We start from the raw sequence: 143,352 nt of genomic DNA, 5'->3' as shown, positions 1-143,352 counted from the left end.
TCTTGTTCAGACAGGGGCAGATACTGACCAGCAATCAGGAATGTAAGTGACAGGTGACATTACAGACGTCTAAAGAGGTCAAGGAATAAAAGGGTTGTCTATTTACTTAAACGTTACTTGTCAAAAGTGTTAAGAACTTAATAACAGAAATGACATGCTTCAGTCAGTGACAGATCAGTGTTGTAATCGCCATGATTGAACTAGTGCCACACATTTATTTAACACATGCAACTGTCCAATGACCTTTTCTTCTATCATAATTGATACACATTTAGATTTAGAACACTGGTCATTACTAGGTTAACGGCCAGGTCAGGTGAAATTAGCAAGCCTGAGAATATGAGGGTGGTTGATTGTTAACACATCAATGTTTTAAATTTGCGCTTTGTCTGTTAGAGTGAATAACACGGCCCTCCACGAGGCGGCTTCACTTGGAAACCAAGGATTGCAGTGTGCTGAAACATTACTGGGGTAAGGTCTTTACAGCCGCCAACTGAGACATAAAGTGTAAACTTGTCTGTGCCCTAGAATGATTCAGACATCTTAAAAAAGACATAAACATGAGTTACCAATAAGAAATCGTAAACTCTTTCAGCTGGAAAGATCACGTATGTAAAATGGGTTAAATATGAACATGGTTTTTAATAGAATCAGCTCAAATATCTTTAAAAAATACATTCTCTAGCTTTTGAGACTACAGCAGTAGAAACTGAGGCCAAGCATCTGATAGAGTGTATACTGTGCGTAAGATAATTCTCAATTTCAATGTTGTGTACTGTCTGTTAATGCTGTATATTTTAATGTCTGTTGTTTTTTTTTTTTTTTTTAGCTGTAATGCAAGTATTAAGAAAAAGAACGACAAAGGATTTACTGCTTACGATCTGGCTGTGAAGACTGGCTATGAACCTCTCATTTCCCTGTTTGCTGCAAAAATGGGCCAGGGGATGCTGGACAAACTTTCCAAGCCCCGGAATGTTAATTCAGATGGATTTTAGCTGTCCTGGACTAATGCAGTAATACTAAAAGAGCTAAACTCCTTCTTAATGTGTGAAGATTTGTTTTCGTATTACTTCATGTCCCGAGGTAATACAGCCGCCTTTTTTATTTGTTTTGTTCTTTGTAACATTGATTGGTGACTCAGCAGGTCAGCAGCTCTGTTGGTTGTTTGCTTATGATTGTGGTTAAGTGGTTGAAACAGAGGGGTGGAGGATGTTAAGGGGAAAAATAAATCAGTCTTTGTCTGATGGCAGATTCTGAAAATGTCAATTAGGTGAATATTGTTATTCCAGTCTGCAGAATGCATTACCTTTTTGCCAAACACACCCACATCATACATCATTAGAAGTGACAATAAAACAAAAAAGATTATTGATGTATTTATTACTGAAGTGAGATACACAACAATTAGTCAGAATAAAAATGTGTTTTTTTTAGTTTTCTTTTCATTTTGTACCAAATTTCAATTGCTGTGCCTATGCTGAAATATATTAAATCCTAAAGCAATACATAAATTGGATTACAGGTTGATCAAATAAGCAATGTAGACCTTTGCTAAACATCTCTTAAAAAGCAGGTGAAATAAATGCATTAAATTTGGGTTTATTGTATTTCTGTGTGTGTTCTGTGCCATGCTTTTTTTTCTAATACAGCCATTTTACAATACAGGTTTTATTTTCAGTGCTATATAACGAAGTGGGAATTCTGTGTGTTTAGTTTTTTATTAGCATGCACAAGTAGCTGCAGTTCATTAATTCATTAATTCATTGCATTTCGTGGTGCCGTTGTGACAGCATGTTGCACACATGGTCTGTCTGTATACATATAAGTTTTATCTGCTGTCCAAACAACTATCTTAAGTGGTAACGGCCATATGTGATTATTTTCTTTGCCTGTCTTCATTCTCACCCCAAAACTTAACACAACATAGAAAACAAAAAATGTTTTAATAGCAAATTCATCACACCCCAATAGAACAGTTGCTGGTGTTTACATGAAAGTAAAGCATGAATGAATGTATGAAAACTTTACAGAACAAAGACCTCTACACACCGGAGTGAACGTGTCGTACGACACCATAACCAAAAAAATAAAACAGGTATTTTTGATACAAGCCGTTTATACTGAAGCAATGCAAAAAAAATAGTATTGGTGTCTATTTTAGCGATTTTGTCGCGCGGCAGCTAGGGAACTGACCAATGAGGAACAGCTTCCCTTGCGTGCCTTTGGTAAACAACGGTGGAAGAAAAGATCATTCTTGCAGATCAAAATACCCGGAGCTGTACAATAAAGGACACAAAAATTATAACGACACGGCAATGAGGAAGAACATCTGGCAGTCCATTTCCAGGGAACTGTATAGAGCTGGTGTGTATGATTCATTTACCTTTACTGAAATAAGTATTCTGAAAAGCTATTACGTATTCTACATTTTTATTAGCTGTATAACGCGTGCGCCTGTCGCCACTGGTGTGAAAGGTAGTGTCGCAGCGAAAGTAATATCTTATCGCAGGACAAATTGTATCGTGTCCGGTGTGTGCAGTCCTTAAGTCCCGAGAAATCCAAAATATTTTCGATCTTGGACCCCACATCCATTGTGGACTGACAATTCCCCCTGCATTTGACTTCACTCTCAGTTAAAAGGACACGGTCGGGTTTGCAGTGCCAATACTGACAATCTGCAGATGGCCACTTAACCCTCAGTGATATAATGAATGTTTAAACAAGAACACTTCAAACCATCTTTGAAACATGGTTACCTTTTCAGATAAACAAACTATAAAACACTGCTCAAGAATGCAATATTTCCACTAGAGACTAACCTAACAAACTGCTAACAAGGGGTTGGGGTGCCTGCTCTTGGTGTTACTGGCTCCAGTTACACTCTACATCTAGGGCTGGGCAATTCCAGCTTGTTTCAATTAAACAACTTAGAAAACATTTAAACCTAGCCTGGAAGGACCAACTTCACCCAGTCCTGGTTAACATGGCTACAGTAATTTCCCCACGAGGTAATGGTATTGTATTTGTTCAGACAATGAACAACATTATCGACGCAACCTGAGAAAGAATGCATGCCTGCACTCCTTGCTGTCGACCGGATAGTATTTATCATAGAAGTCCAAAATGTATTCTTCAGCCTTAAATCCAAATTTCTGGTATAACAGCATGGCAGGATTGCTGGCAGAAACATGCAGGGTAACATCCTTCCCCATACACGTCTGTGTGAAGAAAAAGAATAAGGTTAATAGTAGAATGTCAAACACTAGATGCTGTGTAAAGTGTCAACACTGATGTCAGGCACAGGGACATCTGCAATGAAGAGGATGTGGAAGCTGCTGTAGGAAACTGTCAACGTATAGCTACTTATGGAGCAACATACAGCTATGGCTAAAGGTTTTGCCTCACCCTATAGAATTCATACATTTTGCTTCATAAAGGTTGAACCTGCTGAATAATGTTACGTTAACATATTGAATTACATACTGCTTTGTAGTTTTCCACATAATGAAAAACTGAACAGAACTGAAAAAATGAGACATTTCAAAATCTAAATTTGTAGTTTATTTGATTACAATAAAAGATCTAAATTTTGTTCATATATTTGTTTTATTATATCTCAATCTTAAAATTCTAAGTGATGCAAAACCTTTGGCAATAGCTGTATATTTCTCTCTGAAATAAACTTTACTGTAATCTACTGCTGATAATGCAGGTCTTGCTGCACAGTGTCATTATACAGGAATAAAATAATGTTTAATCATTAAGGATCTTGTGTCACTATTTGTTAACCAACCTAAATTGATCAAATTCCAATTGCAGATCGGCAAATTTGTATTACTTATTTAACTGTAAGACTTGCGCCTTTCTGATGCAGAGTTGCCTCCGTGTCTGTCTTTTTTAAATACCTGTATAAGATGATAAATCATGAAGGTTGCAATCCCAGCTCTCCTCCACTCCGGATGGACCAGCAGGAATGAAATGTAAGCCTCGTTGTACTTCACATCTGGAACCATGAATCCAAAGGCGATAATAACCTTTTTATAGAGCACCACGACGCTGAAGTCAGGATACTGCAAGCACTCTGACAGGTCAACCCCTAAGCAATGGAAGAGACAAGAGAAAAAAAAAAAAAATAGGTAGTGTGATTCTTTTCTAAGTGTTGATTTAAAAAACCCTGACCCCACAAAACATGGAAATCTTTATCACTGTGGCACTGCTGCTAGAAAAAAGGGTCAAAGAGACACATGAGAATGCCGTTATGCTAATGATCATACTTTTATTGGAATTGAATTACTTACCTGGATTAGCACTAGTCTTGAACTACCTTAGGTAATGTAGTTCAAGATTAGTGTTAATCAGGTTCTGTGAAACCTGCACCAACTTCAACAGCAGTTTACTATCCACAATGTTTTTTCTTTCCCTACCTGGCCAGAAGATTTCGTGGCACATTGAGTTTATGGAGGGGATGTGGTTGGGCCGGACATAGCAGTAATCAATGGGCGCCTCTGGCTCTGGCTTCCACTCCGGATCATTCCTGTGGGGGTATGCCCGGATTTCAGCCAGCAGGTGGAGTTTAGGAGGCTTGTTCTCAAAGTCACGTCTGCGTCACAGATAGAAAAAAGATTTTAAAAAACACCTGTGTCACTCAAAGCAACACTGCTTGAGAACCGCTTGGACTGTACCTTATGAATGGCTTCAGAGTGCGTGATGTGTACGGACTGCTGATGCAGAGGTCTACAGCTGTATCTGACCCCATCAAGCGATGCCAGAACGTGCCCACGGCCTGATGAAATCCTTTTCTATTGGACAACGTAGTCTGGAGTGGGGGGGGGGGGGGGGGGGGGGGGGGGACACAGAAATTGTTAAATCCCTTTTTTAAAGAGATTTGTTTAGATTGTTTTCTACTTATTTGGTTTACTGTGGAAAACTAACAAAGGTGGAAAACAACTAGCCACTGAACCATTTCTACTAACCACTGAACTATTTCTTTGACATTCTAAGCCACACTTCAACCTACTATACTCCTTAACGGTGCCAGAATTGTACATTCTTAAGAAAACAAGGTGGGTAAAATCTTATATTCTGTGATTACGATACACAATTTTGAAAGATTGTAAAACAGTTTCCATGAACGGTTTGTATAGGTGGGGGGTATTAAATAGTATTAAATAGTATAAATATATTACTATTTGTGGTGGGGTTGGGAACTCTTTGAAAAGGATATTTAATTATAAATGGATTTATCGTGGTGAGAATTTTTTTATGTTTTTAGATTTAATTATTGGATAGACAAATATCCCTCCAACTGTCTAATCAATAATGAATGCAGTTATTAGACGGACAGACAGAGAGATACCTGGAAGCGGTCAAGGATTCGGAGGTCCTGGCTGGTGGTGCGGTACGTTGCCATGCCCGACGTCCCCCTGCGGCAGGCCCCTGCCTCCTTGGCTCCGTACAGCCCCCCGACGAGGGTGAGCGCGCCGCTTACAGCCTGGTCCAGGTCCAGCAGGGGCAGCCCCCTCTCCCGCTTTGCCTGCCGCACCAGCAGCTTCCTGTGCAGCCGCTTGGCCTCTGGGGTGACGGCCACGGCGTTGAGGCAGGACTCCAGCTTCTTCAGCAGCAGCTTCTCCTCGTACAGGCTGAGAGGGGCGTAGCGGGGGGCGGCTGGCCCCTCGTCCTTCTCCAGCTGTGGTTTCTTTTTCTCCCCCCGCGCTTTGATGTGCAGGGTCTCTTCGCCCTCGTCCTGCTCCCCCTTGTCGTTCCTCTCCTCCTCGCTGTCTGCCTCCTGCTTGATGTGCTCCGCCGTGCGCATTTTCTTCCTGATCAGGACGCTGCCGGGGGCCGGCGGCATGCTGACGGGGGGGATGTACTCTATTCCAGGGTCGATGACGCCTTCCCCTTCCAGCTCTTCATCATCTGGAACAGGAAGACGAGGGACATTATATGCTTTTTGGTTTGGGGGTTTTTCTATATGTTTTTTTCTTTTATTTTAAATCAGTGTAGCACTTCCAGATTAGAGACGAGTGGGGTTTAAGATGTGTGTATGCAATTCAGATATGACCTTTCCTTTTGAAATGCTTTTCCTAATTGCAAAATTAATTTGCACATTATAATAAATTACACACAAGTATGCTACAGTATTAGTTTCTCCAGACTGTGGTGTGAAATGTGTGTCACTGCTATAACTTAACAAGGACTACGCTGCCACTATAATTTTGATTTGGTCCAAGCCAGTACGTCATGCATCAAGTACTAATTTTCACAGGTCCTGAAAAGCTACCAAATGAGTTACAATGAATAACAAACTGAAACAAAATCTTACAACCTAGAATAAAACATAATTACTACTGTAAAAACTAAATCCTGGGTATGCTGCTGAAAAGTATACAGGTAGTTCAAAAAAAGTAAACAGCCATTTGCACAAAAGGTTGAAACATTTAGGGTCATATTTTCAAAGCGCTTTTGAAAGGAGAAAAAAAAAATCATGTTAACGTTACAAAATGAGAAGCAAACACTTTGTGAGTGCCGAAAAGAACTTGTATTATATTGTTTAGTTATTTGGTTCTAGTTTTATAAAATGAACAGGCGTTTTGTCCTCTTTCAAAAAAATGGAGTTATTTAAAGACTGGAGTAAATGCTTTGAAACTAGGGCCGTTAATCTTAAGGGATCATTTAAAAGTTTTCAGCCGCTGGTTCCTTACCATGAAAAAGCGCCATGGGTGGCATGACATCTGGAATGAGGTCTGCCTCGGACAGCAGGCTGGGGGTGGCCGAGTGGGAGGCAGGAGTACCGGGGGCGGAGAAGTCCAGCGAGGGGGACGGGGAGGGGCTGGTCAGGGGGGTGCGGTCAGAGGAGCTGAGGGAAGAGAAGTCGATCACCTCCCCCTTCTCCAGGACCAGGTCGGGCCGGCGCCCCCGGCTGCTGAACTTCACAGGGGTGGAGGAGGTGCTGCGGTCCAGGAAGCCTGCCGCCTCCTTCTGGGCTCTGCGGATATCCTTGGCCTCCTGCGTCCGCGAGCGTTTCTCCTTCAGCTGCATGGCGCTCTCGACTGGGTTGCGGCTGGCACGCTTTCTCAGCCCCTCCACCGTAATGATGGGGTCCAGGGGGGGCTTGGAAGAGGCTGTGAGGCGACCACACAGAATTCGGGATTAGATTGTGCTTCCTCTACTTAATCCTGGACCCCACATCCATTGTGAACTGGGAATTTCCTCTGTACTTGACTAGTTCTCAGTGAAATGGACACGGTTGATTTTGCACTACCAACACTAACAATTTGCAGATGGCCACTTAACCCTCAACGGTATACTCAATGTTTAAACAAGAACATTTCAAACAGTTACCTTTTCAGATAAACAAATTATAATCTCTGCTCAACAATCAAAGAAATCAAGTAGAACAACTCTTAAAGCACGCACACAAATCTGCCTTGGCTACCGACATAGCAACGAATGTCCACCAAATATAGTTTATTTTAAAATTAAAGACCACACAGACCCCCAGTCCCAGATAGCACGTTCCACGGAAACCGACCTCCGGTCTGTAACTGACTCTCTCCTCTCTGACCTCTCCTCTGTCTATGACACTGCCTCTCTCTCTGACCTGGGGAACTCAAGCACTGCTGTTGCCTGGTTTTTCTCCTCTTTCTAACCGTTCTTGTCATGGCTCTCTCGCTTTTCCTCACCCCCCTCTCTACAGGTGTACCTCAAGGATCTGTCCTGGGACACTTCCTCTTCTCACTCTACACCTGCTCGCTAGGCACTCATCTCCTCTTTTGGCTTCTACCACTTATGTTGCTGATGACCAGATATTTTTCTCCTTTCCCTCCCATCCGTCTCTCACTGCCTTCTGCAGCCTCCTCAAGACTCAGCTGTTTAGACTACACTTAGATCTCTTTCTTCACCCCTCCTACTATGCACAGGACTTGCCTGACCTCAGCACCATGTTACTGGATCCTCAGCTGATCCACTATCCTTACACTATTGCACTACTAATATCTCATTGTAGATATAACTTATTGTACTCCTAACTTGTATTTCATGTTGTATTTTAAGAGTATAATTTGCACTTTCTGTAAACTATACTGTATTTAAATATTAATCTTGCATTGTAACCCTGTACTGGCCTGTAACTCCTATAAGCTGCCCTGGATAAAGGTGTATGCCAAATAAATAAATAATAATAAAAATATAGTTTATTTTAAAACTAAAGACCACGCAAACACCAGTCCCTGTTAGTAAAATAAAAGACATTGTTTTGTACAGCTTTAACTGTAACAAACACTTGTAGAAAGAACGTTTTCTTTTCACCTTTTGCCTTCAGTGAGGACAAGGCTGTTTTCTCTCCCTCGGGCTTCAGGGTGGGAGGTTTGTTGAGGACCAGCTTCCACCAGCCGGGCTCTCCGAACTCCTGAGCTCCAGACCGGAAGAACAAAGGGCTTCCCACGGACAGGCACCCAGCCACAGTGCTCCACCACGTCGTGGTCTTCTTCCTGCACCACGAGGAAGTTAGGAATATAAAACAACACAACTGTTGCAACATCCCTATAAAATAAAGCTAATGAGTACTAATACTTCAAAGTGAGACAGCTACCCACTGGCTAAGAGGGGGTTCCTGGTAATACTTATCACACGGCGCTCACTGTTAACCAACACAGCGTTCAGTGTCCTGTGTCAGCTGCAGCTCACAATCTGACTTTCCTGACCTTGCCAGACACTCATTTCCTCCGCACTGAGTTCTATTGCTTAATTGTATTACAAGTCGGGGGACCTAGTACCTGTTTGCTAGCAAGAAGGACCAGTGTCTCCCGATAAATGCGCAGATATCCTCCTTCCACCTGAAGTAACCCTGACGACCTGTTCCTTCAAGTGAGAGGTTGTACATAGCCAGCATAACCACCTGCAAACAGTCATGTGTTCAGTCCTAGTACTGAGAACAAGGCAGGGTCTTCTGTTATTAAAACCTTTATTTACACATTTTAGTTATCTAATAGCACTTGTGCAAACCAACACATGATATACTGCAATGATAGATTATTGTTCAACGTGGCTGCCTTTATAGAATGCTTAGTATTCTTACGGCAATCAATTAAAACAAATAGCCTATTAGCTTAATGGCATTCACTCCTGTGTGTGCTGGATAATACACTGTTAGTCAATAGCTGTAGAACTCAAACTGGTAACTTACACAGTGCAAGTCATTCTTGAGCTTTTTAATTTGTATTTTATTTTTTGGTATTAGTTCAACACACAAATAGATCTTATATCCCAGAATTGTATTGTTTAATACTAATTTAAAAAGGCAGGAAAAGGTCATTTATATTGTTTATTCCCCCCAAACTTTAGAGCTTAGACTCATACCTGTTGCCAGGTGAGCCTCATTCTTTCAAACTGTTCTTTGCCGTCTTCTGCACAGTCAGCACAGGTAAACTTGAAGAAGTTGTCGCCTTTTAGGTAACTGGGCTGTTCTCCCCTTAGCTGGCCTGTGAACAGATATCAACCACCATTATACAGTACTAAAGCAGGAATCGCAAACGCCAATGTCCGAGTGCTGAAACAAGTCTAGCTTTTTGAGTCGTGGGGGAAAAAAATCCCCCTAGCTGGCAGTGCTATATTTTTTTTTATCCCTGTTCCAGAAAGCAATGCATACTTAAAAATGTACATTTGCAAGACCTGGTTGGCACAAAAAAATGGCCTGTTTGCAGCACTGGGTACATATTTAGATGTTTTAAACATATACAGAAATAAGTACTGCACTGCAGTTAAAGCCATTCCAGTTTTTAGCTGCACCAGAGATTTTCATCTGTAGTTACAATTAAGCTCAGTGACTAATTAATCAGGAAAGAAAAAACTACAATGGCTCAAACTGTTTTTTTTCCATACCTTCTGAAAGTTGATGAAACTCTGCTTACCGGCAGGTATCCATTTATGACACTTGTCACAGTAGAAGGACATCTCCTCAGTCCAGCTGGTATCTCCTTCATCCCCAATGTCGCTGTTGAGGGAGTCTCCACTCTGGTCATGGGAGAGGTCCACCGAGGCCTGGTCCTCTGACTCCACAATGAGGAGAGTCTCCCCCTCCACCTCCCCTTCCTCCAGGCCCTCGGAGGCGGAGGTCCGTGTTGCGTCATCGTCCACCCGCTGGCTTCTCAGTCCTCTCAAGTCTCCACTGTCATCCATCACTTCAAAACTTTAGGAAAACTAAACTACAAGTACAAGCAATCTCTACCTCAGTGTCCACACCGTGAAATAAAAAAAAAACAAACAATGCTAGCAAGCACGCTTCATGAACTCACACACAGCTGCATTTCACCAATTTGTTTTTCTGTCCCCACCCCCCCCCCACCCCCCAATTTATAAACTAAAAAATATATCTATATATTTGGCAAAATGCAGTAAAGTCCCTTTACAAGCTTGCGGAACAGCAACAAACTCTGGTCCAGTGCTGCTTGCTAGAGGCACTTTTGCTGCATGAATGGAGATGTGTTTCCAGCACGGTAATAGCAAGTGTGTAGTATATCTAGCTCAGTCTAGCCGGTCTGTGCGCCCGCTGCATTCTTCTCCCGTTCTGTTTCAAGCTCTCTGGTTAGAGTGATTTGTTCTTCCAGCTGTCGCAGATTTTCCCTTTTACGAGCCTGTCTCTCAAGATCCCTGATGACACTTTCATGCAGTCTCTGTGAAGAAAGTCCATACTCATGAAGTCTGATTAACATCTACAGAGGAGCACAGGCAGGGATTTCTCTGCTTTGTTATGATAAATAATTCAATACTGGTAAATACCAATGTCCTAGTGTCTTGGTGCACAGTACATTATTACCCATGCAATACAGGCACAAGGCAGAAAGTTTTGCACAACATAAATATTACATGATAATAATGGATCACTTTATTGTTAATACTGTTCGTGAGTTTCTATAAGGGAGGCGTATTTTGTTACTACCCTGTCATCCCAAAGACCTTCACTAGACATATAGTGGATCTTTACTACGTGTAAACGGGAACCAGTTGGCCAGCTTACATTTGGATCGTGAAAAGTCAGTCTCTACATTTTTATACATTTTAATATATAACTATTTTATACTGAAATGTATCATTAAAAATAAAAAAAATATATAGTATTTCCGTAATATAATATGCGACCTAACACAAAGGCATGATTATATCGTTCCCGTGTTTCCTACCCGGACATCAATAAAAGATACCACAAAGGCAGTGCACATTCGCAACCACTTTGTCCATTTATTTGCCAGATCTGTTTAGAAGTTTTATTACGAAGCAATAACCAGTACTATTAACACAGTGCCATTCTTAACATTAGGAAGCCTTTGTGTCCAGTCCAGGTTTATATATATATATATATATATATATATTATATTTATATATATATATATATATATATATATATAATTATACTTGGAACCTTGAGCAGATTTAAGTGTCACAGGAGAGACAGGCTAAGACAAAACTATACAGTTCTGAGAGTAAGAGACAGGGAAAGCAGTCACCAGTAATTAGCTCACTCGTTCTACTTTGGAGGTTGTAGACATAACTACAACATTAACAGCGTTTACAACGCAAACGCGCTAAAACGAGGCACTGCAACGATGCACGGCTAGCAGACCAGGCAATGTGTGTTTACAGACCGAGCTAATCGATCTGTCCCACGCAGTCTGCATCAATCGAGTGGAGTAGTCGAGAAAGGGGCTTGGCAAGATTGCATTCGTTAACGCTTGGGATATTTGAAGTGTTATAGAGCTTGTCCAACATCCTGAGATATATTTAATTGTAATCAATAAAGCATGTTCCAATTAGTTATATCGGTTATTACACAATATAAGTTATATTTCTCCGAGACACATGAATAATACAGAACTAATGGGGCGGGACTAGGGTGTTTTTTTTTGTTTGTTTGTTTGTTTTTCCAGTTTACACCATAGCTCGTGCCATAATCAAGGTACCATGTTACCATTCATAGACATTTCTCCAAGTTCATTCATTGGTACTACCAAAATGTTACCCCTGATCTTTCTTAACAGCTATTCATCCCATATAAATTAATACTATTTGTATGTGGGATACTCTTGGCTTACTAAATATATCGGTATCCACGATACAGCAGAGTTTACAATCTAGCTTCTGGTCAACCAAACGCGAAAACAGGAAACAGAATATGAGAGGTTGACGACTGCAAGTAATGAAGTTCAGACGCTCTGGAAATGTACTAGTTTTATAAACACAGCTCTCCTGCATGGTATTGTTAATATTTTTGTTTAAGTTAAAGATGTGTATATGTTATTAACACATTATAAGCATACCATAAACCATTGATGTTTAAAGTTGAAGACGTTTCAGTCTTAAAAACATCACCCATTTTCCCAAAGTGTTAGTCAAGGGATTTTAATGTGCGATTCCCGCAAGCGTAGTATCTCCAAAATGGTATCCATTTACTACCAATGCAGAATGACACATTCATTTAAAACTGACAGATTACAAGTATTACATTATTCGTGTTTTTAGTTCCAGGAATTACACATTTAACACCTACAATAAGAAAATAATTTCGTGCTATAATTACATTTTATTTATGGTGTTAATTATTTACTTGTAATTCTAAAGTGATCACGCCCTGAAGAAGTTTCGGCTCCAACTAAAGTCAAAACACTGTATGCTTTTTCAGCACCCCTTGTTCACTGAACTATCCCTACTACAGTTAACACCTATGCTCTTTACAATCGGGCCTCAAGGATGGGTTGGGGCGTAATGTGCTTCAACCGGTAGAACAGGTAAGTTTGTTGACACCGTTATTTTTCACATACGCATGCTCACTTCCAAATTTCCTGGTCGTTTTCATCGTCGGTTTCAGTTTAGGGAACGTCATTTCACCTGAAAACCTAAGTTTAGCTGCAATGAAAGCAGGAGGCAACGTTATTTAACACGCGTTGTTTTAGAAGCGAAACGTTGCCGAACGGAGAAGGTAAAACATATGCAAAGGTGAGAGCAAATCCGCTTCATCATGCCCCGTGCGTTCCTTGTAAAGCGAAATAATTCCTTCCCTACCCTAAAGAATTGGGATGACCTGCGAGTGGAGGAACGAGCAGATACCTGTATTCCAGGTAAGTCCGCGGCTGTTAGAAGATTTGTTTGTGTGGGTGTCACATTTTTTTATTTTTTATTTTTTTTAAACTTTGTTTAGGATGTTTATTTTCACAATGTGTGTAAAGCAGATTCACAACCTTCTCTAAAGCTCTTTGGATTATCATTTGCATCGTTATCGTTGCATACTTTTTAAATTCCAGCTGTTTGATTTGTAAACATAACGGGTTTTCCCATTTTTCCACATACTTATTTAGGGTTAACATCTTAAAGAATACTGTTGGTATTTCCTTGGTTAATATTTAAACATTGCACTTAGACAGCATTGTCAGGCCTTCTGTGGAAACCCAATAGAAATATGTTGCATATGTAAAAACAAACGCAAAAAACCCCCCAAACAAACAAAAAAAAACTTATATGAGGCACAGCGTAAAAGTATTGTGTTTTTGTTTTACGGATGATTATGTACATTTGGCAGTTTAAAATATTTCATTTAATTTTTTCATCCATCCATATAAAACTATCAATAGTACTGAATTTAGACACAAAAATAAACTCGATGGTAAACGTTTAGGCAGTTTTTTTTTCAGTGTTGAAAATTATATCTGTTATTTCTATACGTTTTACGTGTTAATTTAATAGTTAACATTGCAATATGCAACATACAATAAATGACTAAAATATGATACACAAATGAAGCATGCCCCAGATTGCCCGGTCTATTGAAGGTCATATCATGCAAACTCATGTCCGAATTTGATGAGCTGTTGTTTTATACTTGCCTCGTTTTTTTATGTTTGTAACATGGTTGGCTGTATCTGGGGGTGCACATGCCAAAATTTGATTTGCATGAGAATTTATGAAAAGTTATTTTAGATATAACTCTGTAGTTAATATTTGACATGTGGTGAGGATAATGTACTGTAGTATGAGACACTTACAGCCTTTCCATATGTATTGTCTAGGCATGGAGTTGCTGATTGGTAAATTCAAGTACAAGACTGTTTACCTTCTATACGCCTGTCTATATTGTGTATTTTTTTTTTATTCCAGTGACTGATTGTTTAGTACAGTGCTTCACAGAGGAAGACAACAAGTCAGTGCTTGAAATAACTGCTGTCGAGACCACAGCAAACCAAGACAACCCTGTCCCCTGTCACACAGAAACAGTGCTGAAGAACACTGATGAACCTCTTCTGGGATATGAAATAAAACAAGCCACTACCAGGACTAAAGTCAAGGTAATAACACGATTCTTCATCTTCTTTCTCTTTACCTTCACCTACAGCAATTAATGCAACGACTACTAGTACATTCAAATGTGTACCTAAGCTAAGCACTCTTGTCTTTTTTAGTATTCTTAAACCACTGGGTTTGGTGTTAATCCCATCCTCAGAGGATAATGTGCAAACCATTCTAACAGAAGATTTCACAATCCGGATTAGCACATATCTGGTAATACCTTTAGGTGAGGTAGTCCAGCACTAGTATTAAAGAGACTAGTGTTAAAGCAGTGAAACCAGTCGTCAGCGGTCCCATGAAGAGAAACTGATTGTGTAATGCTGATGTGTGTGCAGCAACCATTGACCCACATTGTTAAGGGCCCTCCAGATATGTAGGCAGAGAGATGAAAATGGAACTTGTTTTAAATTATAATCTGACCCAAACAGTGCTCAACCCCCCTATGACACAAAGTCAATCACACTGACTGCTTCCTTCGGCATGAGCATGGTCAGTTGAGTTTGCCGCCCTGTATGTAGGTGTCTTGTTTCTGTGCATCTATTGTAGTTCACAACAGGATTCTGCAGGGATGAAGAGCAGTTCACATGCACTGTGTGCTGTAAAGCGTTCCGCAGCCAACGCATCCTCAACCGGCACCACAAGTGCCACCGCATGGTGAAGAGCCACCTGTGCAGCTTCTGTGGGAAAGGATTCAACGACACCTTCGATCTCAAGAGGCACATCAGAATCCACACAGGTCATCAACTCTCATTTAACTACAGTATCCCCAGGCTTTACTGCAGTATACTATTGTAAAACCAGTAGCAAGATGTAGGAAACAGTGACAACTTTAGCAAATGTCAGGGTGATAAGGCATGGTTCAAACTCATTGTTAAAGATTAGCAAAATGGGGCTCCCAAGTGGCTCATCCAGTAAAGGCACTCCGCGTGGAGTGCAGGATGCGCCCTATAGCCTGGGGGTCGTCGGCTCGAGTCCAGGCTATTCCACTGCCCACCGTGGACGGGAGTTCCCAGGGAGCGGTGCACAATTGGCAGAGCACCACCCGGGTGGGGAGGGCTAGGTCGGCCAGAGTGTCCTCGGGTCACCGTGCATCAGTTACCCCTGTTGTCTGGCCGGGCACCTGTGGGCTTGCCTGTAAACTGCCCAGAGCTGCATTGTCCTCCTGTAGCTCTGGGTGGCTGCATGGTGAGTCTGCAGTGTGTAAAGATGCGGGCGGCTGACGGCACGCACTTCGGAAGACAGCATGTGTTCATCTTCGCCCCTCCCAAGTCAGCGCAGGGTTGGTAGCGGTGAGCTGAGCCTAAAAATAATTGGACACGACTAAATTGGGGAGAAAATAATAATGAATAGGGATTTTATAAGTAAAATATGTCATAAACATTTTTCAGGCATCCGTCCTTATAAGTGTGAGATCTGCAGTAAGGCTTTCACACAGCGCTGCTCATTAGAGTCGCATCTCCGAAAGATCCATGGAATGGAGCAGAGCTTCACCCACAAGCAGCGGCGAGACAAGCTGTATGTCTGCGAGGACTGTGGGTACACAGGCAAGAGTCACGAGGCCCTCTACCTGCACCTGAAGGACAAGCATCCCGCCAACGCTGTGCTGCAGAAGACTTCTAAAAAACTGTCTGTCGCTCTGAAGAGCAAGCTGAAAAAAGTGCTCCAGAGCAACTCCGAAATCAGCAACAATGAGAACTGATAAAGGATGCCATTCGATATGACGTCTGTAATAAATTGAATGGGGTTTTTTTTTTCTATAAGTGTAGAAGGTTGCAGTACATACATTTAACCCCTTAAGGTACACAAGGAATTGAGCAGCTGTTCAAATGGTTTCTTCTTAAAATACATTTCAGAGTGACTCATGTATCACAAGGAAACTGACAATTTGGATGACCAGATTTTAAACCCTGTTTCATGCACCTCATTGCAAAAATAAAAAAGTTGGCGTCATTTTATTTGTGGGACACATATGTCCCTTGTACCTTAAAGGGTTAACCAGGTTATTCACTGTATGATTACCTTTTTATTAGTAGATTTTAAATAGGACGCTATTAAGAATAATCCCGCTATTTAACAATTACTGGATCCAGCAGCTAAAAAGTCTGTATTTTATATATTTTGAGTACATATTAACTGAGCTTCCCATTTTGTGGGGATACGAAGTGGCTTGGGTGTAGGTGTATGTTACGTTATCGCAGGGTGGAGCAACAATTATGAATTTAAGAATGGTTGGGAATGAAACACGCTTATACAGAATCCGTAAATGTATTAAATAAAGACTATTTTGATAATGAAAATGACTGGTATTTGTAATGTCTGCACATATCTTGGGACAGTAGTAGGTGTGGTCTTCTGCTGCCTTAGGAACACCTCCATTCTGAGGATGTTTCTCTTATACTATCAAATACAGGCATGTTTTAATACCAGGAATTTAATAACGTGTGGACAAAAATTTAACCTTTAATGTATGACTCCTACTACAAAAATAAATAAATAAAATACAAGCTAGAAACACCTGTTATGAGAGCTGCACAAGATCCTTCTCATCAAAAAAAACATGATGTTGGGGGTTGGAGGTTGGGGGGGCGGACGGACGGACTTGCCTTCTCAAACTAAACCGGGTGATTAACATTAATACTCATACTTGCGAACTAATCACGTCATAAAGATTAAGTAATGTTAGGTCTTGTAATGTTTCTATCAATTGTGCATTTGACAGCTGCACAAACGTAAAAACAATACAAACGACGTTACAACAGAAACAAGCTGTGTAGCAAATAAACAACGTGCTATTGTTTTAATGTCAGTTTTATGTGTGTGTGTGTGTGTGTGTGTGTGTGTGTGTGTATATATATATATATATATATATATATATATATATATATATATATATATATATATATATATATATATTAGACTGCGCGTCGCAACCGAGTTGCGACTGAGTTGGCTGAGAGTGCTCGACCACTCGACGAGTTGTCGCTCTACCGCTGTGGGTGTTAAGCTGCTAATATAACGATATATTTCTGGGATTTAACCCTAAATTTACATCTATGGCTATGGCAACGGCTAAAGTTTTGCATATATATATATATATATATTATATTATATTATATATTAAAGGGCCCCGTCGACGTGAGAAACTGAGCGATTATAGTAGCAGCCACTCATTTTAAATTTTAAACGCAACGAAGCGTTCCTAAATACCCGGAAGTGTTGTTACAATAGTGACGTTTTTTTAAGAACATAAGAACATAAGAAAGTTTACAAACGAGAGGAGGCCATTCGGCCCATCTTGCTCGTTTGGTTGTTAGTAGCTTATTGATCCCAAAACCTCATCAAGCAGCTTCTGGAAGGATCCCAGGGTGTCAGCTTCAACAACATTACTGGGGAGTTGATTCCAGACCCTCACAATTTAGGTACGCACACATTCTTACCCGGTTTACACCAGGGCTTACTGCACTCAGACTCACCGAGTGCAAATGGTGTGGCGGCTATATGTAATTTAAAAGAGGAGTAGCCAGAATATTGTAAACAACGGATCCCAGAATTCAATGCGCTGTTTCTAGTGCTGCCTTTAATGCCATATGTGTTGCTTCCAAGAGAGTTTTTTTTTTTTCTTTCTTTGAATTATTTATTTTTTATCAATGCAGAAATTACAGTGCAAATTGGGGACATAGTGGGAAGGAACATGACAACAAAGAACAAGATATACAAAAGGCATTACCAGAGGCTGATACATTACATTCAGAATGCATTAATAATGAATGTTAGGGAGATAAATAAGAAATACATTGTAAACTCTTTACCAATCATGAGAGTTGCATGCTAGTTTTTTTTTAGACATGTTTCATAAAGGCCTCAAGATTTACAATTAATAAAAAGTCACTATTACAGGTTGCATTAAAATACCATACCATCTCATCTCATCAAATCAGATAGTTCTGAAATTGTTAGAGACAACCAAGTATGAATTAAATTCCAGAACTGTTCAGTAAGAGGGCAGGACTGCAGTAAGTGTTCTAAAGAGACAATATTTGACAAAATGCACAAGAGTTATTGTCAAAACTCAGTCTTTTCTGGAGAAATTTACTGGATTGATATATAGAACTAATGATTTTAAAGTGGAGTTTCTTTAGCTTTTGTTGGAATTGGGCAGGTTGAATGAATAGAAGGGTCTTGATTTTTTAAGCCATAACTGATCCATACTATTTTGATTTGAAATCACTGAACATGGCCATATTTAGAGCATCGCAAATCCATTTACTACATTTATTATTTTGAATTTGTAAACCATTAATCAATAAGGTTGGGTAAGTAGCACTAATACACTCGGGAGCAGTACTAAAGCACTGGGTATGGCTTTTGTCATTGTATTAAATGGTTTGTTAGTAATTAAGAGGTTGAATTTGTGTAGAAAATCATTATAAGATATTAAACCCTGAGCCTTCAGTAAATCTGATATTCCATAACCTTGAGTTGTGAGGTGTGAAACTGTGAGAAAGACCAGTTTTCCAGTTTATAATAGTCTGATCATTTTATAGGAAGTCTTGAAACATCACAGTCACATTTAAGCAAGAATCAGTGTATATACAGGCTCCAGTTTAGCTTCACGGTCCTGAGCAATGATTCAAAGTCAATGGCTCTGAAGCCACCATCCGAATAACTTCCTAGAGTTTGGCTTTAACAAACTGGGAACTCGTGATAGCCGCTGATCTCCAAAGCGTATTCTTTACTACAGTTACAGTTTGAATGACCAAAAAATTTGCCAATAGAAAAATTGACAAACCCAGAGTCTGGCCAATCGTGAGGGCTTGTAGTCGGGTTTTAAAGTTAGTGGAAGTGGCAGGGTGATTGACAGGCACGGTTAAAAGTGCTGTGGATTATCTGCAAATTAAAATTAACATTCATTTAATGACATTGCCGCGAACAGCTGTGCAAAGGAACAGTGTCGTCCATTGTCGCTTTATAGGTTGAAAATGGCATCGACTCCCGAGGAGACCGATAACAACAGCAAGGTAAACAAGAAAAAAAACAAAAACAAAACTGAGGTGTACAGAATGTGTTTTTTCTTCTTCAGTAAAATAGATTTGCATTTCCTGTTTGGAATTTATGTAACCTTGTCATGAATGTCGACTTGAACAAATAAATTTAAACGAATTTCTACTCTACAGTGCATTTTAGAGAGAGAGAGAGAGAGAGAGAGAGAGAGAGAGAGAGAGAGAGAGAGAGAGAGAGAGAGAGAATGAAAGAGAATATAGGGTATATTTTGAAAAAAAAAAACACATATGTTATGTGTCTTAAAGACATTTTTGTAAACGTGTTAACATTCATTTGAACGGTTCGTATTTTTAAAGCGTCTGTGGCGCTTGTGTTCATTCGTTTTGAAAGCTGCCCCGCACACAATATTTTTCTACAGTTTTTGTAACTTTCGTGTTCCATTTTCAAGTTCTAAGTGCTAATATTGCTATCTTGGGCGTACTGTCAATAATTTACTTGGCGATAAACTCATGTATTTATTCCTGGGCTCGAGTTAACACAGTAAGCAAAATAGCCCGTGTCAGACACTGCCATTCGGTAATCTAAATATGAGACGAAATATGTTTGTCTTACTTTTATACTGCATAGTAGGAAGTAATATAAGTATCACATTTGTAAAACTGCCCCTTTTTTATATTGTAAAACAGTTGTACGCTATGGTATTGCAAAATGAATTCACAGAACACAACCCAGAGAATGTTTTTTTATTTTTATGGAAGTACAGTAGTTTCATGCTGCCTATAGTTTAAATGAACATTTAATTCAAATGTTAAGCGTTACCAGTGTTTAATCTGGGCCTTGTAAAAGTTTACTGCAGTATGCCACTGTAAAGGCATAACATGTTTATAATAGGGTAGAAAACAAGTCAGGAAGGTAAAACAAAACGTACTTGCATTTCTCTCTTTCTGTGGGATAACACACGAATGCTAAGGTCAGATATAGGCTACTGTTGCTCTAAATCTGTTTCTTTCTGAGACAGTCCTTAATAATGTGCACACAATCTTGTGGTTCAGAACAGTTTGTTTAAAATTTCCTGAAACGCATGCCAAAGAAACTGGTCCCTTGTCTCTTCTCCGTTTTATTTTCTACATACTGGACAGTTTGGTTTGTTTCAACCTCTACCTTGGCTCAGACAGCAGAGGCTATTCTGAAAGAAACTGTTCAAAGTCAAAGTACATCACCAAGAAATACTGACTTCTTGTATGATTGTCATTGTGGGAAACTGAATACATTGCTGTGTAAGTTTTGCTGAAAAGTTATTTTGCCATATGTGTTATAAGAATTAGAAATACACACATCTGGAGTGCTGGGAGAAAATCCACAGACCCAGATGTGTGAGGTACTCCAGCAGACCCAGACATGCTGGCTGCTGGGTCTTATTTATTAAGTTGGGTTGATGTTCTTTTGGCAGGATACTTTTTTTTTTTTTTTATGGATAGGAATCTAATGTCAAAAACTAATGTCATTACAGAATTCTAGCATACAGCCATGGCCAGTTAATTGCATGTTGTAGGGCTTGGCTGTTTTCTAGGCATGCAGCAAGGGTACATTTTAACATGTAGAGACAATGCAGAAAAGCATTGCCAAGAAGATTTGAGGAGTACAAATCAGGAGGAGATTTGCACTTGGGCAGGTGGAGCAGAATTTTTATCTTCATACACAAACTTGAGCAGGAGGGCAAATTGATTTTAAACAAGTGGAAAGCTCTTTATTTTAAATAGACAAGTTGGCCATTTAGTCCCTCAGCCACTTTTGTCCTGAGGCTGTGAAAAAAAAACATTCCTATGTGAAATATGCCGTCTGTGAAGAGGTGTGCTGTGTGTGTGTCTGGGAAATTGTTTTAAAAACAGTACAATGGAACAATGTAATAAGCCAATTGAAACAGAATACAGCAGCCTTTATGACCTTTGGTAGTATCAGCAGCCTTTATGATCTTCAGTAGTATAAGTGACTCAGTGATTTGTAATCAGATTATTTAATTTCTGCACTTGTGTTTATTTAAACCCTTTTTTACACCAGAATAGACCCTTGAAATGAAATATCTCAAGCATGACTTGTGTAGACAAGCCAGGATGTTACAAACACTCATACACTAGAGGCAATACCATACAAGCAAGAGAACCTCAACAAAAAATTGACTTCAAAATGTAATCGACATTTCAGTTTCTTTGAAAGGCTGTGGAAGTTGCTGTGTTGTTTACAATAGTTGGCAATTCAACAAGAACTGCAAACAAAACGCCATCTAACCAGTGAGTTTTTCTTTTTGCTTTCAATTATTTAGCATAAATTGAAATTCTGATTTGCCCTTTAAGAATATTTCCAGTTAAAACTTGATGGGTCAGACTGTCCCACGGTGTTTTGGGTAGACATAAACCAATGAAAAACTAGTGAGCCAGTGGAGGAAAATGACTCCCAAGCCTTGTGGTAGGAACCAGGAACCTCCCCATTTATTATAGAATTTGCATTTCTCATCAGTTTGTCAAGTCTTCTTTCTAATTTTTTTTTCTTTTTTAACTTTCATTTGGATAGTTATTGAAGCTCAATGCCTTTCTGTCCATGTGATAAGGGATGCCTTCATCTCAGTAAATGGTTCATGTTTCTGGATCTTTTTGGGGGGTCCTGAGGGCCATGGAGCAAGTGGGAAATTTGGTTTGCTTGTATTCAGTTTTGGTGTAATAAAAACAAATTGTATTAATATTTTTTCCAGCTCAGATCGGTTTCTGTGGACCTAAACAACGACACCTCTTTCATGATCGACATTCCTGACGCCCTTTGTGAAAGAGATAAAGTCAAGTTTACAGTGCACACCAAGGTGAGAACATTTAAAACCTCATAACCAACCACGCACTCTGTCCACACTTTCTACAAGTTTGTTAATGGCCTCTTCAGATTGTAATGCACTTATTGAAAATTGTGATGCTTAATGTTCTGAATCTGCTCATTTTATTTAATCTCTCTCCATTTGTAGATCCAGAATGTGTGTGCGTGTGCGTTATTTTTTAGGAACCATATCATGAGGTGGTCTTGTACTTGACAATGTCTCTAATAGCTAGGAATTGTTAGAATCCTCAAATTCTTAAATCAGTAACACCACCTAAATAAGCAGGTTTACAGCAAGTGGTGAAGTACTCTGCATTAAATTGAGTGGTGATAATTTAAATATGTTTTCATTACAATTAAAAAAAACAAAAAAAAAAACAGAACATTTTCTGTAAGCGTACAGTACAGTACAGTATGTAAACAGTGAATGTACCCTTGATATAAGAGCAGGTAGTGAAACTGTTATGGATCTGCTAGAGTAATCTTTACTAATAGTGTGTACCGCAAAGAGGTTTCTTCAGTATCTACTTGTTGCATATTGCTTTGGAAAACTTTCTCAGACTTGGTTGATTTCAGAAGTATGCATGCATGAAATAATAGATTGTGCTGTAAAATAAAAACCATGCTGTATAAACATCAAGTGACTGCAAGTTCGTACACTGTGGGCTAGATTCTCAAAACTTTTAAATTTGAAATCACTACTATATGAAAACTAATAATTAAACATTTTATATATTCTATAACTAATAAAAACATAGATTAATTGTCTTGAGTTGCTTTATTGGTGGTTTGGTGTCTTGTTTTTGTGCTAATTTGGAGTAAAAAGCTTTGAGAATCCGTAGCCCCGCATTTCAATAGAGCATTTGGAAATTGTGTGCCATTAACTCTATTTGGAAACGCTTGGCAATAGAAACAGTTTCACCTGCTTATTTAAATTTATTGCAGACTAGACTAGGCACCTTCCAGAAACCAGAATTTTCAGTGCTCAGACAACATGAAGACTTCATCTGGTTACATGACACGCTTGTTGAGACTGAAGAGTATGCAGGACATATTGTAAGTGTTTGTGATAAAAGGGTGTGTCTGACTGTTAGCAGTATGCACATGTTAACATCAGAAGGTATAGAATGAATGTCACAGTTGGACCATAGTGTGAAAGGGAAGGCAAATTTTCAAGCTGTTTATCAGCATGTGAGACATGAGTTGCACAACTCTTCTGCATGCACACACCACCTACCCTGGAGTCCTTGTGTCCCCTGCCTGGAATTTGGCTGACGATGGTCAGAATAGATCCTTATACGCACAGTAACAACATTGCAGAATAAATATATAGCGTTACTTAAGCACTCCAGCGAGTGTCTGTATTCAGAACTGAACCTGTAACGAGTACAGTACAAACTAGAGCACAAAATAACACCCCAAACAAATTTATACACATTCTGGTTATACAGATTCTGGTTCAATAAATAATGCATGAAATAAACTTTGGTAGTTAGTGTAAGTAGGTATTCATTTTTATGTCAATTTAGTATAACTGTACCATTTCTGAAATCACTAACTCAGATTTTAAAAGCTATTACCTCTCACCTGGTTAATTAACATTATAAGGGGTACCCCTTTTTTTTTATTACTTTGTTTTTACATTGATTAAAAAATATGCAAATATTTCAACTACAGCACTATGTTTGCTGTAGGTCACATGGTCTGATTGCAGCTCTACTGTCCGCATCATTTGGTACTAGGTGTTGCAGCAACTTTTCATCTGTGCAAACAGAGCCAAGAGATCTTCAACAGATGGAAAGGGGCGCCAGTAATTATCTTCCCAGTGCTTACAGGATTACCACTCCCTTTAAACTACGTCTTTAGTTTTGTACAAAATTTGTGTTTGTTAGGCGGAAAGTGGACTTCAGTGGAAATGCAATTTAAAGACGATGTTCTGTAACTTGGGAAAGAGGCAGGCAAAGATGCCTTTCTAGTTCAAACATGTTTCTCTGTCATGACTAATAATTACTGGCATACATTTGATGCAGGCAGCAATATCTGCTCTATGTTATTGCCTGTGCATGTTCTAAACAGTTTTCAATGTCTTTACCACAGGGAACTTGGACGTCCTATTTGTGCAATTCCCGCAATTTGTGTTTTGATCTTCTTGCCTCCTTTCAGATTCCTCCATCCCCTCCGAAGCCTGACTTTGAAAGTCCGAGGGAAAAGATGCACAAGCTGGGAGAAGGGGAAGCCACCATGACGAAAGAGGAGTATACCAAAATGAAACAAGAGCTTGAAGCGTGAGAATCAGTTTTGATGAATACCATGAAAATGTATCCCTTTTGTAGATAAGAACATTGGTTGTTTACATAGCTACGTAGTTGGCTCCCTTCTTGTACTTCTGAATCTAGCAGAACTGAAGAGGCACTGAAGAGATTACATCGTTCTGAATCTTGTAGAGCTACCCGAGAATACTGGGTCTATTGACAAGTGGTTGCTTAACATGCTGTTGTAGTCAGAAATCAGAGAACATAATTCAGCATAATTATCTCTATTTCAAGAATTGGAGCCTCCATTTTTTCTAAAAGTTCTTGAAAATTGATTTGTAACCAAGTCGACTAGAATGACTTTTTTTTTTTTTAAAAAGCAATTTGTAATATTACTTCTCCTTAACGGTCTCTATAATGATTGGACAACTGTAAAACCAGGGCAGATTTTTGACTTTCCCATTGGTTAAACTCCCAATTATGTCCCGCCTGTGCTCACTCATGATTGGACACCTATATAACAAGGGGCAGATCTTTGACCCCCATTGGTTAAACCTACTGAAGACCTTCAACTATTTATGTCCCACCTCCACTCACTTATGAATGGACTGCTGTGGAGAAAATGCATATCTTCTATTGGTTAATTTTATTTTATATACAAAATTAGAATTGCACAATTAAATTTAAAAATGTTGCCTTGTGTGTTCGTTTTCTAAATGTCTGTGTGTTTCTCTTACAGCGAGTACCTAGCAGTATTTAAAAAGACAGTGCAAGCCCATGAAGTTTTCCTGCAGAGGCTTTCTTCACACCCAGTCCTCAGTAAAGATCGCAACTTCCACATTTTCTTGGAGTATGACCAGGATGTAAGCCACTTTCTACATTTCCTTTAGAGTGCTAGGGCAGGAAGCACAGAAGGATGCACTTTTCCTGACCTTTATCCTGCAAAAAGCCCTTGTTCGGCAGTTTCAGTGTGCGATAAAGAGTAATAGAATAGAACCGAGCGCATCATTGATCGCATTTTATTCCAGTATTTTTTTTTACTTCGGATATTCTTGTTTCTGGGTAAGACGCAGTGGATTGCATTTTACAGTAAAAGATCAGTGTTGTATTTGGTGTTTGTGCTTCTGTACTGCAACTCTGCAACTCATGCCTCTTTTCCACTGTGCAACCGAGCCCTCACGAAGCAGTTAGGAGGAGCCTGGGCTGATTTTTAAACAAAAACACAAAGCAAAAGGGCATGTTGGCCAAACAGCCAGACAACAAACAACAGCAAGTATTGTGCTGGTTTAATAACCAGCACGCTTAGCAATTGTTATTTTCTTCTAAATGATCTTTTACCTCCTGTCTTAACTCTCATTCTGCACTTACGAATACTCTCCCTGTGCAGCCAAACAGCAGGCCATAGTCTGCACGGGTTTGCTGAGTCTGCGTGACTGCCAGCCAGATAAACAGTCACTAGCTAACAGTCACGCATTCTCACAGGTAATTAAAAAAAAAAAAAAAAAAAAAATATATATATATATATATATATATATATATATATATATATATATATATATATATATATATATATATATATATACACACACACATTAGTTATTACAGCATTACTCGTGTGATTATACATGCATCTCCGTAGAGGTGGGGCTCCCAGTCATATGGATTTAAATTTCTTATAATCCACAAATTTAGGAATTTATCGATGACTAAAATATAGCAAAGTTCAATTAGTTATGTTGAAGGGGTTAAAAAAGGTTTGCCAAAGATATCCTGTTTGAGGATAGCTGTTGTTTTTTCTAGTTGTTTTTTGTTTGGGTGCTTAATAAAAATTAAAAAAAAGAAGCCGTGCAAGCTCAGCGAGAGCCGCAGTTGTAAGCCTGGTACGGCTGTGCAGTATTTTGTTTGACTATTTTTGTAAATAAGTTTAGAATTGTTTTATTCAGCATTTTGTTCTTTATATTAATATAATAAAGGTCAAGGATGAGAACTTTGGTAGAATTTTGTGTTTGAGTGTGTGAGTTAAGTGTACCATACCTGTGGTTTATGTCCATTTGCTTCAGATCGTCAGAAATTCGGGCATAGACTTTTTCATTTCTGACGCACGACTACAGATCTTTCTGAACACTCCTATCTGCCCAGAGAGAAACTAGAGCCTGCACTTCTTCAGTGTCCCAAGGTTGTACTTTTCTCTCATCACACTCGCTGCCTGCCAAGTTTGATGTGTTTTTTTCTGGAGTGTACTGACTGATGCAACATAATGAAGAAAATCCTTAACCCCGCTCCTGGCTCGGCTCGCAGCCGGATTCAGATGTCTTGTGAGGCTGGAATTTCTCGGTTTGGTTCTTGCTCTGCTCGACAAATAGCCAGTGGAGAACCACCTGTACCTGTACCGTACCGAGCCTTCTTGGGTCGGATGTGCCAGTGGAGCAGGGCTATTTCTAGTTCACGTGACAAGATAGCACACTAATAACTTGTATAAGAAAAACTTCCACTTTTTGTTACCGCTTTTGAAATTTAGTATGAGCAAATTCTTTTTAAATCATTGTAAAATGTGATGTATGTAAACAGACAGATAGAAACTAACAGCAGTCATCAAAATAGCCTTATTTTAAGCTTTGTGAATAGAAGCCTGAATTTTATAAAAGCAAAGCAGCAGAGATAGTTCGATGCAATCGCTTCCACTTGTTAGATGCAGATGTTTATGTCTGTCTTTTTATACATTTTTACAGATGTCTGTAGGGTGCATGCAGCAGATGCACTTTTGCAGAGTAACTATCTGTGCTCTTACCATGCTAGTGTGTTTTTAACTCTCTTCCAGCTGAGTGTGAGGAGGAAAAATACCAAGGAAATGTTCGGCGGTTTCTTTAGAAACATGGTGAAGACTGCAGATGAAGTGATCATTTCTGGAATAAAGGTAATGCTGTTTCAATAATAAAAAAAAAAAAAATCATATTTGGGTCAACTTTTGTTAACCAAAAAATAAATTGTAGTTCAGAGAATCAGCATTTTGAAACTTGAGGAAAGCTGACATTCTTATCCCCGTTGGGACATTAAAGTAATAGACAAAGAGAAGGAGAGGTGGCACCTTTTATTGGACTAACAAAACAATTATTGAAGAACAATCTTTTAAGGCCTCAGAGGTCTCGTCGTCTTCAGGTGAAAGTAGAAAAGTAACAAACCAATTTGATAGGCCACCTTTTCCTCTCTTTCCTTCCTCCTGTTACTTTTTGTCTCTCTTCACTTGTTTTACTTGTGTTTGCATTTCCCGTAGCCTCTTATTTTAAATTTGCTTGCTATGTTTTGTGATTGTGACTTGGGGCACATCTTGGAGGGTAGTATATATTCATGTCCTTTTTTAAAACTGTTTTGGTGAAAGTACTTAAACTGGCAGATCTATGGAAATGTGTCCTGAATCTGTTTAAATGTGCTCTTTACACAGTTTCTGTTTGATTCTGCTGTCACTCATACTTTGTATAACTATAAATTGGAGAGAAAAATGGTGTTTTGGAGCTACTGTACTCTCAACTGAGGGTAGTGGCTAACAATAGAACTGAGGAAAATAAACTAAAAAATAAACTGGAAAGCATTAAAGGAGCATGAGTATGAATCTGTCACAAGGCAGAACAAAAAATCAGAAAACTTTATTTTGGTGTTTTTAAAAAAAAAAAAAAAAAAAAAAAAAAGCTTCAGCATTTGTGACCAAGAATCCCATTTTTTTGTAAGAACTGTTATCTTCAATTTATTATTATTATTTTTTTTGTTGTAGGAAGTGGATGATTTTTTCGATCAAGAGAAGATATTCCTCCTTGATTATTACAACAAAATCCGAGATGCAACTACGAAAGCTGAAAAAATGACAACAGCGCACAAAAGTAATTGCCAGTGTTCTTCTTGTTTTTTTGCTCATGTCTTCACAGGTTGTGTCATTGTTACTTTTCTGTCCTCAGATGTTGCGGATGACTACATTCACTTTTCAGCCACCTTGGACAGCCTTTCTGCAGACGAATCCACTGCACTTAAAATGTAAGAAATCATCTTGTTACTGTGAACCAAGTTTTTCAAAACTTTACCTGAAGTGGATCGGTTTGAGATGCTGTGATAGGGGCATCACTGTTACCTGGGTCTTCTTGACCTCATGCTTATGGCCATGTGATGCGATTGGCTAACATGATTTATTTTATAGCTGCAAAAAAAGCTGATAGGACAGTGTGTGCTTTCTGTTTTAGGTACCTGCTGAAGCTTGCAGAGCTATTTGAAAAACTCAGGGTAAGATCATCAATCATGAGTAACATGCATGAACATAGGAAAATGAATAGCATATAACAAAGTCCTGTCCAGTTGACAGATGGCTTCTTTGGTTTATTTGGTATATTTTCTCATTGAGTGTCCTTACAACACGTTCATGATTTCATTTGGTTTTGTTGTTACTCAGAAAGTGGAAGGGAGAGTGGCTTCCGATGAAGATTTGAAGTTGACCGAGTTGTTGAGATACTACATGAGAGACATTCAAGCAGCTAAGGTAATGATTGATCTTCCTGCGGTAAATTACCAGAGTGGTTTCCACGGTGAAAGGGAAGCAGTATTTGTATCTTTCTACTTTGCAGGTTATTGGAAAGACTCTTTGGGTCAATATTCTAGTAATTGTAATAAGAACTACTCTGAATGATCACCAAAAGAAAGTTAATGTAATTTGAAGCTACTAGCTTTTTTTTTCCTTCCTTTTATTTAAATTCCCTATAATGTTTTGTATTGAAGGGTAGATGGCAATATTTCACCATTAATCCTTAGATGGAACTGCTGTAACTTCCTTTTGTTGCTGCCCTGTACTATATGTGTGTTGCATTTTTAGAAAATGGATCACACTGGAATATTGTGTAATAAATTGTTGGTTCTTTTTGTTTCATAATTCTAAACTGTGCAGGACACCCGTCTTAATCAAATACATAAATAAGAAAAAATACAAGTTAAGAAACTGCAATGTGCATCTAAATCAAGAATGGGGGAAGGTAAACGGAGCACTCTAGGTGCGCATCTTTACATTACTGTGCCTTGCTTGCATTACCATTTGCATAGATGATGATGATGGTGGTGATGATGATTATTAATAGATTAAAAGCCACGCTCTGTCTCTACAGGACCTGTTGTATCGGCGAGCGAGAGCCCTTGCAGACTATGAGAGCTCCAATAAGGCCCTGGAGAAGGCACAGCTGAAGAGCAAAGAGGTGCAGCAAGCAGAAGAGCACCAGCAGCTCTGCTGTCAGAAATTTGAGAAGCTGTCCGAGTCTGGAAAGAGAGGTAGGTACGTGGTACACTAAGGTCAGTAGAAGGGTCACAGTGCTACAGGCTAATGCCTATCATGGCCCTTTTGCACTGCCCATTAAGAAGCTGGAATTCCCCAGCTGGAAAAGATTGACTTTATCTGCTGTAGATACCAAACCTGTCATATATAAATTGTGGTAACGTTTAAAAGCAGTTGGATGAGAGTCACCTAAAGATAAACGGCCAATGATGTGATTGAGGAATAATGGCATTGCTGTGGTGTGTTACCTGGTAATAATAAAACTCCTGTGTCAATTAATTATTTGAATATTACAGAGGAACACTCCACACCAATGCCATTATCACTGTTATACTACAAATTTGTAAAGTTATTTATGAATTTACCTTTGTTTGTTTGAAATGATCATTGTAGTCCACTTAAAGAGTTAACTTTGAGAGCCCCCCTGAGAAGCGTTTCATCTGTAGCGTTTCATTTAATTAGTGTCATCTCTCTAATATCAGTAACTAAGACCAACAGGTTTTTTTCACAACAATATACAAAAAAAGAGATGGAAAAGAACAGTCTGCTATTGCCCAACAGCTTCCATCCTGAACCAAAAAGCCAATTTCTTCAGTTTAGGCGAATTTGTTCCTTGGAAAGTGAGCTTCTATCTCAAGGTAAAAATGTGATGCAAAGATTTCTTGAAAGGGATTATCCACGGAATTGGTGGAAAGAGGCACATGATGGAGCTTTGAAGACTGACAGACGAATGTTACTAAAAACGAAATCTAAGGATGTAACTGAACAGTCTAGGATTGCATGTGCTACTATGTGTAGTCCTGCATATAAGACAATTAAGGATGTAACTTTTATTTTTATTTTATTTTGTCCATGTGGACTTGCATATGTAGGAAAAACTAGCAGAACTTTAAAAACACAAACATCGGAGCATAAGAGTGCTGTTAGACAGATAGGCATGACCTCGAAGTTGCTAAACATTTTCATGAGTATAAGCACAGTGCTGCGGATAGAAAGAATTAATAGACCTAGGAGGGGAGAATGTAGATAGGCTATTATTACAAAGAGAGTGCTTCTGGTTACATTATTTGGAGAATGAAAATCCTAAGGGACTAAATGAACATAGACAGAGTTGTCTTCATTTTTAAGAATTGAATGAAAAATTTGCAGGTACTCGAATCCACAGTTTATTGGGATGATTATTATCGTCCCGTCAGCCTGGGCCCCACCAAAAACTAAAGAGTTCTTAAAAACCTATAAATATCCCAGTGTTTTGAGAAAGATATATATATATATATATATATATATATATATATATATATATATATATATATATATATATATATATATATATATAATTACAATATACAATTTTTATTTTACAGAACTGACAAGCTTTAAAGGGAGGAGAGTGGTGGCTTTTCGCAAGAATCTTATTGAAATGGCTGAACTAGAAATAAAGCATGCAAAAGTAAGTATTCAACATGGTAAAGAACACTGACCCTACAGCCATCCATGCTCCAAGCCCAAGATGCTTTTCCAACGCTGTCGAGGAACAATATACATTCAGTTTTTATCAGAATTCACATTTCTTCTATTTACACAATGGGAATGGTACTACAATAGAATGTAGAACATGGAATACTAGAAAAGAATGTTGAATTGTGCTCTACCCATAATCATACAAATACAACTGCGAAGCTAAATGTACTTTTTTCTTTTGTTTTTTTCCAGAGCAGCGTGTCTCTCCTGCAGAGCTGTATTGACATGCTAAAGACCAATTAACCGTTCATTGACATGTCTTCTGACGCAGTGAGGAGGGAATATTAAGCCAGCTGTGATTTGCACTTCAGTTGACATTTAGCTGAATCCCAGCTGATCCCAGGTTTACATTGATTTGTATGCCTCCATATATAGTAAACCATTTGAGGTCATCCTTGTATTTGTTATAGTCAGTTACTCTTATGTTAATTGGACATTTAAGCTTTGTACTTACTGAGGTCTTGCTGCTAAAATGTGGCATGCCTCAAGTCAGGGAATATATATATGTTTGTATTGGTTTAGTACGGTACCTTTTCATAGTTCAGTCATGTAAAACTTAACAAAATAATGTGTTATATATGTATAAATATTATTATATTGATTTTCTTTATTCAACTGATATGAGGAAGTAAGACTTTTATTATGGGGAATATTCCCCATATAATGAATGACTTGATTTATCCAATTAGGAAGAAAGTCATTTTAACTTGAACAACACTGGTCTCGAGTCCTGCAGGTGGCTTTCAATTCTAGTCTTGAGGGTACAGAAATTGACCGCTTTCTTTCTGTAACCACATAATATATAGGTTATAAAGTCGGCTGTCTAAAATGCATTTCTTGTGTAGTGAGGTGGGTACATTACTCTATGGCACTTCATGACCAGCGCAACTTTATTGTGTGGGCCCAGCCTATGTCTGCCTGAGTTCAGTGCTTTTCACTTTTAAATTCTTCCAGCTAGGGGTGCACCGATAAAACACTATCCGCAGCTTGTGTTATTTTAGCAGATAATGTACACCGATATTCATGCTTGAATTTCTTCCAGCACAGAACTGAATGTTGGGTCAAGAGCTCTTATTACTATTGACGCAAAAACACTGAAGCAGTCATTTCCCTTGCAGTGCTGTTTAAGATGCGATCAACTTGCAGTAAATCTGTCTCAAAAGAGCGGTGTTTGGATTTTGTTTTAAATATCTGAAGACAGCAATAGGATTGCGAGTTGTGTGCAGCACAACAGCTTTGGTGCTACTGTAAAGTTGTACTTGTGTTGATTCAGGGCGATGCAAGCCTTCCAGTAAAGTTTTATTTGTTTTCTCCATCGGAACACAGAGTAGTCGGCACGAAACAAAAGTATAGACAAGGAATATGTCTTATATATATGCTTCTCTAGCTCTTGTTTAACCCTTTTTGTCATATCTGGTTTGTTTTAACTTTATTGTTCACCGGGCTCTCTTTGGCAAACACAGCAGTCCAAAACAAAACTTAAAGGTGCAGTCCTCCAAGTCCGAACTGATTATTATTATTATTATTATTATTATTATTACACAATGTACTTCAAAATTCCCTTTTGTAATTTGTTTATCTTGTTTAATCTGCATTGGTTACGGTTGTGTTCACCGGCATTTTGAAGCAGTAATTGAATACTGAGCAGTCTTGTTAAGTAACAAATTCAAGTTTGACTGAATTTTGTAACCGGAAATGTCATATTTTTATGACATTTTAAAATATATGTATTTCTGACAGTTAAACGCTTGTGGCGCTTATCAGATTATTTCATTTTGGCAATTGCCAAAAGAGATGGCATGTGGATTGTAATACAGTACATACTTTTAAATCTAATACGTATTGTAGCAGTATGTAAACATTTCCAGTTAATGACCCAACAGCAAAATGAAATCAAAATGTTCCCCATGCACAGAACTGCGTGTAACGTAAAATGTAATGCAAAAAACAAAAAAAAAGTTTCCAGAATTAAAACTAATGTTACAGTTCATTTGCGAATGAAAATACACATAAACAACTAACGATCACAGATTAAAAAAACAAAACATCACAGTATCTAAAACGGTTTAATGCTTAACTGTTACATTACCCTAGAGCTTGTCTCATTGACTTTGTTTTGGCTGCATTTTTGTCGGGTAAAACTGGAGGAAGCGCTGTGTAACTGCAGACTGGTTTGGCAGGAGAACGGGGGGAAAAAGAAACGAGCTGCGAGCGATATTCAAATAAATTGTAACTGATTTACAATCTGTTTAACAGATGTCTGAGTGCTAACTGTAGTGCAAATTTTTGTGTGACTATGTTGTAAAACATGTATAAATTGCTGTCAAGAACACAATTCTGTTATTATTATTGTATTATTTTCTGAAGTAAATACAACAAGTAAAAGATATGTTCATTTTTTAACATTTTTAATTTATTATCGGTAACTAACGATATTGGCCGATAGTGGTAGATAACCCTCGGCTATCAGTATCGGCCAAGAAAATCTTTGTCGGTGCACCACTACTTCCAACAGGTTGTTTTAAAAACATATTAAATTTAGCATTACATTTATTATCAGCATTAATATTTGTTAGTTCTGTTATGCTTGTATTTCAGATAGCTGTGCATCTGTTGTAAATGGAGACCAAACTATTACATATTGTAATACATGTACAAAATGCCTGTTCTAGTGACTTTTGTTTATGACAAACTTAAGCAGATAGCCTAAGAAAGTAATTGTATAAATATTTTTACAATGTGATAAGTAGACCTTTAGCAATCCTATTGTGATCCTGAATGTCTATTTCTACAGGATACAAGATCCTCATGTACTCTTCTTGTCTGAAGAATAACTTTCAAATGCATTTCCTCCGCAGTATGTCTGATGTTTAAGGTTGAAATGCCAATAAGAGTGCACTTTTCCCAATGCTTGCTTTTAATGTGTTTATTTGTTGTTTTTTTTTTTTTTAAGGGGTGTGTTTTAGCAGGTATTGGGCTACATGTGTATATTCCCAGGTTGGGTGGGTAGTTTTTGGTTTAAAAAGTATGTTTTTTCCAGAGGCTTGGAAAGACCCCACAGTAAATCAGGCTGAGAAGTGATTGTGATCCTTTTAATTAAGAGTGCTGCAATCTGCTGCTTGGGTGTTTTGAGACGACTGCTAAGAATTAAAATTAGGAGTTTTAAACTTTATGATTTCTTTTAACACATTCTGCTACGGAAATATAGTGTCACTCCCCAAAACTCTCAGTAAAGTTTAAAACCTTCACAATCAAATGAAGCTCTAAAATACCAGGGCACAGACAGAGGTTTCAGTAAATACATTTGTTTTAATCTTTGTGTTTGTATGAATGTTTTGTTGTTTAAATCAACCTGATTGTATTAATCAACATGGATTGCAGTTGATTTTAAAGCCAACGTGTGATTTTTATCATAACAAAAAAATAAAAACATGAATCTGTTTTGAAACCCTAAATTGCCTAATTAAAACTACTTTTAAAAAGACTTTCAACAAATTGTGATTGTGTGTCTTCTGACTGAGCCTCATATAACCTGTGTTCTCTGTTATCTTATTATAGGGTTAAAACTGAAAGGTGAATCTTCGTTTATAGGGAACAATATCAAGTGATTTCAAATGGTTCCTCTAATAGCTCACTAATGCATTGTCTTTACTCTGGGAGTCAATGCTTCTATTGACAACAACTTGACCTTTTTTTCAAATTGAAGGCTGGAAGCACTTTTAGAGTTACAATGGAGGAACTATGAATGTGAATCTCAACAAGTGACTCATCTGTTCTTTGATTTGCAGCCCTTAAGGATCTACAATTGTGATCAGACGCTGAAGCTTGAGTTGGCCTTATAGCGCAATGTGGTGTGGGAATGAGTTATCTGAAATTCTATTCATCTTGTTGTTTAGATCTGCAGAAAGCACCCCACTGCCTCAATACTGCTCTCAGAAAAATGTCCACCCTCTAATTACATGCTTTTCATATTAACCTCTTCCCCTACAACACTCTTCCCCCAGTTGCTGTAAAAATGGCACATTTTTGGTTCTTTGTAGTGTTTTGTTCATGGTTTCAGTCGGGCGTACCAGATGTACTTGAGTGAAACAGAAAATGCAACAGCGTGAATCAAAGCCAGAAGAGTCACGGAGTTAAAATAATTCTATTTTACACCCATAACAAGTTGCTCTTTTAATGCAGCATGTCGTAAAAAAGCTACACTGTCTGCAGTATTTATATCCCCAGCAGAGGGCAGCAGAGGAATTCATTCCTCAACAAAGGAATGTTGTCCTAAAACAAGATCCTACACATGCCAAATATTTTTTGTGCCTATTTACACAATTGTGTATTTATTATTATTATTATTATTATTATTATTATTATTATTATTATTATTGCTATTGTTGTTGTAATGTTATAAAGGCAGCACAGTTGGTACACAAAGGTGTTAAATGTGCCTCCAACTGTTCTCACTGTAGACTCCCTCTTAAGGTTTGGTCAAAGATGAGTTTGCCAGAGAATGTATGAGGTTCTGGTTCTTATTACCTGTTAAACAAGTGAAGGATTGTTTTCCCTGTCAGAAACAATCAAACTGTATTCAAGTTACAGTAAAAACAAACCTACAATTAGCCCAGTTTAAGAAAGATATGTACAACATATCGAAACGTTGGGCAGCTGCTGGCTCTTTGAGCTATATATATATATATATATATATATATATATTTTGATATATATTGCATTTCAAGTTTTGTTTGTCAGTGATAAAAGGTGAGAACCCGAAAGGGCTTTAACGGGTTGAATGGCGATTTGCTCAGTTGTGCATCTGTGCAGAAGGTCCTGGTTCAGTAGGATATGTAGGACTTCCAGCTGTTTAATCACCTGTGACCATTGCCTTTCTTTGTTTCCTGTCTCCTTTTTTACAGTAAGCACCTTTCCTTTAATTAATCTTGCATGTTTAGAGTTTGCAGTACAGTATTCTGCTTAAGAAGGCTGCTGCAAATTTTCCAAGCAGAAAAGTGTGAAAATGAGGCATGCAAGCCTGAGGTTTATTGTATTTCCATGTTTACAATGAAGCAGTGCTGCATGGTATGTATATATATATATATATATATATATATATATATATATATATATAAATCTATTTGTGGTTCTTGTTTTTTTTTTTTTTTTTTTTTTTAATTATCTGTTATAATTTGCCACATTGTTCAGGATGGCTCAAAGTAACATTTACAGAAATATGTGTGTCTAATTGTTCTGAGACTGCCAGTCTGTTGCTATGGATTATAGGAAATGCTTGTCTTGATTTAAGACTTGGAAAACCTTAGCAACTGTCTGACCTCAAAAGGCACTAGTTTACCTAAAAAAAAAAAAACTTGTCTCTCAAAATCAGGCTGTAACTTTTTTTTTTTTTTTATATTGTTTTCCATATTAGTTTACATAGCCATGTGGCAAACAGTTTTGTGGTCTGACGAAACAAAAATGGAACTTTTTGGCCTAAATGCAGAGCGTTATATTTGGCGCAAACCCAAGACAGCGCATCACCCAAAGAACACCATCCCTACTGTGAAGCATGGTGGTGGCAGCATCATGTTATGAGGATGTTTCTCATCGGCAGGGACTGGGGCACTTGTCAGGATAGAAGGAAAAATGAATGGCGCAAAGTACAGTTGGTAGAGACCTGTCCCAACAGACTCACAGCTGTAATTGCTGCCAAAGGTCCTTCCACCAAGTATTAACTCAGGGGGGTGGAGACTTATCCAATTATTATCTTTCAGTTTTGTATTTTTAATATATAATTTTTTTTCTCAAAAACTTTTTTCCCCTCAACAATGTGGGGTATGTTGTGTAGACAAGTGGGGAAAAAAATCCTTATTAAAATGCATGAATCTCTGAGGCACTGACACAAAAAAATGTGAAAAAAGTTCAAGGGGGTGTAGACTTTCTATAGGCACTGTGTGTGTGTGTATATATATATATATATATATATATATATATATATATATATATATATATATATGTATGTATGTATGTATGTATGTATATATGTATATGTACATACATATATACATAGCCAGCTGCCCAAGTCTCGGTCGACGATATGTAAAGCTATACAACATCTTTATAGAAAGAGTTCACTGATATATATATATTATATATATATAGAGAGAGAGGAGCGCAGAGAGAGAGAGAGAGAGAGAGAGAGAGAGAGAGAGAGCGAGAGAGAGAGAGATAGTCACTTGAGAAAGATATGTACAACATATCGAAATGAACAGTAAAACAGTCATGTTTTTAATTTAATGCACAGTTAAAAAAGGCGAATGCCTTTCATGGTTCACTTCAAACAGCTTCTGAAGTGATTTTCCATAGGAGGGCACACTGTAAATGAACTGCTGTCTTTCATCTGTCATACCTGCAGACAGGCTAAAAGAATTGAATCTGTTCAGTCTTGAACAAAGAAGACTACGTGGCGACCTACTTCAAGCATTCAAAATTCTAAAAGGTATTGACAGTGTTGACCCAAGGGACTTTTTCAGCCTGAAAAAAGAAACAAGGACCAGGGGTCACAAATGGAGATTAGACAAAGGGGCATTCAGAACAGAAAATAGGAGGCACTTTTTTACACAGAGAATTGTAAGGGTCTGGAATCAATTCCCCAGTAATGTTGTTGAAGCTGACACCCTGGGATCCTTCAAGAAGCTGCTTGATGAGATTTTGGGATCAATAAGCTACTAACAACCAAACGAGCAAGATGGGCCGAATGGCCTCCTCTCGTTTGTAAACTTTCTTATGTTCTTATATACCTGGGCTCTTTTGGTCACTGGGTCTGGGTTATGCTGAAATGTTCTTATCAGAAGAGGACCTTCACAAAGTGCAAGAGGGTACGAAGTTCAGCAAACAAAGACATGACTCTTTGGCCTCCAACTCTAAAATGTCCGACACATACTGTATGTAAAGCTATGTCTTTAACTATGTTAGCACAAACCAACTTTACCAAAACACTACCTTAGAACAACAAACTCAAAACATACCGGTATATATGCACAACAGTAGTTTGCTGTGTTGTTTGGAGTTATCTGTACAGTACTACTGGAGTGATCTGCATTTTTTTTGTAGACCTCAGTAAAGGTCTGCTGTTTTGAAATAGTTAATTGTGATTGTGTTAAAGGAATTTGAAACTACACAGGAAGCTGCAGCATTAAGTAGTATGGATAGTCTACAAATCATGGAATGTTTGCTGTGAGCCTTGTTTAAAATGCCAGGGTCTAGCAACTTGTGTTTATTAAACCACTCACAGGAACAAGGCAGTCTGAAGTGGATTTTGTAAGGGACCACTTCCATTACAGTGCTTTTGTTATTATCTTTTTTTTTTAAAGCTAATTTCTTTGACAGGCAGATATTTGAGGCATGCCTACTTGTCAAGCCAATGTGCTTAGAGAATCAAGTATTGGAAGAGCAGTTCAGTGGCATATGGTCTAGTGGTTAGAACAATAGGCTAAGCCAGAGTTTTTGTTTGAAAAACCAGCTCAGCCTTTTAGTCACAGAGTAAACTTTATAAATTCTTTATAAACTGTCAACCATAATGCTCAAAATGCAAATACAATGTGGCTTCAGGGAATTCATACAATGTCCAGTGATGATCTATTGCACATTGGCTGAGGCACGGTTAGTTATTGGAAGCTCCCGAGTGACCTATTGGACAAAAAAAAAAGGCTGTATTAGAAAGCTGGTTTAAAAGCCCTTTCTTCTAGTTTAAATCAACAGCCTTAAAGAATGCTTATGTAAGGAATCATATTCATTCAAAGCGATCTGTCAGAACTGCGAAGTTGGTCTTTTGTTGTGCAGAGTATTAGACCTTTTGGCTTTGTTCTTGCTTCATACACCACACTAGTATTAAAAGCACTGTTTAAACATACCCACTTTCTCTATGTTTAAACTGAAGAAGCTGCCAGTAGATCAAACAGATGGACTTTCAGGATATAATTTAAAGTAAATAGTTTGTTCCTTAATGATTAATGCTTGTGTAAACTAAACATTTGCTTCATTACAGTCAGCACTTAGATATAAGACACTCAGATACACATCAGTTGTGTTTTACTGTCCTTGTGTAAAGAATAAAATCAATATGTAATATATATACATGTAATAAATTGATGCACTTACCCGCCACACCAATTTCCAACTCAACAGTTTTCGGATACAAAGCTCATCTCTTCAATGTAATGATTTATTTGATTATCGGTCACAGCCCGTTGTTCTCTGTAATGCACATATAGTGAAGCAAAAATGTAACTTTCCATGAATTAACCATGCATAATCAGTATGTAATCAAAAAAAAGAAAAAAAGGCGACATTCCCAATCGTGGATCATTTTAATTAGCAGTTTTTAAACTATAAACAGCTTGGCTAAAAGGTATTCGGTTCAAAGCACAGACAAGCAAACCAAGTGCGAGAAGGAGAGTGGGTCGGGAGAGGGGTAGAGGGAATGGGCTCTTAAATGTAATATCTTGAAAAAAAAACAGTTACTGTATGAATAAACTACAGTATATGTATTTAAGGTACGTTCAATCTCTAAGCTTTGCCGCACTTTCACTGAGCTTAACTGCACTTTGTGTTACCAGTTTTACATGTCTTTGCAATACTATATTATGAAGACCCTCTGTATGTGCATGCACTGGTTCCTACTTCTGTAATATGTTGTGAATGTAAGTTTGCAAAATCTACCGTGTTTTTGTGTGCGGCTATGTATCTCAGCTTGGTGTAGTGCTGGAAATGGTCATTAGGTCGGCTGGAGCAGACACTGCATATGTTTGCAATGTTAATAAAATAACTGTTCCTTAAAAAAAAAAAAAAAAAAAAAACCTCCTGGCATTGTCAACTTCCAAAGAAACCATTCTTTTTTCCTACCTAACAAGTATAGCACAGTCAATTGAACTGCGGATAAAAGCACACAAGAGGTTTATGTAACAACACATGAAAATTGAAGCCCTAGTAACTTGCCAGGTAGGTACATAATCAGAAGAACACTGAAATGTCATTCTGAGCCCTTTTCTCGTTTGACTGAATTAATGACTGGGAGAATGGAAGACTCCAGTATCTGATCTAAAAAGGTCGACTTTTTTTTTTTTTCCAAAGTTGCTGTGGACTTGTCTGAACACATGTTGGAAACCAATGCACGTCATATAGATGCTATAGGATTTAATCAGTGAAAGTATTAAGAAGACAGAGGGAAGGATGAACTTCTGCGCACAGTGCCGAGGGTATGGAATGGGTTACCTAATCATGCTGTTGATGCTGAATCACTTGGACGCTAGACAAAGTTTTGAGATCTATCAGCTACTAGGAACCGGGTGAGCATAGATGAGCCGAATGGACACCTCGCCTATGTTCTTATAATACAAACCAATACAAAAGTGGAACACTTTTAATCATGTGGTTTAACATATACTCACATATATTTAGTGTACTATTTCATGTATTATGCTACTATCATGTATTATGTACTTTCCACTGTATATAATGTATTATGCTTTTTTTCTATGCATTTCTCTATTTTAAGTATTCTGGATTTTCTTGTATTTACTGCATCTTGTAAAGCGCTTTGTGATGGTGTTCCACTATTAAAGACGCTATATAAAATAAAGATTGATTGAGTGATTTGTATACAGTACAAATAGAAAGCTACATATGTTATTTCACTAATTGGAAATGTCTGGAAATAACAATAGTAGTTTAACAATATGCCTAAGCATTTCGAAAAATATCTTTACAAACATCATCTAATAAATGTATAATATTACTGTTTACCTATTCCGCACACTGTAAGGCATACCAATCCACTTACAGCTGTATCACTAATCTTGCACTATGTTAGCTAAGGTTTTGCAGTCCATGGCGAGTGCTGGTCTGGGGCTGTGAACCAGCCCTTGGAAACGTTGTGTTGGTCGGAGGCCCCTTTCAGAGTTGCAAGCAGGTGAGTTCATTTTCAGGCCACAGGACCTCAGGAAATACCAGAGAACTCTTGGGAATAACAACAACCAAAACAGCTGTTCCTGTTCCTGGTGTGCGTTGTCAAGGCAACTGAATGAACACAAATCACTTTATGTTAGTGACTTAGCAGCCAACAGTTTACAAGTTCCTGGGGAAGATAATGCCTTACCGAGCAGCAGTCAATCAGTTAAGCACAAGTTAAACACTGTTAGACACTGCTTTAACAAGTACAGGACAGTATTAAGAAAGTCAAGAGAAATGATATTGCTGCATAGATAAATGAAGCTTTCAGAAACCTTGCTTTGTGAAAGGCAATGCAGATGCAGATCTGGGAGATGCTGTTGAATACAACTTGAGAGAATAAAGGTGATGCCAGTTGATCTACTGTGACAAACAGAGTAAAATGAAAACTGACAGCAAAGTTGTAAAAAAAAAAGAAACACTTAATAAAGCTTGCTTTATTAAAATAATAAATAATACAAATATTAAAATAATATCACAGCTCCCAAACTGGAGCTTATATATTCATTCTACGCCAGCTGCCGCTGGTGCTGATGGATGTTTATTTTAGGGACCTGTTTAATGCATAAGGAAAAATGTGGAGGTAAAATAAAGGTAATCATATAAATATTTCATTAATGCTGTGGAAAGCATAATATCTGTGAACAAAAAGCAAAGTGCTACAAGGTTAGGAACATATACTATTTACTGCAGCTTTAATCCGCTCACACATTTAATAAAAGAGTTTCTTTTTCAGATCCTTTTTTTTTTTTTAAATGTTGATATTTGAAAATAAAGTGGGAGGTAAAACTATAATCAATAGAGGGGCCTAATATTTTTTTCAAGTATTGGAAGTGATGAATAAATCTAGAACCACTTGCTCTTCAAAAAAGGGGTCCAAGTGTAGCGGTGCTCCCAGTCCTATCAAAGCTTAATGAAGGGCGATCATTTATTTTTGTGATGTAAACCGGAGGAAAAACCTTATTTAACTTGGCCCTTTACTTTGCTTTTGTAATGTTTAAACCCAGCATTGGAACCCTGAACATAGAGAGTTCAAACAAGGCTGTGAATTTCTGTTGTGTTTTCTCAGACACCTCCATCCAGTGACTGGCTTCAGGCTCCATTTCCTGCACACAGCTGATCAGCGTGTTCACAGTCAACAGTGACAGATCATTGCAACGTGTAGCTATGCGACTCTCCCCTCTTAGGTTTCTTTTTCTCAACAAACAGAAACTTCTCCTGTAGGCTGCTCTTCTACAGGGCCAGTGGTGTTGAATTTACTTGGCCCTCTGAGCAAATATTAGCTTCTGCAGAACAGAGCACATAGTCTGGTGTTTTTTCAAGGGCTGGGGGCGGGCGGTCGTGGTGGGAGCTGACAAACACTGATCAATCAATCAATCTCTGACTGTACTAGTTTTGTAGACAAGTTCTCTGTATTCTGAGATAATTTTACATTATAACATCTTTTCAAAAGGAACTCACAATGCACCACAATATTGTAATCCAAAAAAGAAAAGCCCTTGATATCTGGGTCATTCTTTACAGCTTTGTAAGCAGCCTGGTCTCTGGTTTCAGTGTAAAATTATTTTCTTCACAAATAAATAAGCCCAAGCCTTCTCCAGACACTCAACAAGGGTGATTGAATATGTTGCATGACATCATCACACAGGAGGTCTCTTTAAGAGGTCCTCAGACGAGCCCTCATTTTGTAGGAAAATCATACAAGCTCTATCCCAGGAGCACAAAGGACTGTCTGTATAGACTGCACCAGGCACCAGACACACACAGGCTGAGCTCACGCTGACTCCACACTGAGGACAGGGAGGATCTAGGCCTCCCCCATAGCATTCCAGTTGCTTATATATATATATATATATATATATATATATATATATATATATATATATATATATATATATATATATATATATATCAAGAGAGATATATAAATATTTAGGGTTGTCCCAACTATCCGCGAACAATATAGATATGCCACTGATCGAAAAACAGCAACAGATGTCGATGCCACCAATGAGATCATTTCTTCAGCAGGGTTATAAAAATCTAACAGTGAGTGTCTTTGGTACATTTCTTTTTGAAAAGAAAATGTAAAACGCCTTGGAAGATCCTGTATAGTGGTGCTATTTAGGTTCCGCCCATTCTAGTCTTTCTTTTAGTTTTACTGTAATGAGATTTTTATGAAGGAGAGTTCCTTTTATTTTTAAGCATCTGTACCTGATCGACAAATATTTAAATATTAGAGATTTAAAAAACAACCAAACAAAACAGTTATTGCCTTCTTTAACAGCAGTTCTGAATGTTTCATGCATATTTATTACGTATTTTCATATATGGTTCACTGCACCAGGGACCATTCTCGAATATGCACATAATTGAAACATTCTGTATTAAATGCAATGGTTTTGCATATCCTATATAAACAGTAATTAACCGCAAGGGAAAGAGGTTATATTTAAAGCCATTGATAAATACTCCATTGAAGGACTGCTTATGGCATATACTGTATACGCAATACAACTGTTTTACTGTTTGTTCTTGAAAATCGTCAAAAAAACAACCAAAAAAATATAACTGTACATTCAAAGGATCGTACGAGCTCTTTCAAACTGAAAAATGTACAATGCAAATGTACTGTATCATATAATGTTTTAATTCTGCCATAGTTTTTTTTTTTTTTTTATTGCACTGAACAATCTTACAACAGACTGCGACACAGGAAGTGACATCTAGCACCAGACAGGCCGGAGGGCAAACAGAGCTAGGACTGGAAGTTTACTAAGGAGTTCTGGGAACAGAAAGCCTACAAGCAAAGCATTAAGTTCAAATACCAGGGAATGAATTCCAGCTTCAGAAAGTAGCTCTGTAACAGGACATTTGTTTATAACAACAATCCAAAAATTAAATGAAAACATTTTATCATCTTGTGTAGTCTAAGCTTACTGCTACAGTATATTGCATTTTTTTAAATTTCGTACATCAAAGATAAGCAATCCAATGCTTTTATCTGTTGCCAGACAATCTTTAAAGATTTCAATTCATCCCACAAGTGCAGAACCTGTGGTACCCAAAATATAATTTACTGTCAATGCCAAAGACTGTGGGAATGGAACCTTTATTCTTCCATGTAACACCAAAAATGGGTTTGTACAATGAGTGCTGCCAAGAAAGGTATTGATAGTCGTTCTCAGCTCCTCAGGCGCCAGTTCTGATTGCAGTACTGTATTTGTAATGTCCACGCGTCAGAACATGGGACATTGGAGGATCAAAAAAAAAAAAGGTATTTGGTATTACAGCATCCACACTTCTGAGTAACTGCACTACCTAATTCTAGTAAATTATTGAACACACACTACGTAGAGTTGTGTCAAAGATGGAAACATTTCTAATGAAGATCAATCTATCCAGTGCAAGAAAGGGATGTTTCGCATGTTTTCTTCTGCTTTATACATATTATGTTTAATTGTGAAATAACTTAGAATATCTAAATCCCGTGAAATAAGCCATTGTCTACAGTGAAGCAAATACACCTTAGTTATAGCCTGTAAAGAAATTACATATAAAGTACATTGTAACTATACATAATAAAAGAACATTGTAATTGTGTGTAAATACAGTAATTAGTGACAAAATGCAAGGTGTTACTCTTTATTTTTACAGAAACAATATGGAAAAGAAAGCAAAATCATTTTAAAATCCATCTCAATATAATACAGATTTAAAACACATACTACATTACAATATGTGTAAATATAGCCTATGAGTAAATTACTCATGCTAAAGTGGGAGATTTTACAGTGTAATATTCATTTATCCGTTTCTTGGTTAACTGCAGCTGTTAAAATATGAAAGCTTTACTTTCAAGTGATGATTAAACGCTAAAAACAGACTATGGGGGTTCCCCTCTGGACTTGGAAACTCAAGTGCAGCTGTACAATAGAACACACATTTATAAGAGGTCCTAAGAGTCTGACGAAGTACCAAGAGAAAACCAGAGACCTTGGGATGAATTTTGTATTGTCACAAATAAGTAGCCCCATGACTGACAATGACTTCAAGAAAAGGACCCCGTTGTCTCAGCAGCAACAACATGGCTTTGAGCCTCTAGGATAAATTAATTGTACATTTCCAGCATTACTTTACATCCCTGAACTCTGTCTATCCACTCTGCACTGATTAGTCTTCCAGTATCTCACCCCAGTCTTTGTTTTGCAAGCTCGGTCTCATTTGCATTGTGGCTCACTGAATGAACTTGAGATATTTATCTTGTAACACATTTCTACTTCTCTATTTTTCCCCTGTCCTGCTTGAGCTCCTGTACATTCCTTTCCAGTTGACTTCAAATCTGATTTCTACCTTTTCCACTCTGTACTAAAATAGCTTTGCATGCCGTCCTGAGTGCGTGTGTGTGTATGTGTGTTTGTGTGTGTGTGTGTGTGTGTGTGTGTGTGTGTGTGTGTGTGTGTGTGTGTGTGTGTGTGTGTGCGCGTCTATGTCTGTGTACCTGTCTGTGTGTGTCTGTGTGTGTATATGTGTCTCTGTGTGTGTATGTGTGTATGTGTCTCTTAATTCCCTGCAGCAAACACTGCTTTCTAGAAAAGTACCAACACAAAAGACAATTATGTGGCAGTGTCTAGTACAGTTTTTTTGGAAACTGTTTAGAGTGAATGCCAAGTTGCCACTAGCACTATGAAACCAGTCTATGAAACTCAAGCTCATCTTGTTCCAATATCAACCTGGCACTGCTGACTGGTTCCATTTATGGATAATTGCTCTTTTAAAATCCCTACACCTCCCATCAATACTCCCCTGATAGTACCATTTATTCACTACCTACTGCTTTGCCTGTAGGTTTTTTTTTTTAAATTATTTTGTTTATGTTTTTGGCAGTTTAAAACCCACCTCTAAAAGTCTTTGCATACAATTTTTTTCTGGTAGAAGAAGAGACATCTTCAGTGATATCTCTGTGGACTCTTCAGTGGATATCTCCGTGGATTCAATAATATCTCTGTGAACTCTTCAATGTATCTCTAAATGAACAGTGAGTCATTTTGGTGTTATACACATATAAACTGAATTGGAGTTGTAGGACAGCTATTTTAGTTATTTGCTTGTTTATTTAAAAAACAGGATCTTTTTTATACTATAAAAGAAAACAGCACAATTGCTTCCCGGGTACATAAAATGGTAATGTAGTCTCATTGCAGTTAGACCAAGGTTGTGTAACTGACTTTCAGCACACGACCACAAAGCATCATTGACTAATACAATGCAAAATAAACAAAATATTTTCTACACAAAACATTGAGTGATATTGTTGCTTGCTAGTTCTAATAAGATCCTCTAATAAGAAGTAAGGATATTTTCCATAGCATAAGCATAGCGAAGTGTAATAAAGCATAGTGAAAGCATGGTAAAGCATAAGTTAGCATTGTAAAGAATATTAATTAACATGAAAAACCATGGTAAACTATGGTAATTGGATAGTACAAGCACGGTAAAACTGCAAATACACAGTGCAAAGATACACTGGTAAATTTCCCCCTGACCTGTGAGGGCACTGTGTAAAGGGAACAGAGAACCTTGGACTAGTTGGCCTGACAATTCATTCCCAGGGTTTGGAGGAAATCGGCCATCTAAAAAGGGGCGGAGCTACAGTACACTAAACGATTGACCCGGAAGGATGATGGTGTGGTGGCCGCGGACTGGAGGAATGGATGCACTCGTTAACCATGGGGTCATGGTTGACAGTATATAAAGGGGATGTAGTGAGGTGATCTGTTCCTTATTTATGGTTATGCTGAAACTGGAAGGACCTGTGTATTGTTATAGAGAACCGTGAGTGTTTTGTTTGTTTTGTCTGTCTGTCTAAAACTTGGTTATTGTTCATTGTTCCCTAGACTAGATGACTAACACAATCCAGAGCTGTCGCACACAGCCAGTACTAAACCCGGACAACACTGCACTACTTGTTCACGATTGTTGCACGTAATAAATTGTACTTCACCACAAGCACTACGGCACTCACTTTGGACTGGTGACCGTGTTTGTGTCTAATTGTGTTTGGTGCTGTGTATTACAAGCTCTTTATTATTTACTGATCAGTTGTCAGACCGTTGGATTATAAATAAATAAACCATTTCATCTGTACTTTGTTGTCTGTTTGTTTCATTGGATTACTGCACCTGCACTGCACCTGCTCTACTGATTACCACTTTGCCACAGGGATATTGCTAACAAATATGAACAATTCATTTTTTGTTAACAATGAATTATCACAGTATATTGAAACCTATTTATCAACTAATTTTAAAAAGTCAGCTGTTAACAAGAAATGAGCAATATTTCAATAGCAACCATTAAAACAAAACAAATGTTAGTAAGCTAGTTGCTAACCGTTAATAAACTAAAGTGTCCCTTAAAATAAAAGCATCACTGGACTGCTGATCAAATAAAAATGGTCTTCATATTATTTAGTCAGGCTTTGACTGAATTCAGTTAACAGCATGCAACAAATATTAAAGTACTAACAATAATGGGTACACACTGGCGTTTGCAAAGGTTATATATCATAATACAACTGTATTTATAGCTTAGAGACACGTTATCAAATGCACTACAGAATTGTATTGTATTGTATTGTGCTGTTTTGTAAAAGCTCAGGATAAAAGGTCAAATTCCACCTGAAGGACAGCTCATACACATTAACACATTGCTATTTACGCATCTTAAGTCTTAAATCTTTTGTACTTTACGGGCAGGGTTTGGTATTAAATTAAGTCAAATGTGTAAATCAGATCTAGAAAGCAGAGCTTGTAAGGGTTTGGGAAAGGAAACACCTTAGGCTGGACTGCCTATTTTAAGACTTTCTTTTGTTCCAGCAAACTGTAGTCTAGGTGTATTAGAGGATTGCCATCTGACTTGACAGGTTCTGAAAAAAGGCCTGACATTTTTACTTCTATAAGAGATATAACTATTTACTTCAAGGCTTGCTTTAGTTTATTAAAAAGCAACATGCATAAGATTACATTTCCATTTTTCCATTTTTTTACATTTCCATTTGAGGGCTTCTCATTACTCAGATACGATGCTTTCTTATTTGATAAGCCTGGGAAGGTGCTGCGGCCTGAATCAAGTGAAAAGATAGCTCTGGCACCAACTTCTGTAATGGCTTTGTTTGATCTAGCCTTGGTTATATACATATATGGCAGGCAGTTATAATTTGTCAGTTTACAGCACTTTTACTGCTGTATGGAAGCCGTAAACTGATTTATAGCCTCGCTTCCAATTGTCTTTTAAAACACAGAGGAACTTAACTGCCATTAGTGAATTGATTTATTTAATACCTGCCAATAAATACTTATTAAAGGCAATTATCAGTATGAGTACTCATAATTGCCTTTAAGATTAAAATTAAAAAGCAATTGAAACTAATTTCACTGCTATGAAATATTTCTGATATACATTTTAAAATGAACTAGCCAAAACATCCAGAATAAATTTCAATGGAATAAAACTGTGACTGTACTGAGAGTATCACACAATAACATTATTAATAACAATGATGCACACATGACTGACTGCCTGTGGGCTGTTAATCAGTCAATGGGTTCCAAAGACATGGCACAAATGACCAGTATCCTCATCCTGAGATGGATTTACAGCCCATCTAGCAATAGTGTCTCAAAGAACTAAAACCACTTCAATTGTAGCAATAAACAACTTATCCTGGGATTCAAACTGATTTATGGTGGCGCTATACTTAAGCTGAGGGATCATGAAGCCATTCTGTAGCTTGGAACTTGGTTGCAGTAAACTAGGTTTCAGGTCACTGCACGGCACACCTGGGGAAACTTGGGGTTTGATATAGCAAAACTGCCTCAAACTAAATATCCCGGTTTCCTGGAACCAGGTTTCAAGCCACTGTTCCTGAAAAAGTGGCTTTGTGTTGCCTTAGCTTTATAGACTATCAAATTACAAGAACTATACTGACTGTGTGCGATTATTTAATGCCAACACAGATTTGTGTGGTTTTATTTTTACTTAATTCATGGAAATGAATTCCAAATGCTTTGGTCACTTCATTATATATTGTATATCAGAAATCACTTTTAATTTTCTGACACATTTTATTATGATGTTTGCAATATTATCTGCAGACTGGCCTTTAGACAATATTTGCATTCCCACATTAAAAATACATTAGTGAGAAGCACGGAGAATTATGTTCACATACCATTTTCTTACGTGTGAGAGGAGGCTAAGGTTGTAGTTAAACACTCCTTGTGTCTTATTTTGTTAAACACCCTTGCCTTCAGCTAAGGAAGCTTAAACTAAGTTTTAAAATTCGTTGTCATACTCTAAATAACTATAGTTCCCTTTTCACTGCATCCCCCATTACTGCTTAGCCCCAGTCTTAATTCTTAAACAGGGGTGTAAATCGTTTAGAAAATTGGTGCTAAACTGTTGCATAAACTATAATGTCATGGTTTTCAATGTAGTTATAACACCAATGAGTTGATATTTGGTTCAATCAAAAGCAACTTGTAACGGGGTGTGCTGTTACTGTGTGGGTATCCGGTTCACTCTGCTTGGCTATCCACCCTGGCATGAGTCTTCACACTGGTACAGAAACTAACAAAATCAAAACAAAAGTCTGGCTTTCCAGCCCCTTTTGAAATGCAGGATACCTTTTGTTGTTGCTGTTTCAGTGAAGATGCCTAAAACACATCTAATTAGCACCATGATCAGAATCTGATTGTCTGGTGTGATATATGGTGTTTATAATTTATATGTGAATAACGAATACTTTAGGATGAGCAAAGTAAAACAAACTGTAAAGTGTTTACTCTCTAGTTTTTAATGAACTCCTATTTTGTTTTTTAAAGATGACAATTCAACAGTAACGTACAAATCGGAGAAACAAACAATGTGAGAGTGTTAAGAGGCTTTCAGTTACATGACTTTTATGTTTGATACTAGTTTTGTAAAGTCAATAGGTGTTTTTCTCCTTTCGACAAATAGGAGTTAATAAAAGATTGGAGTAAATGCTTTGAAAACGTGGCCCTTATAGCATAAATGCACTGCTCATTATTCCTGAAGCACTCTTCTTAGGAAGCATGTCAGGCTACATCGGAGGTAGGCAGCCCCTTGCCCTCAGGGTGACAGCCACACTGTTCAGTCACAACAGTGGAGCAGATGTGCATTTCTGAGGGGGAGGGGAATATATTTCAGAGTACTGCTTCTGTCCACTGTTTGAATTCATACCTTGTTATTCTTTACAATACTTACCTATACTTTATCACGCTTTCACTGTGCTTTATTAAACTTTGCTTTGCCTTTATAGTAATCAACTTTTGTAAGAGATTATTCTTGTAAAAAGCAAATCGGTACGGGTGACAGTGAGTATCTTATGCTGCCAAGAAATTACAAAAAAATGCTATAGAATACTATAGTACTTCATATAATACTATAGTACTTCATATAATACTATAGCAGTTTTATAGCAGGGTAACTGATGCATAAGTTTAGATTCAGTTTGCATGGCTTTCTGTTTCTGTCATCACATCAGTGTCTTTTTCAAGTCCAGATGTTTAATGCACCCTGCTGTAGTTTGTTCATTAACTCAAGGCAGGGGGGCAGGGTAATGGTTACAGTCCTGTGTACCAGATGTATTTACAAGTTACACATGATTCTGATAACATGCTGGGACCACAGGGCTACTTTTAACCCTTTCAAAATGACATTTTGGACACATACTAAATATATATATATATATATATATATATATATATATATATATATATATATATATATATATATATATATATATATATATATATTGCAATTTTTTTTTTTTACAAGGGTAAATGAGGAAAAATACTCATTTTGTACTGTAGAAGTCATCAGTAGTTGGTAAACCAGGAAGGTATACAGGGGTATATTTCTGAACTTCTTGTGGTTAAGGAAAATCCTTGAAAATTTAAATTTCATTGTTTTTAATTTTTTTAAAGCTGAAATAGAGGGTTACATTTCACTGCATTCAAATATATTATATACACCTATTCTTAGATTCCCTTTCTTATATCTTCCATAAGGGAGCCCCCAAACAAGATGCAGCTACTGCAGTATCTCAGCATCTGTGAGTGCAGGTGAGGATTGTCTGAGCTCTCGCTCTGTGAGTGCAGGTGAGGATTGTCTGAGCTCTCGCTCTGTGAGTGCAGGTGAGGATTGTCTGAGCTCTCGCTCTGTGAGTGCAGGTGAGGATTGTCTGAGCTCTCGCTCTGTGAGTGCAGGTGAGGATTGTCTGAGCTCTCGCTCTGTGAGTGCAGGTGAGGATTGTCTGAGCTCTCTCTCTGTGAGTGCAGGTGAGGATTGTCTGAGCTCTCGCTCTGTGAGTGCAGGTGAGGATTGTCTGAGCTCTCGCTCTGTGAGTGCAGGTGAGGATTGTGTGAGCTCTCGCTCTGTGAGTGCAGGTGAGGATTTTCTCCACAAGCAAAGCAACACATCTTAACTAATCCTCAATGACAAGACATATAAACAGCTGCACATACCTGTACCTAAGTGTTAGTGACATGACAAATCATGTAAATCATATCCACACAGAACACATGTACAAGCATGTTCACACAGGATGGGAACTAAAGGCTTGCTGGTAGGAATAGCGACAACCCCTCAATCAAAGTGAATATAAAGTTTGGAAAACAAAACAATTAACAATAAGAAACTTGTGCCCCAGTTACGGATACTGGCCCCTGTTGGTGAGATGAAATAAGGTTAAAAGCTCTAAAACCACAAATGCAGATGAGCCCAGCTCTGCTCTGTTTCACCAGCATGCTGTTATGCTTATGATTTTTTTCTATTTTTTTTAAATCACTGGTTATTAATCCTTTACCCACCGTAGACCGACTAGTACACAGTGTGAGGGCTGTGTCTACCGCCCCAGCTTTAGTGATATTGCACAGGGCAGCTCAGAAAAGCAGATGCGCTAGTTGAGCAACTGAAACCACATTGCTGTTCTAGTGTTAACTCAAGTGGTTCCAGTTCTTGACCATACAGTAATTAGGCTTCCAGGTTCTACATTATCACTTTCTCTAGTTCCTTGCTTTTGGCCTGATACCTCGGTCAGCATGTTTACTAATGCTTGAACATTTTAAATTTGGAGACAATTTCTTCTAAAATTACTCAATTTATATGGCCCTTCTGTGTTGTTGCTGTGTTTATATGCAGTTTGTTATCCATTCATATATATGATCCCATTTACTTTAATTATATTGAAGCAGCGCAGACATATATGTTAAAGCATTGTTAAACCCAAGGTTGCTAAACCATAGTTATTGGGCTGAAAAAGCATGGCAAATTGCAAAATGACCATGCAATTGTATTCAGCTTTATATGGGAATCCTCTTAAATCAAACTATATTTACATTTCCCCATAAGATAACTTAATAAATAGTTTCACTGTCTCCAAAAAAACTTTATAAACATTATATAAGTGAAATAGTATTTCTAACTGACTTTGTTTTACCATGGTACTTAGAATTCATGATTGAGTGTTTAAAAGTTGCAGAGGAATGTTAAATTGGGTGCGCGCTTAGTTGCTTCAGTATTACACGAAGAAGCAATAAATATGACTAGGCCTACATTTAATTTGTTGCCTCGTAACAGTCTGCTTTTAAAGTACACGTATTACTCTTTCCAAAGCGGCAACCCCCATTCAAATACAATTTAAATCCCACTCATTCAGTTCTGAGTTTTCATTTCTGGGGAACATGGTCGTTGTAGTTTTATTATCAGGCTATTCTGTTGAAATCATACGGAGTCCATGCACTAGAAAAACAACGAATCCCTACATGCATTTCTGTGCTATAATTCAACTCCCCTTTTTGATTACATACCCCGTCTGCCCCCTACTGATAAACTCCATTCAATCGCTTTTTGATTGGTTAAGGTTTTGCTAAACTCATATATAGACCTCCAATAAAAGAAAGATACGAGTAAATAGAGGGCGGGAAGTATGTGGTCCCGGACCGGCTTTTTGCCAGCTCAGAAAAAGTGCCACGACTCCACAGACAGCAGAGAGACTGAGGGACAGGCGTAGGGATACCGGGGAAGGGTAGCTTGGAAAAACGAAGAAGAAAGTTATACAATAAACAGCGTAAAGTTGTAAATCACGGAAGTCGTGCGTAACTCTCACAAACCAAGTGATCAGGTAAGCTAAGGTTGGATTAGACCTCTGTGTGTTGAAGTTAAATTAAATGTCGATCCATATTTGCTATTGACAAGATATGTCATGTGTCTGAATTTGAATTCAGAGTATTGATATGGGTTGCATGGTTAGGGTTTTTGTTTTAATAACTAGCTGACCTTAATTCGTTATCTCTATGTTATGGGCATGTCTGGGATAGGTATGTGACAAATGCACTTAAATGTATACTGTCGGAAGGGAAAGCTAGGAGACAATGTATGTAGCGTTTTTCTTTTTCTTTACATTTTTTAATCGATATATTCTTTTAAAAAATAAATAAAAGCAGTCTTGACTCTACAATGTTTAGCCTATCTTACTTTTGTGCTTACAATGAAATTACGTCGAAACTTTATTGTTTTGACCACCAAGAAGTGTCTAGAATGTGAACCGGCATTATCAAATAAGTTAGTGTGGTGCAATTTTTGTTTTTTTTAATGTATTCTTCCAACGTGACTTAGGTAGCCTACTATAGTTATTGCTAATGTGATTGTAAAGAAATAAATGCAGACTTAAACGAGTTACAAATCGATGCGTAGATGACACCGTGCTTGAATGAATGCTACGTGTTAACAAATGCTTCGGAGATCAGTGGGGGCCAAGGTAAAACAAGGATAAGTTATAGATCTATGGTATGCAGTACTGAATTGGCAGACCTGTACACAGGGGGAGCAACTTGTCTGTAGTTCTTTATAAATACATATTTCATATTTTAAAAAAAAAGTTGACAAAATCCAGTTGCTGCAAATTCTTCCTTGATCTCGCTGCTGTACTGCTGCCTGTCGGTAGAATCTGTTCTGTCTTGTGTTGCAAAGACATTCCAGAAAAGTTTTTTTTTTTTTTTTTAATAATGTGTCTGTGTGTATATAACTTCCCAACGCTCAACGTTTAACGGAAAGTGTGTTTGAAAACAAACATTGGCCGTATTTATAGGTTTTTGATGCCATGGTAATAATAATAATAAATTAAAGCAATTTTTAAACGGTCTGTCTGCATTTCCCATGACGCCCCTCAGTGCGTCTGAACTTAATGTGTACGCTAATTAAAACTTTGCCTGCCATTTTAAAGAACGCTTTGTAACTGTGCTTTTGTAGGCACTTTATAAATTACAATTAAAGTCCTCCATTTCGGAAAGCCGAGGTTCACAAGCACTATTTCAAAATGACCTTTCCTAACGGTATGAGTAAAAACCATCGTTTAGCGGTTTCGAGCTTTTCCTGGAAGTTCAGCTGTGGGAATGCAGTGGAGGGATCGGATAACCCTCAGTGGGATTTTCTGGGTCCTAATGTTCGCGGTTTCCTTTCTTTAGGTAAGGAGTAACAAACTAGCAATGCAAAGCTTCACTTTTGCGTGTTCCTGGTTGCGCTTTCTCATTCTGAGCTGCTGTAATGATACGGCGTGTCATGTACACATTGTGAACGATCCCCAAATAGGATTTCAAATGTAAATATTTCTGTATCATTCCTACTGATTCACATTTCTTAATTGTAATTATAAAGTTTTAATTCTTTTTTTTTTTTTTAGTAGCCGATGCTGTGTTTTTGAAGTAGAATATTTAACGTTCTAGTTGTACCTTTTTTGAGGGGAAATGGATCATAGCACAAAACTACTTTTTATTTTATATTCTTGAAATTTAAGTGCAGAACTGGTGTCCCGTGCCAGACGTGTGGTTCCAGACTGATGTATATAGGGAAAGGGTTGACGTGTCATACATTGTGACGTTGCTTTTACACGTCGTGCATTGGTCTTTCCTGGTTCCTGCTGTTGGAGATTGTAATTAAGATTGTAGATAATAGTCTGTCCTGGTCCACTGCTAGGAACGAAGAAACTGTCCCTCCCCCTAGGATTCCCTTTGGTATGGGAAAGGAAGAGGCATCTGAGTCTTAACACATGGGCAGCTTTTTGGTGCATGATTGTAATCTTATCAAGAACAAATTGCAATTGTAAAAAACAAGCAAACAGAGGAATCATTTTAAGTTCATGCTAGGGTCGAGTTTAGTTGGAATGGACTATGAATTCAGTAATCTATGCAGCGCATTTTCTGTGGATAACCTGCAGTCAAGGGCTCTGGAACTAGGTTGTGCTGGGGGTGTTCCATCATGTATAGTAGTTACAGTTTTGTTCAATGGCTTTCAGCACCCCCAGTTTAAAAATTGTTCCAGTGCCACTGCTTGCAGTGCTAAACTACAGTGCTGGCCAAAAGTTTTGCATAGCCTAGAATTTTAGGATTGAGGCATTCATTTTAAAATTATATGTATTTACTCTAAACACTGAAGCCATGAATATCTGAGCCTTTTCATTGTTTTTTTTTGCATATGAGAATTATTTTTAATTTTTTGCACGAATATCAAATTCTAGTAATAATACATATTTTGTATATTGCAACAGGTTGAGTTAAATATCAGATTTCTTATATATACATTTAAGAAAAATAAACCGTTCTTACTAACCTTTTATCATTTTTTTTTTTAAGGTTCAATTCGATTGGTAATAACAAGCAAAGATGGATATTTACGACCCCCAAACTCTGGGCTTCATGGTCTTTGGTGGCTTCATGGTCATCTCTGCCATCGGGATTGTCTTAGTCTCCACGTTTTCCATGAAGGAAACCTCCTACGAAGAAGCTCTAGCCAAGCAACGGAAGGAACAGGAGAAGCATCGACCCAAATCGGAGAAGAAGGAGAAGAAGAAGCTGGCTGACAAGGGAAGAGCTAAGAAGAAGAAAGAGGACAAGCCCAACGGAAACATCCCGGAGTCCGAACCCTCTCAGGAGACCGTCGGCGAATCTGAACCGGAGGTCATCGCCGTCATCCCCGAGCCCGCTGTCCTGGAGACCCCAGTCGATACCCCCCGCCAGGTCCTTCAGGAGCAGCCTGCCCCCTCCCCCAAGGACAGGAAGAAGAAGGAGAAGAAAGTAGCCAAAGTAGAGCCGGCGCCCAGCCCCGCCATCCCATCACACCAGGCCCCGGTTTCCAAACCCACCCCTGTGCTGGAGGCAGTCACCAAGGAGGTGCCCGTCATGGCTGTGCCGCCAGTCGGAGCTCTGCAGAGTGCCCCTGTTGCCCCCACCAAGAAGCCTGAGGTGGTCGCCAGCCACGACTATACTAAGCAAGAGGGGTCTTCGAAAAAGAAGTCTGTCTCCAGGAAGAAGGCTGAGCCAAGTAAGTTCCTTTTTTAGTCATTTTGCTCAGCAGTGGATAGTGGCATTGAGTGTTCCCAAAGGAGTAACTCTCCTAAAAGCAATTTCAGGAATTGGGCACCAAGGTACTGGTTTGCCTATCATTATGTCCAGTTCACGCACTCATTTTTACACATGTCCAGAGAACTATTTCTCCAATGTGGTTAGTGCATTGTTTCATTTAGAGCATGTTGAGAGTCACAACCTGGGGAGATAATGTCTGCCTATCCATCCCATCACAAATCTGCTTGTTTAGATCTTGATTTTTATAGTAAATTATTACAAATCCCATAAGATTTCAGTTTAAGGCTAGTTAATCCCATTTTGGGCTTTTTAATAAAAAACAAACATGCAGTTATGAGGTTAATAAGGGTCGGTGTTAGATGTCTCGCTGTGCATCTTTGCCTTTTTTTAAAAATAAACTTCATTCATCTTCCGTCTTCAGCCGTTGATGTTTTCAGCAGCCTCATTAAAGGAAATTTTCTTTTTTCTTTTTTTTTATAAATTTGGAATCGCCAGTTGTTTTATTGGGATTATTTCTCCCCAATTTGAGCACAGTTATTGTTTATTTCAACCTGGCTCACCGCTGCCACCCCTGCGCTCACTCGGGAGAGATGAAGACACACATGTCCTCTGAAACGTGTGCTGTCGGCTGCCTGTTTCTTTTCACTCTGCGAGCCCACCATGCAGCCACCTCAGAGCTACAGCATCAGAGAACCACGCAGCTCTGGGCAACTTGCAGGCAGGCCCGCAGACGCCTGACCAGCCTACAGTGGTCACTGGTGCGCGGTGAGCCAAGGAGACCCTGGCCGACCTAAGCCCTCCCTCCCCGGGTGGCGCTTCGCCAATTGTGCACCGCTTCCTGGGAACTCCTGTCCACTATCGGCAGTGGAATAGCCTGAACTCTCCTGGAATAGTGGATGTGCCACTCAGGAGCCCCAGGAAATTGCTTTTAATGTGGGTGTTGATTAGGCAGTCACTGAGAATAAATGCAGTCATCAACAACCATTGTCCATATGAAAGAATCAAAAGCTGTATGAACCATATCAGTAAATAGAGCGAGATTGTGTGTGTTTTTTTTTTTTTGTTTTTGTTCTCTTCCTCACAGAGGAAGAAATTAATTTAAATAAGTTGGTCTTTTCGGTGAGACTTTCAGGCCTATAGTGTACACTTACTCAGAACATGTAGTTGCATGTTGCCATGAAAACGGAAACCTACACTGATTTTTTTTTTTTTTTTTTTGCATTCTTTAAGAGCACATGGGTAGAATACATGCTTTTGAGCCTGTGATTCACTCTTGGACGTGGCACTCATGCATCATCTCTAGACCTATGTTATTGTGTGCTAATTTACTGACACATTGGTCTATTTTTATTCTATAGAAGCTACTTTCACGTGACAGAGTCATCTTTTAAAGATTGAGTTACTGCAGCTCAATCCCTTCCAGTTTATGTCTCTGTCTACCCAGGAATCTTGTTATGGTTCTTAAAGAAGCTGCCTTAATGTGCTGTAATATACAGTAATACTCAATTAGCTTTTACCAGACCATGATCTTAGACCTAAGGTATCCTTAAGACTGCAAGCAGTAATATAAAGAAATACAAAAAACTTTTTGTAAGTGGTTAACAAATAAAGCAAAGTCAGAAGTAATCTACTGTTCGCAGATTAGAATCTGGTCACCTAGTGATAATGGTCTGCCTGTTTGCCAGATGTTGGAAATTCTGTGCTTGAATGCATAACCAAAGACAGGTTTTGGATATCAGGGTGCAGTAAAACCCTTAACCTGCCCTAGATTCACATCTGCCTTTCACTGGAGCTCAAACCAAATGGAAAGGAGTTACTGCACAAGTGGAACAGTTATTTGTGCCGCTCATTCCAGTACACTTGTCAGTATAATTCAGTCAGAAGACCTTGGTTTAAATGAAGCTGCCTGCTTCTTTTTTGCTGCTTTTACTCTTTTAAATAAATAATGCAGAGCATAGGTTTTCTAGGGTAAAAAGGTCTTGCTAGTCTTCCGTGATGGATCGCAAGACATCAGTGGCGAAATGATTCTCCGTGCAGTACTGGCACGTAAATTCGTGATGTTACAAAGTATTTAGCTGTAGAAAGTCATTTCAATCAGAGTGCTGCTTTTTACTTTAGTACTAATAGAACTTTCACCTTCATTTACAAAATCATTATCTGGGATGTGGTGCACTGCAATGAAAATGGGATCAATGGGAATGTAGCTGTAAGACTCAAGTTTTATTCCTGCAATACAGTAGAACGAGAAGTGGGGAGCTGCAAGAGGTAATAGTGGTCTTTAAATGCTGAAGATGTCTGGCCATCTGAAGACTTTTCTATATATTCTGCAAAGACTAGAATTCTTGTTTTGTGTAGTCCTCTTTTATTCCTGTTCTTTGTTGAAACTGATCGCCCTGCTGCAGTTGGCGTGTGTGATAATTAAGAATTGGAATACCAGCCTGGTGCTGCGCAGCCTTTAAGTGAAATCTTTTCAAAAAGGGAACTCGACAAGGCGCTTCATTGTGAGAGGATACTTCGGAGACACTCCGACAGTGACCGTGCTGTGTTCGTCGTGTCAGGCCACACAAAATACTTTAAATAACCAACTTTTTTACTTCAAGTACAGAAACTTTAATCACTTACTGTCTGTCCAGCACAGCAGGGAATTCTCCTAGTTCAGGTACAGGGTACTGTACTTTCGATCTTATCAGACTCCTTCTTTTCTGGGATATTGTAGCTTGAATGATCAGTGTTTCATCAGATGACGGATACAAATAGAAGCCTTACCAGCAAGTGTAAAGAATGTGCTTGTTTAATCTTAGATCCGTATCTCTTTTTTTTCTTCTGGACTTGCATGTGATGTTCTGCACACTAGGTGTTAATCACTGTCCATACTGTAACTCTACAGGAAGGCTGTCATCACTCTTTGCATTAATGGATAAACTGGTAAAGGTGACCCCTTTTTCAGTAAAGCCTTTTATTAGACTATAATGCATTAAATAAATAAATATATTGGCCAACATAGTCTGTCCGTTTCTCCCCCCCGTTACAGAGGACATTAAACATAAAACCAATGTTGCATTCCTGGTGACTGGAATCATTGAAGCATGATAATGTGGGTTATGGTTGACTATTGAGTTTCAGCAAACTCCTGAATTGGTTATTAGGAATCGCAACAGTGGAACTCACAACCGCCAGTTAGTGTCAATTTAGAGCTTGGAAACAGGCACTGATTTCTGCAATCCGTTAATACAGGCTAGTACAATAAATGGACTTGTATCATGTTCTGTTCTTATGTCCTTTGATGGGTGAGTTGAAGGAACTTGTAAAGAGGATTATGAATTTATAATGTAGAGGTACTCTGTCCACTGTGAGGCTTTTAAAATATAACAAATTATAGCGTGACCAGACGTCCCCAGTTTGCACGGGACAGTCCCCTTTTCCCCATAAACTGTCCCAGTGTCCCTGAACTTTTTAATATGGTTAAACTTGGCCACAAATTGGAAAGAGAAGGTGCAGCGATTGTCTCTGGGACCTCTCACTTCAGAACAATTGGTGTACAAATGATTTACCTTTCACCTCTTCTTTTTACAGTACTCCCCCCGCCCCGCCTAACCTGGCTGCTTTGAGATGCTTATAACCCTTATGAGTGCCATTGGTGTCTAGATTAAGGACATGCGAAGCCCTTCAATCTATGTAAATGTTCTAAATGGAAAATCTACATATTTATACTGTAGCTCCAGTGACAAGGCGTCATGTTTTTTGGCATTGTTCTCGCACAGCTGAAGAAATACTTTTGGAGCAGACTGATGTGGCACAGGCTGATTTGAGACCTGTTGGGATGGGAGACTGGCAGGTCGGGAGTAGTCCTTAACACACACACACACGCACACACACACAAAGTGAACTGGCTCCAAATAAATCCATGTTCACATTAACCGTTCCAATGTCTAACTGCTTAGTAGCTGTTAAAATAAATAATGTCCTAGTTCAGTCTGTATTTTCTTTGTTTTTTTTATTAGTGACCTGATAAGCTGAAAGCATTTTAAAACTCAAACTAAAAGAGCACAGCTCAAAGCAGGCTTTCAAAGGAAGGTTGTGCTTCGTTGGGGTCTGAAACGTCTGCCCGGTGTGTACTTTGGCATCTCGTACTCATCCTGATTCGGGCACACATCTTTGAACAGGAAGGTTGAGGCCAGTTAGTGTACTGTTTGTCATGGAACCGTGTGCTGTGTTTCCACTGGGGACTAATAGTTATGGGTGGCCTGATGATCTGTTGTTTTGCCTCTTTTTGGTGAATGCAGCTGTGATCTTTCACCATTTGGACAACTTTTCACATGTTCATGTATCTGATTCCAGCTTAAAGCACCTTGACATGGCTTCCACACATGGTTAGAGAAGCGTTTGCATTGTTTCACAGCTGCAGTTTATCAAATAGAACCATGTTTTCTTTTTTTTTCTTTTTTGTTCTCTTTTCCTATTGGTGCAAACTGGAAACTATTATGTTTATTTCTCTATTTGGGGCCTATTTACAATCCTTTTGGATTGAATTAAGGAAAGCTTAGTTAGACTTTTGGAAATCTCCATTATATTTATGCAGCTTGCAGCGGTTTGTTTGGGCTGTTAGTGGGCTGACAATCGGAGTGCTTGTGTACACACTGTGCTGTCTCTGGCTGGTTCAGCCTGGCACTGGATCTGGCACTGATGCCCAGAAGACTGCAGCAGGTTAATCCTCTACTGTTCTGGGGTGAGAGAGAGCAAGACAGAGCAGATCCTGCTACAAACACTGCACATGTTGGTCTGTTTAACTGGATTGTTCATGTTATGTCTACTGGGAGCTTTAGAAGCAATGAATTGATGAAATAAACCAAAAAATAAAAGCAAAACCATGCAGTGCAGTCTGTGTGAAGCATTGAAATGTAATTCTGCACCAACTGCTATTTTGTCCTGTTGGGCTTAATACGAAGTCTACCTCTTGACGCATTCTCTACTCCTACCTAATGTCACAATTCTGTTCCGTGGTTGGTGTCTTTCTTGCTCTCTCTGCCATCTTTGTGTTTGTAACACTTCTATTTCCAAATGTCAAATAACTATTCTGTAAAACTATCATGATCATATTTGACATTTCTCCTGTAGTTATCCTGTTCTTATCTACTGTATTTTCCAGAGCCTCTTTACATGCTTCTAAAGTGTCATGCCTGGGAACACCAGGATACAGGGATTTTACATCCATGCAAAATAAAATGGTATCCTCTGGAAGTTTAACCATTTTATAATATTAATCCTCAACACAAAATGTGTTGAATCTTTAACATAGCTAGGTAACTTTCAGTGTGTGGCTGCAGCTGCCTTTCAGCTATTTCCACAATAACATGTTGGGTTATCGGTTATGCTAACAATCATTCGCATTGGGTGTTTTTCTTTGTGCATTTTTGGGTTACCTCTACCCAAACCTGTTCTTTGATTTTGTGGAAGCATGTCATTTTATTATTTCACTACAAACCCATTTTTCTATAATCTGTCTGCCAAAATTCACTACTTTTATTATGCCGTTATTAGTTTTTACTACTAAATTCTCTTAAACTGGACTTTTGACTTTTTTTTTTTTTTTATACAGACACACCAAACTAACACTTATCTTTTTCATTTCCTCAAAGGTTATATTTAAAGGCAGTACCCATATATCTATTTAAAAAAGGCAGTTCCCAGTTTATCACTGGGTTTAATGATTACCAGCGTTCTTCCGACCCTCCAAATTGTTGTACCTGTATTAAACTTGTTTTCATTATGTATTTCTGTTCATGTCACTTGGATTGTGTTCAACATCATTTCAGTCTTTCAGAAAGCGATGTGGTTTGCTTGACAGCTCACCCAATTTACAGCCTTTCTGCCAACAACACGCCAAATGTCACTGGATGCAAAGTTTATGGAGTACTTCATGCTAAATGCAATATTTATTAATTTTAAACCATTTATGATTAATGTTTACAGTCTAATGTGCGATTTTTAAAAGTAAACAAAAAAAAAATCAGAATAATTAAGGTTTGGGGTTTGAAAAACTAGTGTCTGCACAGTGCCATCGACCAGGGCTGGACTGCACTGTCAAGTTCAGTGCAAGTACAAGACTTCCTGTGCTGTTGAAATGCAGTCAACCCTGCCGGTTTAATGTCTGTGGTCTGGGCAGATTCTGTGACCAGATGGCCTGGTCTGTTGGGTTGTGTGTTTTTTTTTTTTTTTTTTTTTTTAAATCCTGAAGCCAGAGTTGCAATGGCTACTTAATTTAAAAATCCTGTTTTTTATGTGGCAGGCCCTCCTTTAGTATGATGGTGTAACGTTGAAGGCATACAGTAGTTTGGGCACCTCTGTACTGTAGGTCCTGCCTATCCTTTGTTATAGCGAGTGGCTCTTGTGTTTTACACAGGACCTCATATACTTGAACTTTCCTTTCTGCTCATGCAACAATCAATCCTCTTTGTTTTTAAACTCTCCTGAAAGCTGTGAGCACACAATGTAGTGTATATTGCTTGGTGACACTACACGACTGCAACACCACTTTACAGGATTGAGTGCTGTATACTGTATGGCTTATCCTGTAGACAATAGTCTATCATCACCCCCCCGCCCAAAGCAGGATTAGGTCTACTTACTGTAGCAGACTGTAAAGCTACAGCAGCAACCCTATGGAAATACAACAGCAACAGTTTCTTCCACAGATAATAATGAAGTAGAAGACCCCTGCAAGTCTAATGGCTTCAAGGAGGCACTGAAGTAAGACTTATCCTGGTGTGACAGCCAGTTTTACTAGCTACTTTAGCTGGTTATGTTGTGCTGTCCTAAATTCAGTGTTATTCCTGGGCTTGCTAATTAGTTTGCTTTGATAAACTTCAGCCTACAGCTTATGTGAGTCTTAATACTGTAATCCTCCTTTCTGGTCTGTGTGCTGTAGTAATATTGAGCAGACACTCTAATACAGTGGGGCTGGGTTTGATGCCGGGAGTGGGATTTAGTGATGGCTTTTGATGAGACGATGCGGCACTGTTGGGATTTGGTGACTATTCAAGGAAACTCAAGGCTGCCGTTTAATTGTGAGATTTAAAAGATTCATGGGAAATGTTCTGCTAAGCTTTTCCTTTTAAAAAGAATGAATTGCAGGATAGAGTAACTGTCGAGAAAGCTTACCAAGTTCTGTCCTTGCATACTCGGACACCTTTATTTTATTTTAGCAGAACACACGCTTGCTCTGTGCAGAAACAATCTGAGGTGCATTTTATTTAAAAGATTTCTCTACTGTAATCGGTGCTGCTGATGAATACAAGAATATCTGCCTATTCTGTGCTAAAATATCTACAAAACAAAGTACACGTTTGTATTGATATTCTGTCCCGTTGACAAATCCTACATCACCATTACCAGTTGTGCTGGAATTCAGTTGGCACTAGGGCAGAATCCTCTTAAGATGGAGTCATTGCAAGCATTGTCTTTAATAAACCACAAAGAGCTTCATGAACACACCTGTTAGGACTTTTGTCTAACTTTCTATTACTGTTACTCAAGGTCATTCAAGATAGTGAAGACTTTACTTTCAATAGAAGGGGGATTTTAAGCTATGGAAGTGGGCTTGGCTCGCTCATCGACTTGTAATACATGTTTTTAGTAGAAGTAATGTAGTTTCGGAGATCCAGTCAATTTTCTTTTTTTTTTTTTTTCACCCCCATAGTTCCCTCAAACTCCCATGATGGTCCCCTGTACCTACCCTACAAGACTCTGGTTTCCACAGTAAGCGGTATGGCTTTCAATGAGGGAGAAGCCCAGCGCCTCATTGAAATTCTGACAGACAAGACAGGCATTGTTCAGGACACCTGGCACACGGTAAGGCCCCCCACTTCAGCAGGGCAATTCGCCTCCATATTAGATGAATTAATTTGCCTCAGTTCTGCTAATATTTGTATTTGGAACAATAAACACAGCTCTACATTCTGTGCTGCACACTTTATATCCAAATTCTTAGGTAATAAATCAGTGCTGTGGTAGAAGAGGTCACTCTATGTGACATCACAATAATGTTACTGAAAGTCATCCACGTTTGGGATGTGCTCTGTAAAGATACAGAACATAGCAATGCTGGTAGTGAGGCGAGCTCAGAGGAGCAGACAGTCCAAAGATGAATGTAATATAAATTTATCATACCAATCGCAGTGAATGAGTGAAAACAGATACTCTCGGGAGATCTTGCAGAACCTAGCTACTACTTTTCACTCGCTAGAATGTCAATGCAGTACTAACGTTAAACGAATGAACTTGCTAAACAAACTAAGATAAATGTATACCTTTTATGCATGGCTTGTTAAACAATTGTTTCGCAATACAGTATTTGGTGTCTCATAATGGAATAATAAGGAACTGGTTAATAATGTTGGCGACGTGTATCTGTAAAGATGGCCAAGTAGCACCATCTGACTTCCTGGATGAGGTTTTTCGCAATTATGTTACTGGAAACTGAATGATTTCAATGCAATTTCTTTTTCCCTCTTGTCCAGGCCACTCAGAAGGGAGACCCCGTCACAGCCTTGAAAAAGCAGCTGGAGGAGAAGGAGAAACAGCTCTCTGCGGAGCAAGAGGATGCCACTGCTGCCAAGAATAAATTACGAGAGCTCACAAAGGTGAGGAGACTGTCGTGCTGCTTGCAGTTATTTACTGCTACTTTTTGTTCTCCCTCCCTTCTCTGAAGTAACGTTAGCGCTCCACACTTGGCCCGTGGTAGTGCTGTGAGTGAGATTTGTACTCTAGCTGTTTCTCAAGAGCTTAACCCCTGTGCCAAAGCACTCTAGGATTTTTCATTAACAAGGGCTTGCTGTGCTCATTTGGCTAATGAAGCTAATCCAATTGTTGCTTTAGTCTGACTCAGCAGAATGGTCTGCCATAACATGGAAGTGAGCCTTGCAAGATCATTAGCTAATAACCTATATAAAGACTACATCTGTGTTTTTATTATAAGTTTTGGGGATTTACTTGCATGTTTTATTCCATTTGCAGAAAAAGAAACCTTTTTTATTTTTTTTTAAATGTAATCCGAATAAATCCATCTTTTTTTTCACTCCTTCATTGATGTGTTAAATACTTGTTTATTTCCCTTCCCTGATGTTAAAGGCATGCACTGTGTTCCATTTTAGGAACAGGCTGCTGAAAGAACCAGGGTAGCCTCTGTGGAATGTAAACTCAAGGAGCAGCTCTGCTCTCGAGAGCAGGAGGTCGCTGCTATGCAGGCTCGCATGCAGGCCAGCTACCAGGACCATGTGACCGAGATGCAGCAACTGCAAACCAAGGTGACGAAACACAGTGTGGTGTACTCGCCTGCAAGGGAATGTACAAAACTGGAAATGGGGAAACAAACTGTCAGCCCAGTCAATGTTTCACTCCTTTTAACAAACATTTGTTGTGTGCATTGTAGTGTCTTTTTTTGCTGTAAGAGGACAATGCTATTTTCATTGACAAGCGAATACGAGAACCCATGATGCTCGTTCTGAACAATGTATTCAGTACATCACAATGCTAGTAACGATGTGCACACAACATAGTTATGTTTGCAAAGTAGAATAGCAGGGGTTAAATGATTCTTTGTGAAACTGAAGACTGCAGTTGCGGACAAAGTTATCAAACATCTCATGCAAGGATATCCTGGATTGTGTTTGTTGTACTTTAGCCAAAACAAATGCACTCCTTGGTAACTTCACTACATATTGGCTACACTTGTGTGCTCGGTACAGCACAAGATTTGGTTTTTACCTGTAGAGCAGAGGAAGTCATAGTCCTTTCTCTCCTGTTTTGAACGCTTGCATGCAGTGTTAGCTGTTTACATTTTCATAAGTTTTGCACACATTATCTAACCAACCTTTTTTTATTATGTGTTAACACACCGCTATCTGTTTGCTGACCTTGTCCAGGCTTCACCTCTAAATCAAAAGTGCAGTGTCATAGAGGTCATGGAGCCAGGTATTTGACAGCTCTGACGTAACCAGTGCTGCCGATTAGACGACCACCCACCCACCCCACCCCGTGGCTTGTTTGTGTGGAAGAGCCCTGATCAAAGCTTTGCATTGCAGGTCCGGACCCTCCAGGAGCAGCTAGAGAATGGCCCCAGTGCCCAGCTGGCTCGCCTGCAGCAGGAGAACTCCATTCTGAGGGACGCCCTGAACCAAGCCACCAGCCAGACCGAGAGCAAGTAAGGAGCACTCATTAAAATAGGCATCAGCAGACCAAGCACAGCCATGCTGTCTTAACCCCAATCCTAACTTCCTTAGCAAGTGTATGTGTGCCAGCAATTTATCATTTTGTCCCTGTTGATTGCAGCATTAAAGTAATTCAATCTGATTTCACCTAATAGTTTTTGGTTGCTGTTAATGTGTTTTTAATGTGCACTATTTCTGGTACAAAAAAAATAAAATTAAATGCTTTAGACACCTGAGAGGTAGGAATGTACTGTCAGTAAAACTTTGGTTCTCGTTGACTTTAATAGTTAGTTTTGTTTCAGCAAATTCTCAAATTGTTTGTCTTGCCAACATGTCTGATTTTGCATCTTTTAAAAATGAGCATTCAAAGGAGTTGGAGGTTTTTATTTTCAGTTCTTTTTTAAAATCAATTCAAGAGCCTCGGAGACCGTCATAACCCTTTCACACAGCCAAAGGGGTAATTTGAGTAAAATTTTTCAAACCTTGTCAGTTAGACGGTTTTCATGGCAACGATTGTATCCACACTCGCGCACCTTGTCAGCGATTTCACCCATAGATTACAGCATCACTCACCGTCCCTTCTGTTTGTGAATTCACCTCCTCGTCGGCCTGTAAAGTTAACAATTCCTTAACTTCTGGACTTCAGTTACTACTTCGTTCTTGATCAGCCATTGTATTTGAAAAAAATGAAATCGCCTAACACCAGCGACAAAAATACGCAACACGTCCGGTGTGCAGTCACGTGGGATGTTGACTTACTCCACGCCCACTGTAGCGCTTCAGTACTGGTATAGCGATAGTGGAGACGCTTCAGTGCCATGTCTGAACCATGAAATATGGCAGCTTTGTGACGGTATAGGCAATTCACACAGAACAAAATTCCGGTTCTGAGTCGTCATAACTTGCCTGGTGTGAAAGGAATATATGCTTTTTCTATACTGTGTGTGTGTGTTAACCAGTGTGGATAGAAATGCCACATTACTGGCGATCTAAAAGTCTAATCCAGTGTTACAAGACCTGACTAAATGTATCTATTTCAGGCAAAATGCGGAACTGGCCAAGCTTCGCCAGGAGTGCGCCAAGCTGACCAAAGACCTGAGTGATCAATCGGAGACCCTGCAGCAGGATGAGCGGCAGAGGAAGACCCTGGAGGCCAAGGTGGCTGCCTTTGAGAAACAGATCAGTGAACTTCAGGTAATCCTTGATTTGTACTGCTTCACACATGCAAAAATGATACCTAGTCCCTGCTTGGTCCATATTAAACTGAATTTGCTTACTTCTAGCTTACTGCTGTGCAGACTGCCTATGTATTTGTTCTCAGCTGTCAAGGGGAAAAGAAAACAGCTAATGTATGGCTGCAGAAGAGAATTTCTTTTGCACTAGCGTCACACAGATGCAGTAGACACAATAAGAAATTGTCTCATCTCTAGGGATCTGTTTTGTTCAATGAAAACTAATCAGAAGGAGACTTCAAAATAGAGACGCTTATCGCATTGTTGAAATGCTTTGGGCTCAGGTTATGGCATATGGTTCATATGGTAGTTCATACGAGGATAATCATTTGCCCCTTTATTGGAAATGCATGGATAAAAGCACCGTCACCATATTAAAATAAATATATACCATAGCTTCCTATAGTATTTGTATTTGCTAAAGTACTTCTTGTACTATTCTATAGGAATTAATCATTATTTTGTTGATGCTACAGTAGTATTAATTTATTTTGTACATATACAATACATTTGTATAACTCCCTGTATTTGTAATGACTGCCTTTTGCTTTTTGAGCGTGAACATTGTAGTCATGTGTTCAATGTGTATGTAGTCCACACAGCAGGACAATGAGAGCACTCTGCAGAAGAGGCTGGATGAAGTGAGTGAAGAACTCCGGAAAACTCGGAGCAGCAACACTAACCTGCTGTCTGACCTGGAGAACGCCAAGAGCGAGCTCAAAAACCTCCCAGGTCTGTTTCTTCATCGTTCTGCTGAAAGGAAATCCAGTTCTGTCAACGATTTGAGTAGTTGGTGTCCATCTGCCATCGGGTTATTAAGTATTAATGAAACAACGAATAGCCTGTGTCACAATCCTTTTGCATTTGCAAGTGAACTTCTATTTGATATGATAAAAAGCCTTATCGAGTTTTAAAAAGGACACCTATTATCTAGGTGGAGTGTTTTAGATTATTCATGATTGACAGCTCTATTCATTAGCTCATGGTGCAGGAATGTTGACTGCTCATTGACCTAATTTTGCTGAAGTTTAATTTAACACCAGATGTTCAGCATGCTGTAGAATGTTTTTCACTCTACGGACACCTAATTGGCTCACCTAATCTTGGGAACGGCTCACCGGAATTAGATAACAAACCCACAATGACACACAGGGATGGAAATAAGACTCCCATTGCATAGGAGTTTCACCCATTCCAAGTTTTGCTACAAGCTTGATTAGCCACAGTGTATAAGTAACAGGCTCAGGTGTGTCCTGATTTTAAGTTCCTAGTAAAACCAGGAATGGATGAAATTCCAATGCAACACGAGTTGTCTTTCCATCCCTGAAACATGCTTATACACGTTGGGAGCAGAGGGTGTTAAAACACGGGGAGGCTTTCTTTTTACATGAAGCTTGTTTCATTGAATTGTTGTGCAGACCTCCAGTCGAAAGTGTCTTCTGGAGAGGCAGAGTTGAAAAGCAAAAGGGAGGAGGTGGAGAGTCTGAAGACCCAGCTCTCTGAGGCCAGTGCAGAGAAAGTGCAGCTGGAAGAGAGGATCAGATCCATAGAGACCCTGCTCGAGGCAGGCCAGAGCAAAGAGTCCGAGAAGGATCTAGAACTGCAGGTAAAACTGCACCAAATAAGCTGCATTCTATAAAATAAACCCAGATTTATAGAACACACATTTAAAACTTCAATGATTCTTTGTAACGCTTGCTTTGGTGCTGCTGCACCCTCCCTATGTAATTAGTAAATATGAGGTCTGTTTTAAAATCCTGAAATGTGTTTGTGAAAACTGTTGTATATGTAGGATTTAGCAAACACGGAAAGTTAAATAAGCCAATTGTGCCATTTTTTGGTTTTTGATAATTCACTAAAACCTGTGTTCTTTTGTAATGCAGCACATGATATGGTCACCCCAGCCACTGACCCTTTTTGTTTATAAACGTAATTCCAGCTGTAAAACAGAGAACAAGTCCGTAGGTGGTGGTTAATCTGAGAGCTGCAGAAATTTACCTTTTTGTTTTGCTGTGTTTTCACAGCGTGCCAGAACAGCAGAGACTGAGCAGCTTCAGAACAGGTATATATATTTCAGAAGATATTTTTGCAAAATGAACAGTACTAGTTGCTGTTTTAGTTGCTTTTTATTTAATTGGTGTTGTGCTAACGGTCTTCGGTTTCTTTTTAGTTTAAAGGAGAAAGACGCCCAGGTGTCATTACTCGAGAAAGAAATTCTACAACTGAAAGAAACATTTGAACAGCAAGCAAACATAAATAATGTAAGTTTTTTTTTGTTTTACTAAATTTATGTTCAGTCAAACATTTCAATAATGTGTTCAATAAAGGTACAAAATACATTTTGTGTTTATGGTAAAACTGCACAAATACTATGAACCTTTTTAGAAGGGTCTAATGAGCAGTAATATGGGTTGCATATCTAGGAGTGGCTAGAGATTACAAAAGCAGCATCAGCAAATACCATTGTGTCCTTGATGACTCCTTGTTTCTGTCTGGTTCTGCAGTGTAGTCAGCACTGAGGTAAATGCTTTATGAATACAGCCCTGGGTATTGAGCTTTTGAATGGACTGGTGCCAGATGGTTGCTATTTAGCAACTGGTGTATATCCAACTGGTTTGTCATCACCTTGTTCCGGTAGGACCCAATAAAACTGGACAGCTTTGAAAGTGTTCAGCTCGGCTAAGAAATTGGGTGGCTACTAAGACAGCCAAAGTTAGAAGTCTGTAGCAAACTGTTTCAGAACGTTGTGTTTTTATATTAAATACAAAATCACGGTTGAATCTGGTTGGTGATTAATGACCTGTAAAAGCAGCCATGGTTCTTGTCTTCCTCCTAGAAAGTTGTAGAATTTTGGATGGTATTGCAGAATTGGTAACTGTTACTGGAAGTCATACAATTTGACAACTTCAGCCTGCTTATATTTCTGGCCTAAAAGATTGCTTTCAGAATGCATGATCTCAGTTTTATTATCTCATACAGCATGTTGGTCAGTGATTTTAAAGAAGCTTAGAGAACGGTGTGTGTTTTTTTACAGGAGAATGCAGAGCAGCAGCTCAGTGCTTTGCAGAAGGAGATGAGAGAGACCTTGCACACTCTCTTTCCACAGGTCTCTGTAGCCACAGACCAGGTACCAAGCCTATTGTCTGTTTACCTTAAACGCATTAGACGTGTATATACAGGGTAACATCTGTATTTGTTAATATTGTACTAAAAATATATATTTAATTTCAATGCTGAATTTTTTGTTAAACTTTTTTTTTTTTTTTTTTGGAGTGTATATGTAAACAGGACTATTTTTGTTACATGTATTTATACATGACCTCAGAGCGGGACCTAGGCGTTCCGAGAGGATCCAGCGTGATTTCTGATTGCATGTGTTAACATACGCTGTTAAGATAAGCGGGACCTTGATGGTGGGCAGGATATTGGGAATAAAGCTACAAAGAAACCCTGTACCTAGTACTGGGAGGTTACCTGTTCATATTGGCAAATCAAACTGGCCTAATGAGTACTGAAAATATTGAATTGCTTTTCAGACTAACTGGTTAGAAGAATTTAAACAGAAGGCCCAGGAGGATCTGAACCAACAAACGGCAACAACCACAGAATCTTCAGTGAGTATAATCTTCATGCCCCTTGGAAATAACCTGGGATATTTTGCATGTTTTGAGATCTTTGGTCGATTTTTATCAATCTGTACCTTGTTTTCCATTTTAGAAGCTAGCACTTCAGCTAAAAGAAGCTGAAGAATCTCAGAGCACTTTACAGGCTGAATGTGATCAGTACAGGAGCGTCCTCGCTGAAACCGTGAGTGTGCCTTTCAAATAAGGGACTCGAATAGTCTAGGAATGATTTCAGTATTTGGGGCTTCTGTTCTTATGTGTGTGTATTCTTTCACAGGAAGGCATGTTGAAAGACCTGCAGAAGAGTGTGGAGGAGGAAGAGCTGGTGTGGAGGGCAAAACTGGCAGAGTCCGAGGAGGAACTTAAGAAGGTAATTGTCGTGTTTCGAGTTCCCATAAGTTAGGCTGTCGGACACGTAGAATAATAGACGGCAGAGTGCGTTATAACACTGTTATTCCATTAAGGAGATCTGAGATTTAAAAACAGTGTTTAACACTTCCTGTTTATAATGCGGATCGTTTACCTTATTTATATTCTGCGTTTCCAAAAAACAGTAGATGGAAATAGTGGACAAAAAAGTGGAAACACCAATGTAACGTCACTTAATAGGACGTTGGGCCACCACGTGCGGCCAGTACGGCCTGTATGCGCCGTGGCATAGAGTCTACCAGCCTCTGGAATTCTGCAGGAGGGATGCGGCACTATTCTTTCACGAAAGTCCATCAACTCACGCCTGGTTGATGTAGGTGGAAAACGCTGTCTCAGGGGTCCTTCCAGAATATCCCATAAATGCTCGATTGGGTTCAGATCTGGTGACTGAGAAGCCCATGACATATGGATAACATCAGTGTCATGCTCATCAAACCATTGGGCTATCACATGTGCTCTGTGGATGGGGGCATTGTCATTCTCAGACACCTCTCCCGGCAGGAAAAATGCTGCAACATGGGATGAAGAAACCAAACCCTGCCAGGAAAATGCGTTATGGAACCACCAGAACCCTTCACTGTTGGAACCAAGCACTCAGGACTGTAGAGTTCTTTTAGGTTGCAGTCACACTTGCAGTCGTCCATTTATCAAGAACATGGTGAAGGATGAGTCATCTGACCATATCGCATTTCTCCATTGCTCTGTAGTCCATTGCCTGTGCTCATTGCACCACTGGACCCGCAAACGTACATTGCCAGGTGTGATGAGCGGTTTGTGCACTGCTACCAGACTGTGGTATCCCACTCTGTGGAGTTCTCGGTGGACCGTTTTTTATAAGTGGCTGCTTGCGCCCCAGGTTGAAATTTTGCAGTCACTTCATCTGCAGTTGCTCACCTGTTGTGCCTTGCACTTCGAATTAATGCATCCTGGAGTATGCGCTGCCGCCCACTGTTGCCCTTTGCTGATGATGCCTTTCCCTCGGAGTTCCTACCGACATCATTTTAGACACAGTTGCTCGTGAAACATTAGCAAGTTGAGCTGTCTTGGTCACTGAAACTCCTGCCAACAGTCACCCCTCTTTAAGTCACTGAGGTCTCCTCTTGCAGCCATGCTAGCCATAATTATAGGCAACCAGGCCTGTCCAGCATTTTTATACATGACCCTTAGCAGACTGGAATGTTATTTTGCTTAACGCCTGAGCCACACCTGCATGGAAGCCCTTGCTTTCAATATACTTGGTGTCCCTTCTTTACCCAGGTGTCCAGTATGTATGTACGTACGTGTGTACGTACATACAAAAAAAATGATTTCTTAATGTTTGTAAGTTTTTCAGGATATATTACAAAAAAAATTGGTGGTTTTTTTTTTTTTTTTTTTTTTTTTTTTTTTTTTTTTTTTTGTATATTGTATGAATGAAACTATGAACTATCTAGATGTACACCCTGTCTTAAGACAGAGACTGTCTCTGAATGATTTTCCGAACGAAGAAACATCTCTGTGCCCACGCCCACGTGCCAGACCTCCTCGGAGGAGGCCATGGAGAAGCTCCAGCTGGAATGCCAAAGCACAGAACAGGTATGCAGCTGTATAGAGGCACTCATACTGCAGCTCTCAACAGCACTGAGTTAGCAGATAAATGCAGTCTGGTCCTTCTGCTCACTGAGTCTGTCACCTGTGTTTGTTTAGTTAAAGGAGCAGGTGGCTCTCTTGGAAGCCCAGTTGGAAGACCAGCTGGAATCTGCACACTCGGAATGTCAGAATTACTCTGAAGAGGTGTCTCTGGTAAGTCCTTAAATATTTACAAATAATAAGCAGTAGTTACTATGTATCAAGCATAACATTTACACGCATGTTTTAAAGAAACTGTTAGTCATATGATGTTCTGCAGTGCTGGCGTCTGTAATGTGTTTGTGTGGTTGGGAGTATTTCTTTTACTGAAGTCCCCCCCCCCCCCCCCCCCCCCACTCTAGTTAAGGGACTTGTTATCGGAAGCTCAGAGCCAGCTGGAAATAGCCACATCAGATGTGCAGAAACAAAGTGAAGAGCTTGCCTTGGTAAGAGCCCTTTCCATTTGTAGGAATGTCTCAGAGTACGTTTTTATAAAGGCTGTATTTGAAAACTGTACAAATTGAGATTGCTACAGGTTTGCCAAATCATGCATCGAAACATTTTCTCCCTGGTGGATACCGATGTTTCTAACCCGCCTTTAATGCAAACATCCTGTACAATCATCTACAATACATTGGGCCAAACAATTCTGTTTTCAGGCATACATTGAACTGTGAGACTGGGCTGGCATCGCAAGTCTCCTTGGAAATTCCACAATCTAGGTGCATAGAAAATAAAAGCCCTTTACCCAGTCAGCGTAACAGCAGACACAGAAAGATGACATTGTGTATACTACGTTCTATTGCTCATGCATTCAATATAAATGTATAACAGAAAGATGTATACTGTGCTATTTACTTGGCTTACACTTTGTTTTAAAGGACAGTTTTTATAAAATGTGGTATTTTTTGTTGTATTTTAAACCAATACTCTGAAGTGTCGAGTGGTTCTGTGTGTTTTTAACAAGAGCTTCCTGACCCTTCGTTCCAGGTGAGGCAGCACCTGGGTGAAATGAAGAACCATGTACAGGACAGTGAAGCAGTTGGGTCACAGACTGACCAAGCTGAGCAGGAACCCAATGAGGTTAGGGTGAGACAGTGGTGACCCGAGGGTATCGCCCAGCAGAGCCTTTTCAATGACTATTTAGCATCAAACCATTACATCATGCACCTGTACATATACTGAGTGCAGTGCTGCTGGACAAATACTATATCTAAGAGTTTATCCTTACACAAGTCTACCATAGTAAAAGCAAAGTGTATTGTAAATAGTTTATTAATTTTTGGTTTAAAACCAGTAAGGTCTTATTTTAATTTTTTATAATACAAACCAATTTGTGTTTACCAGTTGTGTACAATTCTGTCAGTCAGGGTTGAGTCTCCATTTGAGGCTACTTCTACAGGAAGTAGCCTCAGTTTACCTTGTTCAAAGTTCTGTTCATCTGATTTTACAGGGATAGAAATACGGCTCCCATTGCATAGCAGTTTGATCCAGTCTTTGGTTTTCCTATGAGTTTAATAAGATGCACCTGAGCTTGTTACCTATGGCTAATCAAGCTTCTAATACAACCTAGAATGGGTGAAACCGCTGTGCAATGAGTCCCATTTCCATCTGTGTTTTAACTGAGTTGAAAAACTATTCCACATTTCTAGTTGCCTGCCATAGAAATGTAGCATAGCCTGGAGAAGCCAAGTCTCTTTTTATATTTGTAAGAGCTAGCTATGTTTAGTGCACAGAGCAGCTCCTGAATTCAGAATCATAACACAGACCCTAAATGAAAAATCAATACTTCATTAATTGCAGTAAAACCCAACGAGGGATTGAAACATCCTAAAGGTCGTGGGACAGACGGGGAATTCAAAGCTACATCCTCTTTTAAGGCTGAGAAGGACATGAAATTGAAGTTTTAGTTTGTAAAACAGTTGAACTCCCAGATGCCTTTTTGAAGCAATACTAATAATTTCTTAGAATTTCTAACTTGTTAGCGTTTTGTTTTGTCTAACTGGATAGTTGTTGGGGGGGGGGGGGGGGGGGGGGTATTCTGATTTCTTATTATTGAATGAATGCATGCTAATTGTGTGTTTTTTCTTTAGTTGAAATCTCAGCTGGAGCAAACTGTAGAAAAACTAGACCACAAACAAACACTAAGGCAGAAACTGTCTGACGAGCTTGATGAGGTTAGTGTGTGTTTTTTTTTTTTTTTACACTGCTGTCTCTTACTCATTGCTGTAAGGGGTTCTCATTTTGGCAGGTCTACAGCTCTAAGTATGTAAGAGTTTGTGCTTGAGTAGACAAGTCTGGCCGATTTGCAAAACTACTCTGCATGTCATGGAGGGTTTAATCATTCAGGATTGTATGATTTAGTTGGGCAGTTTGAGCAAAGGCTTAAGGGTTTATCTGAAAAGTATCTGGCCAAGACAGGCCACAGCCAGATCTTCTTTTTAAAGACCATTTTACACCCCTCTGGATTGTATCGAGTGCTTTTTTTTTTTTTTTTATGGGTCCTGGTAATCCTGGGTGGTTTTTAGTAACATCTGTGGATTTACTCTGGTAAACTTTATACACAAATATGGAAACAAATACACTTTATCCAGAAGAGAAGGTGCTGTACACATACTGTTAGATAAACTGAAACAAGGACAGCAGAGGGGAATTCAGGGAAAGATTAACTTGGCTGTTGGTCCAGTGTGTGCAGTTCCTGGGTTTAGTAAGCAGAAAGAGAATGTTGTAAGATCACTATTTAACCAAGTCTTTTAACAATGGCTTGTCAAGCATCTAGTGGGCATGATCCTTGTTTCCCATAGTGAGTGTACAGCGTTGTGCTCATTTACTCTGTTGCACTTAGCACTGCAGGTGGGGTGCTGTGCAGGAAATGGGTCTATAATGTTGTGACTGGATAGAGATGCTCTAACCTGCTTATCTCTGATCAGGCTCTGTCAGCGTCAGATCTGCAGACTGAACTTGATTTACTGGGAGCTCCTGGGGATTCTGTGACCGCTGACCCTGAATATGTTGCTCAGATAAAGGTAATGTGCAACTGGAAAGGTCAGCAATGCCTTCAGTAATATCAAGATGTGGTTACACTAGTCCAAAACAAGATTTTGTTTTAAAAACATGGAAGTGTTCCTTAGATGAAAATACCTACTTCCAGAACATGATGGACATATATTTTAGTTTTAAAGCAATTTATGGGATAAAACTTCTAAATGAGAGGAATATATTGTCCTTTTTTTATTCTTTTTTTATCCAGCATATGAAGTGGTGTAGCTTTTTTCAGTTTTGTTTAAAGCATAGTCTAAAATTCAAATGAACTAACATTTCCCGCTTTCTTGCAGGATCAGGATGGAGAGTCAAAGGAAGGAACATCTGTTTAAGATGGCTAGAAACTGAAAACACTAGACAATTTGCCAAAATGCCTTACACTTTTTTTATTAGTTTTTTAGTGCATTCCTGAACTATATGCTCTCTCTTGTGCTGTAGTTAAAGATTAAAAAAGAGAACCAAATGTTTCTTTTGAGGGAGAAAGCTACAGCTACATCTTGTTTGTTTTTGTTGAAATGACATTCCATCGGTATCGCTCTGACTGTCAGATATCTGTATACCCATTCTATCGTCTGTTACCAGAGCCCCTGAATGCTCATCGTTCTGTGAAAAGGGAAACTGAATGTACATTAGCTGTACATCAAAAGTACGATCACGTTAGTGCAAAATTGTTTTTCCTCCGGGAACGTTGATGTAAGCAGTTGCATACATCAAGTAATGTGCCTCGCTGCCTTCTGTAGACGGTTGTGTTTACAACACTTGGACTTCTGGGGGAGGGGGGAGGGGGGGGGGGGGGGGGGGTGTAATAAAAATAAAACCATGAAAAAATATACTACAATGTAGCTGTCTTTTTTTGTACTTTTTATTTCTTTTTAGAAACTCTATTGCAGTATATGGTGAATGACAGTATTCTTTCATTTTTAATTTGACATTGTGGACAATGGAAACTTTCCAGTAGATCAGCAAATCAAAGCAGACGGAGGATCAAAATCAACACATCCCTGGGCTCGTAATGGCATCTCAGATTGAATGGAATGCATAGTACAGTACAAAGTCAATTATCCAAACTAACTGGGACTGACACTAGTTCACAATCAATTTTGTATGGAAAACAGGTATCAATAACAATTACTGTACCTTTTAATGTATAGAATAAAGTTAACATACACAAGTACGTACTGATGATATATAGCTGGTAACTTATTCTATCACAGTAAGCATACAAAATTACAAAGCTTTACAAATCATTAAATTAATGCAATTCAGTAAAACTTAACACCTACAGTTAAATCAAATATTATAATTAAGTATAGGTAGTGTTTTTTTTATCTTTAGAAACATTTTCTGGGGATATTTTACATATATTCAAATAGGGATATAATCGGTAAATTATTTTTAATTGATACATGGGTAAACACACTTTACATGTGGAATATGATGCATAGCAGTTCTGGTTTCTGATTAAGTTTAATGTCCCTGGCATGTCTGATGAAGCAGAATCTGCAAGTCGAAGCCACATTTTCCCAAGTTAGCTGGTACTTTGCCACTGTTTGGGCAATTGCTGTGCTGGTGGAAACAGCATCTAGTATAAAGGTATGAACATGACATCAACACAAAACAAGCCAGGTTTATTCACCTTCAAATCATAAAAATAAAATGAAATTGACAGAACTGGACCAAGTCATCAGGAGACACGCCAAGAATCACACTGGACATTCCTATCAGTGTATTGTTCCATGTACGTTTACCAGTGAAAGCATCACCATGTTCTATCAAATAGTTACGATTAAGATTGTCAGTGTTAGGCAGTGTTTTAGCTGATGGACAGATGGTACTGTTGCACAAAGTCACCGATATATACCTCTGTCCAGCAAAGCACAGCACTCTGATAAACTCATTAACAGCCTTTCTGTGCTCTATTTTTATTAAAGCTTGTGTAAAAGCTGCATAAATGGCTTGCTTGTCTCTCTTCACTTTTTTGTTTTAGTTTAATGTGTTGCTTGTTTTTCACTGTGCTATTTTATTGTCAGTGTGAACATGTACCTTGGTGCAGCAGTATTTGCAGCGCTATGCATCCTCTGTCTCATCTTGCCCACTTTTGCTGTTTGTATACTTCAAAATATTAATTATTTTGAATATTCATAAACTGATTTACATTTTCTCCCCATTCTTCACCCACTAAAAATATATTTTTATGTGAGTATTTCAATTCAGTTTTTGATCAAGCTATTACTACTCCCAGCAATTGCCACAACAATCAGACTTTGATTGGCCAACATAATCAAGTGATAGTGTGTTTGTGAAGTGACAGAGAACCACATTTGAACATTATTTAATCCTTTGACATCTGCTGTATCCTAGGATCCAGTGTAGGGCTGCTTATTACAATGTCAGTGTAAAAATAAAAACACAATTTGATTAAAATGTGGATTTCCTAGAAAATAGTACAGGGAAAATATTGAATAAGACAAAAAAGGGTATAAATCAGTTAAAAAAAAAAAAATCCTGTAGTTTTTCAGTAAAATTTACGGTAAAACCGGAAACACAGAACACTAAACATAACATGTCAAATTTTTGAAAATCATCAAATAATACAATTCAGTACAACTTTTGACACATTACAGAACATTGGAATCATTACATTTAAAAAAAAAAAACTGAAAATGCCGAGTACAATTGTATTCAAGGGCCATTGAATCCACATACTCCTTCCAATTGTCCTTAACATTGCGAGTCAAAGTGGCCAGCATGTTAATCAATGTGCAGTTAAAATGCTTCATTGTCCCAGACCCTTGCGGGCGGTATGGCGTTGTGTGGGATTTTGCAATGCCTGTTAACTTGCATTGTTCTTTAATTGGTGTGCTTTTTGAAATTTCATCCCTGATCCGCATGGATTCTGCTGAAGAATCCGAACCTGCAGAATTTTTTTTTCCCATAGTATCTTAGCCATTGTGCTTGCCTTCTGGCCGTGAGTTGGGCTTGAGAAGCGGTCGGTCACGACCAGCACATTCTCAAACCCCTCCCCTCAATTGTTCCAGCAATAGGAAATCAACGCAAATGAGTTCCAATGGTAAACTGGTATGATCACTGACTAGCAGTGTTTTATATTTTGCTTGCTGAGATATGGGTGTTTGTGCCAGAATGCGTCTGCGATCGTGGTCACTTGTGATCCTAAATTTATCAGAGCTCTACACATGGTTCCATTCACCTTCACTACTGGGCCTATCAGAGGTGTTTCTCTTGTGCTCTGTACATAATTTTTTTTATCTGTCTAGGAACTTACTTGTCCATGGCTACCCATCACTGCCCCTCTGGTCTCAGGCATTAATAGTTTTTTGGTAGCTCTTGTGGCTTCCCTTCTGCCCCACTTGCCTCCTGGTCCCATTGGAGAATGGTCTTGTTGGCCCTATCGGTAGCAGATGACTCCTATGTGGCTTTAGCTTGTTAGCTTGTTAGCCTTTTGCACTGGGATACACAGCTGTTGCATTCTGCTTAGGGACAACAGGTAAGGTAGTTACTCTAGCTTCCAGCTGTGAAAGCTTGCTAACTACTTTACCTATTCCATCAATTCAGTCAGTTCAGGCATTTGCTTGGGAGAAGCGTCGGGATTGTGTTTGCCGGCACTTTGCATCTCATTGAAAGCCTTCTCCACGTGACTCTGGCTTTGGCTCTTTCTTGGCTTAGTGTTCAGCGCAAACTTCTTAGCCTCATGTGCTAAATGCCTGAGCGCTCTCTGCAACTCTCAAAAACGCATAGATGAAGGTTTCATAGGGACAAGCCTCAAATACACCTCTTCACTGTATAATTCTCTCATAAGTTTGGAGTCACGATCTGGGTGTGGACGGTCTACATTTCGTTTCTTTTCATTGGATGGCAAAATCACTTCTAAAGCATCGGCATCTGTGCTGTGCAACTCTTGTGCCAGTGCTCAGTATGTATTTATTAATTCTGCAACTTTATTATATGTTTGATGAACTATAATGTTATGGCTTTCAAACCACTGTATCGGGGGAGTTGAGATGTTGCTGCATGCAATTTCTCAAAGAAATGCTTTTTGATTTTGATGTTGCTTCTATTTTTTCTAAAACATCAAATCTTGAGGTAAGCTGTTATTTTAAACGCATCAATTTCTAAAATGGCCACAATTGTCCCTCGTAATTAGGGGGCATTTTCTAATTATCCAGAATGTAATGTGTTGATTCCTTAATTATTCTTTAGAGCAGTTTAGTTGGAGTGGCTACACGGACATCTGGAGCTTTAAGACTGAATTGCAGGTTAGTCCTGTCATTTTAATTCTCCCGTGAATTTCTCACAGCCCTATTGTATCCTGGAGGTAATATGTACAATAAGATGTATTATAAGTGCATTACATGAGAACAGTAGTAGAGAAACAGGTCCTTTCCACCAAAGTTCACATTGCAACATGGGAAAATTGAATTTCCCTTTCTGACATTTCCCTCCAATATTTGACAGATGAAAATAGGTACACTAAAGTAGTGATATTATTATTATTATTATTATTATTATTATTATTATTATTATTATTATTATTATTATTATAATAATAAGTTTAAAGCAAATTTAAGGTAGTTGTTTTGGCTTTTAAATGATAAACTACATGTTAGAAAAATCTGGCTCCAGGCAGGAATGCAGTATTATATTTTTCAGAATTGATCCATTTATTTTGCAGAGGGGGTTTAGTGTATTGAGGTAATAGCAGTATTTACCTTGTTTGTGATTTAATAGGTTTTTTTTTTTTTTTTTTTTTTTTTTACCAGCAGTACTACATATATAACATTCTACTGACATTTATAGAAGATGAAGTTTGTTTTTGACGGGTTATAACATAACGAAGCTAATAGTTACTGTCAACCTCCTCAGGACAGTGAATTTCAAAATTCAGTCCACACTTTCAAGTTGTGAGGATCTGGTACCAAAGTAAGACCCCCCTCAATGACTGCTGCCTCTTTCAGGGAAGTTGGGGTTTGGAATCTGCAGCAACAGGGAGATGCAGCTTCTATCTATTACATAATACTTTTCAGGGCTTCATCTGCATAACAGATGAGCCTGTTATGTGAGTGACAGTCCATATTTAAACTGAAACGTGTGCTTCATATCGCTAGTGTTTCTGTGGTTTTGTCATCCCAGGAATGGAAATAAGACTCCTATTGCATAAGTTTTTACCCATTCTATGTTTATTACAAGCTTGATTTGCCACAGATTATAGGTAACATGCTCAGCTAATTAAACTCCTAGTAAAACGAGGAATGGATCAATCTACTATGGATGGAATTGGAGTCTAATTTTCAGCCCTGCATCCAACTCAAGTATTTAAGAACAAACATCAAAAGTTGACAAAAAATATTTAACACTTTGTTAGATATGCTGTTGATCAAGGAGACGGGTTGCAAACCTCTCAATGTAATCATATTTGAATATATCTTATAAAGTGATTGATTGGTTCAACAGCCAAGGGAATGCAATCTGTGATTACAGCATGTTACCTTCTATTAACCATTGATTCTATGAAGCAGGTTTCAATGTCAAGGTTGTCTTCACCCATAAATTCAAAACATAAATTCTGGGACAAAACTTCAACAAACAAGTATCAAACAAACGTGTTTGCTGACGTGCATCAGCACATCTCTTCAGCAGAAACTCCATCAACTGCCTGCGCCCCCCCCCCCCCCCCCCCCCCCCCCCCCCCCCCCCAAACAGAACAAATTCAGTTTATTTATTTATTTATTTTTAGGAGAGCCAACCCTATGATTGCTCCTGAACTCTGTGGATTATATAGGTTTTTATTTTATTTTTTATGATTATGGTCATTTTAGGTTAAAATATTCTGTGCAATTTATCTCCCATATACAAATACTGTATATTACTAATCAGAAACACAACGGTTCCATATAATAATATGTAGTGCTGCCAGAACCGTATGCAATGTAAACATTATTGTGTTGTTTATTAATATTTCGTTTGTACGCTAGAACATGATTGTCTTAATAAAATTCCTCCAATGAGAGCTCTTCTTGCCGTCATATGAAACTTGTTAGCTTTTACCTCTGACCTCGTGAAGCAAAAATCGTGTGCCGTAGACAAAGATGGCTGCGTTCTGCGGACTTTCCAAAAGCTCGAATTTATTGTTCAATAATGCGAGCGCGTTTAGGGGTATCCGAACTTTTCACTCGGTACCCGGGTACACCGAATTTTCTTCAAAGAAGGTTCGGAATGTCTTTACAGATTTTTTCAAAGAGAAGTACGGGCATCGGCTTGTCCCGTCATCTCCAGTAAAACCAAGGGGCGACCCCAGCCTGCTTTTCGTGAATGCAGGCATGAACCAGGTAACGCATATACTAGTGAATTGAAGTTGCCAGCACTGTCAACATTATCTAAATTGCATGTCAAATCGTTTAGGGAAAACGGCAGACGTTTAAACTGAAAATGTATGTCAAAGCTACCCTATAGCCACAAATCGACAGTAGATTCCCCCATAGTGATTCCCTGATTCTCAGGCCCCGTGTACATTTATTTATTTATTTATTCATTCATTCTAGAGGGAGTGCGACTGTATAACATACACGGGTGCATACGTTGTTCAAAAAAGCCCATCAGTAATCCACCCCAAATAAGAAATGCTGTCGTGCCGCCCCAAACCACAGCGGTTTCCCTCAGATTAAAGCAGAATACTATAGACACTGCACTTTGTTTTATTACTATCATTTTTAAGCACCACTTAAGGGTATTGCTTGTGCTTTATGGGTATATTTGGTACACAGCTGTACTCTTTGTTTGTTTTTTTATTTCCTGTAACAATAAACCTTTTGATCTTATTATAATTGTGAAACCTTCAGTATGAGTGGCTGTTTAATTTTCACAGTCGCTCGAGGTCAGGGTCCCGTGATTCAAAAATTGAAGGGTGCCAAGCAGGAATGGAATTAAGACTCCCATTACATCCGTTCCTCGTCTTACAAGGAGTTTAAAAAGACACACCTGATCATGTTACCGATACACTGTGGCTAATCAGGCTCCTGTTAAATACAACGATGGGTGAAACTGCTATGCAATAGGAGTCTTATTTCCACCCCTGGCGTCAAGATGGATTCCTGCAGTAAGGGAAGAGATTTAAAAAAAAAGTTTTTTCAGTAACCAGTACAATCCACAGTATAACACTGTGGCATCATATTCTCACTCAAGTCTTTAATTGATTCCTGTTTTGTGAAAGGTAAAACACCTGTTAATTAAATAATACAATCCAGGTTCTCTTAAACAGCAAGTAGCAGGGTTTTGGATAGTGTTACACGTCCCCACGCGTTGCTACAACTGTTTAAATAGCGTACCTGTAATGTTTGTTTTCATTGTTAACATCCTGACAACTTGTTTACACTTTATTAGTCTGTTTCAAAGCTTGTTTTAAAATGACCTCTCTTTATATTTGTGAATTGTTACTTGTTTTGTCAGTTCAAGCCTATCTTCCTGGGCACAGCGGACCCTCGCAGCGAGATGGCTCAGTTCAGGCGGGTGGTGAACAGTCAGAAATGTGTCCGTGCTGGTGGGAAGCACAACGACCTGGAAGATGTGGGGAGAGATGTCTACCACCACACTTTCTTTGAGATGTTAGGAAACTGGTCCTTTGGGGACTATTTCAAGGTGAGACACACAGAGCTTCCCCTCCCTTCTCTCAAAGATACAAGTCACAGAAATAGAAGCTCATATTCAGAAGAGACACTTGAGTGTTCACTTATAGTTAGTTTTATTGAGAACACATACTTTAGTGAGCACCAACACAAGGGCTGTTTTTTTCTCTGTGTTACCAGTACATTGCATTTGTTTCTGCTCTTGTTAAAGCTCGTAACATTTCCAGTTTGTTTTCTGGAATGTCAGACTGTTCTACTTTGTTGTCGTGTTACTTTTTGATTCCATTAAATGATTGAGTGTACAATGTGTTATAGTGCAAATGTAAGATCTGCATATCTTGCTGTAAAACATTATCAGAAACTCCACGAGGAGAATAAAAAAAGATGATCGTTTTAATTCTGTTCTGCTTCTGCCTTTGCCAGAGCTTGTTGAAGCCTCACTCCACATGTATCAGCACAGTAATGTCTGGCAGACTCCGTGATGCAGTGCCTAACAGGTTTCATATGGGAGCCAACTAAAACTGCCCTGGGGAAATGCAAACAAGCAGGGCAGCAAATAAAGTCTGCTGCAATCAGGGTTGAGGTCAATTTCCAATTCGCTTTTAATCAATTCCAGGACGTCATTGATCAACATTGCAAACTGGCAGTATTCTGTTCAAATGGGCTTCTCTCGGTGGCAATACTTTACTTAAATTGAAGTCACTGTTAGCCAGTTAAATTGGCTTCAAGTGAAAGCAGTTGAACAATCACAACAATTGTTATATCTCTAAAATATGAATTCCATTTCCTTCGAAGGTCTGTATGTCTGTGAAAGAATGTTGGAAGCAGTGACTAAGAAACATTTTTGATTTCGCAAACATGCAGGAGGAGGCATGCCTGATGGCTTGGGAGCTCCTGACCCAGGCCTATGGAATCCCACAGGACCGGCTCTATGTGACATACTTTGGAGGAGACTCTGCCCTGGGGTTGAGTTCTGATGAAGAAAGCAGGGAGATCTGGTTGAGTATGGGGTAGGTGTGTACAAGCAAGTTCATTTTATTTAGTTATTTATTTATGTTATAAATTGCATTTATTTTTAGTAAAATACAAAATCACAAATTATTAAAAATGGCATGACAATATAACTATAGAAACAAAACAGCTAAACTACAAAATAAATAAGGAAAGTGAAATACAAAATATAATATATAATATCCGTATATACAGTGGCTTGCAAAAGTATGCAGACCCCTGACCACTTCTCTCATATTACCGAATTACAAATGGTACATTGAAATTTCGTTATGTTCGATATTTAATTTTAAAACACTGAAACTCAAAATCAATTATTGTAAGGTGGCATTGGTTTTATGTTGGGAAATATTTTTAAGAAAAATAAAAAACTGAAGTATCTTGCTTGCATAAGTATTCAACCCCTGTGGAACTCTATCCCCAGTAACATCAAAGACTACTGATGTTATTGGGGATATATTCCAAGGGCACACTTGCAGGAAACGTTGGTCTCTTCCATTACACAAACCAGAGATAAGAGGATCCTAAAATGTCAGTGTTATCAAATGTCAATGTTATCAGCCAGCTGACATGGATTTGCATCAACCAAATCAGCTAAAGATATGGGGAGTGTAATCTGGTTACACAACCATGACAAACCTGCTGCTTAGACATTCAGACTTTATTCGTTTAACAACTTGCCTAACTTTGTTTAGCATACCCTTAAACACGCAATCATAAAGTGCGATTCAGGAAGAAGAAATGAAAGCTAGTAGACAGATGTTTCATTGTATGTTTTGCCGCAAAGAATGAGAATGTCGCTGGCATTCATCTCTGCCATGCATACCTACAGACAGCTGAACAAATGCCTTCATATACAGTACTCCCAGATTCTGAAACTCTTAGTAGCTTGTGTTGAAGTATCTCCAGACCAAGTTTCATCATTAGGGCTTCTGTGGATACAGTAGGTGTTTCTATGTTTTAGATTAATTAAGGGGTTCATTTGTCTGCATGTGTCCATCATTTCACATGTTCATGCACAGTTGGTGCTCAGCTGATCTACTGGTCCCTTTACCTTTAATGTGCAGTTTTTATTTTTCCTAATGATCCTGTACGTGTCTGGCGCAGGATTGAGTCGGACCACGTCCTCCCGTTCGGACTGAAGGATAATTTTTGGGAGATGGGGGAGACGGGCCCCTGCGGCCCGTGTACTGAGATCCACTACGATCACGTGGGGGGGAGGAATGCAGCAGCGCTGGTGAACAGAGACAGCCCAGAGGTGGTAGAGATATGGAACCTCGTCTTCATGCAATACAACAGGTATGGGGCTGATAATAACAAGCATTATACAGATCACGAGACAACGGTTTAAAAGAACGTTTCTGTAAAATCGTGAGCTACAGTATACGTTGTCCTGTAAGCTCACACCGATCACACAGCTTGCCTTGGATTGGTGTCAGTGGGATAGAGGATTCATGACGGCTCGGGTAACTCAAAATTAGTCTATCCGTGAGTGCGTGATGTCCTTCAAACCTGTCATTTAATGCCTCTTCGGTTATAACTGGCGGTTTGTATTATCACGGGAAAGGAAGACACAAATGACGTTTGTGCCACTCAAGTTTCTGTCCTGGTTCTGTTTCCTGGTTCTCTGCAGGGAGGCTGATGGGAGATTGCGCACACTGCCCCAGCACAATGTGGACACAGGAATGGGTTTGGAGCGTCTTGTGACCGTTCTACAGGGCAAGCGGTCTAATTATGACACCGACCTCTTCACCCCTATTCTCGGAGCTATTCAAAAGGTGAACTGAAAGCATCCAATTTATATCAAGTTTTATTCACATGTTTGTCAAGTGTGGAGATTGACATGACCTGTCACTGAAGTTAATGTCCCACTCTAGTCCTCTAAAGGGCCGGTGTACAGGGGGCTGGTTGGAGAGGCCGATGTGGGGAACATCGACATGGCGTACCGAGTCGTGGCAGACCACATCCGCACTCTGTCTGTCTGCATTGCTGATGGAGTCTATCCAGGAATGTCTGGGGCTGCGTGAGTTACACATGGTTTACTTCTCCACCTAACCCTAACCCTAATCCTACACTTTACTTATTTCCGGAAAACAACTGGTTTCAACATTACAGATCATGCATTAGCTGAACTTGAAAGATAATTACTTCTGACCAGCTCTAGCCAATCAACCTACAGTTAGGACATTTTGGTTTACTAAACAAAAAGCTTCCTGTAGCAGGGTGTAATAAAGCCTGGTGAAAGCATAGGAAAGCATTGTAAAGAATAGCAAATTATGAAAAAACATGGCAAACCAGGGTGAGCTATGGTAAAAGCATAGTGTAATCAAGGGAAAAAGCATGGGACAACTGCTAAAATACCATGGTAAGCTTTTGTATGAGACAGGCGATACAGTAGATACTTTAGAAATGTCCCTGTGTTTTGGAACTCGTTTTTCTTTCAATTCCTAAACATTCCTGCTATTTTGGCCAAATTCTTAACTGTTTAGTTTTGTCTCTTGCTGCAGTTCTCTATAGTCTATAAGCATACAGGGGTTGGACAAAAAAAAAAGTGAATTCCTGTGATTTTTGTGTAAATGCCATGGTTTTTCTGCAATAAGTAAAAACGCTGTCTCTGTCAAAATAGGCAAGACAGTACAGTATATGTGAAAAATGTGCATGTGAAACAGACACGACTCGGTCCTTCCCCTGGTTTTGCTGAGATCTGTTTCTGACGGTTGTGTTCCTGCTAGGCTGGTGCTGCGGCGGATCCTTCGCAGAGCGGTGCGCTTCTCCCTCGAGGTTCTCCAGACCCCCCCGGGATTCCTGGCTGGACTCGTCCCCACTGTGGCACACATCCTGGTGAGAGCGGGGGCAGAGGAAGCGTGAACCGTGACTTTTTATCACAAATGTGTCACACATAAAAAATTGTTCACAAAAAAAAAGTGTTGCATGCAGCCTGGAATACACAGGGCTTCCACCTGAAATCGCCAAAAAGCCAGTGTTCAGGATTTGACATTTGGCAGTCTGCTGACTAGTCAGTTGACTACCAGTTTAAATTAAAGAGGGCTGTTTTCTTTTTCCCCAGACAAAACAGTATCTCAGCCAGTAGTAGATGAGGCAAATAAACAGCATGATTTCCCTTGAAATGGGTCTGTGTCACTTTGTGTTGTGCTGGCTGCTGTTTTTAGTCAAATCCTCAAGGTGGCACTATAATACAGTAAATGCCCTGTGGCTGTGTTCTATGGATTGTGTCATGCATTGCATCCCGTTTGTTGAGTAGTGTTAAATGTAACATTTCAGTGTGTGGTGTTTCCCTTTTCAGCAATAAAATAGATTTTTTTTTCAACAGGGTGATGCCTACCCAGAGCTGAATAGGGAAACCAACAGGGTAAGCTGGTTACTAATTAGAAATGACAACATATTTACCTACAGTGTTTTGTTTTAAAGTGCCCTCTTATTTCACAGTTAATCTTTTTGCCTGTGTCCACAGCTTTATTTTTGTGTATTGTAAAATGCTCCTTATTACATTTTGGAAATTCTCCCCTTCTCTGATTCATATGCATCTTAATCTTTCCAATAGAGATGTATGCCCTGCAATGCATTGTGTACACAATGCATTCCATAGCCAGCTGTGGTCTGTAGATGATGTAGGCTGAGGAATGAATGGATGTTGGAATAGATAATGTACTTCACCAGGCTGCTTTGTTTATATCTCTAATGGACTGTCTTTACATGTGATTGCAGCTCTTCTCTCTCTTGATTTTGCAGATCATGGATATCATTACCGACAATGAAGTTGCCTTTTTATCCTCCCTGAAGCAAGGGCGGCGTGTTATTGACCGAACGCTACAGAAGATGGAAAACTCCAGAGTATTCCCAGGTACAGCTACTGTTGAATGTTTGAGAGACAGACACTGCCATTAATAAGTAAAATATTACAGTTAGTCTAATCCAGGATATTGTTCTAACCAGGCCATTCATTGCTTAATTTCACACTCCTGCTTAGAATGAGTTAAACAAATAGACCTGGAGGGAACAAGACCTTGGACGGCTTAGTTCAACAAGGGTGTGGTTGAAACGATATCCTGGACTAGATTAATCTGCAGTAAGCCACTTTTTTTTTTCAGATTTATGTGAACACACATTCAACATGAATTAAATGAAAAAATGATTTGCCCAGACTCAGGCCAAATGGACCAATGCTTGAAAAAACTGGCTGGTCTGGTTTTGTCAAATGTAATTAAAATATGTCTCTTGTTGACAGTGGGTGTGGCCTGGTCGTTGCACAGGAACTTGGGATTTCCTCTTGACCTGCTTGGTTTAATGTTGGAAGAGAGGGGCGTTGCTATGGATACAGAAGGCTTGGATAAACTGGCGATGAAAAATGCAAGGGTACTGTATGAACTTGTTTTATTTATTATCCCCGTCAATGGTGATATCGAGGTGACTGACGTATTGGCGTATGCCACACTTTAAAGCAGAGGTTTGTTTCTTGAGATCTGGCACCCGTCTGGTCTTTTGTTCCACCTGTAGCCTTGGTTACCAAACTGAACCAATTTAACCTCATTCCAAGTGGAGGACGAATCTGGATCTTTGCTCCCCTACTTAGAGGTTTTTAAACTTTCTTTTACCTTGTCTTCAATTGTGATTAACCTTGACATTATTTAGTACGTCACTGAAGTATCAGAATCTGAAGAAGATTGTGCCATACAATACTGCTGAATTCAGTATGAAAGACAGAGGGGGCCATCTCTTAAATGTGCATTCAATGCTCCACAGCACAAGGCTCAGACCCAGCAGTCTGAGTTGGGAAGCTGTGTTGAGCTGGATGTGCACACTGTCGCTGAGCTCCAGAGGAGAGGAGTGCCGGCCACCGAGGATTCCCCCAAATACACATACAGGCTTGGAGAAGGCGGAAAATACAGTAAGTATCATTTTATTAGGTGTTTGACAATTTCTGTAAAGGGTTTAAGCGATCACTTTCCATTGTCCATTCAATTCTTCCCTGAAGCCTGCTAACTGTTTCTCATTGGAACGTAAACCTTTGAGTCAACCACTGGAGATGCATTTGAAATAGATATGCAGGAGCCACAGAGATCCAGGTGCATTAGATGTGTTTCCCATCATTCTGAATTCTGTTGCGCCTGCAGAGTCCTAGTTGGCAGCTTTTTTTTGACGACGTGCTGATTTCTAAAGAAATCATATGAAATCTCACTTTACTGGCCCCACCTGCTTCATAAAGACAAGGTGAGACCAGATTTGAAAGTTCATAGGACATGGTCTGTTCCAGTTTAAAGACATATTACTATCACACTTTCATATTATTTGTTTTGACAGAATCAAATTGAAACAGCCTGAGCGTTGTGCTTTCATTGCAGTGTTCAGCCCTTGCCAGTCCACTGTGCTGGCTCTGTACTGTGACCGCTCACTGGTGACGGAGGTGGAAGAGGGGCGGAGGTGTGCCGTGATCCTGAACCAGACCTGCTTCTACGCAGAGCAGGGGGGGCAGGCACACGACCAGGGGTACTTCATTCGGGAGGGACAGCAGGTACACGCAGTCTGCAGCTCTGAAATATAGCCTGTCTCTGCACGGATTCTGGGTTGCAAGATTGTGTCACAATAATTTCAAAAACTAAACGGACATAACACACATTTCTTAAGTTTATTTAAAAAAAAAAAAAAAAAAAAAAAAAAAGCCTTTTTCAAATGTTTTATTCTGTTCACCAAAACCACATGTTTCCAGCTGTTTGGAAATGCTTTCCTTGCTAATGTTCGTTCTTCTGATACTGAAAAGCCTCATTTAAAGAGATCATGTTGATCTTTTTAGTTTTTTAATTAAAGCAATTCTAAAATATATTTCAAACAAAAAGGTAATAAAACAGTACATGTTCCTGGTCAGTCAGACATGGCAGTGGAAGAGGCTTTGTGTGATAGCCTGCTCCTCCTGTTGGTATTTGCAGGACGTGCTTTTTCCTGTAGAGAACGTCCAGACCGCTGGAGGGTACGTACTTCATGAGGTGACCGTTGCAGAGACACTGCGGCTGGGGGACCAGGTCCAGCTATTTGTGGATGAGGTAAGAGAGGGTCTCGTCAAATACAAGTACAGTGAATTTACCAAACTCTGCTCTCCACTGCAGCACAGTTCACTTACTGACGCAAATAGATTCTTATCTGCCTCCCAAAAGAAAACATAGCTGAATTAAAAATGGCCAAAAAACACCATTAAAATAGAGCTTGGACAGCTGCCTTCAAATTCTGTAGATCCCTTTACTGTATTGGGTTGCCATTACCCTGTACAGAACCCTTAGAGGCCCAGGTAATTTACTTCTGTTTATGTATGTGTGTTGTTAGGTAATTGTCATGCAACATGGTTTTAGTCTGTCTTGGTATCTTCTGTCAGTGCTGGGCATCCCAATACAGGCCATATCGTTTCTGGTTCTCAGGCACAGCGCCTGGCCTGCATGGTGAAGCACACGGCAACCCACATTCTGAACTTCGCCCTGCGTCGGGTCCTGGGAGACAGCGTGGAGCAGAGGGGGTCCCACGTTGCAGCTAACCGACTGCGCTTTGATTTCAGCTTCAAGGTCTTCCTCCTCTACTTCTCACATCTGGGGTTTATTTATTTTTTTTAACATTTTTATATTTATCACAAGTACTTTACGTGTATTGTAAAGATAGCAGTTTCACCGTAAGCCTTTTGATTATGAATTTGTATTTACTAAACATCTGGTTCAGTATTTTCTTTCTAGAGGCACATTTTAGTTTTAAAATCTAGAACTTTTTTTTTTTTTAATTAATTTCACCTTTTCAGGGGACATTGACCGTTAAGCAGCTCCAGGAGATAGAGCAAACCATAAAGGATATAATTCAGAGGAACGAAAATGTTTACACAGAAGAAGTGCCCTTGAAATTGGCTAAAAGAATACAAGGATTAAGAACGATGGATGAGGTAAAGCTTTGGAAAGACAATAAAACATTTATCTGTTTTAATGGTCAAAACCAGGGATGGTCAACTCTGGCCCTTCTAGACCAGGGCCTGGATTCAGTTTAAGTTAGCACTGTGCCATAAACATTCATTTGCTGCAGAGATGAAACTTTTCTTGAATTCAGGCCCAGGCCTTTGTTCCAGCCATGTTCTTATTTATTAAATTAAACCTCCATGCAGGGCCTAAAGCAGTTCAATATTTCATTTTAAGTTTGCAAAGCTAGTGTGGAATTGTCCTCCAGAACTGGATTTGCCCATCCATGATCTGATCCACGGAGGATCTAAGTATAGGTTGTTACACATGACCCACACTTGAAGGTGCAGTACGTTGAGTTAGGGGTGTCTCCATTTCAAAACAGTGAGAGGGGGTGCACCATCATTTATAAGGCAAAGATTAACCTGTGCCGAATGATGTGTGTGTGTGTGTGTGTGTATATATAATATATGTAATATATATATAAAGGGTTTTTGCAGGTCTATCCCGATCCTGTGAGAGTGGTGTCTGTCGGTGTGCCTGTCGACTGCTTGGTGAACTCACAGACTGATCAGCAAACATCTATAGAGCTGTGCTGCGGAACGTAAGATTGCTTTTTGTTTTCTTATTATCTGCAGTGGTTTTTTTATATGGAGTAATAACACAGTATCGCGTAGGGAAGGTAAATAAGAGATTCTCTTAAGAAAGCAATTTGACCCGTGTCAGTAATGACACACAAACGATTGTAATAGTCCTATTTTGTCATCAGCTGCTTTCATGCAGTTCTTGCTCTTCTCGACAGGCACTTGCTTCGGACGGGAGAGGTAAAGGATTTTGTGATTGTGTCGGAGAGGCAGCTTGTTAAGGGCATCAGTCGGATAATTGCTGTCACCGAGGAGCAGGCAAAAGAGGTGAGAACTAAGGGTTAGACTTTGTAATTTGTAACTGCTGCTGATGAAAGAATTGCTAGACTAGTAACACATAGAGGAACCACAACTGGCATTCATTATGTATATTGAACCAGGTGGCTAAACGACACATTTTTGTAGATTTGTAAGCAGGATAATAATAGCAAACCGAGAAGGTCACATGCATTGAACTAATTTGAAATAGCTGTATATTTGGAAATAGTCTAGAATGTAGCGGGTCCTTACTTTAGGATCAGGGTTACTTTTTTATTCCATGCAAATCAAATCTATAACATGTAATTGGTGTAAGGTCACTGATCATACCTTACATGAATTAACCATTAACCTGTCCGTGTGCAACACCCCGAAACATCCCTCCAGTGGGTAGAAGAACTGGTCACAGTTAAGCAATGTGGTATTTCTTCCATCCTCTAGGAAGAGTGTTCATTACATGTTAGTGGTTACCCCTGGGGGGTGCCTGATGTCCTTTGAGTTGACATTATTCAGAGAGCTCTGGTGATGTCACATGAGTGCACCAGGGTGTGAAGGCTGAAACAGAAAGTGATATAAAGAAAATCAAAACAAGACTAGATCAGTTAAGATCAGTCTGATACACCCGGTGTCAGTCTCCTGGCTGCTTCCGCTCTGTAAGGTAGTGATGAACCTCTGATACACACGGTGTCAGTCTCCTGGCTGCTTCCGCTCTGTAAGGTAGTGATGAACCTCTGATACACCCGGTGTCAGTCTCCTGGCTGCTTCCGCTCTGTAAGGTAGTGATGAACCTCTGATACACCCGGTGTCAGTCTCCTGGCTGCTCCCGCTCTGTAAGGTAGTGCTGTGATGAACCGTGTTCCTCACTCCAGGCTCGTGAGGCCGGCCACACACTGGCCCAGGAGGTGGACTCTCTGACCATGAGGCTGGAATCTGGAATTCCCACGCTTTCCGATGCACAGAGACTATCCAAGGAAGTGGGGCAACTCACTGATGTAAGTACCATTGTCATTGTCTCCTGAACCATGCAGACACCTTTTATGCAAAACACTGAAAATCTTTTAGAAAAGCCCTATTAATATTGATAGAAATGGTTTGTACTGAATGTATTTTAATCAGTGACAGTTCAGTCACATATGTAAGTGCATTTACTCTTTTTATTTTTTATTGGGGAGTAAAATGTCACAAGGTGGTACTATAAAAAATGGGAAAGGGAGCAGTTTAAAGATAAAAAAAACAAAGGATCTAGTAAATCGTCTTGCATCCTTTTCATTTCTAAACCTTGTTTGTAACAATGAAAATGCTGCATGCATAGACAATATAGAAGTTGAAATAAATAGGAAGAACGTTTTGTGGTTGCGTGAAATGAATGGGTTTGGAAAGACCCTCTTCAGCTGGCTTTTGTATAGTGTTGTTTTACATGTCCCATTGTCTGTGTTGGTTGCTAGGCAGTGGAGAGCACTGCAGTGCCACAGTGGCAGCGCCGGGAGCTGCAGACCACACTGAAAACTCTGCAGAGAACAGCAAATACAGCCATCAGGAAACAAGAGGCAAAAGAGGTGGGGGCCAGATTACAGTAGCTACTCCAGCTAGTATTCATTGACTGTTGGTTTAGTTAATTAGTTATATTAATTTAATATAAGACACTTCCATCGATGCAATACAGGTGTGCAATTTCTTTGCATCAGGTGGAAATTATTAAAACTAGCTATACTGTTTTAATTATTATTTTAAGATACAAGCTGCTTTTCACACACTCAGGGACAAATAAACAAAACACTGGAACAAAGTAAACAGTTTAAACAAAATAGGCTGTTGAGGCTGGGCAAACCGCCTTTACTGAACCATCTTCTCTCTCACGCAAACATTTCCTTTGTTCTTGTGTAGGGTGTGGCCAGGGGTAATTGACTCCATTCCCTCCTGGCCACATTCCACACTTTTCTACTAAACAGTTAAGCAATCAATCAGTGACACATTTTACTTGGCATGTGGCTGTCCCAGGCTGTTCCTCTGCACTAGAGCAAAGATGGGTGTCCACCACAAAATACACCCTCCTCGGTGCTCTCCTGTGCAGAGCCTGTGCTGCATCACAGCCCCCTGTAGGATGTTCTATGTGTAACTGTGACAGGATAGCATTTCCAGCAGGCATTAAAGACGCGGAGACAGAAGCTGCAGTGAAGCGCTGTTCTGCGCATTTAATTAACAAAAATAACACAAAAACAGGAAAACAAACAGGCACAAGAGCCAGATTAAAAGGTTAAACAAAACAACAGTCAGTGCCTGTAGCTTGGGCATTCACCTTCAGACTACAAAAACACAGAAGCTGGAGATGCACCGTACTGTTTGTCTGTCTGTACATCTGTCTGTCACACTTCTGTTGTGCATATATTGTGCATCTGGACAATTTCTTATCGTCAGCTTTTTCATCTGGCAGCTCTGATTTTGAATTTACCTCTGGGGATGTGCAACTGATATACTTGTTCTTGATTTATCTGATTTACCTGCTGTTTGACTTCAGAGATTCATGTACTTTGAGAACCACAGCAAATTCCATGGTTAGGCAAACATTTGTTATATATATATATAATAATTTATTATTTTTTTATATTACATTTTTTATCTGTAGGCTGCAAAAAAGGTGCAAACACTACTAACAGAACATGGCGACAAAACACTAGTTGTGGATACTGTTGATGCTGATTCCATCTCGGTATGTATATATTTATTTGAATCCCTTACTGGTAGTGTGTCTTTAGTTTTATATACAGTTAAGGCATGTAAATAAGTTGGATGGTTTTGTACATATTTATAAAAGTCACTTGGCTACCTGTTGGGTTTCATTCATAATAACATTATAACTGCAAGCCTGCCTATGCCTTTTACTGTCAGTATGTCAAAATGCCCTAAGCACAAGGCTATGCATGTTCTAACCTGTATCCTTCTCTCAATAGGTTTTAATGAAGGTTGCAAACCAGTTTTGTGACAAGTCACCAGGGGTGTTTACGATGCTTCTGAGCCAGCAGCATTCTGGGAAGGTTCTGTGTGCCTGTCAGGTGCCAAAGGTAGATTATCTCCAGAAAACTTTGGTTAATGATGTGGTTGATCACAGTTGAATTTATGTATTTTATTCATGGTAATTATGGGTGTGTCATTTTTATTGTCTGTAATTATATTCTTTCAGTATTACATGCTTGTTGTGGCAGATTCCCCAACAACTCCCAGTTTCCATAGCTTTCAGTATTGACAAGGTCTTCTTTGTCATGTGAGTTTGTTGCTAATCTGTCTCATGCCAAGTTGCCGTTGTTGGCTGGGGAGCTACAGAGGGCTGCTTTGGCCTCAGGCTTAGGTCTTAGGGGTTAGTTGAGGGTTAGGGTCAGCTCTGGATAGTTCATTTCATCATTCATCAGCAACCCCAACTGATAAAGCTCTTGATGAATCCAGACATGTCTTCCCAGACTGGATAGGTTGAAAGATACTATAAACTTGGGAAACGGAGGTCTCCTGTTGACCTAGTCGGTAAGTGGGTTGCAGCAGTGACTAGACATTTAAATTTGGCATTTCAAATTGTATTAAAATAAATGTATGTAAATCACCAATTAAGTGTGATTTTTATTTATTTTCTAAGTTGAGGATTATCCTCCTCCTGTACAAAAGTTATATTATAACTGAGTTGGCAGCCTAATTTATTTGATGTCACTTCCTCCTTTTCAGAGCTCTGTCGGTATCCTGTCTGCCGTAGACTGGGCGGTCGCTGTCTGCAACCACATGAGCGGAAACGCAGGGGGCTCCGTCATCGTCGCCAAGGGAACAGGAAGCACTTCAGATTTGGAAGGGGTTCTGAAATGGGCACAAGAGTTTGCAAAAAGCAAAACACAAAAGTGACTCAACCCGATATTTACTGCACAACACTGAAGAACTTCTGTACAATATTGTATTTATAACTGGCAGGGTCCAGGTTTTCCAGAAATGTAAAAAACAAAACAAACCTTTGTTAAATAAAGACATCTAAATTTTATGTTTTTATTTATTTATATATATAAATTTTAGTGGTCGCCAATTATTTTTATTGTTTTCTCCCCAGTTAAGTAATGTCCAATTAATTTTTTTTTAGGCTCAGCCCACCACTGCGCTGACTCGGGAGAGGCAAAAACAAACACACTTTGTACTCTGAAGCGTGTACCGTCAGCCACCCGCTTCTTTACATGCTGCGGATTCACCATGCAGCCACCCAGAGCTACAGCGTCGGAGGACAACACAGCCCAGGGCAGCTTACAGGCAAGCCCGCTGGCGCCCGGCCAGACTACAGGGGTTGCTGGTGTGTGGTGAGCCGAGGACACCCTGGCCGACCTAGCCCTCCCTCCTACCGTGCACCACCCCCTGGGAGCTCCTATGCTCGGTCGGCAAAGGAATAGCCTGGACTTGAACTGGTGATGTCCAGACTGTAGAGCGCATCCTGCACTCCACACGAGTGCTTTTACTGGATGCGCCACTCAGGAGCCCATTTTTTTTTTTTTTAGAAAAGATTACGATGTTGTAGGGCTAGAAGGATGTGCAAACTGCCAGGTACAGTAGTTGGTTAAGAGATCATTTTTGAATCCTGACAGTCCCTAAAATTTGTTTGAACTTTGTCAGAGCCAGGGCATTTAGTTATAATGCCCCTCGTCTTTGGAACTCGCTCCCGATTCATATCAGGAATGCTAGCACAATTGAATATTTTGTTTGAAAACGGATTTCTTTGGGTGTGTCTATTTGTAGCTGGATTATATATTAGACACAGGCTTGTAAAGCTTGCTGAAATGCTTGCGCTATATCAGTGGAATTTGTATTGTCATTGTGTTGTTATCATTGTAGTATTATCATCCAAAAAACAACCCAGCATAAAGCAACCCGCTGTTTTATTTCTGGATTCATATTGTTGCCCCTTCTTTATAACTTTTTATTTATTTACGCAGAATTATGCAGAAAAACTCCAGCATTTGCTGTTAAATTGTTTGAACAAACTGCTAAATCACAACGGAGTCAGTTTATTACTCACCTTAATGCATTTCAAATTATACTGATTTTTTTTTTTAATGCTTTTTCCTTTTACTGATGTTGCTTAAAATCATTTAAAATTCTAAACCTGCATTAGAAGCCTTTACACAATGCATCAAAGTAAACGAGAAATGACACAAAACAAAGGTAAACATTTTGTTATACTTCCACACTGATCAACACTCCCTTTAAGTACCCATGCACCAGAAACCACAAAAGTGAAAACATGTGGCAATATAGTAGTTTGATGAACACTTTACATAAAGCTTTAGGGTTAGGATCTTTATTCAATAAAATATAACCCATTATGTACTGATAGTGTCAGTCTTGAATTATCTTCTCTAAAGTAGTATTTTTGTTACTGCTACCACAACCCTTATTACAGTTTCCCATAGTAAAAGCATGCTTTTTGTTTTATAATAAAAGGCATTTTCTGCAAAAAAGTCTGCCCATACACCTTAGTCAGTTAATTGCAGCATACAATATATTTATTTCAATACGTCCAAGTAAATTAGTTTATGGTACTAGTGAGGTAGCCCTTCTCGAATGTTAGCCACCATTGACAGGTACCAAACAAAAATGCAACAAAATATAATTTAAAACAACAGAACTGCAAAGTCCTTCATTTCTAAATATCAATTGAGAAATCGTATATCAGAGCAGTATAAAAGCAAATCCATTTGACAGTCTCCCTGTCTCGTACGGCACAGCTTGAATGAGCTGCAGTAGCCTTGCCACAGCTTTTCTGTGTTTCAGGCAGCAAATCCTTGAGACAGTTCATGCTGGGACTGACTGCTGGAGCTCTCAGCTGCCTTAAATCATTGTGAAATTCAGCCACTGTGGAGCAAATCAGAAACAAACAGAAAGCAAGTTACACAAATTTTAACAAGAAGCATGGCTTTACAGCTACAGTAACTAACAAGTAATTTACACTGGAGTCCAAAGTTAAGGCAATAACTCCCAGTGTCCTTTCAACTTGTCTTACGATCTTTTGTTTCAGGACTCGAATTTTGCAGTTTGTTTTCACCCAAAGCTTAATTGATATATTTTATGATTCAAATATTGATTCATGTAGATGGACAGAATGTTTGGACAGTTTGACTCGGGATCACACCCACTGGAGTACCTGATCTTTAAAAAATGTGGGCTTGGTCTTTACAACATTGGTTAGCCAGTAGAAGAGGGCTGAGATTCAACCCTAAAATAATAATAAATATCTTTTTACAACTTACTGCCAATAGTGTAAACTCCACAGATCCACTTTTCTCTGTGTCAATGGCTTTAAACAGTTCTGTAGAGAAACAGAAAGAGGGAATGTTGATCAGGATTTGACTGTACAAAATAAAAAGGTATTTTGAATATCTATGACTATTTAATAACTTTTTTTTAAAGTATGTTTTTGATACATTCAGAAATTGGTGGTTTTAAAGACTTACTAAACATGGTTTCCAAACGAACCAGACACCCAACGAAGTTGTCGAAGTCAACCGTGAGGTCGGCCTCGGAGTAACGCGCAACCACAGTCTGGAGCAACATGTTGTTTAAAGTGAAACCTAAAAAATAAAACATATTTGCTGTTAGTGCACTTTGACACTGATTTTACAAATGGTCCTGGAGGGACACAGACCCATTCCTCAATGATAACAGTCATATTGGATTTGAATGAATGCAGGAAAAAAAAACCCATATGATATCCAGTAAAAAATAAATAAAAATAATTCCCTCTAGTGTTTATTACAAAAAAGTGAGTCAACACCAATACTGTTTGATTAGCCTGGCTCCTTAACTTTAAAAGATTTACAACCTTTTCAGTGTCACTGGTTCTGTTGAACCCCCTCATTAGAAGTTAAAGTACACTTCAAATAGACCCCTGTCAAAGTTTCCCACAGTAATAATATAGCTCAGCAAATGCACGGTAAAGCATAGGCAAGCATTGTAAAGAACAGAGAAACATTGTAAAGCATATTAATAAACACGACAAACCAGGGTAAAATTGGTAAATGCATATGTATATTGCATATAATTCCCATGCTTTTCCCATGTATAGCCATGGGAAAAACATGGTAAAACCAAAAACATACCATGCAAAAATACTGTGGTAAACTTTGGCAAGGGAACACACACATACAAACCCTACCTAAAGTGCCATGCAGATGGTCTGCACCCTTTGCCTGAGAGCTATACAATCCAGTCCCACACTGTACAGTACCTGCTTCTTGGATGGCCACACGCATCTCATGTGAGCTCATAGTACCAGAGCGATCAACGTCTCTACTCCGGTAGATATTCTGTAAAGAAAGAAATGTTTCTTAGGAATGACAGACATGCCAGTTGGCATTATGATATGTTGTTTGAAGTGAGTGATAAGAAGCAAAGACTTAGCAGTAGAGTCACACATACCAGATAGCCCTCAATTTTGGTCCACAGTATCTTGAACTCCACCAAACCCAACTTCCCAGTTCCATCTTTCTAAGAAGAAAGTTAAGGCAATATCGAATACAGAGAACCCAATAGCTTGTCAAAAGGCAGAAGGCCTTATGCTAAAATGTACAACTTTTTAAAGCAGTTTTGTTGGTGAAATTGCAAAAACACTTGTCCAGTGGATGTGTGCCTATTGTAGATGAGGCTCTTGAGCCAACAACTGCATTTGGGTTAGAAAGGCAGGCATGTAAACACTTTCCTATGTTGCTTGCAAACTGGCACCATGAGGATGAAGGCTGTATGCACTGTTAGTTTCTTATTGTTGGAATTGTAGGGATACATGATCATTCCAATCCCTCGACATGTGTATATGTGTAAATGAAATTTTAAATGCAGGGATACATCCAAAAGGTTGACCATGGTCCGACAGGTTTCCAGGCTGAATCCGTCTGTCTTAATGTCAGAACCTAAAAGAGAAATTTAAAAAATGTACCAGTCAGAACAACAGTAGATATTCAGGATGAATATCAAGTGATAGCTTTATTATTGCATTGTTTAAAATAATGAGTACTTTTTTTTTTTTTTTTTTTTTTTTTTTACAGTTAAAATATTTTAAATATTATAGCCTTATACAGCAAGTACCACACCAACATTTTTAGGGTTTAGGAGACTGATATCCACTCCAAAACTCAGTGTGACATACATTTGTACATCCGTTAATAAGTAACGACATTACCAGCGTACATTCTCCATCTTAAAAAGTAATAACCCTAGAATGAAACTTACGCTTTGATACTACTTTGTTAAGTATGTTACGCAGTTCAAACACTGAAATTTCACTGTCCTGCAATATATAAACACAAAGAGGTAAGAGGTTTTTTGATTTCATAAAATAACAGGATCTAACACAATCATGCAGTTTAACTCCTCTTGCATGAATTTCTCTCACACACAAACTAAGTGTAATGCATTTCTTGTGCAAGGTGCAGGACTGACAGCTGTGAGACAAGAGTATTCCCTTTCAATCAATATCTTTACATGGCACATACAATCCTGATTAAATTGGATTCTGAAAGCAATGGAAACTGAGCAATGGGACTTGGGAATCATATTGAGTCGAGTTATCTGATTTCTTGTAATCTGATCTGGGGACATGGGTAACTCGTTTCCAGTCGTATTTATGATTCATGTACACACACAAACAGCACAATTCCCCCCCCACCCCTCAAACCTCCTGCAATGGGATTTATGGAAAGAACTTCAGAGGCATTTGATGTGGATGGGTTAAACCAATAGGAAACCAGCAAAGGGGACCAGTTGCCTTGCCCCTAATATCTTTAGGTGATAAACTGCCCTTACTCACCTGTCCTGCTAGATTGGAGAACAGTTTCCTGAACTTGTCATCAACGTCACCTTCAGTAATTTCAACCTGGAAACACAAACAAAAAAAGAGTTTAACAGAAAATATTTGTATTAAAACGACTCAAAGCATTTTACATTTGTGTATTTAACACTCTTTATACAACATGTACATTTTATTAATATCAGGTGCTTTTACCTCGTCCAGTTTTGCTTGAACCTCGTTATCCAGCTCCCTGAAAGAAACAAATACTAAAATCAACTTTAAAATGATATGAATCAACTCTCAGAAGTCAAGTTCATAATACTGGTCTTCTATAATGTGGAACGGGTTAAGGAACTATATAGGGGGAGAACTGTATCTCTTCAGTGATTTGAAAATAAACATACTAATGGATGACAGATGGGTTTTGACAAGGTGTCCCCACTGTCATTACATCAGATTTAAAATCAGATATAAACAAGGATACCATGTCTTTCAGCAGCACATTCTATTGTTCTGGAATTTCCCAAATAGCTGGTTAAGCGGCAACAGGTTACAGGACCCAGGCTCTCTCAAACTGTGCCTGCGCTACGTTTCCCAGGACCGCGGTACTCACTGCGTCTCGGCCTGTTTCTCTGCGAAGACACGCAGACAGAAGTCCCCATTTTTGTGCGGCTCGAAGGTGGAGGGGACCACGAGGTACTCTCCGGGCGGCAGCTTGAAGCGGCTGCACACCTCCCGCAGGTTGACAAAGGTCTCGGAGCGCGCCTTGGACTGATTCCTCAAGAAGAAGTTTTTGCTCAGGTGCACATTCCTTTTCCCGGCATACTAAATAGTGCATAACATATAACAACAACTATAAGAGACAAAAGGGGCTGATTTTCAAAGCCTTTTAATCCTTTAAAAAAAGAGAAAAAGTTACAAAGCTAAAAATAAAACACAGCGGGTATGTCACGTTAGGTAAGTTTGTTTATTTCTCATTCTTGTTTTGTCTTTTGAAAAATGAAGTAAAAATAGAAGACACATTTTTGGGTTTTGAGCATCCCCTAATGCAGTCCCCTACAATAGCTTACAGAAACGAGAAGATTGCTGTAAAATGCTACATACTGCTAGAGCTGGAATTACCAATGAAGTATTGTGCCACCCAACTGCTATGTCAAGTGTCATGGTAATTTCAGGGATATTTCTCTTTGTGCTGTGGCCCCCCCTGAAAGCATCTTGTTTGAAACCACCTTGCCCGTGTTTGTTTAAATAGCTCAAATCAGATTTAAGCAGGCTTGTATAATATATGTATAAAAACTGCTTGCTTCTACCAGTTGAACTCTGTTACACCAACGTTCCAACGTTTGGAGCGCGAACATGGATTAGGATGGTGTGCAAAGTATTTGAAAATCATCCTTATACAAATCAAACCAAAACGATACTGACACTTTGATTTTCTTATTGGTCTTACATACCTCCTCCGGAACCTGAAAAAACAAGAGAAAGAACATTTATTGGGCGGCATTTACGAAGTTGAGCAATAAGATTTAAGTAACATAAATATCACAGCATTGAAGGTGATTCTTTTTTAGGGTGCAACTGGCCCTATTTCCCACTATGCTGTAATGAGATGGCAAGACTTATTTAACTTAGGAAGGTAAAAAAAGAAACTATGTTATAATTACACTTGATTACTATTTTCCTTTAACTGTAAACTACTGTATACTTTTGTCTATTACATGTCTCTAAGACTGGAATGTTTAATAAAAGGAGCATTTTCAAGACCTCTTAATAATGGAAAAACAAGGCATATACACCTACACAAACTGAAGCTGACCTGCCCACATGTGACTCATGTAACAGACAAGCTGCCTTTGAAAACCTTGCCTTTCAGCTCACTACACTGATCCGGAAAAACAGGCTTCACAAGAGGATTCTCATAACACTGAATCTATTCTGTTACAGACTTACGCCATATATAGACAATCCTCTGCGTGGGTGTGTTAGTGTGTAAGTGTTTGTACTTGTGTGTATGTCAGTGACTGTGTGAGTTTGTGTGTTTGAGTGTGTGTGTGTTCGTTTGTGTGTGCATGTGGTTGTGTGTGTGTCAGTGAATGTGTACATGGTTGTGTGTGTGTGTGTGAGAGAGTATCTATCTGGTTGTGTGTTTGTGAGTGTATGGGTGTCAGTGTGCGTACCTCGTAGATGGCGAAGCCGATGGTGTGCATGTCCTCTCCCATCTTCCTCTGCCTTCTGCGGTTCTTCTGTATCAGACCCACCAGGAAGGTGCAGCCGTCCTCCCCATCATCAGGGTCATCGTCCACCTCCTCCAGCTTGAGCACAAACTGGGGGTTCGTCCAGAAAGTGTCTGGAAAGAGAGAGAGAGAGAGAGAGTGCAACTGGGCAACAGCTATGCAGACGTGTACAAGAAACATTAACAAACATGAACGTTTTTTCACCACTAGATCTACATCCCTGTCAGCTTTGGCTAGATAACGTCATACCTGATTGCCAAGCCCCTGCTGCTTTCCTTTAATAGCTGACAAACTAATTCCATATAATATCTCTGCCATGAATATGTATTCATTCTACAGGTCTCAGTTGTGCAGTTTTGAAAGAAACACACATTATAGCAAACATGTATTTTCGTTTCAAAACATGGTATCTCGTACTACTCTAGGCTCAAGAAACACTGTTTGTATACCATGCTTTTTGACCATTTAACCTGGAGAATGGTACTGTCCCCACCCCTTTCATTGGCTTCTTTCCTGTCAATGGCCAATCAGCTGCTTCCCCTATTGACTGACATGCTTTCAGTTTTTAACAAATGGAATGACCCAGGGATTACATGTGCAAACAGATGACCCAAGAATAACTGGGAGCTTAAAGTAAAGGAATGCCAGATATCAGGTTTTACAATGAGCTACGATTACTTTAAGAACTAAACAATATTGTTACAGATGTGTTGAGAGTGCTGATCGAGCAGGCTGGATGACTCGTTCCCTACCCGAGTAGTTCCTGCAGCCGCCAGCAGTGGAGCCGCTCCTCCAGCTCCCCTCATACTTGGACAAATCCCACTTATTGTACTCGTCACTGGTCAGGGCATCGGGGGTCAGGTTACAGATCTCCACACGGGAGTAGTGAGTCAGGAAATCAGAGAAGGACATCCTGGAAACAACACCGCTGACATGTCATATACAGTTCAGCGCTCCACATGTAACTGTTATAAAGCAGGGTTGTTCAAAGTTGTCCCTTCCACTCCTGATCTTTGTTCTAACCCTGTTCTGAATTGTTTAACTGAACCAATTAAACCTGCATCCAGACTAAAATAGTTAATTACCGATATATCATTTTACCAGTTAAACCTGGAGTGGAATGGCCTGCCAGAACCATGATTGGACACATGCTCGTAAGCTTTATTACAGCAGTGAGAACACTATTTTCAAATATATCTACACACATATCTAAGTCTAGGAACTTGCATAAAGCATTAAAGTATGGGTGGTTACTCTAACATACAGGAACCACAATGTACGACTGACTTACAGTACAATGGTATGAACCAATGTAAAAGAATGGGGTTTTTTCATTTTAAAATGTCACATCAATAACCTGTTTTACCAAAATTCTCCGTCTTCTGAGTTGTTTCTCAGTCTCCTCCTGTCAGCTTCGCTGGTGGAGCTCCACTGTTGAGAACTGTAAAAGACAGCATGCGAGTTGTGAGAGTCGACTGCCTACGGTCGAGTCACTATAGGAATCTCTGTTTTAAAGAGGCATTATCAAGTCCAGGCTCTCATCCTATCACGATGTCCATACAGATCTGTTTATTTTACACAAAAGATCTGAATATTGGGTTGGTAGGAAGGGCGTTAAATTCTCCCTGCCAGAAAAAAAATGTGAGAATGTGGCCACATGGTATAAAAAGGGAGAAAATCCTTTGTTTAAAAGGTTGGTGTTTAGGTGAGCGTTGGAGGATGACATCTGTGTTGTGTTGGATGTAGTGAAGGCAAATACACTCCTTCACACACAGCCTAAGTCTTATTGATTTGTGTAAATATTTTATTTTGTGCGGTGTTTGTTTGTGGTTTTTGTTAATAAATGCGCAACAGCATTTTAAACTGCAGCTTGTTGTGTCTGAGTCTCTCTCTCTCTGTCGGTAATGAGCGTTGCCAGTGGCGCTACCCTTTCTCAATATCATACAGTATTATCACGTGACAGTGACTTACTTGTCACTCCAGGGTCCAGTCCACTCTACCTGACCCCATGGGTTACGGATCCTGATCAGCTTTTCCTGCTGGCCTTGATATTCCACCTGTCCAGGCAAAACACACGGGCACAAAACACATACAGCCCTGTAAATACTGTACTGTAAGTGTAACACTGGAAGATAAGCCATTTAATGGGTTTAAATGAATTGTAATGTAATAAAAAAAAAAATCTTTCCTGAACTGAGACAATGGTTGTATACTGACTCTAGCTATCCTGTTCTGGTGTTTGAACGGGTTAAGGAATTTCAGTTCTAGCTGATATTCTCAGTATTGTTTTGGGCTACAGAAGGTTGTCAGAGCCGTCGACCCGAGTAAAATTAAATGCTTAATTAAAAGCAGCAGGTTTCCTTAAGGCACAGATAATAAGTAAGGCTGTTTTTTTCCCCCCGAAAACTCTTTTTCAGTATATAGTAATTACATCACTGAGTGCTACACTGATAAAAAGAAAATATCCAACTTTTTTTTGTATTCCCTTCCAATATACCCATCCAATCCTTATGTTATGCTCAGATGAACACTTCTTACAAGCTTGTACGTCTTATTTTGAAAAGTGAATATCTTAGAAACAAAGAGTAATTGGTGTTTCATCACTGATGTGTTAGGCATGTGCAGGATGTGCCCTATAACTTGGAGAATGCCGGTTCATATCAAAGCTATGCCACTGTCGACCGTGGACGCTAAAGCGTTGCCCAGGAAGGGTAGGTGTTACGCCAGCTGGGCTCACCACACACCAGCAACTCCTGTGGCTGACCGGGTGCCTGCGGGCCAGCCTGTACACTGCAAGTTCCTCATGGCGGGCTTGCAGAGCAAAAAAAAGCTGATGGCACTCGTTTTGGAGGACACGAGTGCTCGTCTTCGTCTCTCCCGAGTTAAATCGGAGGTTGCAGTGGTGAGCCAGTTTGAATAACAACAATTGGACACTCCAAAATTGGGAGAAAATTGGAAAATGAATAAAAGCAGTTGTTAAAAAAAAAAAAAAAAAAAACTAAATGAAGCCATTAAACCTCCACCAAGGCCCTAAAAGACGCTCCAGTATTGGAATAGGCCACTTCTGATTTACTGTATTACCACATCATTTCCCAGAAACCATCAAACTCACCTCGTCAGCTGCAGTGATTGAGTAGGCGTGCCCCTTCACCAGCTTCTGTGATGTCACAGCTTCTGTTTCTGCAGAGCTTGTGATCTAACACAGCAAAGCAAAAATGAGATCTTAATCGTGAAACAACATGCTGCCATTTTTACATTTTTGGTCGTTATCAGTGATAAAAAAACAAAAACAAACTTAAAAACCCAAGATGGTCCTGTACCTTTGAAAGAAAGAAAAAAAAAAAGTCTTGTGTTTTTGTATTAATTTTGCTTTTTCTATCACTGGTAAGGCAAACTTTCTTTACCTCCAGTTCCAATGAGCAATGTATGCTATGTGAGACACAGTAAGGTTACAAATTTAACTTTCTTTAACCTCTTGAGGTACACAAGGACTTGAGCGGCTGTTCAAACGGTTTCTTCTTACAACACATTTGACAGTGACTCAAGTATCACAAGGAAACTGACCATCTGGATGATCAGGTACAACCTGGCAGTACATTTAAAACCCTGTTTCGTGTACCTCTTTGCAGAAATAAGTGCAGTATAATTTTTTGGAGGTACATACATCACTTGTACCTTAAAAAAGGTTACAAAAATAATGATATAGTTACAGTATTTGACCAGCACCATAAGAACATTTTAAAATCCTATTACAGTTCAATGTGAAAACCGAATGTTAGGTTCACTATTTGTAGTGTTTGCACATGCTTTGCTCCAATTAATGGTCATCTTGGTGGAACTGCAAGCTGTTGGTCTGACGTTACTAAAACAAGACTTGGTATGATTACAAACGACAGCACAGCACAATTGATAAGGAAGTAGTCAATGATGGAGTAGTACAGGATAAAATACTTACATCTATGGAGCAGCCCAGGAGAGACCCTCTCCTCAGAGCTTTCTGGATGATCTTGAAAAGCTGGGGGCGAGGCTTCTTGAGATCGTAAGCCTCTGCAATGCCTCCAGTGAAGTCCTCAAACCCTTCAGTAGTGCTCCCGCCCGACAAAGCCTCGTAAGAGCTGTTTAGCCTGAAGCAAGGGACAGGGTTAGCGTCTCGCTGAACTGAAATCTTACTCAAAGACTCTCCCGAGCAGGGGACTTCACAAATAAACCACCTGTTCTCATGTATACTCAATAAAGGAGTTTATTCTAATTATTCAGGACTGAAAGGGTTAATATCTGTGTCCGTTAACGCTTTACATTACCCACAAAATCAGTCTGATGGCAATAGAAACCACCACTTAAACAATTAAGAGCCTAGTAATTCCATTTACCTCAATTTGAGCCACTGATGTAGAAATAATTATTACCGTACGCACAGTACTGTGCATGTATCTCCATTCTGGCATTCTATTAAGTTCAATATCAAGTTAACTGTTACCCAATCACGCTGCTGTTAGTTTGTGGGACAAATGAATATCCTGCCAGTGCCTTCTAATGGCAATCATATTAAAATTCACCCAGTAAAAAGTCTGTGAACACAAGAGCTCCTTTTTATGTGGTGTTTGTAGTGTTGGGTCGTGGGTTTCAAGCCAAAATACAAAACCCTATTTTGAAACAAGGGCAAAGGCAGGCATGAACCAATTGTAATAGCATGAGACTAGCAACAAACAAGTACAGAAAGGAGATGTTAAATTATTGTTACAACAGTTTACAACCTGCCATATTATCTATTAAGTCTAAGCAGATAAGCAGGTAAGGATCTCCTTACTTGGCGTAGGCCTTCTCCAGCAGAGCGCTCCAGAACTCTGACCCCTCGGCTGAGTGGACAAACAGCAGCTTTCCGTTCCTCGTGGGCAGTCTGTCATCAATCACCACGTCAACCCACTCTCCAAACTGCCAGAACTGCACCAGGAAAAGCAGTACCGCGTGAATAACGTGTACAGGTCACAGGCACTATTAGAACAGGTCATCCATATTAACAAAAGAGGTAGATTTTAGTAGAGGGTATATTTTATTATAACTTGGGTCACAGCATTCTACTTACTATAACGCAACAGTATTCTCTGATAACCCTGGCCAGTAACTACTGCAGATGTGTGTGTTTTACATCTCGTGTTATTTCCTGATCTATGGAATCATGAAAAAGGAAGGGCTTGTAGAATATTGCAGAACAAAGGGCTCTTAATTCTAAAGGTTTTCTGCATGGTGGATTTCCTGGTCACTGACTGTGGGTTACAAGCCAGTGCTCTTCTGTACTATCAATCAGCATATCCCTTGCGGTTTATTTTCTTAGCACTTTAAATGTTCCTTCTGCTAGCAGGTGTTTCCATTATCAGCTATAAAAAACTGCACAGATGAGGGAAATTTTAATTGAGAAAGAAGAACTACAATATTTTTAAGCTTTGAGTCATTTTTTGGGGGCAAACACAATGCTTACCTTATATATAATATGGACCAAGCATGTTTTTTCCCCCCCAAAGATCTCTAATGAATGAAAACGAACCTATAATCTGCTCATCAAACTTTTGAAATTAAATAAATCTGCTTTTTCATCATGCCCAGAAAGGTTTTATGGTAGCCTCCTGACCTGGAAGTGAAAGATTCCGGCGTAGTTCTCCTTGAAGCTTTGTCCGCTGGGAACGACCCGGGCCAAAACATCCTCGTTGAGGGTCAGAGAGGCGATGGCAGCCAGGAGCCAGCAGTCCCCTTCAGAAAACAACAAGAAATATTATCAACAATTGCAAATGTTTACGGCTTTGGGGCTTAGCACAACACAAAGTATCTGCAATTCAAATGAAACACTTTGTTTTTTCTTATTGCATGACATTTTATATGAGTTGAATATGAATTGAACAAGCTGAATATGAATTGAATATGAGTTGAATACACCTCTGCACATGAAACCCTAAAACAAAATATTATTTCATCATAAAATACTTTGAACTGTGGCCCAGAAATAGTTAATTGTTCTTCTCACTTTATGTGGAACTCCTTTTCAGTCGTTACAAAGCTGGTGTACACCCAATGTGTCATCATATATAATTTCCTTTCATTGTTCAGAACAAGGAAGCTCAGTATTTTAACACAGCCCTCTTAGGCTGCACTGCTGAGGAGGACAGATTTTAACTGAGGCAACCAAAGGAAATGGTAGATTTCCAGCGCTGTGTATTACACTGGTTACGAGGAAAGCTGAAGAATAGAATCAGTGTAATGTTTGATATCCCTCTGATGGCAGTGATTAAAAGTCTTCCTCTCAACTCCCTTCATGCATGCCACCCCTGGAAGCAATGAATCTTTGTGACTCAGCCCTGCATTCCAAGGGATATTCCCTTTTGCTGCCAAAGAAATGTGCCAACAAACACACTGAAGAAATAGAGCAGTTTCTTTTTATAATAAGAGTTCACTGGTCAAAGGCAGTTTTGTACCGGTATGATCTACAGTAGCATGTGAGTTCCTGATTTGCGTGCAAAATTTTGCATGGAATTGATGCAAACACCAAATGATGACGACATCCCCTGCTTACTCACTTGAAACCCTAACATATAATATTCATTTATCATGAAGTTATTGTACTGACAAACCCTGTTGGGCAAAGTTGAGGTAAATGGACTGAATGCAGCTGAATAAACGCATGACTTGAAAATGGCAATACAATTTAGCCACTAGGGAAATTACCAAACAATTAATACAATGATCATTGGGACCAAACTCTGGCAATTCATTATACTGTCATATTTACAACTGAATTTAAAATTGCCATAAATATCCCACTCATTGTCATTACTATCCTGAGAGATGATTCTTTGGTGTCTGTTTACTATATGTTACTATTGTATGTATTATCCATGGTACTCTTCTTAATCAAAAAGAAGCCCAAGTTGCATTGGAGTTTTTACAGGACATTCCCCAAAGGCAGTTTTCACTGCAGGGACCGAAGCGTCCTCACACCTTTGGAACCTGGTTGACACTTTGTCATTCAAGAAGACAAACAGGATGAAAGAATAAAGTTATGAATGTAATTTACAAGATGTTCTAACACGGGATATTTAAAGATATGGTAAACAGGACCTGAGCCTGTAATAGTACATGGCACAAAGTAAAACAGAGTTAGCTGTTATTCAGAAAACCTGCTTCGTGAAACAAATTCATTCTATGTAAAAACTGATCCCAGTCACTTTTTCAGCCTTGCAAAAACTAGCATTCTGAAAAAGTGCAGTCACAGACAAAAGAACCCCTGCCAACCCAACAACAGCAAGCAGCCTGCTCAGGGCTGCTGTCTTGCCTTTTTGTGAAACTTGCACCACGGAGATGTAACTTTTATACATTACAGAGCACATGTATTTCTATTTTTTCTCCAACTTCTGCCTAGTGAAACTTACCCAGGGCCCCTTGGCAGATATCAGTTCTGGAGGCACCCCCCACAATAAACTGTGGGCTGGAACACAACTCCTGGAAAACAAAAGACCTGGGTGCTTACGAGTGTACACATACTGTATCTAAAACCTGGGTGTATACGGATTGTACACATACTGTATTTAAAACCTGAGTGTATACGGATTGTACACACACTGTATCTAAGGCCTGGGTGCTTACCAGTGTACACAAACTCAGTCTAGAACCTATCCTTCTGTGCATTATATGCCGCCAGCAGTGTACACAACAGGTGGATGCAAATCATGTTGATCTACATATTCAGCATAATTTAGAAGCATAACAAAAGCGTGGCATTAACATCCTGCCTGAAGACACATTTCACAATAGGAATGGGGCAATGCATTTGGAATGCAGGAAACGTTTGGAAAGTATATTGGGGAAAAAAAAAAAATTGTGGGTGTTGGTGTCAGTTTCTCTGTCTATTCTATTGTTAATGTACAAGTAAAATACTACGGTTCTCGATTCATAGGTTCATTATTATACAATTGAAATCAAAAAGATAAATTCGTTTTCTTTTCTTTTTTTTTGAATGCTTATTATTTGCAAGCATGCATCGACAGCATGAAATAGCTAAATGCGGCACTGTCGTTGAAGTATAAATCATAATGGACACAGACAGAAATGTTATGCGAGGTCACACACACTCAATATATCGATGAGGTTGTGCACTGCAAGCACTTAGCTAAATGCAACACCATTACAGTTATACAACCCAAAACACAAAAAAATTCTACCTTACCGTGGGTCTTTTCCAGCTAACACCTTGTGTTTTAGAGGAATTTGGCCCCAGTTCATTATATCCCAGAGAAGACGCCAAAGCAGGGAACGTTTCATCTGTAAAGAGTTTACCAGCCTGCAGACATTCATTTCTTAAACAATCGAAGTCCTGGTTCATATATTTCACTGCATTTCCGTTGGCGCCAATACCGGCTGCCCTTGCCCTGTCTCGTTGAAGTTTCGACGCAACCCCAGACATGGTTCTTCAGGAATATTATGACGCACTACAGTATCTTCCCGAGCCGATGCTTGTCTGCCTCTGTTTGCAAAGGTATAACACACCTGTAGGCTTGAAAGGGATGGTCACTGACAAAGGCGTGTGTGCAAGGAGGACCGTGTTAAACTCTGGTTGGTTCTGGGATTTTGACGATTGTCATCACCTGTATATTTATCTCTGGTCATATTTTCAGCAGAATCAATCATGCCTTTCTGTTTTTTTTGGATTCTCTTTATGACAGTTTGTTCATCTTTTTTTTTTTTCAAATGTCCCATGACTTTATAGGGAAGAGAATGTTGAGGAAATGAAATAAAGTATATTGAAGGATGATTTGCCAATCCAAACAGAAAGTACGCGAAATATAGAAAATTGTATTAAATTGTAAAAATGACAGTTCCTAATGACAAATGCCATGTTGAACGATGGAGGAGGAGGGAAGCCAGTGGTGTTTTTGTTTGCTGTATGCTTTGTTTTGTAACTAGAAATAGCATCATTGACCGGACGTGATCATTTGTGTGTGTGTGTGTGTGTGTGTGTGTGTGTGTGTGTATATATATATATATATATATATATATATATATATATATATATATATATATATATATATATATATATATATATATACACACACACACACACACACACACACACACACACACAGACACACACACACACACACACACACACACACACACACACACACACACACAACTGTATTAGTGTCAGTAAACATCGTGAACCAGGACGTAACTCTTCAGCACTGCAAGACACTACAGAAAATACATATATAAGCCCTATGTACTGGGATAACTAATTTATTAATTCAACTATCTTACACTGTTATATAAATAAAAAACATTGTCCATACATGAACACGCTGTACGCCGATTGGCCAGTACGCTGAGAATGTCCCATAATAGCAACATGAATTGTATTGCAGGTGTGCAGGTGTGCATGTGACGTGTCGTATATCTTGTCTGCATTCAACAAAGAAATGACAGCCTACAGTACAACAGTTTGCTCTTTCAAGAGTCGGAATTTTTCTTAAATTTCTTTTTAAACTAATTTTTGCCATGCTTGGACAGCAGGTAATGTCTTTATGTCATAAGCAGGGCCAGCCGATAAAACCTGCGCAGCAGACTTTAGTACAGCTCCATCCACACACTAGACAGAGCAACACAACTTAGAAACTATCCAAAAGACCGGCAATAAATACATGACCCCGCCCGTGAATTCCTATTGGACACACTAGAGAGGGGCTGTCCCATTACAAAACAGGTCTTGTTTTGATAAAAGGTTACCACCCCGACCTCCGGCAACGCCATTGTAAAATAAAAGTTGGACTTGTAAAATCAGTAGATCAGAATTATTGAGCATCCCTATCCAACAGTTTTATTGTTGTCATTATTATTAGTAGTAATTGTACAGTTGTAATATTTTTTTTTTCTTTGTGGTACCAGTAGTAGTACTCTGATTTGAAGCCCGGTACATCTTATAAGACAGCTGGACACTAGGACAGGCAACTTGGAGACCCCGAACTGGGAGAACGCCATAGTGGGACCTTTCACATCGGTGGCAGCATCCCCTGTAGTACCAGTCACGGAGACGCTGTGGAGACATCTTAGAGATGCTGCAGTGCCCTACCCCTTGTGTGCCCTACCCCTATGGTGAGGTAGGCACCACTAGTTGCAGACCAAGCTTGTCTGTGGACAGGACTTACCAACAGCTGTGCAGGATGCCCTCCCAGAGTTCCAAGGTGGTCTACTGCGACCACAACCCTTTCACAGCCTGCAAAAGAGGGGCTACTTCAGCCCAGTCAGCACTTAAGAACATAAGAACATAAGAAAGTTTACAAACGAAAGGAGGCCATTCGGCCCATCTTGGTCGTTTGGTTGTTAGTAGCTTATTGATCCCACAACCTCATCAAGAAGCTTCTTGCAGGATCCCAGGATGTCAGCTTCAACAACATTACTGGGGAGCTGGTTCAAGACTCCCACAATTCTCTGTGTAAAAAAGTGGCTCCTATTTTCTGTTCTGAATGCCCCTTTATCTAATCTCCATTTGTGACCCCTGGTCCTTGTTTCTTTTTTCAGGTCAAAAAAGTCCCTTGGGTCGACATTGTCAATACCTTTTAGAATTTTGAATGCTTGAAATAGATCGCTGCATAGTCTTCTTTGTTCAAGACTGAATAGATTCAATTCTTTTAGCTTGTCTGCATATGACATGCCTTTTAAGCCTGGAATAATTCTGGTCGCTGTTCTTTGCACTCTTTCTAGAGCAGCAATATGTTTTTTATAGCGAGGTGACCAGAACTGCACACAATATTCTAGATGAGGTCTTACTAATGCATTGTAAAGCTTTAACATTACTTCCCTTGATTTAAATTCAGCACTTTTTGCTATATATACGAGCATTTTGTTGGCCTTTATTTATAGCTTCCCCACATTGTCTAGATGTTAAATATATCATTAATGCTTTTAAAATATTAAGTAAATATATTGAGAAATATAAAATTCATATGAGAAAAATGCATTATGTATACATTTTAAATATGACATTTAATATACATTATGTACTTGTGTATAGCACATAATAAAAAACAAACAATATTGTAGACATGCAGGGCACTTAAAATCACCTCCATGGATTAATAAAGAAAGCAACTCAGCCCTTTTTATTCGAGATTCCCAACAGCAGCCACTCACCTCTCACCGCTCACAAACACAGGTACACAGGCACCTCCCCACTCTAGCGGACACACACACCTCTCAGGGTGATTTTCACAGGTTAATAACAAATCACAGAAATACTCCCAAATGAACAATAAACATGTACAACAATAACTTGAACAATTATCACAAACCAAACAGTAATCAAATATTTACAATAATCAACAAATAATCACAGTTTCCACACAAAAATCCCAACCCCTTTGCAAGCTACTAATTTACATGAGTCGGCAATATCTATATATATCCATATATATCCTTTTGAGTGCCTTGTTATTTTACTGCCATTCCTAGGTGTCAATTGTTAAAAATCTAGGTTGTAACAGTGAGTAAACGAGAGAAAAAGGTGTGCACTCTTTAAAGACACTGCCTCTTTCTGATAAGGATCTTGTTTTGATATGGTTGGGAAATTGTAATCTTGAGAGACGAAGTTTATTATATATAAATATGCCTGTACAATGACAGTTCTCACAAACTGTAGTGGAATTTTGGCAAATACTTCACTGTGATTGGTTGATTTCTGATATGTGATTTTAAATGAAATATAAAATGTTCTCACTTTGTGTCGGTCATTTTACCAAGGGGTTGTATTCAACCTTTGGACCCAGCGATTCTTTGGAGACATCAAAAGTGGCATCTTCAAAATTAAATTCTGCCGCTATAATTTCACAGGAGGATTCTGGTTTGAGCCCACACCTTCAGCCCAGTCTCTTTGCTTTGCTATGTATTTTGAAGACCCTGATTCCATCTTGAAGAATGATCACTAGGATGAAGGCATGGTCAGTTCATACCTAGAGGAAAGCTGTAAGGGTATAATTGTGTTGACCTTAGCTTACACTGCCCTTTCTGATACAGAATCATGCAGCCAGTAAACTACAGAGTGGATTTTACTATTTAAAAAACACAAAATACAATAACTAATATACTGTGATTTTGACTTCAGTTTTAGTCTAGATCAGCCAAATGTTTTTTTTGTTTTCTTTTTTTATATAAAAGAGTGAGCACATCACGTTTCCTTTTGTTTTACTGCAAACACACTGCTGTGCACTGGATGGAGCTGGCGCGTACTTATATACAGACAAGAAGAACTGAAGAGCAGCTCCTGATCTCCTTGTTAAAGGACCTTTACATGGTCTAAAAAACACATTCAAGTACTGGAAGAGTGACAAGCAGACCAACAGCTTCCATGCACACCCAGCTTATGATAGGTCCGAATGATCATTTCCACTACTGTATAAGGGAGTGTATAATAGTCTTAGCGCTCACAGTACTTGACATTTGCTTTGCCTTCTAAAATATGATTCTTTGCCAATGCCTTTAACACACCCCCACAGAGTGTGCAATTTCTGTGCTAAGAATATTTCTGCATAGAGTGTGTTGTAGACCTTATAACTATGGTCATCATAACTACCTCTAAGCATACAGTATAGCCTATAGGCACAACAACTCTAACAACATGAATATTTACATTCGCTATAGAGTTTTGTTTTCATAGCTAAAAAAAAAAAAGTAATTCATTATACATACAGTAGTTAGAGAATGGTGTCAAAGTATAGTGCGTGATATTTCTGGCTTCACCTATATAAAATCTACAAAATATGTGCTGTGAATTAAAGTTGGAGCGATCAGTATCATGAAAATGTTGATCACGATGACCTATACGGTATCCACTGCACGTTCACAATGTAAGATTGACGTATAAACAGGGTTTCTCCTTATGACCCCCCGCCCCCATTCTGCAAATCAGTAAATTGTTCTAAATCTAAAGACAGACAGAAAGCCGTCATATAGACAAATGCAGCACAAGGAGATGGTCCATTCAAGTGATGAAAATAGTGGCGGATCAAAATAAATCATTAAAAGAAGGTCACTTTATGAAAGTGGAATAATAAATAAAATTCATCTTTTGTTCTGGGGCCTGTAAGAAAAGGTACACCAAACATAAGCCCTCAAAGCAAACGACATTGGGTAAAAAAAGGGCATCACTTTGAATAACCTTGTAGTGGTAGGGTCAGTGGCACAGGACCAATTTGAATACATGTTTTATGTATTGCTTATGATTTGGACCAAAATATATACATCCTATACTGTACATAAAATAACAAGTTAAGAAAATGTACATTTCAGAAACGAATACTTTGCTACTCTTAATACATAACACAATGAAGCACTGTGTAACTGAAGAGCAAGAATCACCCCAGAGAAATGCCAAATCCTTTTATTTATTTCTAGTATCAGGAAAAACAGAGAGTACAGAATTCAATTCAGAGTTACTGTTCGCACAAATCTTGCCACAAGCAACCTTACTAACGGCCAAGTCCACATGCATAGTCTAGGATACAGTGCCTCTGACATCAGTTTAAACAATTGAAAACAATAAGGAATCTGCTTTTATTTTACTACTGTGTTGCTTAAATACAATTTATTTTAAAAATAAAAACAAACATACCAACCCAACTAATCCAATTTTTTGCTTATTTTTCTTACTAAGGGGATGTGTGTCTTTTAATAAAAACATGCTAGTGATAATTTCACTTCCCAAAAAAGCGTTCCTCGGTTTAAAAAGACAAGGAGAGAAGTGTCTACAAGGTGCTCAGAAGAGATCCTCTCCAATAGTCAACACAGTTAACTAAATCGCAAGGGACAGCCACTGTGGGGAAGAAAAAAAAAGAATTGTTGCACAACTATAAAACATATTGCAAAATAAAATCTATTGCATAATGGAATCAATTTGTTAATTGTATTTAGCAATAGTTTTAGTGCTAAATGGGAAACACCTAAATAAAAACTAAAGTTTGATTATAAGCACAGTCATGGGTTCCTCTATCCTATCACTTTCATTTTCTCCAGTTCAAATTATTGTCCTGCTGTGATGTGATTTAGGTCCTAAAGGACGTGTGTTGATATTTGAGAAACAAGCCCCTGGCCTCAGTTTTTTTAGTTCCATTGTTGAAACTTATAAACCCAAAGTCATAACAGGGTGTGCCCATTCTTTGCAGAAAGCATGTGAAAACAAGTGTTACATACAAACCTGAAAAGACAGGCTATTGTATTTTGTCATTTACATACCTGGTTAATATTGAGTTCCACAGTTCCACTTTCATTATGATCAACAGTGTTAAACATTTCTGTTAATAAAAAATAAAATAACAACATGTATTTAATATAAATCTCAATCTGTAGCCAAGAAGCATCAATGATGAATAAATAATCATTTTTAACACTTGTCAGAATGATTGTGCCAAATACAATTCTTTCTAAATATTATTTTTTCAGTAATATTTGCTTTTTACAAGTAGGGTTATCCCAAGGTATTTGGCTGTATGCATCAAAGATGCACTATTTGAGGTAAGAGACAATGACTGCATTTACATGAATACCGATTGCACTGTTTACATGACATCAGTACTGGAATTCTGGAATTCTGATTGGCATTGGTATTCTGAATGCTCAGTACTAGATACTGAACATGTAATGCACTTTAACTCATATTAAAAGCATAGTTCTGGTAGACTTTGGTATTAGAGACATTTAACCAGCTGCTTATATTTAGTGAAATGGTATTTATGGTGAATATTTTGCAGACTGAGCTTCAATATGCAAAGCACAATGGAGAGAACAACTTTGTTCCTAAAATAGTTTTTTAGCTCTGTGAAGATGTGCCCAATGATTGCCATTACATTCATTTTGTTTAAAGTATTTAGGATATAAGTAGTCTCTTTTTTCTGTCACTTCCATGATGTTCAGCTTGTTAATAAACAACCTTAATGCTCCTGGGTGTCGGGACACAAGAATGAGCAGAACGCGAGCACCGATTCAATAGATTAACACAAGTTTCACTTTGTGTATGGACTCGGTATTGAAGAGGGTATTCCATCCTGCTGGATGCTGAATATCTGATGTACATGCCTGGCATTGAAATTCAGAATATTCAGTATTGGGAATGCAGATCGGTATTGGCCTACATGCAAACGTATTCATTATTTGTTGTGCAGTGTTCTGGAGTTCCAAAGATTAAATCCCTGCCTAGTGGTGTGCAGACCAACAGGTGAAACATGAGCTGATGAGTTTCCAGGAGCTGGGGATTCACACCAATCAATAACCTCATTAACTGGGTCTTTAAGGCCCAGGGCTTCAGCCTCAACTCTGTAAGGGAACGTCAGGGCACTCTGGCAGCCGAGATATGAACCCTTGTAAAGCAATCACTGCATTTCCAAATCTTAAAAACATGGGATTTAACTTCACAGCTCAGGAAAAAATATTGTGATGCATATATTAACACTTAGGCTACCTAAACTGGGCCCCTAGTCCTGTATTACCATGTCCTGTATTATCCTGTATTAGTCTTGTATTATTCATCAAGTTGGAGCCAAACAAGTCGAGTTTCAATAAAAGTAAGAAATAAAACTTACTGAACAGCATTTCCAGTCGAATCAGGCACCCCACAAAGTTGTCAAAATCAATGGCGAAGCAGTCATCCGCATAGTGGCTCACAATAAGTTGAATCAAAGAGCTGTTTAAACGAAAACCTAGAGGAATAATTATATTTGAATACAGTATTAGTTTGTGTATTATTCCCATGTACATATTGGACTCTTCTACACACCACTTAAAAAGTATATATAGATAAATAGATAGATAGATAGAGAGAGAGGGAGACAGAGCAAGAGAGAAAACTACTTTTCACCATGATTGTTGTGCTGTCATAATTCATGATATAAAATGGGGTCATGATATAAACCAAGTTTCACTTTTGCCTATGACAGCACATAAGAGTGCGAGAAAAAAAAAGAAAACTAATGGTGAATTAAAGAGCAGTGATTTAATATTTGTACATTTAGGCGTTCTTTACATTTAAACAAATGTATATAGTTTCCTACAGGATAATATACGTTTTGTATTATTAACTGGAACAAAGCAGTTTGTATAATTATCTGCAAAAGGCATGAATTATTGACTGATGAGAGCTATCAACTAGGCATTGCGCTTGGTGTTTTTTTGTGTGCACTTGTATAAGATTGACTGTTAAAAGTTGGTAACGTTGGTGTTTTGTAACTGAACTGTATCCTGTTAAGACTGCCCACGCAGCATTTGACAGGCTGCACAAAATGTGACAATAAGAGGGTTGGTGAGATGATATTAAGAGAGGTCATTTCTCAAAGAACCTAAGGTGCATGGCAAGTGATTTTTGGAAAATCATGATAATAAATGGGGCATGATATTAATCAAGGTGATATAAAATGGGTTCATCTGTATATGTAATAATAGATGGGCTTCAGTGAGTTACAGAAAAATAATTTCATCTAGGGTTTCTGTGACGTCATAAATTACGAGACCGAAGGTCAAGTTTATAAACTGTCACAGAAACCCGATGGAATTGTGTTCCTGTAACTCGCTGAAGAGGCCCATCCATTTTTTTTTTTTTTTATGCTACATGGATACTCTTGTGATGCTCATATTAAAGAAGACGAGGTTCAGCAGCACAGTTCGTTTTTTTTTTAACGTAGTGTTTCAGTGCTGTACAGATGTTCTATGTCATTATCCGTTAGTGCTTCAGTTTTATTTGGATTATTGCCTTTACCTTGTTTTAATTTCCTGTTCCTCTCCAGTTTCTGAGATATGAATGTACCAGCTTTACATCATTTTTTTTTTTTTTTTTTAAAGTATTCTCATTTCGTTGATCATTAATGAACATTTCTGTACTGTGGGTGTTGTTGTCGAGTGATTAAAAACGACACATTTTGTGTTTGAATTGAAAGTGATGGACTCAAGTAGTCGAATGGGTCAAAGTTCAAGTATATTTTCCTCTAGAGGAATTATCACTTTTTGACATCACTACTGTGGTATTATGCCTTTTTTTCAAATGGCTCAGGATGCAAATATAGCCTTCAACCATATATATATATATATATATATATATATATATATATATATATATATATATACACATACACACACACACACACACACACACACACACACGCACACACTTTAGTACACTGCAGTAAACATTATATTCTGTATTTGCACACAGTACTTCAAGGCAAGTTTATGAGTTCTAAGTGATATTGCAACAGATCTGTTTCCTAGAATAATTGTACCTGCTTCTGCTAGAGCTCCTCGCATCTCATGGGAACTCATGGAGCCAGATTGATCGGAATCGAAACGCTTAAAGATGTCCTGTACATATGAAAACCGGTTAGAGTTGTTATCATTTATGTGCAGTTGGATTAGCTCTAACATCTTCAAACTGCATAATATCAGGACAGACTATGAAATTGTTGTATAACTTTTTATTCAAAACCACTGAACTGTTTAACTCCGAAAGAGCTGGACTACTGCAAGCATCAGGGAATTCCCAGGTTGAAACATTCAGTTTTGTTTGTTGCGGTTGACCGTTGGCCCTGTATAAATAACTTAGTAGCTCATGCATGGGTCATCCAGAGAAAGGCCACGTTGAATTTTTATTTTCTTGACTGGGATTTCAAAACTGGAATGGAAATAAGACTCACATTCCTGGTTTTACTAGTTTAATAAGACACACCTGAGCTTGTTACCTTGTATACACTGTGGCTAATTAAGCACAAATTAAAACATAGAAGGGGTGAAACTACTATGCAATAGAATTATTTTATTTCCATCCCTGCAAAATATATTTGCTGTACAGCACGTGTTTTTCTCTCTCGGGTGCTGTTTAGCTATAGGAACCTGAAAGAACCCTTACCAGGTATTTGTTAATCTTCTCCCACAGGGTGGCGAATTCCACCAGGCCTAGCTTACCAGTTCCATCTTTCTGAAGACTGTTAAGGTCACTGTGGCTCGCTGGTAGAAGCATTTTGTTTTGATATGATCACAAAAAAATGCCCAAAAAACTTTTTAAAAAAGTGGAAAAACAATTAAAATGTACCTCTGGGGCACATATAAGCTTGCACATTTACCCGAGTACCAGTGCTTTATTTCAGGTTTTGAAACATTGTTTTCATGCACAAAATAACCAAACAGCACACAAGTTATTGCACAGGTATTTGGGAGAAGCTCATAATACCACTGCTTGTGTTTGTAGCGCTGTTCTGCATGAGAGAGGACCTTAGTCTCCATAGCTGCCAACTGACCAATCAATAACATTTTGAGAGCATAAAATCAGTATTTTATATAATATATATATTATATCACATATATATAGATATATAATTTATATAATATATATATATATATTTTGTATTTTACCCCCCAATTCTCCCAGATTAAGAAAAATTCTGTCCCCTCATTGCAGCAACACCTCATAACATCTCAAGAGAATTTAAGTGTTTATTGCAGGGTTTGTTGATCACTGAAATGGATGCAACTTACCTAGGTTTTTTTTTTTTGCCTGCAAAATACAGGCCACTAAAATGTGATTAATATGGATCACGGACCACGGCTACCAAAACACAGCCTTTTTGTACCACGTCGTTTCAAAAGGGAAACAGTTTTCAGCCTGTACGTCTGGCCTACAGGTTTGTGAGATAAAAAATACTACTACTACTGCTACTACTACTACTACTAATAATAATAATAATAATAATAATAATAATAATAACAATAATAGTAATAAGGTGATTACATGCGTGTGGGGAGGTTGCACAAACTCCAATTTGTCAGGGCATCAGTTGCATGCCTTTCCCGAGAAAAAGAGTACCGTATTCCGCTCCCTGTGGGATCCCCAGAGACGATGCCAACTTGGCACAGCCAAGAACTCAACCCTGAATAACTCAGATTCTCCTCAGAGACTCCTTTATTATGTCTGTTTAAATAAAAAGAAAGAAAGAGAAAGAAAACCCTGAAGCTGACAAAAGGATACATCGAGCAGGCTGACCATGTGGCGGCAGGTCTCTACGCTGAAGCCATCAGTCTTGACGTCAGATCCTGAAAAACCAAAACCAAAACAAAACTGATTTCACCTCCCAGATTTGTATTTGAGATACGACTTACACTATTGTTCCAGTTGACATGTCCCATAGTTTTTAAAGCTTTCGTTTTAATGAGTTATAAGTACAAAGCAAAGTGCAGGTGGATCTATTCTGTTCCAACCTATTTCCACTCTCTGATCACATCTCCTCTTTAGGGGGAGTTATTTAAAAAATGTTGGTATTTAACACCTCCTATAAATGTTGTTAAATAAGGTAACAACAATCTAGAACTGCTTTAGAACAGCTTCATGAATACAAAAAAAAAAAAAACTCTTTAAATACTGTCAACAGGACCCTGTGCTTCTAAATGTACAATGCAGTGTTCTTAGTTGAGGAAGAGGGTAACCAAGCAAATGATTAATTAATTAAAAGGCCAAATATGTACTTACGCTGTGCCATTATTTTGTTCAGAATGGTAACAAGTTCAAAGACAGACACCTCTGAATCCTGTCAAGAAATAAAAAATATATTTCTAATATGAACCCTTATCTTTAATAAGTATTTATCTGCAGGTGTTGAATAAATCCATTAATGAATGTGTTGATTTCAAGACAAGAAAAGTTGAGTTCCAATCAATGGCAATTCACTTCTGAATGTTTTAAAAGCCGATTGGAAGCAAATTTTCCTCTCATCCGGGGCACTGATGTTTCTTCTGCTGCACGCCATGCCAAAGCTGTAAACTGACAATGAATATTTTCAGTACAGCAGTAAAAATTCCAGATCAGTGGAAAATGTGCTCACAATCAGCTTCCAAAACCCTCAATACAGAAGTTAATTGGTACTCAGTTGTAAAGGTGAGGGAAGGACAACTTTTTATGTTTTTGAAATCAACACATTAATGAATGGGCCTATTTAATACATGCTGATAAATACTACTTAAAGTGGTGCAATTACAAGAATGAGTACCAGCACAGCCCTGGATGAAGAATTATGCATGTGTTGTCTTACATGCTAAAATAAAAACATACCAGCATCTCTCTCTAGTGGACATTCCACCTCCCTGCTAACCAAAGAAGAACTGCCAGCTGGCTGAATATCAGCAGCCACCAGCAATACCTTACAGTACAAGTTGTTAGTGTGACTCACGCTTCCTGATATCTGTAAAAACATTTTTCTGAAGCGGGGGTCGATTCTATTTTCATCAACTTCAGGCTGTGGAGACAAAGGGTTAGATTTTGTAATAATCTCAAACATTGCATATGATATAAAAGCAAAACAACCGTCTTGCACAGTACAGACACTACATAAACACTCACGACCATATTGATAAGAGGGGGGCCTGTTTTGAAGCTGGTATAATATCCAACAGCAGGCAAACACTCATGTGCTGTAGGCATTCTGCCACTACAGGGCAGTGGTCTGAATTACTTTGTGTTAAAGAAGTGCTAAGCAATCCTTTAACATACATTTCTGCCCTCATCTTTTTTCTTTGGTTGAAAACTATTTGATTTATTTGGTTTGTATACTTTATTTCAGTCTTCCTAATCACTCTCTACCGGTGATACATTTGAAATATCTACATATCCTGAATTAAGTGAAGAAACAAAAGATTTGTATGCAAATCCCTTGAAGTTGCTTTTCAAACCCTGTATATCCCTGTGCTGTATAACCTTTTTTATTTTTAAGATCCAGCTATCTAGAAGAACATTTATATTGTTATTTATTTGTTTCGTTGTATTAAATGATGTGATAAACATGAACTGTGCCAAACTGTCCCAGGGAAGCCGTGTGATCAACTTAATTATGGTGCACATGGGAGAGATGACTGAACCACGCTGAACCACAAAGGGCTGCCTTATAACAAGGACACAATTATTGTGATTTAAATTTCCAAAGTACACCTGCACATGGTGTATCGGACTTATGACGCTTCAAATAGTTTTAACCAAGTAAGTGTTTTAATAAGAAAAAGAACAAAAAGCATGATTTACCTCATAAATATTTGCTTCAATATCATGTTCCATGTGACTGCAAAAAAGGGAACAAATGAATATATATATATATATATATATATATATATATATATATATATATATATATATATATATATATAGATAGAGATAGAGATCTCTATCTCTATAGATAGAGATAGAGATAGATAGATAGATAGATAGATAGATAGATAGATAGATAGATAGATAGATAGATAGATAGATGAAACTAATGTGATCTCTAAAATGTGTTTATAGGGGTGAGGGAGCAGTCTATTGCAGTGTTCTTCATTGCAAGGCCTGTAGGCCACTGGCAGCCCCTAGTGGACTTTAATGCGGCCCCTGATGTGCAGCACCCGACAATACACAAATGTGAAAAAGGCAGTGTGGCGGCCCTTACACTCATGTCTTATCGGAGAACGTGGCCTCCCTCTGAAAATCAGTGAAGAACACTGCTCTATTGGCATTCAATAATGCAAAATTAAGGGCCGGTTTGGAGGAACTAGATTTCCATATTCATTTTACTTGAGAATACAACCCAGCCCCTCACAGGTAAAATGCCTAGTGTATTGACTCACTGCCTCACCTAAACATCTTTAAAGTAATTTCACCCGTGTTGCACTTACATTAGCTACATGGGCCTCAAATGTGCAAAAAACACACGCTATAGCAACAATGGTTAAAGGTTAAAGAAATCTCTATTTGCAAGCAATGACATCCAGGAAGACGGTTACTGCTTTACTTCCCTGGGCATTTCGCCCCAGCAGTGTCTTCGAGGTAAAAGCATGTTACTGACTTAAAGCATGTCAATCAATAGGAGAATAGGACATTTTTCCCACCCCTTTGAATTGATAGAGTCTAAAAGCATAGCTTGCAAACAGATTTCTTGAACCCTGAGCAGTGCCAGATACCATGTTATAAAAGGAAAATGCAGGTTTGCTAAAAAATGTGTTCCTCTCAAAACTGCACACATGACTCCTATATAATGAAGGGGTGAATGAATGAATGAATTAATGAATGGCAGAGAAAATGTATGGAACTATTTTGTTAGCTACTGTAAGCCCCAGTCTTGTTGACACCCACCTTGCTTCAGCCTGCTTCTCAGAAAAGACCCTCATGATGAAGTTTCCAGCTTTGTGTGGCTCGAAGGTTGATGGTACGATGACGTACTCGCCAGGCGGGAGGGTGAAGCGGGTGCACAGTTCCCGAAGGTTAATGAAAGTGTCGCTCCTGCCTACAGCAGGCTGCCTCAAGAGGACGTCAGGACCCAAGCGGATGTTGCTGCGACCCTTGTACTGAATTAACACCGGGGGAGGGGGGGTAAGTATATTAATTTCAATAAAATTCTATTCCACCTTTTTTGGATTTACTGTATCTCTGCTCTCTCTCTTAATTTTGTAAGAAGACTTAAGAGGGAGAAAGTAGAGCATTGTACCAAAGAATATGTAACACATCTTTTTAACTCTTTCAGAGGGTTGTCTGTTGTTAAAGTTGCATTGTGCTGAAAACGTAACAGGACAAAGTGAGGGTTAGTTTGTGTTATAAAAACAATCCTGTCAAGTTAGAAGACATACATGAGCAGGAACAACTTTGCAAAATTGCTTTGTGTATATGCATCTGTAAATATGTTAAAAAGATAAATAAGAGGTTTTACATGTCACTTAGAATACAAAATCAGTTTATACACTTTAATAATGTTAAATAGTGCCATTGATTTAAGACTCAATTTTCCACATCAGTGTCAGCTAACTTGGCATAACAGATTTGTCTAGCATGTTTTCATTTCAATATATTAGCTATCATAGACAGGTAGGTAGAAAGGTCCTGGGATCCAACTTAACAACACAAATCTTCACATTGAATAACACATTCACACAAATAAATGTAGATTTCTTATGAAAGTCAGCATCCATATTGCATAAAATACAGAGTACTAATTGTTGCTAACTGCTGATCCCTTTTTCACTTTCTTGGCTAGGTAAGTTACAGTACAACTTGCAAATTGCCATATTCAAGTCTTGAGTCCTCATCACTTTACATACCTCATCGGGAACCTGGAATAAAAAATTAAATGTGTGTTATTATATTAAAATATACCGCAAACACTACTTTATACTTTATTGTAGTTTTTCTAATAACCAACACTCCACGAGGCTTTTTCAACAAACCTAAACCATACATGGGCAAAGATGTACTGTCATTTCCAGTCCAGCTCTTTGTTTCAACCAAGTTCTACATTTTTTAAATGCTCCAAATAAACCTTAATCCAGGCCCCAGTGTAGTTAATGATTTCATTTCACATGTTAAACCTGCAGTGCAATGGCTCTCCAGAATTGTGATTGGACAGCCCCGATCTAAACTATAGCACATCTAAATAATGTGCTGACACCAACTTTCATATTATAAAAATCAAACATCTAACAGTGCGTGCAAGTCTGCAGTGCATTTCTATTTAACACTGCATGCAAGTCTGCAGTGCATTTCTATCTAACAGTGTGTGCAAGTCTCTGCAGTGCATTTCTATCTAACAGTGCGTGCAAGTCTGCAATGCATTTCTATCTGTAAAAATATGTAAAACGCCTGTTTGGTTGACAAAAGGGTGGTGCATATCTATATCAACTGAATGGACCCTCATACATTCCCATTTCCCATAAACCTGTAACAATACCTTATAAATAGCGAAGCCGATGGTGTTCAGGTCCCTCCCCAGTCTTCTCTCATTCCTGCAGTTCTTCTGCATCAATCCCACCAGGAAGGTGCAGCCAGCCACATTATCATGGGGGTCATCATCTACCTCCAGCAGCTTGATGGCAAACTGGGGGTTGGAGCAAAAGGTGGCTGGAGGAAAGCAATAGATAACAGGAGTCAATTACCTCTCTTGAGGAAAATAATCACAGCCAGTAATGTTTTTTGTTTTTTTTTAAATTGTGAAGCTGCATGGCGTTGCTGTTTACGCATACACAATAATCAGGAGGTTTGACTCAATGTCGCATGTTAACATCAGAGCATGTTTGATGAGGTTCTTGAGCGATACTGTACCAGCGTAGTTCCTGCACCCTCCGGCGGTGGAGCCCACCCTCCACTGCCCCTCAAACTGGGACAGACTCCACTTGTGGACTTCATCGCTGCTCAGGGTATCAGGGGTCAGGTTACAGATCTCCAGCCTGGAATAATGGCTCAAAAAATCCCTGTAGGACATCCTAAACAGAACCAGAAGAAGCATAATAAAACACAAGACCACAGGAAATACAAGAGAAGCAAATTTCACTTTTTCCTGTTTCTGAACATCAGATGTGCTTTTTAAATGTTACTCTTGATGCAAACCATGCACTAAGTTATTTTTATAATACAATTTATATAAAATGCTTCCTAACTTCTTATGTTGGTTCATTGGTTACTTTCCAGAAAACACAACTTGAGACAGAACAGTTTCATTCTGGCATTGGTTTTACACATTGGTTCCACTATGAAAATGGAACTGGAATAGATTTAGAAAGGAAAAAACATGTAAATAAAACAAACAAAAAAAACACCTTACCAGAATTCTCCATCTTCTGCTTTATTATCCAGCTTCAGCTTCACATCAGGAGAGATATAGTCCCACTCCCTTGAGCTATCAAAGAAAGGGTCTTCTGTTCAATACTGTTCAAGGGGTTACAGCTATTTCACAATCATACAGTGATGCCAGTTTGAAAGGTACTGCTCATACATTTAAACATCGCTGTGGTTTGGATTTATCCTAGCTAAGCATGGCTAATCTGCATACAGTGCAGTTACAATACAATAACCAAAAAATGCATTTCCAATGACAAGCAAAGTTTGAAATTGTGTTTCTTATCATAAGTCAAATCCCCATTGGAACAAATTAGCAGCAAATACACTTATGAGGGTGTAGATCTCGTACTATGTCAATGAAAAGTATTTGAAATGTTTAAAACATATAAAACAGATTGAGTTAGTTAATATCAGGTTTTCATCTGTTTTGTATTTAGGTTAGAATGACTTATAATATGTTTATTAATGTTTACTGGCTACCTCTAATCAAGTTTGTAAAACAAAATTACAGTAATCATCATCATCATCATCATTCATAACTGTAAAACCTACTTGTCGCTCCAGGCTCCTGTCCACTCCACCTGACCCCAGGGGTTTCTGATCCGGACAATCCTCTCTGGCTGCCCTTTATAGATGACCTGTTTGAGACACAATGCAGTAATGCCATGAGCACCAAGCCAAGTATTGTTGGTCTTGTGTTTCATGGCTTTTGCTCCACACTATGAAAAATCTGACATTGTGTAATAAGTTCAGCCAAGACAGCAAATCAGTCTGCTTTGGATGTCGGTCTTGTAGAAGAATTATTGCAGATTAAATTCCAGTGTTACCTCCTCGGCTCCAGTCATGGAATAAGCGTGTCCCTTCACCAGTTTCTCAGAGGTGACAGCTTCAGAATCGTAGGCACTGGTGATCTGCAAAACAAAGAGCATGGTTTGTAAGCTTGATCAAGCAAAAGAGTAAACAGGTGGCAAATATATACCTTCGAGATTGTCGGTGGAAAGCCATTAAAAACCTGTAAAAAGCATCTATAATAAATTATAGTGAAATCAAAAGCACTGAGAAGACAAATTTTAACACAATGAAACAAATTAAATTGATGTCAGAACTTATGATAAATACTTTACTGTAACTATTATTGTTCATTTTTATTTTGGTATAGTAAACCAGTGTTTTAAATCAATTTTAATATGTATATAACTTTATTAACATTAATTCTGGTCCCCCTTTTTTTTGTTTTGAGAATAGTTTGGTTAATCCAGGATATGCTTTAGATAAACAACTGCTTGTACCATGTAGGTTGCGTGCTTGTGGTTCAACAATAACGAGTCTGAACTACAACAAAAGAAAACAGACTTTAAATCATTGAGTGTTAATAAAGGGTTTGATTTGCTAGTAACAGTTCATTCAGACAGCTGAATGGTTGACTGTTTCTGAAACCATGGGAGATGATATTTACAGGCACGGCCCTGTGAAACGCTAGGCAAGCAATAGGAATCTATCGTCTCTGTTTTATTTTTCTTACATCAATTGAGCACCCGAGAAGGGATCCTCTTTTCAAGGCTTTCTGGATGATTTTGAAGAGGGTTGGTGGGGCTTTCTTCAGCTCGTACGTCTCTGCAATGCCACCGGTGAAGTCCTCAAAGCCTTCAATGGTGGACCCCCCAGACAGGGCCTCATAGCAGCCATTGACCCTGAGCACAAACCATCCGAGTGGAAATCACAATTACTTTCTACACTTCATACCAGCAAGTGCTTTGCCTTTACACATCAAACCAAGACCTACAAGAAGATAATGCGTAAGATATTTTACCACCCTTGAGGTTTGTGACATTAACTGGAACCTCAAAGATTGGATGTATTCAGTGAGATCAGACTCTAGTCAATGAGAGTTCACACACAACCTATTGAGTCTTTGGGTGAGTGTGGGCATTAGTTTAACACACCTGACTCCTAACACACCTGTTCAACTGTGATAAACTATATACAGATGTATGTTATTGCAGCACAGTCCTCCAGCTATATACAGTCATGCCTACACTATTATTTTGAAAGCACAAAAGCACAAAAAAGCAGCTGTAGGTTTTCCCATTATTTAAGTTTTCCATTTTGAATTGCTTGAATAAAGCAAACAAATGGGAAGAAAGAGGCTTGTTTACCATCAGGGTAGGACTTTTAGGCTGGCAGGCCAACAAAGTGATTTTAATTTTTTTATTTTTTTATCATTTTCTTTTGTACGTGTCTCCTATACAACCCTGTCCTAAAGGGTTTTTTGTCCACAAGTGACACACCACAGAGGCCTACTTACTTGGCGTAGGCCTTCTCCAGCAGAGCGCTCCAGAACTCTGACCCTTCAGCTGAGTGGACAAACAGCAGCTCTCCGTTCCTCGTGGGCAGCCTGTCATCAATCACCACGTCAACCCACTCTCCATACTGCCAGAACTGAAAGCAGGAAACATATAAGCAAACTATTAGTATCTTAGACACATCTATTACAACATTTACCTAACAGTCTATTTAGATAAACTAGTTCCTTGTATTATTTTATACTTTATGCAAGAACCTGGTCTGGTTTTAGAAATATATTCACAAAATACTGTAGACCTATTATCATCGATGAGCTGTTAAATTATTATTAATCAGACACTGTGTGATATTACATGTTGACAGAAATTTAGTTTTATTGAGGTAATTTAGCACACTTTGTGATCTTTCAAGAAAAGTGCGCTGGATGCTACAATAGAATGTATTCCAGATGTCCAGTAAAGCCCTTCCCCTTTCTATCCACTGACCTGGAAGTGAAAGATTCCAGCATAGTCCTCTTGAAAGCTCTGTCCGCTGGGAACGACCCTGGCAAGGATCTCCTCCTGCAGAGTCAAAGAGGCGATGGCTGCTAGGAGCCAGCAATCACCTGAAGGAGGCACATATGAATGAAAAGTCGAGTTATTAAACAAATATTAAAAGGATGTAAAATATGAAACGTGAGAAATACATTTTCAAATAAAAGTTTATTAAAAATCCATTCCCTAAAATATACATTCCAGCAAAGTTTGCAAAATAACTGCATTGAATTTATACATAGCATATGTATGCTTTTTATAGGCAAACATTTGCTTCATTTAACATAGTATATGTAACATATAATGGCACATATGTCCATAGTGTGACATTAATAATAAGTTGCTGCAGAGTTTTCCTGTTTCACATGTTCTATTATTCTCTTTTGTTGTTTCTGCTTAGATGCAGCAGTTTAACTACAGTGTTATATATTAACTTTTCAATCAGTAATGGCTTGTGAAATGACTCTTCAAGGCTAATTGTGAGAAAGTGAAGTGGGGAAGCGCATTAGTGTTGCACAAGCTTCAGTGCACACAGTGCAACAATAATACGCTTCCCCATCACACCTCACCACAATTAGCCTTTTGCTACAATGGTTAGTAAGCATGGCAAATAATGACCTATGCGGAAACAGCAATAGCAAATCCTACATAATATAATAGGATACTAGTCAGGCAAGAAATTCAATATTAGCGAAAGGTAGATTACATCAAGTATCCCTTGAATAAACAATTATGTGTATGATTATCAAGCTTTTCACTTTAAATCTACCATTAAGTAGTCCTATGTTGTTTCAGAGCTCTTTCACAAGACCTAGGCTTTTTAGTTTGCTTTGCAATAAAAAAAAACCTACCTATACTAAATATTTTCAAGAATGTTTATACAGCATGTATTTCTTTTTTCCATATTTGTTTTGCAGACAGTTTCAATATATAACTCAAAACAGAAGGCAGAAAACAACTCTTCATACAAGCAAACTTTTCCAACAGAGGCCAAGTGCTGCGATCTTAAAGAACAGTGACAGACCTATGGAACAAAGAGTACAATCAAAAGCACTGATTCTGTGTGTAGAGAGAATAGCACTGGCTTTCACTGTGATGGGAATGTTACCACACCTTATCTAAAGGGACAGATTGCCTGGTTTAGTCACTGCTAGGGTGGCTGACAACAGGTTCTGCAAGTATACTGACATTATAGTAAATATTTAGACTGGACATAAGTACATATGCATGTATCTTTGTGTCTTGACATTATATGGTACCAGCTGTTCATGAGATTGGATACACCAGACCAAACAGACTGATAAAGTACTGCACCTGGATTAATATAATGATTCATATAGCACATTGTTTTATATAAATAAGCACACTCCCTCAATGCACCTTTTAGTTTTTTTAACATATTATTAGTTACAAAGTTGAAGATAGACACAAAGGCGCAAAGGATTGCCTTGACAGAAAGGTTCAAGAATGATGTGTTGTCATTGCTCAGTGTTAATTGAATACTTTCTAAGCACAGCATTGTCTTTGGTTTACAAAATGGACAAAAAGATTGTGTTATTATTAGTATTTTGGTACTTCATTAAAAAAAGATTGAATAGTACTGGTTGTGGATAATTATTTTCTGGCAATATTTAAGAGACTGCATTAGACTTACACCTAACGATTAAAGTTTCTGTCTGTATTGGAAGCTGAGTCACTCATATGAAATGGGACTCATCTAACCACTAGGAGGGTGGAGGTGAAATTGAGTGGAAGAAGAGATTACAGGTATTTCCATATAACCAAACTACAGACTGGTCAGTAGCAAAACATCACAGTCAGCCAGGTTGTTGTTTTGCGCAATGCAGTCACACTGTTACGCCACGCCCTACAGCTGCCCACGATCACACTGACGGTCATGCTGTCAAAAAGGTGCATTCAACTGAGAAGTTTTATATTGTGTATACTGCTGCCAGAACATGTGCTTTTGAACAGTAATGTCTGAAATTCATTAGCTCAGAGGAATATTTCATTTGCACAAACCACCCCCCCCCCCCAGAGGCACAGCACATAACGAGTATTTTAACGATCTAAACACACACACACACACGAGACAGACAGACGAGCAAGATCAGGGCATTAGGGGGGTCGCTGTTTATTTTAATAAGGACCCTAAAAAAATGTAATTTAAAATGTAATACTTTGTAATAAAAAAATTTAAAAAATCATTTTATTACAAATTTGGTTCCGGTTTACCAAAATCTTTTTTTTTTTTTTCTATTTGTTTCTATTACCCCTTTATTGTATTGTGTGTGTGTGTGTGTGTGTATCTGCAGCTGTGTTTTCTGCATAGATTAACGCTTTATGCGAGTCAACCCAGAATCTCCAAACTGGGGAGATGAGTTTTTAAAAATGCTTTCTAAATCCTCTGAAAGGTTTCTAATGAACTGTGGGCTTTGTTCTCTACATTACAATGAACAATGACTGGTGATACTGATCTGATTATTAATAATCACATTTTACAAATGCGGCACACTTAACATACTGATGTCATGGGAGATATTTATTTTTAATGAATATAAACTGGAAAAGAAACACTGGGTTCTTATAGATCTGCTACTGTTTATATCACTAAACTGAACTCACTGTTATACATGGAAATCCTTCATGCGCGTCTTCCCATTTAGGGATCTTGCTTTTAAAGCAGATGTTCTTTTATTAAAAGGGAATTGTGGAATTATAATATTGGGAGCAGCTTGCAAGTGTTCCAAACAATGTTGGATCAACTGATATAGCAATGCAGCTTTCAGATAATGAGCTGATTAGCTAAGGAGTATTGATATGACAAGGAGGTGTGAATTACTTGTTTCTATTTACACAGCAAGATAAGGTTTCCTTTTGTTGTTATGCAAACTCACCACCTTCATGTCACCTGATACCAGTGACACTGGAACCATTTTTAAAGTGGGGGTGCTGAAAGCCACTGAACATTTCAATGATTTCTGACATATTCGGTCTAACAACAACAACAAAAAAATAGTTTGACAATTAAAAAAATAAAGTCTCAAGTGGGATCTAATCTGGAAGCTGCATGTTTTCATGACTTCACCAAGCACAGTGTATCAGTATGCTACATAATGCAAAGCATAATGTCCACAGCAATTCAATACAGTAAACATCACACACACACACACACACATATACACCCAATTGCAACCCACATAATAATAAATCCCAACATAAGAATAGATTCAGCAGCACTGTTAGAAATCTGATTTTGATGGAATCAAAATCCAAACTTTACAACTGTAAATTATACAAAGTGCATTACAATGGCATGGCTAACAATACAATCCCAGATTATCACTCAAGAACCAAAATGTCATTAAAACCTTTATCATTCTTGTGAGAAAAGCTACCATAGGGCAAAATGTACGGTAGCAACTAGGTTTGACTGACAAAGACCAGCTGAAGATGGGATTAGACGTACCCAGGGCTCCTTGGCAGATGTCAGTCCTAGTGGCCCCTCCAACAATAAACTGGGGATTGGAGCACAACTCCTAAAAAAAATAGAAAAAAAGAAAGCAGGTGGAATTACTCCTTGCAAATCTGTCTCTCCAAAAAGCTTTAAGGAAGAGGCCCTAGGAGTCCATATGAAATATGAAAGTCAGCAGTCCGAAAACTGAAAAAAAAACAACAAAAAAAAAGGAAATATGTATGATTTAAGTAACCAAGGACTATCAACATTGTCAATTTTTCCACATACAGTATCATTGTCATTCCAGCTCAAGCTGACCAGTTTGAATTGAGGTGTTTCCTCTATTTGTGGTAGATGACACATAATTCCCCGTAGGATTGAGAAAAAAGGGTTTCCAGGCCTTTCACAAGCCCCACATGGCGAGAAGGTGTCCCAGCTTGCCCCTTTTTATGATCTTTGACTTAGTGTTTTTCCACATTTATATCATTTTGAAGCACATCTCAATGGCTTGCCAACAAAAAATGAATTGACGTGTGTGACCGGAGTGGCAGAACTGTTCAGAAGAAATATGTGGCATCACCTATTCAGTACTAAAATCATTCAAGGTAATTTTTTGCAGCTCAATTTTATGGTGGAGATGGAAACACAGTCCAGCCATTGGGCAAATTATATGTAATTTTCTTAAGAACATTTGTGTGCAATTAGTAGGAGGCATGTGTTTCATACAAAGGTAGACTAAAACCTTTAACAATATTGTTATGATACACAGTGGCGTGTCCATGTGGGTGTAAGAATGTGATGCAATGTTATTTACTTCATATTTGCTTAGAAAGAAAAAAAAAATTCTCTATGACAATGACTCACATAGTTTGAGGTTAAGAGAAATCCCTTTTCCTATGTTACTCATCCTTAAGATATATAACTGCCACTCCCTACAGCACTAGAGATAAAGCACATCACTGAGTAGTAAGCCAGCTGCAGGATTCTCCCTAGACTCCATGACCGGGAGGGATTGTAATCCACTTCATATTTTCCAGCAGCCCCATTCCAGGTGTTGATATAACCTAACAGGACTTCCGCAAAGCAAATAAGCACACCTTCAGGCACTGCTATCAGTCACGCCATCAGTTTCTGCTTCCCTGACATGGGCAGTGTATCATTTGAAGTCAACCCTCAATACCATAATCAATGCAAAATTCGTCCCTTCCCTCCACGTTAGAGAAGTTTATAAGAGCTAAATATAGTGAACTTTGAGATGCACTTTTGATGTTCAGTATGAAGCCCAAATCTTGACTCGGCATGTTCTCTAGCAATGGAGTCACATCTGGAAGCCAGAAACTTCTCGTAGAGTGTGCATTGAAAACATCCACAAGACCATAAGCTCATGGGGTCATGGGCTTCTTATACGTCAAAGTAATCCTTAAATTCTTTTAATAAAAGTATATTTACTTATATAAATTTAAAAATGTTTAAGTCAGTAGAAATCAAGCAACATCTAAAAGGCACCGATGTTTAAATCTAAGGAATGGTTGTTTTTTTTTTTTTTTTACCACCTTTGCTAAACCTGGTAATTAAAGGATCTAAATGCTTCAGACTATAGCCATTTGAAACCTGACAACACCATCAGATTCCATACTCAACCTCACTCAGGTGTATTCTACAGAAGGATTTCTTTACTTTTGACCTTGCAACAAAAGCCAAACCAATTAACCAACAATCCCTATAGAAGCCTCCTATGGACCAGAAAGAAGAAAGGAAAAACCAGATAGAGCCCGTACTAGGTATGGTAAAATAAATAAATAAATAAACTCTGGGCGAACACTTTCAAGAAGGTGAGTTTTCAATAAAGATCTTATCAAAAGTTATGAAATCACTAAATCAGGGGTGCGTGTCCCGCTATTTGTCAGTTTGAATAAAAATGCACCATAGACTGAAATGGAAACATCTGAATTGTTCCAAAGAAACAAAAGAAACTGCATTCATGAGGAAAGAAAGAAAGGGCTGATAGCAGGTCCTTCTTTTTACACAAAGAGGTCTGGGCTTGGACCTACACATTAAAAACCTTATTGGATAATTTCACAATAGAAATGAACTATAAACCTGTTACATTTTAACATTCAGGAATGTCATGTTGTTTTTGTGATCTTGTGGCACACTACACAATCACTAAGAGGAGAAAGTCTCATGGTGCCGGCCATGCATCTTGTCCCATTGTCCCTCAGCTGTGTACTGAAACAACAGGTGGTAACTCCCTCTGGAATGCAAGGTGCACCCATTACAATACCACTGAGTGCTGCTCCCTGTAGGAGTTGTACTGTACAGGAAAAACAAAGGGAGCGATCCCTTCATCCAGGAACTTCTCCAGGAGAAGAAGATTCTACTGAATTTCAAACACTCATATTGAGACTTACAGGTAGTCAACAGCTTACACAGTTGGCTGCTTTTTTGCTTGTTTATTTGCCTGGTAATTTCCCAGTTGCTGTTTTTTAATGCCCAACAAAAAATGCGTTTTGCATTATTTGGAGTTCACTGGATTTCATTTTTTGTTCCTTTTACATTTTGTAAAGCTACAATTACTGTACAGTGAGCACCTGTTGCATAGTGTACATGTTAAGAATATAAACATCTCTGACTGGTACAATCCTAATGTATTTTGTGTGATAATCCACTATTACCAGTCATCATTTCTGTGTTACAATGATCTCTCAGAATTTTAAACAGCATATAAACATTTCCGAATATTCAATACATAGAACAGTTTTACATCAATCCCCTATATTCCTACTTAACAGATGTAACAGCTTCTTACCACTGGCCTCATCCACTTCACTTCCCGGGTCTTTGCTGAATACGGTCCCAGCTCTTTGTAACCCAGAGACTCTGGACAAGCAGGGAAGGTATCATCGCTGAAGAGAGATCCAGACTCTAGACACCGCTTCTTGATCACCTCATAGTTCTGCTTTAGATACTTCACCGCCTGTTCATTTGTGCCATGGCCATCCTCTCGAGCCTTATACTTGGCAACGTGAGATGCAATCCCTGACATGCTGGTTACTCACTCTGGCTGCTGAGTAAAGGTGTTTGTGTGTGTGTGTGTGTCTTAGCTAGGCTACACCTTGCTAGTGTACCTGTTCACTTATATTGCTTCAGGACTAGCAGTAAGCACAGGGGTGGAGCCAGTCAGGTAAACAGAGGTCAGGGAGTGGGTGCTGCTGTTCTGCTACAGGATGTCAATATGTAAAAGCCTAGCAGGAAGACAGCAGTGTTAACATCATTATTATTAGTAGTAAATTGCATATCTACCTTATGACATTTTTCCTACACATTGTGCTATGCTTTACCATGACACACCATAGTAAATTCTTAACATGACTATGGTATTATTATTGGTAGTAGTAGAATAAGTAGCAGTATTAGTATTAATTATTAATAATAATTGTAGTAGTAGTACTGTAGTAGTATTATTATCATAATTATTATTATAATTTCTATAATAGATTTAAATAGTAGATTTGTATAATGCTACTGTCTTTAAAGGAGGAACAGTTAAAATCAGGTTCTCTTTTACAGTCTGATGTAACCTGGGGAAAAGGCCGAGGAACGAAGAGGCCATTTTGCAACACATTTAATTTTTTAAGATTCAGCTGAAAAGTTGTCCCCATTGAAAAACAGCGGTGAATACAGTGAAATATCACACTGTTGCATGTAATTCTCCATCATGCTATGTGTAACCACCTGAGGTTGTTTCAATTCCCTGCACACAGGCAGGATACTTTACTCATCACTGCACTTGTTGTGCTGCCAGGTAAATAAAGAACACACAAAGGCAGTAATTGCCTTTTATAAACCTCATATCCATTTGTTTTATTTCACAGGGTCTGTAAAAAAACAAACAAAAAAAATGTATTCCCTTTATCTTACCGTTGGCCGTTTCCATTCCACACCCTGTGTCTTGCCTGAACATCGACTCAGTTCTTTAAAACCAAGGGACTCTGGCTTAGCTGGAAACATGTCATCATTAAAAAGAGTTCCAGACTCAAGACACTGCCTGCGGAGCACCTCAAAGTCCTGTCGCAGGAATTTCACTGCATTTGTGTTGCTTCCAAAGCCCTGTGCTCGTGCCCTCTCCTTGGCCAATTTCTCTGCAATCGACGACATACTGTCTTCTTGTGCTCGGCTACTGAGTAGAGGCGGGTGTGTGTATGAGGAGTTGTGCACAGGTGTCAGGGGCACTGTACTTGTGTTACCTTTTATTTATAGGATCCCTTTGGAAAGCCAATGGGAGGAGTCAAAAGACGAGACAAAGCAAAGCAAATTTGAAAGCAGTAGCTGTTGTTCTCTTCTTCCAAAAAAAAACCAACAAAAAAATCACAGCCTCCTATAGAAAGGACCATTTGCCACACCCCAAAGTACAAGTCGCTGTGCTTCTGTGGTGACATTTTTGATAAACAAGACATTTTAAGCAACAAAACCTGACTAGGGAAAAACTATGGACCATTTTTGATCAGCAGGGATGACTTATTTTCCTCCCCTATGCAGCTCTCAGTGTGGTGGACCCAACCAGGATCAGCAGCTCAGCACAACTAGGATTCAAATGAGAGAACTGCTGATGGTATAACTGAACCTGCTCTCCAGCAACACAGTGTCTTTAGTGGACGAGCCACTGGGGGCCCCTGCCATGAGATCTTTATCTTGGTCTCTTCCCCATCACAAAGAATCTCTTAATTTTCCTTGGATTTTCCCCGTCCATGTACAACTCCACCTTGCTTGGGTTCGGACAAGAAGTACAGTAGGTGGTATAGCTTCTTTTAAAAAAATAGGTTTCTTAAAAATAAGTTCATTTTTTCCTTTTGTACTCCCTGTAGGGAAGTTACTTAGGTGGTTTTGCAAGGACTGTCTAATAGATAAAAGATATTGATTATAGTAACATGTTTTTTTTTAATTTTTTTATGGGAACAATGAGCAGGTTATTGTTCTTACATTTAAACATTTACAGCAACATTATCAATTGGTTGACAGGCACATTCTGTTCTTCAGAATCTGCCCATTCATCTCAATGTGAAACTCTTAATTCTGAAACAAAAAAAAAAGCTCAGTAAGGATTTAAATTCCCAACTTCTCAACTGCAGAACACCTTCCCAAAAGAAAACCACCTTGGGAACATGTTGTCAAAGCTTTTTCCAGTCTTCCTAAACCCTATTTTTGAAAGGAGGAAAACACAGTCAATTTCACAAAACTAGAACTGAATAATGAGGTAATATATCATTCAAGGTCATATTACACATCGTTTAGTTTGTGCCTCATTCCTTTAAAAAATCATAAGACATTTTAATTTGAGATTGTCCTTGGGTCATGCAAGCAGGCAACATATTCAAATTACTTCTGCACAATGTCAACATACTGCAGGGAAACTCGATTAACGCAGGCAGCTTCCCTTGTGCGCTTTTTTTCAGGAAACATTGGTGAAAAAGGTTATTCTTGCAGTATCAAAATTCCTGGAGCTGTATAACAAAGGACACAAAAATTACAAACAGGGCGATGAGGGAGAACATCTGGGAGTCCATTTCCAGAGCACTGGATTTAGCTAATGTGTATGATTAGTTTATGTTTACTGAAATAAGTATTCTGCAAAAAGTTATTCCGTATTCTACATTTTTATCAGCTGTATTAACACTGGTGACTATCATCTCATCGCGTGCTCCTGTTGCCACTGGTGTGAAAGTGTCACAGTGAAAGTATTTTAAAGGACAAATTGTATGGCATCCGCTGTGAATAGACCTTAGGCAACATGGTCTTAACTCTTATTGGTCTCATAATGGCGTTTCACTAGCACATACATTTTCATTATAATGTGGATCACAAATCATTTTCTTAACTGTCGCCTAACTAAGCTGTTTTAAAGGTGGAGCGCTGTGCATATTGGTAGTAGACAGAAGTTATAAACATCAAGTAATGGCAAAGCTAGTCTGCTTTCACTAGCAATCTTTGAAATAGCTGTGGAAAATGGTTACCGTATGTTTAAGAGTGGTATACATTGGGACAGCTAGCATACAGCTATATACTGTATATACACATCACTGCTGCCGACAAATACCTCAGTGTTTGTCAAACTACATCTCTGGCCAAACGTTTCCATCACCTAGAATTTTAGGATTGAAACGTAATTAAGAAAAAAAAGCCTACATAAACATAATTTAGATCTTTTATTTAACATTGTGTAATTAAAGAAACTACAGAATTATATCACAAAAGTCTACCGGTGGTGTGTTATTTTGTGGTACGCATTAAAAAGTGGTACACTGTGTACTGTGCTTGCCCTTACAATTATTTTTAATATCATTTTTTTCACAATTCAGCAAATGTATGTCACTAAGTGATGAGAAACAAATTGAGTTATCTAAAATTGTAAATATATTCAGTGGGTGAACTACATTTGGTCTTGTTCGTACTTATTTGTACAGCAGTCAGTCACAGCATTGACAGTGTACTATTTTGTGACGTTACACAGGTAAGGTTTTGGTACACGTACCACATTCTGACAATGTACTACTTTTTGGCTCTGCAGCGGAATGTCTTGTTAGATTTCGAAATCTATTTATAGATTTCATTTTTTTATTTCTGACAGTTTTTCATTAAGTACATGGAAAACTACAAAGCAGTATGTAATTCAAAATGTTAATATAATATTATCCAGCAAGTTTCATTCTACTAAATGAAGCAAAATTAGTTCATTCTATAGGGTGATGCAAAACATTTCGTCATAGCTGTACTTCCTTCAGAAATGTTCAGGAATGCATGCCAGGTAAGCCATTCCTTGTTGTCTTATTTATTTGGAGACAAAACACTGATGGGTGGAAAGACTAGATAATGCAGAGGATTAAAAGAGTGTCTTGCCACTCAAACAAACTAGGTATTGCTGTGCAATTTAAAAAAAAAACACAAGTTAAAACTACTTCACGGAGTTCATGGAAGTGTTATTAGTAGGAGTTCAAAAGTGTTTCATAAAACTGTTTTTAGATTTAGTCAATTTGTAGATAATCTGGAGATAATCTATCTATCTATCTATCTATGGGATTGCCTATGCTATATATATATATATATATATATATATATATATATATATATATATATATATATATATAGATAGTAATTTTCGTTGTTTTCAGTAATTTTCCAGTATTTGTATATATCAATAGCAATACATACATTATGATACTCTTCCTAATACTGAGACTTCTAAACGCAATTGTTTTCACATGGACTTGTACAAACCCTTTACTTGTACATGCATAAATAGCAGCCTGACATATTGTAAATAAAACCCTTAGCCACTTTTGTAGGGTGTTCAAATTAAAGTGACCACACCCCATGGAATACAGTACATTGTTTATTCATTGGGATGAGAGTAGGAATATACATTGTAATGAATTCAAAATGCTGTTTACCGACACACCTTGAGCACAGTCGTGCTATACATGCTCTCATGTTAGGGTTAAGGGTCATGAGCTGTTACACACTACTGGAAAGATTAGAAAACAGAACTATTTGATTGATTCTCTTACAGAATTATAATACTTTTCATAATAGGTAGACAATGGACCACAATTATTAAAATGCATTTTAGGGTATTCGGTTCAGACTGACAGATAATGTGTCCACATTGCTTGCATGTAGACACACAGGAAGTACTTCTTTAGTTTGTGGGTCATTGCTTCTCGAAAAATGGGAAATTTCTGGCAGTTCCTGATTCCGTATGCTGGTACATCTGTGGTGGGAAAATTACATCCCATGCAATTTATGTACAATATATTTCTGAGCTGTTTGTTCATGTGTTTGTTTAACCTGTGTGACTTAAAAAGGGATTATACCAATGTAATAAGAAGTTTGAAGCTTATTTTCTATAATGTTCAAAATTAAGAAATACACTTATATAGTCTGGATGCTTCTCTTCCTCTTTCAGCCTTCATCACACATCTTGTTATTGCTAAGTGAAGAGGGTCTAAGGTGGACTGGAGATGTCCATATATAGCTATGCTTTGAAGTAGACTGTAAAAGAGCCTATGTGACAAG

General features: G+C 38.8%; 8 protein-coding genes across 12 annotated transcripts in view; 5 read left to right on the top strand and 3 right to left on the bottom strand.

Moving 5' to 3' along the window:
* dzank1 (double zinc ribbon and ankyrin repeat domains 1) overlaps nt 1–2,400 on the top strand; it is a 14,212-nt gene extending 11,812 nt beyond the window's left edge. The window contains 3 exon segments of the mRNA XM_041252015.1: nt 1–42; nt 397–471; nt 830–2,400. The exon segment at nt 1–42 is cut by the window's left edge and continues 86 nt beyond it. Of these exon segments, the coding sequence (XP_041107949.1) occupies nt 1–42; nt 397–471; nt 830–995 (283 nt within the window). The 3' untranslated portion in view covers nt 996–2,400.
* An 8-nt stretch (nt 2,401–2,408) lies between these two features.
* On the bottom strand, nt 2,409–10,523 carry kat14 (lysine acetyltransferase 14). Of its 2 annotated transcripts, none has more exons than XM_041252012.1 (10): nt 9,909–10,523; nt 9,358–9,479; nt 8,775–8,896; nt 8,308–8,489; nt 6,702–7,121; nt 5,357–5,916; nt 4,683–4,816; nt 4,425–4,600; nt 3,906–4,096; nt 2,409–3,218 (listed from the first exon to the last, which is right to left on the bottom strand). In XM_041252012.1, exons 1-10 carry the CDS (start codon nt 10,174–10,176, stop codon nt 3,045–3,047), a joined length of 2,349 nt encoding a protein of 782 aa, XP_041107946.1. In that variant the 5' UTR covers nt 10,177–10,523; the 3' UTR covers nt 2,409–3,044. The 2 variants fall into 2 exon arrangements, with proteins under 2 accessions (XP_041107946.1, XP_041107947.1); XM_041252013.1 differs by having other exon boundaries at nt 5,357–5,913.
* Nucleotides 10,524–12,811: 2,288 nt separating this feature from the next.
* LOC121316802 (transcription factor Ovo-like 2) lies at nt 12,812–16,189 on the top strand. Its single transcript, XM_041252011.1, has 4 exons — nt 12,812–13,109; nt 14,143–14,330; nt 14,878–15,067; nt 15,720–16,189. The coding sequence occupies exons 1-4, from the start codon at nt 13,010–13,012 to the stop codon at nt 16,028–16,030; spliced, it is 789 nt and encodes a 262-aa protein (XP_041107945.1). The 5' UTR covers nt 12,812–13,009; the 3' UTR covers nt 16,031–16,189.
* Nucleotides 16,190–19,153: 2,964 nt separating this feature from the next.
* On the top strand, nt 19,154–33,143 carry LOC121316801 (sorting nexin-5-like). 2 transcript variants are annotated; one of them, XM_041252009.1, is made up of 13 exons: nt 19,155–19,349; nt 22,079–22,183; nt 23,137–23,247; nt 24,355–24,476; nt 25,183–25,306; nt 27,262–27,357; nt 28,210–28,315; nt 28,391–28,466; nt 28,670–28,709; nt 28,876–28,962; nt 29,579–29,738; nt 31,107–31,192; nt 31,456–33,143. In XM_041252009.1, the coding sequence occupies exons 1-13, from the start codon at nt 19,311–19,313 to the stop codon at nt 31,504–31,506; spliced, it is 1,203 nt and encodes a 400-aa protein (XP_041107943.1). In that variant the 5' UTR covers nt 19,155–19,310; the 3' UTR covers nt 31,507–33,143. The 2 variants fall into 2 exon arrangements, with proteins under 2 accessions (XP_041107944.1, XP_041107943.1); XM_041252010.1 differs by lacking the exon at nt 23,137–23,247 and having other exon boundaries at nt 19,154–19,349.
* Nucleotides 33,144–53,287: 20,144 nt separating this feature from the next.
* LOC121316800 (ribosome-binding protein 1-like) lies at nt 53,288–77,475 on the top strand. Its single transcript, XM_041252008.1, has 22 exons — nt 53,288–53,461; nt 55,968–56,655; nt 64,393–64,544; nt 65,213–65,335; nt 65,846–65,998; nt 66,776–66,894; nt 67,942–68,095; nt 68,727–68,865; nt 69,552–69,739; nt 70,158–70,195; nt 70,304–70,394; nt 71,168–71,260; nt 71,670–71,747; nt 71,851–71,940; nt 72,034–72,132; nt 73,716–73,760; nt 73,872–73,967; nt 74,156–74,239; nt 74,784–74,876; nt 75,887–75,970; nt 76,724–76,819; nt 77,129–77,475. Exons 2-22 carry the CDS (start codon nt 55,998–56,000, stop codon nt 77,165–77,167), a joined length of 2,712 nt encoding a protein of 903 aa, XP_041107942.1. The 5' UTR covers nt 53,288–53,461; nt 55,968–55,997; the 3' UTR covers nt 77,168–77,475.
* A 5,448-nt stretch (nt 77,476–82,923) lies between these two features.
* aars2 (alanyl-tRNA synthetase 2, mitochondrial (putative)) lies at nt 82,924–97,602 on the top strand. Of its 2 annotated transcripts, XM_041252006.1 has the most exons (23): nt 82,924–83,179; nt 84,297–84,485; nt 85,337–85,482; nt 86,591–86,782; nt 87,117–87,261; nt 87,361–87,506; nt 88,216–88,324; nt 88,815–88,853; nt 89,234–89,345; nt 89,730–89,857; nt 90,245–90,389; nt 90,844–91,013; nt 91,426–91,539; nt 91,909–92,049; nt 92,277–92,414; nt 92,925–93,028; nt 93,227–93,335; nt 94,196–94,318; nt 94,772–94,882; nt 95,950–96,033; nt 96,275–96,385; nt 97,035–97,201; nt 97,435–97,602. In XM_041252006.1, exons 1-23 carry the CDS (start codon nt 82,940–82,942, stop codon nt 97,454–97,456), a joined length of 2,985 nt encoding a protein of 994 aa, XP_041107940.1. In that variant the 5' UTR covers nt 82,924–82,939; the 3' UTR covers nt 97,457–97,602. The 2 variants fall into 2 exon arrangements, with proteins under 2 accessions (XP_041107940.1, XP_041107941.1); XM_041252007.1 differs by lacking the exon at nt 97,435–97,602 and having other exon boundaries at nt 97,035–97,338.
* Nucleotides 97,603–98,499: 897 nt separating this feature from the next.
* Nucleotides 98,500–112,898, bottom strand: LOC121316797 (calpain-2 catalytic subunit-like). Its single transcript, XM_041252002.1, has 21 exons — nt 112,570–112,898; nt 111,776–111,845; nt 109,984–110,102; nt 109,165–109,298; nt 108,313–108,481; nt 107,470–107,553; nt 106,329–106,414; nt 105,724–105,798; nt 105,110–105,270; nt 104,301–104,470; nt 103,578–103,589; nt 102,737–102,948; nt 102,337–102,373; nt 102,142–102,207; nt 101,565–101,622; nt 101,181–101,245; nt 100,758–100,826; nt 100,567–100,645; nt 99,794–99,910; nt 99,590–99,648; nt 98,500–99,194 (listed from the first exon to the last, which is right to left on the bottom strand). The coding sequence occupies exons 1-21, from the start codon at nt 112,804–112,806 to the stop codon at nt 99,171–99,173; spliced, it is 2,103 nt and encodes a 700-aa protein (XP_041107936.1). The 5' UTR covers nt 112,807–112,898; the 3' UTR covers nt 98,500–99,170.
* A 5,101-nt stretch (nt 112,899–117,999) lies between these two features.
* LOC121316798 (calpain-2 catalytic subunit-like) lies at nt 118,000–139,733 on the bottom strand. 2 transcript variants are annotated; one of them, XM_041252003.1, is made up of 21 exons: nt 139,204–139,733; nt 135,295–135,364; nt 131,778–131,896; nt 131,294–131,427; nt 130,511–130,679; nt 129,816–129,899; nt 129,541–129,626; nt 128,972–129,046; nt 128,473–128,633; nt 128,102–128,271; nt 127,476–127,487; nt 126,517–126,728; nt 125,434–125,470; nt 124,589–124,654; nt 123,892–123,949; nt 123,394–123,458; nt 122,278–122,346; nt 121,655–121,733; nt 119,966–120,082; nt 118,623–118,681; nt 118,000–118,203 (listed from the first exon to the last, which is right to left on the bottom strand). In XM_041252003.1, the coding sequence occupies exons 1-21, from the start codon at nt 139,438–139,440 to the stop codon at nt 118,183–118,185; spliced, it is 2,100 nt and encodes a 699-aa protein (XP_041107937.1). In that variant the 5' UTR covers nt 139,441–139,733; the 3' UTR covers nt 118,000–118,182. The 2 variants fall into 2 exon arrangements, with proteins under 2 accessions (XP_041107937.1, XP_041107938.1); XM_041252004.1 differs by lacking the exon at nt 139,204–139,733 and adding an exon at nt 138,092–138,461.
* Between the last annotated feature and the right edge of the window lie 3,619 nt (nt 139,734–143,352).

The sequence above is a fragment of the Polyodon spathula genome, chromosome 6 (genome assembly GCF_017654505.1).
Source record: "Polyodon spathula isolate WHYD16114869_AA chromosome 6, ASM1765450v1, whole genome shotgun sequence".
NCBI lineage: Eukaryota > Metazoa > Chordata > Actinopteri > Acipenseriformes > Polyodontidae > Polyodon > Polyodon spathula.
The sequence above is the reverse complement of the archived record's forward strand: the minus strand, read 5'-3'. Positions and strand labels throughout refer to the sequence as shown.

What these genes read in the sequence shown, in the direction of transcription:
- LOC121316800 (XM_041252008.1), top strand. Translation starts at nt 55,998, where the DNA reads ATGGATATTTACGACCCCCAAACTCTGGGCTTCATGGTCTTTGGTGGC. An exon ending in TCTCTGTAGCCACAGACCAG is followed by an intron (nt 71,261 to 71,669) that starts GTACCAAGCCTA and finishes ATTGCTTTTCAG; the next exon opens with ACTAACTGGTTAGAAGAATT. An exon ending in GGAGCGTCCTCGCTGAAACC is followed by an intron (nt 71,941 to 72,033) that starts GTGAGTGTGCCT and finishes ATTCTTTCACAG; the next exon opens with GAAGGCATGTTGAAAGACCT.
- kat14 (XM_041252012.1), bottom strand. Translation starts at nt 10,176, where the DNA reads ATGGATGACAGTGGAGACTTGAGAGGACTGAGAAGCCAGCGGGTGGAC. An exon ending in TCATAAATGGATACCTGCCG is followed by an intron (nt 9,480 to 9,908) that starts GTAAGCAGAGTT and finishes ATCTGTTCACAG; the next exon opens with GCCAGCTAAGGGGAGAACAG. An exon ending in TCCTTCTTGCTAGCAAACAG is followed by an intron (nt 8,490 to 8,774) that starts GTACTAGGTCCC and finishes CTCGTGGTGCAG; the next exon opens with GAAGAAGACCACGACGTGGT.
- aars2 (XM_041252006.1), top strand. Translation starts at nt 82,940, where the DNA reads ATGGCTGCGTTCTGCGGACTTTCCAAAAGCTCGAATTTATTGTTCAAT. An exon ending in TGAATGCAGGCATGAACCAG is followed by an intron (nt 83,180 to 84,296) that starts GTAACGCATATA and finishes TTGTTTTGTCAG; the next exon opens with TTCAAGCCTATCTTCCTGGG. An exon ending in CCGAGGAGCAGGCAAAAGAG is followed by an intron (nt 93,336 to 94,195) that starts GTGAGAACTAAG and finishes TCCTCACTCCAG; the next exon opens with GCTCGTGAGGCCGGCCACAC.
- LOC121316797 (XM_041252002.1), bottom strand. Translation starts at nt 112,806, where the DNA reads ATGTCTGGGGTTGCGTCGAAACTTCAACGAGACAGGGCAAGGGCAGCC. An exon ending in CTGGAGAAGGCCTACGCCAA is followed by an intron (nt 108,482 to 109,164) that starts GTAAGGAGATCC and finishes CCCTTGCTTCAG; the next exon opens with GCTAAACAGCTCTTACGAGG. An exon ending in CCAAAATTGAGGGCTATCTG is followed by an intron (nt 100,646 to 100,757) that starts GTATGTGTGACT and finishes CTTTCTTTACAG; the next exon opens with AATATCTACCGGAGTAGAGA.
- LOC121316801 (XM_041252009.1), top strand. Translation starts at nt 19,311, where the DNA reads ATGGCATCGACTCCCGAGGAGACCGATAACAACAGCAAG. An exon ending in AGCTATTTGAAAAACTCAGG is followed by an intron (nt 28,710 to 28,875) that starts GTAAGATCATCA and finishes GTTGTTACTCAG; the next exon opens with AAAGTGGAAGGGAGAGTGGC. An exon ending in GTCCGAGTCTGGAAAGAGAG is followed by an intron (nt 29,739 to 31,106) that starts GTAGGTACGTGG and finishes TTTATTTTACAG; the next exon opens with AACTGACAAGCTTTAAAGGG.
- LOC121316802 (XM_041252011.1), top strand. Translation starts at nt 13,010, where the DNA reads ATGCCCCGTGCGTTCCTTGTAAAGCGAAATAATTCCTTCCCTACCCTA. An exon ending in AGCAGATACCTGTATTCCAG is followed by an intron (nt 13,110 to 14,142) that starts GTAAGTCCGCGG and finishes TTTTTATTCCAG; the next exon opens with TGACTGATTGTTTAGTACAG. An exon ending in CTACCAGGACTAAAGTCAAG is followed by an intron (nt 14,331 to 14,877) that starts GTAATAACACGA and finishes CATCTATTGTAG; the next exon opens with TTCACAACAGGATTCTGCAG.
- LOC121316798 (XM_041252003.1), bottom strand. Translation starts at nt 139,440, where the DNA reads ATGTCGTCGATTGCAGAGAAATTGGCCAAGGAGAGGGCACGAGCACAG. An exon ending in TTCTCGGGTGCTCAATTGAT is followed by an intron (nt 129,900 to 130,510) that starts GTAAGAAAAATA and finishes TTTGTTTTGCAG; the next exon opens with ATCACCAGTGCCTACGATTC. An exon ending in TGGAACTCAATATTAACCAG is followed by an intron (nt 118,204 to 118,622) that starts GTATGTAAATGA and finishes TCTTCCCCACAG; the next exon opens with TGGCTGTCCCTTGCGATTTA.